This window comes from Anguilla rostrata, chromosome 7 (assembly GCF_018555375.3).
Source record: "Anguilla rostrata isolate EN2019 chromosome 7, ASM1855537v3, whole genome shotgun sequence".
NCBI lineage: Eukaryota > Metazoa > Chordata > Actinopteri > Anguilliformes > Anguillidae > Anguilla > Anguilla rostrata.
In genome coordinates this window covers 30,696,775-30,840,953 of record NC_057939.1, presented here as the reverse complement: position 1 = coordinate 30,840,953, position 144,179 = coordinate 30,696,775, and the positions used below count along the sequence as shown (strand labels likewise).

The following is a 144,179-nucleotide window of genomic DNA, read 5'->3' as shown; positions in this document are numbered from 1 at the left end:
CCCCGGAACTAGGAACCTTTCGAGGAACTCAGTGCGTTCCACCACAGGAACTAGGGTCTAAATTTATTTCCGGGGGCTTTATTTTACCCCTAAAAAAGTTCCTGCTCGGGGGATAGTACTTTCCAAAAGTACCGGAGCCTTTGGGGTGGGGCGCAAGCGCTGAAAATTTCTGATTGGTCGACTACTTGCAGTGTTTTATTTTCAACCGCCATGTTTAAAAATATACAGCCGCAAACCGATTTATTTTCATAATAACTTCAAATCAAACTTGTATGTTATGCGGCGCAGTAGCCTAGTTTTGGTTATAGCCTGCCAACGTCTTGGAATTATAACGTGTGCTCTTCTGTTCTTTTCTTGCTTTAGTATTTGTTTTATAAAATGATAAGCATTCGTGCTGAGACAGCATATTACGTACCAAAACATTCAAACGGATTAATACGGTTGCTGAATATTTTCTTCCGGATTTTCTTTGTTATCCCATTGTAATTGACTCAAAACGTTTGATACAGTTATGTGAGGTATGCGGTAGTTCTGCGTAATTCACATTGGTGATACAGTAAAAGCAAACTGGAAATCACCTTCCGCACTTTTTGTCAGGGTAAAATAACTGGTTAATTCTAGTAATCCTCCCTTTAGCTTTTTCAGACTGCCGTAATTTTACTCTGCCATTTTTCAATTCCGCAAAAAGACCAGGAAGACTATGGACTAATTTATGGTGCATGGTTCGCATCTGGAGGGCACACTTCGCTGCTCGGCTAGCAGTAACTTCGAAGGAAAGCAAACGGTGGCTGTACCACTGCTAATTTAAATTTTCACGCAAGTCCGAGTTTTCGTTCTATTCTTGTCATTTTGCGATTAGCCTATATGGAATTGACGATGAGAAAGTAATCAAACAGCAAATTTTTTACAACGTGTGCATGTTTTCTGCTGTTGTTGCCAGTTATATTGGAAATGTGAATGCATTCTGTTGCCTCGGATGTCAAGACATGAAAGTGAATGTTCGCATAAAAACATAATGAATGTGTTTGAGAGGATATATAAAACCGTTACAATCTGACTATTGGCCTGTTATATCCTATTTGTTGCATAACAACGGTCCAAGTTCAACTACCAACGACAGTTTTGCTTGACAACGGTAAAATATGCCCAAACGGCTGCAGAAGAATATTTCAATTCCAGGTGATTAAATCGATAAAAATCAATAAATACAAAAGTAACCATATATAGTAATTGTTGGTAACCCGTTGTATATAAGTGGAATAAACCCCTCCGGGCTGTCCCGGTTATTAGAAAATAATGTAGGCTACTTCGGTGGTAGTATGGGGTTACAGAAGAAATCATAGGACAGATGGACTGACGACAATGTCGCTTTTTCATACGTCAGTGGGCTAATTTGCCTAATCTTCGCGGGACTTTAGACCGCGGTGGAAACGCAGACAACCATGGGCTGAAGGAACCTTTTAGTTCCTTGAAAAGTAGTTCCTGGGACTAAAAGTTCCGGGTACTTTTGGTGGAAACGCGGCTTTTGACAACTAGGTTTAAAGTGTGCGAAAAACATGGAATTTGTCTGCAGTGGATTTTCCGAACAGCAGACACCATATTAGCTCCATTGTCTGTAATCACAGCATGGACCTTGTTAGTGAGGCTCCAGTCATCAATTATTCTGGTAAGAAGTGAAGATATATTGTGCGGTCCAACTACATGGACTGTCTCAAGAGTGCAAGCATGCATTTGCCAATTCCAGACCTGCCAACCTTGGGAAAATATTTTGAGTACCACAATAGTCAGTATAATGCTTAGTTCACATGCTTTCGCACCACTTCACTTTGCACACGACAGTCTGCAAGAGACACACACAGACACACACACATAAGCCTTTTTTCATAATTCTAGTTTTGACTGTAGAATTGATCAGGCAAAATTGTATAATTTGACCTGATTCCAAAATATCACTTGCACTGCACTGGGCTATATTATGATATACTTGCAAGTCAAAAGTTTGAGTACACCTGCTTAAAACCATTTTTTTCATGATTAATATTTCATTATATATGTGTGCTTATACAAACTGATAACCATAAGTGAATTGCATTTAATTATTTAATAAAAATGGAAACAACTTATTTTGTATAATGTAACATATGTTCTCATTTTCAAGTATTTACAGAAACTTATGTTGTAATGTAAAAAAGACAAAAAAAAAAAAACGTTGCGATGTAAAACACTGTCAGTTATGAATAAAACCAAGTTTCGGTTCATGATTTCCATTTTTATTTAATAATTAAATAATTGAATCAGCTTATATAGGCACACATCATATAGGGGTAGTATTCAATTGAAAAATTATCTAGGAATGTAGGCCTTTGTAACCAGAGGTTTAGCTAAATTATTACATGAAGCTCCTTGGTGGCTAACGTAAAAATCATAAATGCACAATGTGCAAAATGCATGGTACGGAAGTTTTGCGGGGCGGAGGTACGGCCATTGCTCCTGATATTTTGCTCCAACAGTGTGCGCAATTCAAAGTTAGAACAGGGAGTCTCCGTGGCGTTTGAGTTACTGCAGCTAAATAATTCCATCAGTATTCACACCGTAGCCGTCTCGTAACAAGGCTAAATCGTATGCGAGCTACTAATACCTCTTGAAATGCATCATCACGTAAAGTTACCGAACATGTTTTAACGTTTTATATGTTAACATTACGGTAACATTTTCGTGCTTGATTATTACTCTCCCACTTCTCATTTTACCTCAGCAATGCAGCGTTACGCCTCGGTGGATAATAAAGTACCGCTGTGTATCAGTGGACGTTGAGTTAGTCGGGGAGGGGTTACAGAACCACAAGGTCGCATCTGGTCCAATCCGAGGGATGTAGTTTAAATACCGAATAAATGTACGGTATTGTTTTGTATTGATTTATTGTTTTCCGTAATTAAATTAGAATAATAATTTATTAATTTTATTTTTTTTGCGTAGTTTCAGTTGGCATTTCGTACATGCGTATTTTGACCAAGAATTGCGTGGTTGGTACACAAAATGCGTGCAGGTTGGCAGGTTTGCAATTCTGATCAATAAAATGGCATGTGACAGTCAAGTAAGCTTTGGTTGTTCTTGCTGTCCACATATCAGTGGTGAGAACCACACTGCTGGCAGATTCTAGGGGTGCTTTCAAGTTTGTTTTGACTTGCTCATATAGCTTTGGAATTTGACCAGACATCATTTTCTACCTGGGATTTTGTATCTGGAATCAAGCACCTTCACAAACTGACGGCTCCTTGTGATGTCAAGGGCTCTTTGGGAATTATCTGAAAAGGATTAATTAAGAGGGCTTTTAATTAAGGGAAAACTATTAATTTTAGTCATTATTTAGTTCTTTTTTCTGATAGTCTTCTATTACAACACAATTCAAAATATTGTGATGAGAAAGTTTTAGTTAGATAGCTTTTAATTAGAATTCTATTAAACCCGATAAAGTTGACCAAATAATGAACACTATTTTTATTTAGGGTTTACAGTAGTCTATTACTGCATTGGCTGTACATTTCATATCAGTGATAAGTGGCAAAATATTCAACTTGACTAAAACTAACTTGAATAAAAGTTACCTGGATATGTATTTCACTACAAAACTGTTTTAACTGGAGAAACTCACTTTTGCATAATTGTCAAGCTTTCTGTCAGTACAGTGGTATAAAATATCTAGGGGTCTAGAAACATTTCCAAAATCTCTCCAAAAATGAATAAAATGCTTTTTGTCCATAAAGCATGTAATTGTGCCCCTTATGGAGGTTTAAGATGAAACATTGATATCAGTTTAAAAAATAATGCAAACACATTGTCACACAATGTGGTACAGTACGTAAATGTGTAATCACTAACTCTCGTATGTTTTTCTGTACTCTACAGTATGTAATGTTTTCTTGTAGGGGGATGGGATGACATTAAAATTATATTCAACCGTACACCAAGTTTTGGCAATGCTCCAGCACAGGTCACATCCGGTGCATGAAACAGAAACCCTACTCAGCTAATGACTTGGCTACCAACAAACGCTTACATTGCAGTGTGAAATAGGGGGATGTGATGATATTAAAACAATATTCAACCGTACACCAAGTTTTGGCGATGCTCCAGCACAGGTCACATCCGGTGCAAGAAATAGAAACCCTACTCAGCTAATGACCTAGCTACCAACAAACGCTTACATTGCAGTGTGAAATATCCTCATTATAAAATACCACTAACCCATTTAAAGACACTCAAATATTTTGAGCAGGAACACTTTCATATGGACAATGAAATCTTATCTGTGTTCAGTAGATGGAGAGAGGGACAAAAAATCAATGCTGCTGTTCTCTTCTGACAGTCCAGAAAACAGTATATCAGCTAGGTCCATCAGCAAACATATGCCTTAGCCATGCTCAGTAGTTCTCAAGAATAATCATATTTTCCAAGACATGAGGAAACTCATCATTGAAGTTTCGCCAGGTGCAGTGTCCACTGCAACCATAGTGTTTGGTTACGCTGAGCAATAAAACGCTATTCCAAAGTATAATTGGACATGGTATACATTGTTAGAAAGCTTGTTCTGTCACTTGTTGGATAGATTAATTGTCAATCAAGCCAGATTGTACTAGAAGGGGCTACAACACCATAAACAACATGTGTGGTATTACACACATCTATTTTGGAAGGTACCCAGGTGTCACAAATGAGCCTATATTTCACAAACAGATTGTCCAAGACAACTCAGTCTCTAAATGGACATCTCTACGCATAAAACCAATGGTAAGGTTATATATTTATTCCATGTTTATTCCCAGATATTGACAGTAGAATGACATGGTATAATTTTAGAAAAAGTTGCCTTGTTTATTTCTTTATTCAGTGAGCAGTGTTTTCACTGCTGTATTGGCATATCTTAGGGCTATCGTTGGGTTTATTTTGTTGCTATGACGGAATACAAATTTTTAGTGGTGAAAGAATATTTTTATGAATGCCCAGATAGACACTATTGTCCAGTATGTTGTGAGTGGGGGGGTGTAGTTGCAGATGAGACTGCAGGGAGGGGGTGCTTGGTAAATGGACGACTAGCACAACAATGGCGACGCTTAGAAACTTCTTATTCGGTATAGTTGTCCCAAATCGTCTACTAATAAAGCCCAAACATGGAGCTTGTGATTTCAACTCATAGTTTGGTTGCATGAGCACTGAAAGTATGAGTTGAAAAATCTCAGGACACCAGCGTCATGGCTACTCAGGGATTATGGCAACAATAATAATCAATCAATTTTAGCTGTCTCGTTGAGATTCGGACGGGAAGCTTGTCGTGGCACTGTAGCGAGTCTCCCTTTACGCATCATAATAAAACATTTCAGTTGGAAAGTGGTCATCAGTGTTACTTCACCAGTCCCAGCATGGTTCCACAAGGGAGAAGATTCTCAACAACTTGTTTGGCCTTCCATATTGGCCAGGTCCACTGAACTTGGCGTTTAGATGTTCATGACTGCATTATGACGTAGCATATGGAGCTAGCGGTTAGCAATGAACAGAACAAACACCCCGTATCTTAAAAAGAGTAATAGATATTTTCTCTGAACAAAGTTATTTCCCTCTTCACCTGATGTGATTTTCTAGCCCACCTCCCCTTCCCTTAAGTGGCTTTTGTCGCTTGTCAGGCCACCATTGTAAATAAGAATTTGTTCTTAATGACTTGCCTGGTGAAATGAATAAAAATGATGTATGGTGAGCGTTCTGGCACAAAATAGCGTGTATAGCGGGAGCAGCTCGGCTAGTTCACTAGCGAAACACAGTAAAGGTACGGTAAAGCAAAGGTCTTGTAGCAGCTTACCATGACAACACTCCCTGGGCAACCCTCAAAAAAGCGACGTTGCCCTTAGCTAGGGGCGAGTTTGCCTTAAGCTGACTGGTAACACGTTTGCCAAAACTTGCAGTCAAAATTGCATTTAAGGTTGGGTACTGATTTCAACATAGGCTAAACCCACCTACAATAAACTAGAAGATGATAGTTTATTCTAGTTTATTCTGTCACTCTAGCCAAACTGTGACATTCCGGGGCTGCAAAATAGGCTTCTTTTTCATTGTGGGCATTTCCATCATTATTCTCATTATTTAGACCTATTAGATAGCCGTGCAGGGCTGGTCCATGGATAGCCCAACAGTGGTGGGACTTGCGGGTAGCCTGTCTGAACAACCAAAGATGGCCGATGGATTAATCAAAATCTACGTGGATGTCTAGTCTAATTTATACTTGTTTGAAGTGGCCTGCAAAAGGTTAGCTATAGCGTTAAAGTTTCTGGTGAGCCTTATACACAGACAGTGGTGGTTGGTTGGCTCATTAAAGTGGTTGAAAAAACTACGGTGACAGCTTGCTTGCAGCAGCTCCGTGGTACAAAAAAATAGTTATGTGCGTCTGTGATTGACTGACTATCAGTGTAGTTGCTGGTAATCACATTGTTATAGATAGATAAACCTTTATTGATCCCCGGAGGGAAATTCAGGTGTCTTAGCAGCAACAGCAGTGAGATGAAACACAGGAAACTAAAACAGGCAAACACTCGCAGCGGCGCCAACATGTTCACAGTGTGTGTTAACTGATGTCCTTCTCTGTACTACGGTCATAGGTGTGACCTAACCGACTTTATTATTATAAATTAGCCGCATATGGCAAGCCCTTTCAGTATTTAATAGCCTGACTGGATTCACATTATAGGTATCTGTAATTCATTTATGACTAATTATGGATAATTTAAGATATCTCTAATTTCATTTTGACTAGTAAGATTGAAGTTACTTTTGCTATTCTGTTGTCTGGAACCTCCAATTAAAGATAGTGTCGCAACCTGGGGAACTTTCCTTGTATATAGTCCACATAAGTGTTGCGGTTAGGCCTGTTTAATGTTGTACATATTTGCAGGGTCCATTTAGTCACATGATAAGAGCAGCCATTTTCCCTGTAAAACAAGCTAGAGAACAGCATGATTCAAGACCTCCTTTAATCTTGTTCCATCTGCCTGTGTGATCCTTGGAGAAGCTTTGTTTGTGAGTAGATTAATTCACCTATGTTTTTAGGAATTGTTTCTGCTCATACTTCATTGTATTTCATAATATTTGTTTACATTATTTCATAGTCACTTTTGTATTGTTTGTGCACGTTGATAACTCACTTTATGCTCCTTCATCATTGAAGCTATCTAGGGCTACTTCAGTCAAGTCAGTTAAGAGTGTTTAGCTATCTGGTGATGTGTGCCTCGCTACGCGCCCAGGTTCCAGAATAAAGATATCTAAATTCTCTTTTTTTATATCTGAAACTAAGATATAACTAGTCAAAATACAATTGCATTACATTTATTTAGCAGACGCTTTTATCCAAAGGGACGTACAAAAGTGCATATCATGGTCATTGGACAACAGGTTCAATAAGGTACAATACTCATTCTGGGCAGCTATTTATCGTACCTTATTGAACACAGATTCAATAAGGTACAATACTCATTTTAGGCAGCTATTTATAGAACACAGTTATGTTCACGCAGTTAACATTATTCTGACCTAACTTATGCCAAGCCAAACTACGGAGAACAAGCTACAATATTAGGACAAATACAAATTACAAAAAGTGCTGGAATGGGGGTACAAGAAGTGATACGTCTTCAGACCACGGCGAAAGATGGGTAGTGAGGGAGAGGTTTGAAGAGGGACAGGGAGTTCGTTCCACCACTGGGGAGCTACGGTGGAGAAGCTCCTTGATCCCTTTACTTGGGTGGGAGGGGGTGCAAGGCGCCCTGCTGCTGCAGAGCGGAGTGGTCGAGCAGGCGTTTAGAATTGAATCATGTCCTGTTGGCTGCAGTGTAGGTGAGGGTCAGGACACTGAACCTGATCCTGGCAGCGACCGGTAGCCAGTGGAGTGACCTCAGTGACGTGGGAGAATTGTAGAAGGCTGAAGATGAGTCAGGCAGCAGCATTTTGAATCATCCGTAGTGGCTGTATGGCACAAGCTGGCAGGCTTGCAAGGCGACAGTTGCAGTAATCACGGCGGGAGGTCGCCATAGCCTGGACAAGCAGCTGGGTGGAGTGCGCAGTTAGGTATGGTCGAATCCTCCTGATACAGAAGAAATCTGCAGGACCATGATGTTGCCTTGATGTGCTCCTTGAGGTCCAGCTGGTCGTCCAGGACCGCCCCCAGGCTCTTTGCCGAGTGAGAGGCAGTCACTGTGGTGCCATCAACCGTGGTCTTCTATGGAATAAACAGCTGCTCAGTTTTGTTGAAGTTGAGCTTCAGGTAGTGTCTGGCCATCCAGGTTGAGATGTCAGCCAGGCAGGAAGATATTTTATCATCAACCTGTGAGGCAGAGAGGGGGAAAGAGAAGAAGAGTTGCGTGTCGTCTGCATAGCAGTGATAGGAGACCATGTGAATTAATCACTGAACCAAAAGATTTAGTGTATATGGAGAACAGCAGAGGACCCAGTACAGATCCCTGTCGTACTCCCGTAACACGGGGATGAGGAGCAGAGGCAGACCCCATCCGGGTGACCTGGTAGGACCTATATGCAAGATAGGAAGCGAATGACGACAGGGCGGTCCCAGAAATTCCCATCTTAGCCAAGGTAGAGAGGAGTATTTTGTGATTGACCGTGTCGAATAGTGCAGACAGGTCAAGGAGGATCAGGACAGAGGAGAAGCATAAGGCTCTTGCAGTGGCAAGTGCCTCTGTCACCGCCAAGAGGGCAGTCTCTGATGAGTGCCCGGATCGGAAGCCAGACTGGTGAGGGTCTAGCAGGTTGTTCTGATGGAGATATCTTGAACTGGAGTTATGACTAGTCAAAACTAAAGTGGAGACATCTCGAATTTGAGCTATTAATCACAAGTCCCTTTAAGATACCTACAAAGAAGTTATGGATATTTTGAAAGGAGACCGAGCTTATTTTGGAGATATCTTCAATTATCATTCTGACTAGTTATCTAGTATATCTTCAATTTTCAGCAAGCACCATGTCAGACCAACCTGAACCAGAGTCAAGCGTCTTTTTTAGGGTTTTCAATGCTGCGGCCCGTGCACAAAAGGAGCTGTTAAATACAGATGATTTACTGTCTGCAACAAGGTGGCTGTTTCATCGTCTCTTTCCACTTCATGCCATTTTCTTATATTTTTTTTCGAGAACAGTCACCATTTCTTCAACCAAAATTGATCACACTAGGTTTGCAAAACATATTTCATTTGGAAAACACTTTTATCCAGATTGACGTGCAATACGTGTATACTGAAAGTCGTTGGAACAACTACAGAACATAAATCAGACAAGGTACAATTCTCATTAACTATCAGTTATCCCGATCCATGAATACGGCTAATTCAAACAGTAAGCATAACAACCAATATCCATTGCGACTATTTTTAATTGTCATTCGGTATATGTGACGATGTCTGTGACGCCATTATAGATATGACTAGTCAAAATATATTTGCAGATATCTTGGATTATCATTCTTGTCATCTTATAATTGCAGAAATCTTGAATTATCAGTCTGACTAATCGCATTGTCATTATGACTAGTCAAAATGTATTTGCAGATATCTAAAGTGTAATTATGAATAGTCAAGCGAAGCTATTAATTGTTTGAAGGGTTTGCCATAGCTGCTGTTGCTAGCTACAAATTACATTGGCACTGTGCAAAAGAGACAAGAGACAAGCTGACCACATACACGTGATATGTCACATTGTCCAATCACAGAAACACTATGGGTGGTGGGAAAAGCACCGTTTGGAGTAGAGTTTCTTACATAGTTCAGTGAGGCAAATCTGTAACTCGTTTCTTACAGTGGTGCTATGACCCGGATCAGAATCGGAAAGAAAAAGATTGCTGCGGAGCTTCAAATGGAGGGGAAGTCAAAGGGGGTAAGTGTAGCGGGTGTAGCTTGGCTAGTTCGCTTGTGAAGCACAGTAAAGGTGCGCTAAAGTGAAGGTCTTGTAGCAGATTACTGTGATAACACTCCTTGGTGATGCAACCCACAAATTGAAAAATAATGACATTTTCTTTGGCTAGGGGCGAGTTCACCTTTAGCAGACTGGTAACATGTTTTTTCATGAAATATTTGGATGAGTGAGAGGGCCAGGTTCAAATCCTATCTCAGACTCAGGCAAACCTCTAACTCATTTGTTACACATGCATAACCCAGGTGGGAGAGTTTCCACCCCGATCACTGTAAAGCACTTTCAGTGTCTGGAAGTGCTATATTAATGCAGCATTTCATTTATTCAACATTTATTCATTCAAAATATATGTGCTGTGCCTTCTTTGATTGTCCGACACTTATTGTATACTATTATGCAAGCATACTATTAAGATAAGATATACTTTTATTGAACCCCGTGGGGTAATTTGTCCTCAGCATTGACCCATCCTAGTTATTTAGGAGCAGTGGGCAGCCACAGTGCAGCGCCCGGGAACCAACTCCAGTTCTGAGGTCAGTGCCTTAGTCAAGGGCAACTGCAGGAGCGCACCTAACATGCATGTCTTTGAGTGTGGGAGGAAACCGGAGTACCCAGAGTAAACCCACGCGAACATGGGGAGAACATGCAAACTCCATGCAGAGAGGAACCGGTTGGACCCGGATTTGAACCCGGAACTCCTTCTTGCGAGGCAACATTTAACTCCATTTCTAACCCTCATCAACTATTCTCTATTTTCTCTATTTTCTCCTCTCTCCTCAGTGTACCACCTCCTCCACCCCAGTCTTCCTTCACTGCAGATAACTTTGCAGCATTCTTTGACGAAAAGATTGCAGACATCCGCAGCTCCTTTGCCCCCTCCGCGCCCTCTGCCCCCTCTGCGCCCTCCGCCCCCTCTGCGCCCTCCGCCCCGTTTCTCCACATTTTCTCTCCTCTCAGACTTTGAAGTTTCCCAGCTCCTGCTCACCCACCACCCTACCACCTGCGCCCTCGATCCTATCCCCTCATCTCTCCTCCAGGCAATCACACTAGACATCCTCCCATTTGTCACCTCCCTCGTGAACTCCTCCCTATTTTCTGGATGTTTCCCCTCATCCTTCAAGCGGGCCCACATCACCCCGCTGCTGAAGAAACCCACACTAGATCCTTCAGTCATTCAGAACTACCGCCCGGTATCTCTCTTCCCTTTCCTATCCAAAACACTTGAACATGCTGCATCTAACCAACTCTCTGCTTTCTTCTCTCAGAACAACCTGCTTGACCCCCACCAGTCTGGCTTCAGGCCTGGCCACTCGACCGAGACTGCACTCCTCCCGCACGAGCAGCCTCCCTCTCCTCTGTCTTGATTCTTCTAGACCTCTCCGCTGCATTTGACACTGTGGAGCACTCTATCCTCCTGTCCTCCCTGGCAGCAACAGGGATCTGCGGCACAGTCCTTGACTGGATTGAGTCTTACCTCTCTGACCGTTCCTTCCAGGTTGACTGGGCGGGTAAGGTATCACCACCCTGTCCCCTCGCCACCGGAGTTCCCCAGGGCTCAGTCCTCTGTCCCCTTCTCTTCTCCTTATACACCAGATCCCTTGGCTCGGTAATCTCTGCCTATGGCTTGTCCTATCACTCCTATGCCGACGACACGCAACTCTTTCTCTCCTTCTCCCCATCGGACACACAGGTCCCTGCCCGCATCTCCGCTTGCCTGAGGGACATCCAGAGCTGGATGGACAATCACCACCTGAAGCTCAACCCGGGAAAGACAGAGCTAATCTTTATTCCTGCTCTATCCTCTCCCCTCCTCGATTTTTCCATTTCCCTAGGGGACTCCTTAGTGACATCCTCACACTGTGCCAAGAATCTCGGGGTGGTGATGGACAACAGGCTGTCCCTCTCCAAGAACATCGCAGCAGTAAGCCGGGCATGCAGATTTTTCCTGTATAACACCCGGAGAATCCGCCCCTTTCTCACCCCCTACTCAACCCAGCTCCTGGTCCAAGCAATGGTTCTATTCTGCCTGGACTACTGAAACTCTCTTCTGGGTGGACTACCGGCATCTGCCATCAGACCCCTGCAACTCATTCAGAATGCTGCAGCTCGTCTGATCTTCAACCTCCCCAGACACTCCCACGTCACTCCCCTGCTCACTACCCTCCACTGGCTGCCTGTTATAGCTCGCATCAAATTTAAAACATTGGTCCTAGCATACCAGGCAGTCAAGGGATCAGCCCCAGCATACCTCCACAAGATATTCAAACCCTACATGCCAGCCAGATCCCTCCGATCTGCTACCTCAGGACGCCTGGTACCTCCCCCTCTTCGCACCTGCGCTTCCAGAACACGTCTCCTGTCTGTTCTGGCCCCACGATGGTGGAATGACCTCCCTGTGGAGGTCAAAACAGCTGAGACACTGACCCATTTCAAGCGACGACTGAAGACTCACCTCTTCAGGCTGCACCTCTCCCCATCCCTCCCTACCTCCCTGTAATCTCTTAAATGACTGTAAGCTTAGGGTTGTAACTAGGTAGCTGTTTCGTAGGTGACTTAGTTAATGCACCTGTCTTAACTACTGCTTGTATTTTTCCATAGACCGCGTTGTTGCTGTTCTCGTTTGTGTTAGTGTTAATCAGTTTAACCTTCAGGGTCCAAGTTGAACTATGCGGTTGTTCCCTGCACTTGGAACGGTAGGCTACTGCCCTCTAGGGTTTTCGACACACTTGTTCCTGGTTATGGTTATACACTTTGTTGTACGTCGCTCTGGATAAGCACGTCTGCCAAATGCCTGTGTTACGTCCCCTGCCTCTGCTTGCCTGGGTAGTGCAGGTGGAGGTAGTTGCTTAATTACCTAATTGGCTGATTGCCTCCACCTGCCTATGGCCCAATATATAAGCCCAGTAGTATGAGGCAGCGGAGATTTTCTTTTGGGTCTTGTGATTTGTGGAGGTTTTATTTTGGGGTTTGTGATTTGTGTGGAGAGCTTTTGTTTTGTGAACTTTGTGTGTTTTTGTTTTTTATTTAGATTAATAAATGTCTGGGTTTGTTTTTAGATCAGTTTCTGTCGTGTTGTGATCCATCCGGACTTTGTTTGTTGCGGCCAGGCGAGCCAGCCGTAACAAAATGGGGGCTCGTCCGGGATTTGCCATCACACTTCCCTGCGGCGGCGAGGAGGCTGCGCGCAGACACAGTTCCCTGCGGCGTCGAGGACGACGCGCGCAGACACACACTTCCCTGCGGCGTCGAGGACGATGGGCGCAGACACACACTTCCCTGCGGCGTCGAGGACGATGTGCGCAGACACACACTTCCCTGCGGCGTCGAGGACGACGCGCGCAGACACACACTTCCCTGCGGCGTCGAGTGCGACGCGCGCAGACACACAGGTCCCTGCGGCGTCGAGTGCGACGCGCGCAGACACACAGGTCCCTGCGGCGTCGAGTGCGACGCCCGCAGACACACAGGTCCCTGCGGCGTCGAGTGCGACGCGCGCAGACACACAGGTCCCTGCGGCGTCGAGTGCGACGCGCGCAGACACACAGGTCCCTGCGGCGTCGAGTGCGACGCGCGCAGACACACAGGTCCCTGCGGCGTCGAGTGCGACGCGCGCAGACACACAGGTCCCTGCGGCGTCGAGTGCGACGCGCGCAGACACACAGGTCCCTGCGGCGTCGAGGACGACGCGCGCAGACACACAGTACCCTGCGGCGGCGAGGAGGCTGCGCGCAGACACACACTTCCCTACAGTGGCAGATTCCTCTGGACAATTTGTGGACATTTGGTATTTATTTTTTTTTGTTTTGTATAGTAATTTGAAGAAAAAAAAAAAGACCTTTTAGTTTGTCTTTTTTTTGTCTTAAGGGTGGGGGTGTTACGTCCCCTGCCTCTGCTTGCCTGGGTAGTGCAGGTGGAGGTAGTTGCTTAATTACCTAATTGGCTGATTGCCTCCACCTGCCTATGGCCCAATATATAAGCCCAGTAGTATGAGGCAGCGGAGATTTTCTTTTGGGTCTTGTGATTTGTGGAGGTTTTATTTTGGGGTTTGTGATTTGTGTGGAGAGCTTTTGTTTTGTGAACTTTGTGTGTTTTTGTTTTTTATTTAGATTAATAAATGTCTGGGTTTGTTTTTAGATCAGTTTCTGTCGTGTTGTGATCCATCCGGACTTTGTTTGTTGCGGCCAGGCGAGCCAGCCGTAACACCTGTAATGTAATGTAATGTAATGCAACAGTGCTAACCACTATGCCACCGTGCCTGCCTCATTGGGGGGGGGGGGGGGGTGCATTGGTATGTACTGGTGTTCATGATGACGTCTATCTTAACAGGTGCTCCAGGACCTGTAGAATTTTTCATTAAAAAAATAAAGACCACCCGCCATATTTCAAAATGCATGGGATTTATTCCTACTTCAATGGGGAAATTTGCATTTTGGCACCAGAGGCTTACTAAACTGCAATATCTCAACCATTGGAGTTCATGAGCTTCACGGAGAATGGCAATCCCTGGTCCCCTGGCCCCAACAGAAAAAGCCCACTCAATGACTATTTGAATGAAAGTCAGGGAAATGTCAGACAGATAATAAAAGGTTTTCTGTAGGAGTAGTGTCTGTTCATGTTACCAAGCCACCGAATGTCATGTATAAACTACACGTGTACTTTATATTGCAGTGAGACATGTAGTGTAGGTTATGTAACATGTAGGCTAAGGATTCCACAGTAGTGCAGTATAAAGGGTTGTAGTATATCGGGTTTGCAATTTGTGCTTCTGAGTCAGTCCAATTCTCCCCATTGACTCCCATTCATTTTTGCACTTACTGCGCTTCGAACACCCCTTCTTGGTGTACTAAATGGTATGCTACTTCCTTGTTGGCTGAAATACACATCTGGCAAATATTTCTGTCAATGAACTAAAATGAACTAAAAGTGGTAGCAATAGTGAGATGTTTGCTGTAGCAGCAGTATAATAAAAGCAAGGCTTCATAAGAGCTGAACATCTAGGCCTTGGAAGCGGCCATTCAGTTGTTTCAGCGGCAGGTACACGGAGCGTATGCACAATTGTGCAAGGACCGAGGTGTACGATAATTTCTTAATTTCACCTGCTTTTTGCTGAGCAGTATGCGCACCAAAGAGCTGGTATCATGTTGATTCGGGAGAAAACTGTGTATACCACACAGTGAATTTTTTATGTTGTCATGGGTGCAAACACCAGCATCCCCTGTCCGCAGCACCCCCATCCTCCCATCCGCCCACTAATAAAAACTGAATGTGGACTGAATATGGGATGAAAAGTGAGCTCATTTGGTCTATCAGGGTTCACTACGACCACATCCAAACCTGATGCTCTCTCATGTTGTCTGGCTCCGGGCACGTATAGTTTATGTGGCAGATTTGGCGCTGAAATACTTGCTCCTCGCTCTCTCCAGCACTCCCCTCAATGCAAAGCAACACACAACAGCCATCATTTTCAGTCTTTATTGTTACAGCAGCACTGCTCTATAAAAAGGGCACAACAATCTTAAAGATCCAGAGCTGATCTGATTGATGAGGTACTCACTGTTAACACAGACAAACAGACCGACAGACAGACTGGGAGGGAGGGAGGGGGGGTGCCTGACCAGGACAGACATTGGTATTCATTAAGATGAAACAAATGTCATTAGGAGGGGGAAAAACAACACTGGTAAAATGGTTTACACTCAAAGTAAAATTGAGAGAGGACCAAGGGAGAGAATTAAGGGTTGAAAAAAATTCACATGCTATAAAACAATGACAAGAGAGATCTCAGGTAGTGCACTGACAATCTAGGATGTGCATATTAGTCATGTATCAGTGATTTCTAATGAGTGTGTGGAATAAACAGCGTTTTGTTGTGCACTCTTGCTTTGTGATTCAGGGTGGTCATGACTGAGGCTTACTGTTTGGCAGCAGGGGGAATATTTAAACTTCCCACATCGGTCACTGTACCACACTGCAGACTACAGTCACATGGCTTTACCCAGGACTGGGGGAATCCCGCCCCTGGAGGTTTCATCAGTTTCTAGGTTTTGATTTCACAAATACCCCATACTCAATTAGCTGCAAATTGCAGTTCACCTGCAGATCAGGCTATAGAGAAGGGTAGAGTTGACAAGAACCCCCCCCCCACCTCAAGCGTTCTGTCCTACAGGCTGTAGAACTTAAGGATTCTGTCCATCCCTGTTGAGGTGAGGAACTGAGCGTGCTCACCAAAAACCACACCCGTCACAAGCCCAGAATGCTCTGAGTCAGGGTGAAAGAAGAAGAAGAGGAAGAAGCCATCAACATGGGGAAATGGGAAATAAGCACATTAGCAGCATAACTGCATCTATTATTTGTGGGCAAATGGAAGTGTGGGTATTTGTAAGCTGTGGCCAAACCAACTATCCCAGAATGGGAGAATAAATATTCAATGGAGACTGAGACCACAAACCACCTTCTCTACTCTGCATGCAATCAAGGACAAGTTCTACAAAAATATAGCCAGAAAACATCCAGTCACCACCCAGAACAAAGTACAGACAGACAGACAGAATATCTCACCAATGAAGTTGAGAACATCAGAACATTGCTTGCAAATGTAAACCCTGATGTCAGAACCACCAACCGCCAGATACAGTACATCCCACTCTGGTGAAAAACAGGCAACTTCACCTGTGTCTCTCTCTCTCTCTCACACGCACACTCACACGCACGCACGCACACACGCCCGCACGCACGCACGCATGCACACACACACATTTAGGGGAGTTTGTCCCATGCACATGGTGCATATGCACACAGTCATAACTAAACCTTTCAGCACAAAGACAACAGATGAATAAAAAATGTCCATGTCCAAAAGAATTACTGTAATACACATATGAGTGGCATTGTTCTGGATAGCCAAACACACACTAATGAAAACAAAAGTAATTATAGTGTATAGTGCTTAGCTGCTAGCTCTACCTCTTCATAGATTATGGGAAGCAGATTCATGCTCAGGATCTCAAATAAGGATCTCTCTCCACCCATCACATCTGACCATAGGACAGTAAGACTCTCCGTGACCAGCACAGCAGGAGCCTGTGCGGAATTGTCCCATAATCAGCACAGAAAAACAACCCCACAATGAGACAGGTCCCACATGAGCAAAGGCTAATTCTGGTGTTGAAGCATGCTGCTATGAGGAACTGTGTGGATTCTATTTCCAGCTTCTAAAGCAATGACTCAGGAACACAGGATGAAGCCAACAAGCTAATTCAGCTTCTGTAAACCCCATGGCAGGGTGTGGATGGGCGTGGCAGTACAGCACAGACCAGACTGGACCATACCAAACCAGACCGGACTTATCCAGACCCAATCAATTTGGACCAGACCAGATCAGCTCCTCACCTCATAGTTGCTGTCCAGGGAAATGGTCTTAAAGTTATTCAGCTTCCTCAAATCCCACCGCTTTAGAGAGCAAACCTGAGCACCTGTAACACATGCACACACACACACAGATTTAATGCACATAAAACAAGCCTGGAGTTCAGTAAATCAAACATAGACTGTACAAGACACTACAGATGCACGCACACACGCATGTGCACGCAACAGACTCACCAGTGGCCAAGTAGTACCCTTTGTTGGAGAAAGCAATGGTGACGGGGCCAGAGTGCCCGGGGAAGTTGGCAACGTTGGTGTGCTCCTTCACATCCCAGATCTTAATTTGAGAATCGGCCGTGCCCATCCTGAAAAACAGCTTGTCAGGGTGGAACTGAGCACAGGTCAGAGCTGCCGCAAAATGTTCAAATGTTCAACATTAAAATGGCTGAGAAAAAAATCACTCATTCAGCAGTGCAAAGGATCTCAGTTTCACAGATTCAGCACATGTAGAGGAATCAGACCAAAAGTAGACCATGCACTGAACAGATAAATACCTGATGTGTGTGTATGCATATATGCATGCGTGCGTGCGTTGCATGCAATTACTCTGTCTTCTCCATTCTAAAAAAACTATTTCATTAAAAAATAAAAACAGGAATCTACCCAAACAAACACAGAAAGAAGTGATGTTCATCATGACCTCACCACAGCCTGCAGCTTCACCAGTGACCTTGGTCAACACCCGACCTGTCCGGACATCTGAGAACGCCCAATACTGAGAGTGGGAGAGGGAAGGCAGAAAGGAAGGAGATGGAGCAAGGGAAGGAGAGAGGGAAAGAGGAAAAAAGACTTTTATATTATACTCTGCTGGCAGAAGCGATACCCATGGCCCAAACCTGAACTTGTACACAGAGGGGAGATATGGACCCCACTCCACACACAGAGAGGGGAGATATGGAAACCACTCCACACAGTGAGGGGAGATATGGAAACTAATCCACACACAGAGAGGGGAGATATGGAAACCACTCCACACACAGAGAGGGGAGATATGAAAACCACTCCACACATAGAGAGGGGAGATATGGAAACCACTCCACACACAGAGAGGGGAGATATGGAAACCACTCCACACACAGAGAGGGGAGATATGGAAACCACTCCACACACAGAGATGTGTGAGGCCAGACGTGCGTATAAGACGGCTTGCATTAACGTTCACGAACATATTCAAACTTTTTTTCTGTTCACCACAAACGTTTGCTGACATTATCTAACAGTCTGATAATGTGAACTAAATTGACTGCTGACAGGAAAGACGTTGAGAGAACAAAAGCCCATTTCATCCAGAAATCTGAGCAAGAAGTAAAATCATTATATTGAGGGATGACTTCCTCAGCATATCGCAAAATAATTCAGCAGACCTCTTAATTAGTTGCGCTAGACGACTCCTATAATATTTGTCATGTCAGAACCAAGCGGTCAAAACCAGACTTCGTTTTTGAAGCTCATTTCCTGGTGATGTAGTTCCTGGTTGCTCACTAGCGCCACTACGGATGGCTCCAGTATAGGTGTTTTCATATCCGGTTTCCATGTAAGTCTACGGTACAAATGCGATCAAAATACAAAGTCAATAATTTTTTCTCACAAGAACAAATAGTCATAATAGGTGTATTTTATTCGTCTTATGACTGTCCATGGGTCGATTTCATGATTTATTGCGTCATTTGGGCACAGTGCCAATATTTGTTCTGGACCAATGAGGTACAGCTTGCGTCACTTCCGGATTACTGCAGAGGACTGAGCTACAGTAGGGGCTACAGTCTATGGCAAGCGGCCAAAACCAGACTTCGTTTTTGAAGCTCATTTCCTGGTGTTGTAGTTCCTGGTTGCTCACTAGCGCCACTACGGATGGCTCCAGTATAGGTGTTTTCATATCCGGTTTCCATGTAAGTCTACGGTACAAATGCGATCAAAATACAAAGTCAATAATTTTTTCTCACAAGAACAAATAGTCATAATAGGTGTATTTTATTCGTCTTATGACTGTCCATGGGTCGATTTCATGATTTATTGCGTCATTTGGGCACAGTGCCAATATTTGTTCTGGACCAATGAGGTACAGCTTGCGTCACTTCCGGATTACTGCAGAGGACTGAGCTATAGTAGGGGCTACAATCTGTGGTCACTGGGATGGGAGGTGGCGTCTCTTGGCCTTGACATTGCGGCTCCGGCTACGGTCCGCCTGTGCTAAGTCTGAAAATGCAGGCATCCCATTTCGTGGTGATTTCATTATGGCGTGTGCTATTTACAGCTGCACTAGACGACCATAAAATAATCCTCCTCTTAAGTTTTTCGGTAGCCGAGTCATTTTTACTATTTCCTTTAGCCTACTTAACCAAATAATTAGTTGGCAGAAAGCGTAATCAGCTTGCTATATTTGGTAGTCCAGTAGCCTATGCTAAAACAGTTCGCAACTTCGGCTACCAAGCCATTTGACTAGCTAGCTAACCTAAACCGGCAAACATTCAATCTGTCAGACGTGTTTGACGGCTTGTCAGTCGTGTACATTCCGTAAATGTCTACCTGGGCTATGCTTCACGCATGTAACAAAGCTACTATAATCCCGATTTTGGAATAAACACTTTTTCAGTTTCACGAAGCGAATTAAGAGTCTCAAGGTTAATTTGCTGAATAACATACAACACACGATGAAATCACACACAGAATTTAACGAAATTAACCATCTTGGCATTTAGAAAGGAACACGTTTTTAGCATTTAAGAGACCGACAAGCTAGGCATTTAAGACAGTGGTTCTCAGAATCGGTCCTGGGGGCTCCTTGTGTATATTGGCTTTTCTCCATTGGTTCTGATGATTTACAAGAAAAAAATAATAGCCTAATAATAATTAGAAATTCAGTGTAGGCTACATTATTTTTGTCTTCATGCACCAGGTGGAAAACTTGCTGTACAAAGTGCGTTGTCATATTTACACGCCTGCAGATCAGTTATTAAAATACTTGGTAGATTTGTTAATCACCGCTGACAGTGTTAATTTTTATTCGGTAGAAAGTGACTTGCGAACGATCGGTCAGCTAGCGTCACACAGCAAGTGAACACCACAAACGGCGATAGAGTAGCTAGTAGCAGTTACTGGCTCATTAACTGACTGTGGCGAAAACCTACGACAATAACTTGCTCGGTTAACAGCAGATCTACCAGACAGTTATACGAAAATTAGCCTAGTCAAATCACCAGTAGCCTACACATCTCTGATTGATTGACCATCAGTGTAGTCGATGTTCTTCCCCTGTGGTTCATATTGCTAATGCGTGAGCTAACCACGGATAGCCTACCTAGCTCACTGGCAAGCTGATATGCTAGCTAAGCATACTCGTTTTGCTGAGAAACATACATTTAAGATAACTGAACATAATTGTATTATTAATGTCATACATATAACGTGATTACATGACACGGTAGTCACGGATGGAAATTAAACTCCGTAAACATTTGATAATATATTTTAAAACATAACGGCAGACAGTCAGCTAGCCTCAAGTTCGTTCTGCAATCGTTCGTTCAGGTTGATGGGCTTTTCCGCACCGGACTGTCAATCACATTGTAAAAATCACAAGACTGCTTAACTCTATGGTTTTGGCTCCAAATCGAGAACATGGCCGCGCCCGCCATTGAGCTTCAAGTCTCTGGTCAGAACCACAATCAGTGAAGTCCTCTAATATTGCAGAAGCCACTGCGAAAATTACCCTCAGTTTAGTCACACCCATTTTTATTAAAAATGTGTTGGTGGCGAACTCAATTTAAAATCGTTCAACAAACTTAGTTCGGCATGAACGTTCATCATCTTGAATGCATGTCAGGTGTGAGCACAGGTTCAAGGGCTCTGTATGAACTCCAACTGTTCAGGATGTATGAATGCTATAGGCGGGGCTGCCCACAATTCATTTATTTTTTTTTCCTGTGGTGTTCCCTTAAAAGGCCAGTTTCGTACCCCTTTGATGAGTTGCAGAATGCTGGAATAAGCACTGCCAATGCATAGTGCACCTGAAATAAGCACTGCCAATGTATTTCAGCTTCCCCACTACCTGCAATTTCACAGGAGTACATGAACCTAACGGTGCGATTAGAGAGCAACCAGTCATGCATTACAGGACCATCACACATTGGTGGGCATCTGTCCAGGTGTTTCCTACCTGGTCCTTGGAGGAGCTGAGCAGGTAGTCTCCAGTGGCATGAAGGGAAATTTCAGTAACGCCTGCCTCGTGGGTGCGGATCACCTACACACAGCCCCCACGAGACAGACCACATTCTGATAGTGCTATCAAGAGAGGCTGAGGACACCACCGACTACAGATGGGGGGAGAGACAGAGAGAGAGAGAGAGAAGAAAGAGATAAAGACGAGGGAAGGAGGGAAAGTGATAGAGTGATGGTTAGTAAAAGACCGAATTCCCAAGAACCGGGAATTCATTAAGATTAATCCATTTATCGAATCATGCGAATGTATTTTTAATTGCATTCACAATGAGTGAAATGCCTAAATTTTTACTTAACTGCCCGGACCTGTTGCACTTACGTCTACGTCGCTGGTTACGTAACGTATGTATGTAGCCAGACACCCGGAGAGAAGTGTTGCCAGATTGGGCATATTCCCAGTTTGTCATAATTTGGGATATTTTTTCTTACATTGGGTGGGTTTTTTAATCTTCCTCTTTTAGCTAATCATTTACATTTGTTGGTGTAGTTTGTTCCACCTCCGCATAATTCCTCAGTTGGTATTCCACCTGGAGCCAGGCAACTGACCTGTAGTCGATGAATGATTAACATTGCAGTCCACCAATCCCTGCTTAGAAATAGTTGCTATGCACTACTCCCTCCGATATCCAGCACAGCCACTGGGGGGGGGGGGGGGGGGAAAAAGTGGATAAAACTTTGTGACACTTGTAGTCAATAGGACAGACAGACACAGCCAGCTACTTTTTCTCAAAGGTAAGCTATATTCTGCCTATTAATAACATTAGAAAGGTAACGTGTCAATTAACTGGATTTAGCTGAGTGATTGAATCAAATCCAAGTGTAGGCCTATTAGTCAAATGCACCGTTAACAATACAGCATATAGGCAGTTGTTAGCTGCGAATTAAGTGCTTAACTTCAGTGTGTGAGCATCGTTGTGTAGATATGCAAAGGGAGTTAGCTGATGGTGAAACAATGAGAGAAATAATACACTAAAATAAGAAAAGTGGCTGCGTGGCGATGTCTGGCGCATTCTACAAGATACTGACAAATAAAATATGAGACAAATTTTGGTTGACAGTTTTAATATATCCAGCTGTGCGCCTGTGCACTGTGAATTAGGCCTAATTGTTTTACCGAAAGAACAAAGCAAGTAAGTGAAGAGGGACTGGTGTAGCGACCCCAGCTGGACAATGGTGAAGCCCACTGATGGTTTATGAAGCCTTTTATCCTTTGTACATAAACACAGACCTGCCAACCTTGGGAAAATATTTTGAGTACCACAATAGTCAGTGTAACGCTTAGTTCACATGTTTTCGCACCACTTCGCTTTGCATGCACACACACACACACAGACACACACACATAAGCCTTTCTTTATAATTCTAGTTTTGACTGTTGAAGTGATCAGGCAAAATTGTATAATTTGACCTGATTCTAAAATATCACTTGCACTGCACTGGGCTATATTATGATATACTTGCAAGTCAAAAGTTTGAGTACACCTGCTTAAAACCATTGTTTTCATGATTAATATTTCATTATATGATGTGTGTGCTTATACAAACTGATAACCATAAGTGAATTGCATTCAATTATTTAATAAAAATTGAAATAATTTATTTTGTACATTGTAACATGTGTTTTAATTTTCAAGTATTTACAGAAACTTATGTTGTCATGTAAAAAAAAAAAAAAACTTGCGATGTTGCGATGTAAAACACTCAATTGTGAATAAAACCAAGTTTCTGTTCATGATTTCCATTTTTATTTAATAATTAAATAATTGAATCAGCTTATATAGGCACATATCATATAGGCCTAATGAAAAAAAAAAAGTATTCAATTGAAAATGTATCTAGGAATGTAGGCCTTTGTAACTAACTTATTCCCTGAAGTTTCTTGGTGGCTAATGTCAAAATCATAAAGCACAATGTGCAAAATGCATGGTGCGGAAGTTTTGAGGGGCGGAGGCACGGCCATTGCTCCTGATATTTTGCGAGGTACTTCTGGGGGGCATGGACTCGCTTCTTTTCAATAGGTCTGCTGCTCTCTCTCCCTTGTTAGTATCCTCGTCATCTGACGTCATGAATATTTTCTAACTGCAGGGCTGGTACGGTGACTGGCTGCAATAATAGGAATTATTTGCTACGTTAGCAGTCTGTAGTCAAACACCTTTGCAATGGTCACTTTGCTCCAACAGAGCGTGCGCGATTCAAAGTTAGAACAGGGAGTCTCCGTGGCGTTTGAGTTACTGCAGCTAAATTACTCCATCAGTTATTAACACCGTAGCCGTCTCGTAACGAGGCTAAAATCGTATGCGAGCTACTGCTGCGGCTAAATATATACACACTTATCTCATTAGGATATACTCCTTGAAATGCGTCATCTCGTAAATTTACCAAACATGTTTTAACGTTTTATATGTTAACATTACTGACACATTTTTGTGCTTGATTATTACTGCCCACTTCACATCAGCAAGCGTTACATACCGCTGCGTATCAGTGGATGTTGAGTGGGTCGGGGAGGGGTTACAGAGCCATAAGCACAAGGTCGTAGCATCTGGTCCAACCCGAGGGGTGTAGTTTATATACCGAATAAATGTACGGTATTATTTTGTATTCATTGATTGTTTTCCTTAATTAAATTACAATATTTTTTGCGTAGTTTCAGCTAGCATTTCGTACCTGCGTATTTTGATCAAGAATTGTGTAGTTGGTACACAAAATGCGTGCAGGTTGGCAGGTCTGTAAACACACCGTAAAAGTAACAAAAAGAAATATAAAATGCACGTATGAGCTTTTACAATTAACAATAATACACAACTTCAATTATCCCATAACAAATATACATACATCGTCAAATATATCCTATTGCAGCAGACTCCTTAGATTAAGCCCTTATACAATGCATGAGGCAAACACGTGAACAGCAAAGCGCAGCAGGCGGAAAACGGACCAACCATATAAAAACCATTACATTGACACTTAAAATCTTACAATAATAATCATCACAAGGCAGGATCAAATATACCCTTTTAAATGAATTGGCAATGCAGGTAAGTAGGCTATTTGATGAGGTAAGTATTAGTTTACGCGAGTGCATGATAGCTAGTTTCCTCACGTGTATGCTAGCAACGCCGGTAAGTAGAATTTCACACAACGAACCAATTACATACTCAAATAAACAAGTCGTCAACATTTATACATTCACAATCACAATCAGAAAAACACCTTGTTCCCGTTTCAGCTAGGAGCTAACTTTTAATACCCGTGTCTCCCCAGCAGCACCTGGCTTGTCCTTGCTCCTTCAACTGCGCTAACCTGACGGGAGTAGTTGACGTTCATTGAGAAAAGGCGTATTTCAAAATAAAGGTCCCGGAACATTTCAACATAAAGGTCCCTTGTAGCCTTACATACGTAAACGTAAATTCACAAATAAAATAAATCTTATACCGGGAGCAAACTGTAACCAGTATAAACAGTACATTAGGCTTCCAATATCATCAGATTAAGTATCCTTTACCTTTACACTTCCACCAAATCATGAGTGGTTTACAGAACTACATACAGTTTGCATAAAGCACGAATTATGACCAGAAATGACCTTAAACCCATTAGAACACAGGTGTGACCATGTACATATGAAAATAGCAAACCATACCTAATGCTTGAAATTCTTAGATGGAAAAGTTATAAGGAGTTAGGAAGCAGGAGTTAGGAAGCAGGTTAACTAGTCTCAAACAAAAGGAACAGCCTCTGGACTGGGCACTCAATCACTGATGGCTTGTGGAGACGCTCACCCTTTTTGCCAAGCTTCCAATCACCAAGGCACACTTGCACTCTCCTTACCAGTCCATCCTTATCGGTAGTAGTATCTGAAACTCGACTCAACCGGCATTCGTTCCTAGGTAGATCATCATCTCGCACCATCACTATGTCTCCTATTTGAAGATTTCTCTGTGAGGTGTGCCAGCACTGTCTGATAGCAATGTTGGCAAGGTATTCCCTTCGCCTTCTACTCCAAAACTGTTTAGCCAAGTACTGAACATGTAGAAAAGGGCTGAAACAATCCATGCCACAGTAGGTGAATGGTGGTGATGGGTCCACACGTTCAGGAGGTAAGTCAGCCATTCTTTGCTCTTCTGTTGGTTTCCTGTGCCTTCTGCAGGTCATGCACTGATGAATGTGAGTGGCTACAGCCCGATTGATCCCTGGAATCCAATAGTCGTTTGACCATATTTCATTAATGGTAAGGCCTTTACCTTGATGCTTGACATTTTCATGACAATGAGCGATTATCATCTTTGATATGTGATGATTTTTCGGAACGACTGCAGGATGCTTGAGTGAGTTGGAGAGAGATGAGCTGCACAGTCTTCCTCCCACCTTGAGTACACCATCTTCATCAAGGAAGGCATAGAGGCGGTACAATTCATTGTGGGACGGCAGTGGAACTCCTTTGCGTATTAGCTCCAGCTCATCTTCATATACTTGTTCCTGCAGACCTCTGATAATGACACACTCAGCATTCTCCCTTTCTGTTACTGTAGTGAGACAGTTTGATCTGTGCTTGCTGATGCGTCTCAGAATGTGAGCGATGGCTTTGGTAGCCCGTGACCAGGATGAGAGCTTGGACAAACGATCAACGACGCTCCCCTGCTCCGCGGTTTTTGTGTTTAGGGCCTGAGCGCTTCTGACCTCTGGATCTCCTATTGTCAGCTCCGGAATCACATCTTCTGGTAGTTTGATTTCCTTCCCCCACAGGAACTTTGGCCCTGTGAACCAGATGGAAGATGAGAATTCACTGGCAGTTAGGCCCCTGGAAGCATGATCAGCTGGGTTTAGTGGGAACATATTTCCATTGCTGACGAGTCGTGCTGAGGTGCATCTTCTGCAACCGGTTAGCCACGAACGTGTGGAATCGTCATTCCTCATTGTTAATGTATCCCAACACTACCTTGGAATCAGTCCAGAAAACCTCCTCAGCATCAGAGTATCCCAACTCCTCCTTGAGCATATTGCTTATCTTCACTGAAACGACTGCACCTGACAATTCCAATCTAGGAATAGTTGTGATCTTCCTTGGGGAGACACGGGATTTTCCAATGAGCAAGGCACAGTGAACATCTCCCTCTTCATTCTGGAGTCTCAGGTACGTACACTGGCTATACCCCTTCATGCTGGCATCAGAGAAATGGTGCAGCTCAGTCTTGATTATCTTTCCAAATCCTGCAGGTGCGTAACAGCGTGTTATGGTAATCTTGTCCAAATTGACCAGGTCACTTCTCCATCGTTCCCATTGTGGTTGAAGCTCATCCGTCAGAGGGTTGTCCCAGCCTATGCCGCACCTGCACATATCCTGAAGAATCCCTTTCCCTTTCAGCAAGAATGGAGCCACAAATCCAAGAGGGTCGTATAAGGAGGCAACTGTAGACAGAATACCATGGTGAGTCTCAGGCTGAATTTTGAGGTTGACCTTAAGTCTGAAACAATCAGACTCTTAGAACGGAGTGTAGCACAGTGGGTAAGGAACTGAGCTTGTAACCGAAAGGTCGCAGGTTCGATTCCTGGGTAAGGACACTGCCGTTGTACCCTTGAGCAAGGTACTTAACCGAAATTGCTTCAGTATATATCCAGCTGTATAAATGGATACAACGTAAAATGTAGTTCTGTTGCTCTTCCAGAGACATCGCTGTCAACTTAGAACAGCCATGAAGCTGGTGCTTACTATCTTGGCAGAGCACACATGGAGGTCTTGGACTCTTCTTTGCTAACCTTTGATTCCCGCCGTCTGAGGTTGTTTGAGTGCTGAGAACGCTGGCCTTGTTCCTTTTGGTCTCTTGGGGATTTTGCTTCTCAGTGTTGGAATCTGAGGACTGGAGAGCATGGAAAGAAGGAATTGGATTACAGGCGATCTCAGCTTCCATTGCCATGAAGGTAGCAAAGTCCTTGAAACTGGGGAAATCTTGCTTCTCATGGAGGGTTTGTGTTACCTGTCGGTTCCAGCGTAAAGCTGCCCAGTCAGATAGTTTATGAATAAGCTTTTGATTCTCTTTGCAATCGTTTAAGATTTCAAGACCTTTGACGTGAGGCATGGCATCATGACAGGCGTTCAAGAAATCCAAAAAGTCTCTGAGTCCTACAGGATCTTAGGGTTGAATTTTAGGCTAATTTGTAAGCCTTCTTCTAAAGGCCCTTTGAATGGCAAATGGCTGGCCATAATGCTGATTCAGTCTGTTCCAAGCCTCTCCATAAGCTTCTGTAAACACCTCACAGCTAGACCAATGAGGGGAGGGGAAGGCACCGCGTGTTTTCCCTTGGCTGGTGTGATTCAAAACCGGAGATGTTATTTATGTATCCTCTGTTCGTAAGAACAGGGCACAATTCTACTTAAGAATGCACTGGATCCGTTGCCACGGGTCAGATATGAAGGCGCTGCTTCATATCCCGCTTAAAACTGGCCTGAAACGGACCAGTAACATTCTTGTTACTCTCCGTTCGCAAACGGGGCTATGCTGTCATCAGAGATATATCAGACTTGTCGCCGGACTGTCAATATTCCAATGGGAGCATCAGAATATTCACAAATGAGCGGAACAACACATCAGATATATCCATGACCGGAGTAAGTAAGCGTAACAGTTACTATGGTTTACTCTCGTAATAATCTGACTCCAAATGAAATTAGAATTTAAAATTTGGTTTTAACCTTACGTGGATCTTGGAGTGGTTACACTCGACTCTATCTTGTGCCATCATTCCTCAATATATGCTCCCGGGATTAGCACTATTGTTAAATCTCAGTTTGGTGAAGCCTACGGGTAGGAGGGTAGGAGGCTGACCACCATAATACATGCCTTCCTTTGTGCATAGGTAGTTATGAGCCCAGGACAGTGTGCATCTATTGGGCTCCTTAAGGCAAATTTGACAAGAACCGGCGTATAACGCCCATGGGTCCTCTTAAGCCAAAACTCCAGAACCAATACAACACCAATCCCATTAGCGGGAAGATCATGGTCGCCTATCTAACTTGAGGACCTCACTAAAGACTTTCGCTGTACTAGACCCCTGATCAGTAGGTCCTAGTCATAATTGTCCCCCTGAGTATTTAATCGGAATTTCGGCTGAAAAGAAGATAAAATGGATTAGAGTCATGAAGACCACGCAAGTTAAAAATAAGAAGAATTTATTAACAGGCAGGTAGGTCATTAGCTTCAAATTCACAGTCAATTTAAAATACGGAAGGTTTTAAAACATAAATACAGAGTAAAAAGTTCTTACCCAGCCTGTTTAGCTACACACGAAATCACAGAGTATGCGCAGTGTGAAGAAGAAGTCGATTACGATCTTCCCAGATTGCTTTGTCTCTCTTCCTTTTAAGCCAAATCCCGTGTTTGATCTAGGCGGCATTGCCATAAATTAACCTGGACAAATGATAAAATCTGGAATTTAGGGCCCCACCGTTTGGAGGCTGTTGTCAAAACAATTTGTGGGGAAATTGGGAAAAGGAGATGATTACCAGAGAGGACATTCCATTGGGATAGAGATTCTGAAACTATGTTTTGTCAAATTCTATTTGGTATGAAACATATTTCATTCAATTTCTTGAATTTCCCTGAATACGTTCATACCAAACATGTCAAGGGGATGTAATATTATGGTGCAGCTGTCATGAAAATACCCTTTTGTTGAACCATTTTACATGCATGTTATTACTACATAAGGCATAATGCAGCAATATAATGAAAACATGTGCATGGTTTGTAAGGTTTTACGAGGTTTGTGAATATGATAAACAGACGGTTTAGAGTCCAGATCCAGAAAAGAAATAAAAAGTGTGATGACAGAGGGGCCCACATAAGGGCACTGTGGTACTGTCAAGAGCAGTTGCCCCACCATTTTGCCAGAGGCCTGATGATCTTTTCACCCTTAATGGCCCCAACACACACACACCCACAACCCTAGACAAAAGCCGCGTTTCCACCGCAGGAACTATACCCCGGAACTAGGAACCTTTTGAGGAACTCAGTGCGTTTCCACCGCAGGAACTAGGGTCTAAATTTAGTTCTGGGGGCTTTGTTTTACCCCCCAAAACGTTCCTGCTCGGGGGGTAGTACTTTCCGAAAGTACAGGAACCTTTTGGGTGGAGCTTGCAGCGCTGAACATTTCTGATTGGTCGAGTACTCGTAGCGTTTGTGTTGTATTTATTTTCCGCCATTACCCGCCATGTTTGAAAATATGCAGCGGCAAACCAATTTATTTTCATAATAACTTCAAATCAAACGTGTATGTTATGCGGCGCAGTAGCCTACTTTTGGTTATAGCCTATCAACGTCTTGGAATTATAACGTGTGCTCTTCTGTTCTTTTCTTGCTTTAGTATTCGTTTTATAAAATGCTAAGCATTCGTGCTGGGACAGCATATTACGTAGGCTACCAAAACATTCAAACGGATTAATTCGGTTGCTGAATATTTTCTTCCGGATTTTCTTTGTTAGCCCGTTGTAATTGACTCAAAACGTTTGATACAGTTGTGTGAGGTATGCGGTAGTTCTGCATAATTAACATTGGTGATACAGTACAAGCAAACTGGAAATCACCTTCCGCACTTTTTATCCCGGTAAAATAACAGGTTAATTCTAGTAATCTTCCCTTTAGCTTTTTCAGACTGCCGTAATTTTACTCAATTTTACTGCCATTTGTCAATTCCACGAAAAGACCAGGAAGACTGTGGACTCATTTATGGTGCATGGTTCGCATCTGGAGGGCACACTTCGCTGCTCGGCTAACAGTAACTTCGAAGGAAAGCAAACGGTGGCTGTACCACTACTAATTTACATTTTCACGCAAGTCCGAGTTTTCATTCTATTCTTGTCATTTTGCGATTAGCCTATATGGAATTGACGACGAGAAAGTAATAAAACAGCTAATTGTTTACAACATGTGCATGTTTTCTGCTGTTAATTAATGTGTTTGAGAGGATATATGAAAATCAATAAATACAAAAGTAACCATATATAGTCATTGTTGGTAACCCGTTGTATATAAGTGGAATAAACCCCTCCGGGCTGTCCCGGTTATTAGAAAATAATGTAGGCTACTTCGGTGGTAGTATGGGGTTACAGAAGAAATCATATGACAGATGGACCGACGACAACGTCAGTGGGCTAATTTGCCTAATCTTCGCGGTACTTTAGACCCCGGTGGAAACGCAGACAACCATTAGCTGAAGGAACCTTTTAGTTCCTGGTAAAGTAGTTCCTGGGACTGAAAGTTCCGGGTAATTTTGGTGGAAACGCGGCTAAAGAGACTAGTTCCCCTTATCTTAGTCGTGTCCAGATGGCAACATTCCAGAGAGCCAACGGCTTGCTCACACAACCATAAACAACCAGTCCAGTTCCCCTTATCTCAGTCTTGTCCAGAGGGTAACAGTCCAGAGAGCCAAATGGCCTGCTCATCCAGAGGAAGTCCGAGTAACCTATTGTTTTATCACAAGGCTCTCGGGTCCTTTGAAGTACAGGATGAGTCCCAGCGTGCAGGCTCGTTCAAATGCCAGCCTTTTCTGGGTCCCAGTTTGACTCCCCTCTTACACTTCATTGTCACTAATATAGAAAGTGCCATCAATAATTTTCCGTGCTGCACCACCCACATATTTCTTTAGATAATACAGCTTTTCTGCTGAAGAGATGGCTCTTTGATTGATAAGTGATGTGAAGGAAGCTTTCTATTCAATGAATTGGTAGGATCTCCACTGAATACAAATGGCTCTGGAATGGGGAGTCTGTTCAAGGCTATGCTGTCTTGAAAGGCCTGAGTGAGGGAAGAGACATCAGGGTACGAAGGTGATGTGACATCGGAGTGGTGGATTGCTGTTGGAGACCCATTCTCTCTTACCTTGTGGTTTTCATTATTATTGCAGTCATCAGCCTGGATGATAGCTTCCTGTTTGGTCACCTGGTTGTAGACCTCCAGCCTGGCTCGAGCTGCTCTTATCGCTCTCTCCACCTGCAGTCGCTCCAACTCACTCTTCTGAGCCTCCAGAGCCTTCCTCTGCTGCTCTTCCAACTCCCGTATAATTTCCTTCCGCTTCTGTTCTAGATGCAATTCATACTCAGCCTCCTTTGCAGCAAGCTCCGCTGCTGCCTCCACACGACTGGCTGACACTGATGAAGTCATGGAGTGACAGTTAGACTTGGAACTCATTTGTGAGGGAGATCCATAAATGGAGCGGAATAATCACAGCCAAGCAGTTCTTGAAGACGGCATTTTTCATTTACTGCATTAGATTCACTAGGGCTGCCCCCGATTTTCCTAGTCTACTAGTAGTAGTTAGTTCAAGCCATTAGTCGACTAGTCGTCGCACATTTATGATATCAATATAATTATTTAAAAAAATTTTTTTTTGAGGCATCAGAAAATGGTTCTGAGTTCCAGGCCTGAGAAAGAATGTTATAAGTAACATTGTTAACACTGTGCTACATTAGAGAAATACAAAACCGTAATAATGAGCCTTTAAAATATAAATTTTACAAGCGCACACACAAAGCGAGCCACCTGTTAACGACAATGCAAAAGCGGTAAAGATTCTGAATGTGACGGAACAACCAGCAAGGAGACTGAACATTTTGTTAATTTATTTCAACACAGTAGCCTATAACATCACACAACTTATGAACTTGTAACACCAACACAATAACTTATAAAACATTACATTACATTACAGGCATTTAGCAGACGCTCTTATCCAGAGCGACTTACACAACTTTTACATAGCATTTTACATTGTATCCATTTATACAGCTGGATATATACTGAAGCAGTGCAGGTTAAGTACCTTGCTCAAGGGTACAACGGCAGTGTCCTTACCCGGGAATCGAACCTACGACCTTTCGGTTACAAGCCCAGCTCCTTACCCACTGTGCTTCACTCCGTCCTCATCGTCCTCCAAATATTTATCAAACAAATGATAAATAAAAAGAACAGCTTTTTGTTAAAAAACTAAATTGAAAAAAATATTTTAGTTTCTTTTAAAAATGTAAATAAATATAAATTATATAAACAAACGAATAAATATGTCATGGTTCTGTGTTCCTGTCTGTGTTTCCCTTGTTGGGCCACCAGATGGCGGCACTTCTGTTTTGTGTCCTGCTTGTACCATGTTTAATTGTAGTATTGTTTTCAATTGTCCAATTATTGTTTGCTGGTTGTCTCGTTTTCCCTTCCCTCTCTGTGGCCTGATTGTTCATGGTGCCCTCCTGTGTCTCGTCAGCGTCTGTCTATTTAAGTTCCCTTCTCCTGGACTCAGGTGCTGGATCCTTGTTGGTTGTCTGGTCGTGTCTGGTCGTGTCCGAGTGCAGTCCAGTCCTGAGTCCTGTCCGAGTGAAGTCCAGTCCTGAGTCCTGTCCGAGTGCAGTCCAGTCCCTGTCCGAGTCCTGTTCCTGTCCGAGTCCTGTCTCCAGCTCCCACCCTCTGTTCCACTCCCTCCCCAGGTCGGCCTCCTGGGACGTCAGGAGCCGTCCGTCCCTTGGGGGGGGGGTACTGTCATGGTTCTGTTTTCCTGTCTGTGTTTCCCTTGTTGGGCCGCCAGATGGCAGCACTTCTGTTTTGTGTCCTACTTGTACCATGTTTAATTGTATTATTGTTTTCAATTGTCCAATTGTTTGCTGGTTGTCTCGTTTTCCCTTCCCTCTCTGTGGCCTGATTGTTCATGGTGCCCTCCTGTGTCTCGTCAGTGTCTGTCTATTTAAGTTCCCTTCTCCTGGACTCAGGTGCTGGATCCTTGTTGGTTGTGTCTGGTCGTGTCTGGTCGCTCATGTTCCTGCCCTGTGTGTTCCTGCCATGTTCAGTGTTCCACACGCTTTTGGATTTTTGGATTTCCTGTGTTCCCTGTGTTTTTGAAGTTTTCCTTTTGTTGTTTGAAGAGTTGCCCTGCGAGGCCTTTTGTTCCCTTTGTTCCCTTTTGTTAAGTAAAGTCTTTTGTTCTACCATTTGGAGTTTTGAGTTTTTCCCCCTCTGCATTTGGGTCCTAACCTCCCACACACCCTGACAAAATAAATATACAGCAAACTGAAACATTTAAGAGAAATATCAGTGCAAAAATAAACAGGTCTACGGAGAAGTAGCCTCAACATGGAATGAAAACTTTCAATTTTTTCTGAGGTCAGAATGCAAACAAAAATGTAACATTAACGCATTTAACGGCAGCAATGAGTTGGTGGTGTATGGAGTCAGATAAATAGAGTACATGGTCGTAGCCCTAACTTCCGTGTCATTCGTGGAATAGACGGTCGTGCAGAAGATTACAGCGTTTTCAGTTTGTTATACTACCACATTAAGCACACGCATGCTTTGTATGGATGCCTGCCAGCAAAGGATGCGAGTGGATGCCCGCCAGCAAACCGGACTCCAGGGACCGAACTAAAGCTACCAGACAGAGTAAAAAAAACACCTAGCCTACGTTGCAAACACATCTTTGCATGCAAAATTTGCGTGTCACCTTCTTGGGGTCGTCCTTTACATGCTCGAAATGATCCCACACTTTGGATGATTTCCTGCCCGACATAGTCTAATAACGTTTTAACACAAGGTGCAGCTCCCGCATGGAGTTTGAGGTTTTTTGTTTTTTTTCTGCGACTGACCGACCAATGAAAACTTGGTTGACTAAGACTCTTCTCATCGACTACCAGTTTGGTCGACTATTAGGGGGCAGCCCTACAGATTAGCATGAAGGAAAATGAAGAACATTAAATTGATATGAGAGCCCGCCCTAAGGAGGACAGCAGGGGATTTGGTAATGATTTATTTCAACCAGTTACTCTTTTATATTTTGATCTCCCCCTTGCCTCTCAAAAATAGAGGAGGAGCAACCTCCTCTGCCTCAATGCACCAGCCTCCTCTGGTATGAGTAGGCTACATAATTGATGGAATAGAAAGAGTTTATTTTACCAACATAAATTGTTATACTCAGCAGCAAGCAATTTGTACACATAAAACAACAACTCTTAATCTATAACTAACTAGGCCTAATTAAGGCATAATGACATTGGAATATAAAAGCAAAGACCCCAAAATGGTAATGTAAATAATGTTAGGCTGTTATCAGTACCAAGTTTATGGAACAGAAGCTTATTTTCATTACAGAAATATACAGCAGCAAGTTATTTTTACACAGAAGAAAACCCCTTTAATCTATAACTAGCTAATTAAGCCAGATTGATAGTGGAATATTTTACCAATAATCACAAAACGCTAGTGTTAAATAATGTTATGCTGTTACAAGTTCAGTATACAAACACGAAAACGTTAGCTTGCTTTTATTTCAAACCAACTATGAATAGCTAGCTATCTACCAAAAATCGAAAATTCACTAGATTTTTAATCTAACACATTAGCTAGATTCCCCCGTTATAATAGAAATTTCTCTAACTAGCTAGTTAGCTCGCTTGCTATTATACATGATACAACTAAGTGGATTAGGATGCCAAGGCTATTTAGGGATGTTTAATCAAACGTTAACTTTCCTAAAACAAGACAAGATAGCCTATGCTACCTAGGTTATGTTGTTAACTAACTAGCTAGCTAACGTTAGCTTCTGTTTTCTTTTTCTTTCTTTTCTCTGCTCCAGGATATCCTATGTCTTTTTTTACGACATTACTTTTTTGCTGGTTTTTCCATCGACGCAGACTAGGAGAGGACTGTAACCTAACGTTAGTTTGACTGAATGTGCTTGCATCAAAATGCAGTCAACGTTCTTTACAGTGTGCATGAACGTGACACCAGCTCTGACAGAGGCAGTGGGAATTGATTAAACCAGTAGTATTAGCTAGCCAGCCCTTTAACATAATATTGCGTTTTTGTGTGATTACCATTGACATAATATATATAAAAAATAAAAAAAACATTTCAAGCTCTCTTGTGGGACATTTCAAGCGCTCTTGGGGGCCGTCTGGTGGCCACGGGGGCCCTAAGCAGGCGCTTAGTTTGCTTATGCATCGGGCCGGCCCTAAACGAACGGCACTTCAAAATTAGGATACAAATATGGAACTGCAGGTCTTTGCTTCAAAGATGGAAGTAGGCTGCATTTAAGACTTCGTGAGCAATCGTCAAGCTCTGGTCAATGCACATTCGACACAGTTGTTGAAATGGTGCACGACGTTGTTAACAGCACTAGTGAGACAAGTAATAGTAACATTGCGAAAAAGACATATTTAAGAAAAATAAAAATCTAGTCGGTGATACGGCCAGCACCGAGAAAAAATTTAATGAAATTCTGTCTCAATATAGAATGTAAATCCTGCCCGAATTAATTGACGGATATGAACAGTTCAGTGACGCTGAAAAAAGAAAGCTTTCCGTGGTCAATGAACTGTTCTGCGGTATGCATCTAATCGATGTACTGGCCAGTCCGGCGGGTGTAACGTTAGACATTTGGGAATCAATGATTTTCGAAGATGGAAAAGTAGGTAGTTTGGCGTAGAATCACGCGCTCAAAATATCTGGAGAAAGCGGCAGTCCCTACAGTTAGGTTAATTAGAACAGTAGCTATGTAAGGCTGTACAAGAACGCGGATGCGAAAAAAACGGAAAACCGGTACAAGTCAGAACCTTTTTGCTTAACAGAAATGGTTCTGCTTTTGTACATTTGGTTCCCTTTAGATGAAATCGCATAAATGTTATGTTCCACAATGCAGCAGGTGTTTATTATCTCCATGCTGATTTGCTGGAATTCATGGCGGAGGTCCAGAATGAAAATAAATTAATGAAGGCAGTGCATTCTGACCTTAGTAGCATACAGTTTATTGCAGGGTGCAGAGCATTAGGCTTGATATCAAAACTTATTACGGAACCCATTTGGACTGCTCTTTCTAAAAAAAGAGCATGTTCTTCAAATGAACAGCCGTTACAAATGCAAGAACGTCTGTAAAAGAGCAGAGGGCCACATTTTGTGAACGAATGTTCAAAATTAGAGAAGACCGGTTGCAAGCGCTTAGAGAAAAACATGATCTCCAAACACAAAAACAAATTAAGGAAATTCACAAAAAAAGAAAACATTATAGTTCAGTTAGGGAAATATGGAGGGCTTTGGACTAGTGTACCCAAAATACAGGAAAACACAAAAGTTTTAGACAAGTTTTCTAAACTTCAAGCTGTAATTGCACAGCTGATATTTAGAAGATTTGTAATCTGCCAGAAAAATGAGAACAGCATTTTTAATATCTCCAAAGGTGGAAAAAGGCTCAGTTTAGATCAACTCATCAGTAATCTGAAGAGTGTGATATCGTTATCTACGCTGTGTGACGGTTAGAAGTATCATGTTCTGCTGCACCTGTACGTTGCACAGAAAAAAGATCAGTTAAACAGCACCTCAAAGCTCAAGATGTGGGACGAAAGCGAGCCGGTTTAGGCGTCTTAAAAATTCCAAATATTGCAGGTCCCACACAATTACTGGGCAAGCGTGTAAAACATGCATTCACTGAAAAGGGAATAGTTGAATGGTTTACTGCCACCATAATAGACCTTAGACAGATCAACGATATACAGTGAGCACCATAATTCATTGGACAGTGACACATTTTTTGTTATTTCGGTTCTGTATCCTAGCACTGAGTTTGAAAGTGTCATGGTTCTGTATTTTCTGTTTGTTTTTCCCCTTTTGGCCGCCAGATGGCGACACTTCAGTTTTGTGTTTCAGTTCGTTCTCCCGCCCTATGTTAATTGTATTATTGGTTTTAATTATTCTATCATTGTTCCCACCTGTGTCTTGTCATCCCCTCCTTTCTGGTTTGATTGTTCTTTGAGTTCACCTGTGTCTTGTTATCCTTGTCTATTTAAGTTCTTTGGTCCCTGACTCGGGTGCTGGTTCCTTGCATTTCATTTGTGTTTCTGCCTGCATTCCTGCTTGTGTTTCTGCCTGCGTATATGTATCTGCCTGCTTGTGTTCTTGTGTTCTGCCTGCCTTGTGTTCTGTCTGCCTGTGTTCTTCCTGTCTGCATTTGGACCTGCCTGTGTTCTGCCCTGTCTGTTTTCTGCCCGTACTGTTCCTGTTCCCTGTGTCTGCTACGCTTCGGAGTTTAATAGTTTCTAGTTTAGCTTGTTTTGAGTTCCATTACATGTTTTCTGTTTTTTTTTTATTTTCTTTTGGAATTGCCCCTCGTGGCCTTTCGTTTGTTCTGTTTTATAAAGTCTTTGTTTTGTAAGTGAAGTCTTTATTTGAATCTACATTTTTGAGTTTTGTGTTTTTTCCCCACTCTGCGCCTGGGTCCTAACCCCCGTATCGTGACAGAAAGGATACAATGACAATGAGGTTGAAGAGCAGACTGTCAGCTTTAATTTGAGGGTATTTTCATACATATCGGACGAACCGTTTAGAAATTATAGAACCTTTTGTACATAGTCCCCCCCATTCTCAGGCATCAAAAAGTATTGGACAGTTTAACATAATGTAGAATAAAGTAATCATTTTAAATATTTGGTGATGACACCCAACTCTTTCTCTCCTTCCCCCCCTCTGACACACAGGTCTCCACTCGCATCTCTGCTTGCCTGAGGGACATCCAGAGCTGGATGGATAACCACCATCTTAAGCTGAACCCAGGTAAGACAGAGATGATCTTCATCCCTGCTCCATCCTCTAACCTCCTTGACTTTTCCATTTCCCTAGGGGACACCGTGGTGTCATAATCACCCACCGCAAAAAACCTCGGAGTGGTGATGGACAACAGACTGTCCCTCTCCCAGAACATCACAGCGGTGAGTCGAACGTGCAGGTTCTTCCTGTACAACATCCGGAAAATCCGCCCCTTCCTCACCACCTACGCAACCCAGCTCCTGGTTCAAGCGATGGTCCTGTCCCGCCTGGACTACTGCAACTTGCTGCTGGCTGGTCTGCCAGCATCCGCCATCAGACCCCTGCAGCTCATCCAGAATGCTGCAGCGCGTCTGGTCTACAACCTCTCCAGACATTCCCATGTCACCCCCCTGCTCACTGACCTCCACTGGCTGCCTGTTATGGCTCGCATCAAATTTAAGACCTTGGTGCTTGCATACCAGGCAGTCAGCACCAGGATACATCCAGAGGATCATCAGACCCTACACACCAGCCAGACCTCTCCGTTCTGCCACCTCTGGACGCTTGGCACCTCCCCCTCTTCGTGTCTGTACTTCTCGCTCCCGTTTGCTGTCTGCCCTGGCCCCTCGCTGGTGGAATGACCTCCCCGTGGCGGTCAGAACAGCAGAGAATCTGACTACCTTCAAACGCAGACTAAAGACTCACCTCTTCAGGCTGCACCTCTCCCCACCCCTCCCTAGCCTATAGTTTAGCTCAATGTACCTAGTTAGGCTAATACGATCACGTTAGTTTTTATTTGGCAGGATTGTTTTTGTCTGATTCTGATTAGGCAAATGTGATTTCAGTGCTAGTTTGTACTTGGCAGGATTGTTTGTTTGTTTGCTGAACACGTTACCCTACAGGGTTGGAGTCCTGATCTATGTGGTCACTTCTGCCACTACGATCTTTACTTCACTCTAGTGTGTTTCTTTTGCACCTCTGCACCTTGAACTAATGCACTTGTTGTACGACGCTCTGGATAAGAGCGTCTGCTAAATGCCTGTAATGTAATGTAATGTGGGGAACCCTGAGAAGTGCCAAACTCTCGGTGCTGTATTAGGTATGGGGCATGCCGTAACTTGGCGTCATACCTGCCATCCCAACCCAATATATACATATATATATGTACTCCTGTCTTCCACAGCAACAAGACATGCAGCAGTTAGCTAGCTAGCTTCCTGTTCCCTATAGCTCGATTAATAATTCTATCGTCTGTGAGAATAATCCTACATACACATAATGTATTCCACTTGAAATGATACGAATGGTATGAAATGAAATGGCCAAAAAACCGTATTGCTCCCAGCCTAAACTAGCTCCTTACTCAAGCTTGTACCTTTTACCAATGACCCACCCAGCAATTCCTTTTCCTATTATGTCACACTTGTCCACTAGAGAGAGCTTTAACACAAAATGTGGAGCTATAGATACTGTTTTAAAGTAACAATATCATTACAACAAACATCAATGCATTCACATATGTCACACAAAATTCCCCCCAATATCACTCTGTAAGGCATTCAAAGCACATAGTCAAATGGCTCCTACACTCTATTCATATTATTATCGCTCTTCTTGAGTTTTAGTTTCTTAGTTTTTTGATTTCGCAATAGGCTACCTTTATTATATTTTCAGCTCTGATTTGATCCATATTTTATATTTATATTTGATTTGATTACTTGATTTTTTGTTGTTGACATGAAGACTTGCACTTGATTCCAACTTTAATTGCTTAATAACAATCACAAATAAGTCTGATTTAATTGCTATGATCTGTTCATATTATATAATTAAGGACAACGCTGTTTCTAAGGACAAGCGAAATAATAGCCTGCTAGGCTGCATCCATTGGGTTTTGTTTAAAGAAATGCCCTGTATGCTAATTTATTTTTTACCAAATGAGGAGAATGCGCTCCGATAGCACTGTTTAAAAAGTTCAAGTTGTCATCAAGGTTGTCATTAGCGTCATTATAAAGATCCATGTGATATTATTTTTCACAAATCTTCTTTTGCGAACATATAGCATTTCCTATTTCTGTTTGTCTCACTTCTGCTTGCATGAGACATTAGTTGGCCTAAGCTATACACTCAGTGAATTGTTCAGTAGGCTACTTTTCGAGGTTTCATACCAATTTAATCTTTCAGTTCATTATGGTCAATCAGTACATTCAGTTCATTTGAGTCATTTGAGTCTTTCAGTACATTCAGTACATTTCGTTCATTTGAGTCAATCAGTACATTCAGTACAATTGGTTCATTTGAGTCATTGAGTCTTTCGAACTTTGAATGAATTGAAGGAAACAAATGAAAGAAAGGTCTGACGAGCTTCCGCTCCAGAACAGTAGTACACAAGCAATTTATTATCATTTATTTAATGACATAAATGGCATGTGCATTGCCTACACTGCAAATATGAAAAAATCCCGTAGGCATATGCCAGTTGCTTAGATTTTGATAATTTATTGTCTTTAGTCTTTAATGACAAAAGTCGTGCAAGCCAATTCTCAAACTGGATCAGTGAAAAACTGCTCAGAAATAAGTCACCTACTGTCCTTTGTAGGTGAATTTCTACATAGCTTACACCGTTGTTAGGCAAACATATGTTTGTGCACCATTTAGCCTGCATTTAAAAATAAAAAAGGTGCACTGTATTGTTAATTATAACAATACAGGGCCTTCGGAAAGTATTCAGACCCCTTCACCTTTTTTTTTTACATTTTGTTACGTTATAGCCTTATTATAAAATGGATTAAATTCATTTTTATTCTCATCAATCTACACACAATACCCCATAATGACAAAGCGAAAACTTTTTTGCAAATTAAATTTAATTTAAATAAATTTAAAAATAAATAACTGAAATATCACATTTAAATAAGTATTCAGACCATTTACTCAGTACTTTGTTGAGGCAATTACAGCCTAGAGTCTTTTGGGTATGACGCTACAAGCTTGGCACACCTGTATTTGGTGTATTTCTCCCATTCTTCTCTGCAGATCCTCTCAAGCTCTTTCAGGTTGGATGGGTAGTGTTGCTGCACAGCTATTTTCAGGTCTCTCCAGAGATGTTCAATTGGGTTCAAGTCCAGGCTCTGGCTGGGCCACTCAAGAATATTCATAGACTTGTCCCAAAGCCACTCCTGCGTTGTCTTGGCTATGTGCTTAGGGTCGTTGTAAGGTGAACCTTCGCCCCAGTATGAGGTCCTGAGTGCTCTGGCGCAGGTTTTCATCAAGGATCTCTCTGTACTTTGCTCCATTCATATTTCCCTCAATCCTGACTAGTCTCCCAGTTCCTGCTGCTGAAAAACGCCCCCACAGTATGATGCTGCCACCACCATGCTTCACCGTAGGGATGGTATTGGCCAGGTGATGAGCAGTGCCTGGTTTCCTCCAGACATGATGCTTGGCATTGTAGCCAATGAGTTTCATCAAAACAGAGAATCTTGTTTCTCAGGGTCTGAGAGTCCTTTATGTGCCTTTTGGCAAACTCCAAGCAGGCTGTCATGTGGCTTTTACTGAGGAGTGGCTTCCGTCTGGCCAGTCTACCATAAAGGCCTGATTGGTGGAATGCTGCAGAGATGGCTGTCCTTCTGGAAGGTTCTCCCATCTCCACAGAGGAACTCTGGAGCTCTGTCAGAGTGGCCACAGGGTTCTTGGACACCTGGGTACTTTTTAATAATAAATAATAACATTTCTAAAAACTTGTTTTTGCTTTGTCATTATGGGGTATAGTGTGTAGATTGATGAGAATAAAAATGAATTTAATAAATTTTAGAAGAAGGCTGTAATGTGGAAAAAGTGAAGGGGTCTGAATACTTTCCGATGTCACTGTATAATCTATAGACAATTTTAGTGTGTGACCATTTCTAATGAATGCATAGCTTTATTGGTATAGAATCGGTTGGGAAATGCATACTGAACACATACTCTTTTATTTACGTTTTATTTTGGCTACATTATATTATGCAGTAAAAGAGGGTTAAGTTGTAAGCCAATTGCTTTCAATTTTATGCAGGCAAGTGTTTGTCACTACAATACGAAGAGATTTGGGTGAGGGAGAGTGGTACAGTAGTGATCCTGCAACAACGTAGTTAGCTCATTGTGGATCCGGTCCCTTCACATATTTATTCTTCAACGTTGCCGCTGCATTCAGTTTAGGAACTGTTGCTTTTGATCACAGACAGGAGGGGCTCAGAGAACACGCCCCGCTCAAGCGGATCAATGCTGTCGTTGGATAATTGCTATTATACAGCCCAATGGTAGAAATAGTTAAATAGGACTAGCTGGAGCTTCAGTGAATGGTAAGTTCGCAACTTACTGAGAACTGATCCAAATGAACAAATCTTTACATTGAGGTGAGTCGGTAGGATTCTTTCACCAAAACAATCATTCAAAAAGAACAAATTGTTCACGAACAACACACCACTAGTTTTGATTGGCTGGTGTAGCTAAATGTCCAATGAGGAGACGTATTGTTGGTGGGCCTGGAGCATTTGTGATGATGTAGATACTACAAGCATTGTTTCCCCTGATTAATTTTCCTGTTGATGGAAAAAATATTCAGGAGAAACAATGCTTGTAGTATCTACTGCATATCTGGCAGCAGCATGGTGGTTTGAGGCTCATTTGATACCTTGGACCCTTGATGACTTAAAGCCATTTAGCCAACAAATGTGTTCCATACTGTATCAGCATAATTTATAGCTGAATCTAGTCCCGCCCCCCAATTCCCATAGAGATCCATTCAAATGCAAAGAGTTTTTGAATTGCGTGTAGGACAACCTGAAAATAAGATATCCAGACTCTAATGATGTTGGTAGGTCAAAAACATCAGGAAGTCCTGGCATGCAAATGATATGCAACCAAATACAAAACATGACTCTTTTATTTGACATTATGTTAATTTGTCTACTGTATAAGTGAATTTCCCTGTTTCTAGCTTTTCCACAAACAGTTCACTGCAGCAAAAGTAAACAAACAAATGGTGGCACAAGAGGTCTGAGGAGTCCATTTGTTTAATTCTTGCTAATTTTCTGACCAATGATTTGTTGTTAAGACCATTAAAAGCTTAATATTTTGCCATTTTGGGCTTGGCCCATTTTTTTTGCCCAGGAGTGTACATGCCCATTCTATAGCAAACATGTTGTTTATATTATTCCATTGAATAATTTGTGGTAATTTCTTTGGTACTACTTTTATTTTCTGATATGCATTTTGCAAGATTGCCGGGAAATATGTACAGTGTAAACTGTAAGGTCAGCTAGCTAGGTGAGGAACACATCAAAGAGGAGTCTTTGCTACAACTAAGGGGGTATGCCTTATAAACCTTATAAACACAAAATGTGGATCTCGGAAAAAAATACAGCATTTTTTTCACAACAGTTGCGAGCTCAGGAGCTGAAATTGAAAGAGATTGCTGATCATTTTGTAAATGAAGGATCCTTGGATGCCTGTCAAATCAGTGAGTACATAAAGTGCTTTTTTAAGATTTCTGTTCGGTTTCAGCCTGATACAGTTTCTATTGTACCACTGCACCGTTTGTCTCAGCAATTGTACAGAAAAGCACCAGTGCTAAACAGTTAACGTTGACCAGACTGTAAAAGTTCACAAAGATAACCGTAATCCACACGCGTTTCTTAAAGGGTTAGTACGCAATTTTACACCCAGGTCTGCTGCGCTTCTCATTACAAATTATGTGCTAAAGTCCCCACACCCCCAAAAAAATCTTTGTACCCCTATCACAGCAGTGTAGATCCAGGACTGGCTACGATGTATGTGCGTTTGCATGCATGTATGTGTTTGCAAACCTCTCATAGTCTACATTTATATGCATTACTGTTATCAGTTTCTCATAACTAACACAATGCAAAAAGAAATGATCTATGAAAAAACGTTTTCAATGTATAAAAATGCCAAGTTACTCACATATACAAAGCCCCCATTAAAAGTCATTAAAACTAGCAAAATCTAGGCCTGCCATTAAAAGTACTGATATCAAAATTTGGCCAAGTTACAATAAACAATATGGTAAACATGCCGTATTCCAATGCAATGCTGCTACCCAATGCTTCTTAAATTCTTAGAATTAACTAGGTCCTGTGTTTTTTCATTTTACCATGTGAAGAGAATGTAGTCATTCAAAGCGTATGTGTCATAACGAAGTGTGAAATGCCAATAATTTTAAGTGGGAATAATCTTACTGAATAATTTCAGCAGTTTTACAGCAATGTATGTATTTTTTAATGATTACACAATATGTTTAAAGAAGTGCATGTGTGCAGTGCTTCGGGTGTATCGGAAGCACGTCTTGAATGAAACACATGAATGAAATTATTTTGTTTAGAAAACTTTTGAGAAAGAAGATATGTTATTGTTTAACATTGCAGAAGAGATTATACTATTGTACTTGGTTGAAGAAACTTCATCAGAAAATATCAAGCCTATAGTACATGATTGGGACAAACATATGTGTGGATAGGTTTGTAAGATGAAATATGCATTTCAGAGACTGAAATATGTATATTTTGTATATATATTTATTGATATATCCTTTCTGGTGTGTAAGTGTTCATCAGCTGTTGAAAATATTCATTTAAATTATGAGTTCTTCCATGGGGCCAGTTTTATATGTGATACTTTGATATGACACTGAAAAATTTGAATGACCACAATGTGTTCTGATGGTAAGAAGAGAGAACACAGGGCCAAGTTACTTGTAAGAATTTAGGAAGCATTGGGTAGCAGCATTGGTTTGGAATACAGCATGTTTCATTTGTGTTAGCTAAGGTAGCCAATATTGTTTATTGTAACTTGGGGCAATTGTGATATCAGTACTTTTAATGGCAGGCCCAGATTTTGCAAGTGTTATTGGCTTATAGTACTTTGTATGTGTGAGTAACTTGGCAATTTTGTAAGCTGACAACGTGTTTTTCTTCAGACATCATTTCTTTTTGAAAAGGTTTTGTTCTGAGAAAGTGATATCAGTAATGCATATAAATGACTATGAGAAGTATGCGTACACATACATACATGCAAACACGCATACATTGTAGCCAGTACCGGATGTAGCCTGGTGTGATTGGGAGGCTAAATGAGATTTTTGGGGGGGGGGCAAGTTTATCACATAATTTGTGATGAGTAGCACAGCGGAACTAGGTGTACAAATGCGAAGTACCCCTTAAAGAAATGGTTTTGGATAAGGGGTATCATTGTGTGAATGTGTACAGTCTGATGAACGTGTTGCCTTTAGCACTTTCGCTTTGCTAGATATATAAAGCAATTGCTGTGAAAGATCGGCACGATTTGGTGCAGAAGGATCCAGAAGAACTATGCAGCTGCAAAATCAATAGTTGAAATGTAATACACAATTGTGAGGGAGAAAGTAAGCGTAAGAAAACAGAAATTCAGGGGAGTCTCAGGTGGGATTTGATCCTGAGGCTTAGTGGTCCCAAGTCTGCAACTTTACCAGTGAGACACAAATTTACTGGCTCTGTTAAGTGGAAATTTTCTTGGGCAAAAAGAGTATGTCAATTTTGCATGTGCATGTGACATTCCGATTGGCTGGTGTCGGTGAAGGATTGGCTGGTGTAGGTAAATGCCCAATGGGGAGGACATATTGTTTGTGGGCTTGCAGCATTAAGATGATGTAATCTGGCAGGAAAAATAAGGAGAAAACGCAAAATCCCCTAAATTTGGGGCTTTATTGCGCGGACGTGTGAAGCTGCTTGTGAATTCTGTCTGTTGAAATGGGTTCAGGAGGTACAGAAAGTAATGTTTGTAAGTGCTGAGAGTCTGTGGCCATTGTGGTTATTTCTTTAGGAAACCCTGAAAAGTGGAAAACTCTTGGTGCTGTATAGGTATGGGGCATGCCGCCCTGCCTAGGCATAACTCTGGCAAAGTTTTAAGACCGAGGCCAGCTAGCTAAATACATCTCATCATATGTTTGCTGGCTAAGAACACAAGAGTAATTCCCGCTAACTTTAGGTATTAGGTATTTTATCGGTTGAGAACAGAACTTAAATTTGCCGAACAATTTTTACACGTTTATTCCTACACAGTTAAAATAATTATTCGAAACCACGTGAGACGAATAAATTAGAATTAGTAGTAGGTACTTCCAGATGCAGGCACAGGTATTTTTATTAGACAAAACAATGCATAGCTGCAACAAACTAACCATGTTAAAGTTTATCTGCAGATAAGGAGCGTTTCCAGCGCAAAGCACAGCCAACGCGGATCGGCGTTTTGGCAGCTTCTGATAACCGTTGACAGTGCACATCGCTCCCGTCCCTCTGGCAAAGCGGCTTTTAAAATTTGTAACTTGATGTGTACTTGTAAAGCAGCCAAGTGGTTGTTCGGGGAAGATTACACTGCAGCCCGGGAACTGTAGTTTAATGTACCACTGTTTGATATTACTCCCCTCCCAGGTACTTAACAAGTATTAATATTACAGTACATGGCCAAAAGTATGTGGACACCCAAACATCACGCCGATATGTGCTTGCTGAACATCTCATTCCAAAACCAGGGACATTAATATGGAGTTGGTCCCCCTTTGCTGCTATAACAGTGTCCACTATTCTGGGAAGGCTTTCCACTTGATTTTGTAACATGGCTGTGGGGATTTGCTTCCATTCAGCAACACGAGAAATACTGAGGCCAGGCAATAAGGCCTTGCTTGCAGTTGGCATTCCAGTTAATCTCAAAGGTGTTAGATGGGGTTGAGTTCAGGCCTCTGTGCAGGCCATTCAATTTCTTCCACACCAAACTGAGCAAACCATTTCTTTATGGACCTTACTTTGCACATGTTGGCATTGTCATGCTGAAACAGGAAATGGGCTTCACCAAACTGTTGCTACGAAGTTGGAAGCACATAATATTCTAGAATATCATTGTATGCTGTAGTATTAAGATTTCCCTTTACTGGCACCAAGGGGCCTAGCAAAAACTGTGAAAAACAGCCCCAGCCCTCATTCCTCCTCCACCAAACTTTACAGTTGGCACTCTGCATTTGGTCAGGTAGCGTTCTCCTATCATTTGCCATACCCAGATTCATTTGTCAGACTGCCAGATAGTGAAGCGTGATTCATCACTCCAGATAACGTGTTTCCACTGCTCCAGAGTTCAATGGCGGTGTGCTTTACACCACTCCAGCTGACACTTGGCATTCCGCATAGTGATCTTAGGCTTGTATGTCGCTGCTCGGCTATGGAAACTCATTTCATGAAGCACCCGACAAACAGTTCTTGTTCTGACATCGCTTCCAGAGGCAGTCTGGAACTTGGTAGTGAGTGTTGCAACCGAAGACAGATGATTTTTACGTGCTATGTGCTTCAGCACTCAGCTGTCCCATTCTTTGAGCTTGTGTAGCCAACCGCTTTGCGGCTGAGCTGTTGTTGCTCCTGTACATTTACACTTCACAACAACAGCCCTTACAGTTGACCCAAAAACCTCTAGGGCAGAAATCTGACAAACTGACTTATTGCAAAGGTGCTATCCTATGACAGTGAGACGTTGAAAGTCACTGAGCTCTTCAGTGTGACCCACTATACCGCCAATGTTTGTCTACGGAGATTGCATTGCCATATGCTTGATATTATACACCTGTTACCAATAGGCAGCTGAACCCACTAATTAGAAGGGTTGTCCACATACTTTCAGGACCCTACACTTTGACTGTACATTTCTTTATTTACATAATGTGGTGGCCATATTGAACTTGAGAACCAAACTGAGACTGATACATAACCAAATAGATGCTGCTGTCCTTTTGTTTACAACCAGTGGAAAAACGATAAAAAACTTTAATAATGGAACCTATAACACTCATTTCTGTGAGATTTCACAAACAGGAAGAGGAAACAGCTAGTTTTAGACCCCCATTTTTTTATTAATTGCAAGTTGGCAATCAAAAAAAATGTCAGATATGTCAGATTGACTGAAACCGATGCCTTGAATTTAAAATGGCTTGTAAATAAAAACAAAAATACAAACAAAACAAAAAAACAGAGAATGACTTGACAGCGCGATACAGTTCACGGTTACACTAGTCTACCCTGTAGAAGCTCCAGTCTTTTAGATCCTTGGACAAGGTTTCCAGGACTACTGTTCACTCAAATATTCGTGTTGATGTTAGAAAGGAGGCGGGGGGATATTTTGCCTCCCCAGGGCTGGGACATCATTGCCAACAGCAACATGTACAGTCACAGACCTAAAAACCATCAAAAATCATCAGTCTCCCAGTTTAACATGATCAACAAGGACCTGATCTGTGAACTGCCTGCTTTAGTCTTTCTGTTGGATGTGTGAACCATGCTTTCCTTAAAATCTGAAGGCCTATGACTTTGGGGTGGGTTTGGGTCGAAGGGATGCAGGCTTGTTTGTCCCAACTGAACTCTCTACTCTCTACAGACTGGGTTGAGTTCCACGCTTGGTGAGGGGGGGAGGGGGCAGTGATTCTTCTGGAGACACAGAGAGATTTAAAGATGAGGGAGGGGGTCTCGGGCCCCTAGAGGGTGTCGGAGGCCGCAGCATACACACCCGCATAATGCACAGTAGAAAAAAACACAAACACTTTGCCCCATCCATCATCCATCAGGTTACTCTGTCCTGTTTTTGTGGTCCTCAGGGAAGTGGGGAGCAGGGGGTTGAGGTTAATTCTATTTGTAAAATCAGAAACATCAAATCTACCATACGTAACCAGTCTACCAAGCCGTTTTCAACAACCCAGTTCTCCCAAACCTCCCCTTCCACTCATTGCATGCCATGGCGCCTATCCAATGTAAATACGATGGAAGTCGTTGGCGCCAAAGGCGGCATTGCACTTGGGGCACTTCCTCTGACGGGTGTCGTACCGAGTTTTTACACACTCAAAGCAGAACACGTGGAAGCACTTTGTGAGAACTGCGTCCTTCACCCGGGAATTACAGCATGGACAGGTGAGGCGTGCCTGGGGGAAGGGGGGAGAGAGGAGAAAAAAAAGATAAAATTACACATATATAATTTCAGTAATATCAAGTAATTATTAACCTCTTAAGGCACAAGCCAAATCTTGTCAATCCTTGCCCATTTAGGGGGTACCCTATTTAAAGCTTTATAACTCCAGATGTGAACACCACAAAGACTTGAAAAATGGCTTAAAAGAAGCAAGGCATTTGTACAATTTACAATACTAACGCAGATTAGTTTATATTCATAATTTTGGAATAAACAAAGTGCCACAAATGCAATTGTTTTGACAAAAAAACAAAAATAAATTTGCACTTTTTAAGTTTGCAATGAAATACTGAGAGATTGCATATATACAGGAGGTTAAACTATACATGTGCTAGGTCAAAAACGTCTTGACCACAAGTTCATAAAATCTAAGGGTGGATATGTAGAACTACTATAGATGTATGAAGCAAAAACTAAGCAGTGTACCCAGCATCTCCATATCTATCCAAAATGTCTAAATTATGCATTGCTGTAAATCATAACATATCCATGTATTTCACTACAAATCAACTGTTTTGACTCAAGAAAATCACTGTTGCATAATTTTCAAATGGGAATTACAAGCTTTCAGTCAGTGCAGTGGTCTAAAATAGCTAGGTGTCCAGAAACATATCCAAAATCTCTCCAAAATTGAATAAAATGCTTTTTGTCCATTATAAAGCATATGAATGAGCCCCTTATGAGGGTTTAAGATGAAACATTGCTATCAGATTAAAAAAATAATGCAAAAATATTGACACACAATGCGGTACAGTACCTAAATGTGTAATAATTAACTTGTGTGTCTTTCTATACTCTGTACTCTCGTATGTTTTCTTGTATGGGGATGAGACAACATGAAAACAATTTTCACCCGTCCAACACGTTTTGGCAATGTTCCAGCTCTGACGTCATCACTGTTGCATGCTTCACAAAAACTATTACACTTCCATCTAACGCTTACATTACGGTGTGAAATATTTACATTATATAACACCACTAACCTATTTAAAGATACTCAATTTCAAAAATAACGTATATAACCGAAATATTTTGAGCGGTAATACTTACATAGCAATGATGAAATCTCCTCTATGTTCAGTAGATGGAGACAGAGACAGTATCAATGATATTGTTCTATTCGCTTCTGTTTTGCTCCAGAAAACGATGTCAGCTAGGTCTATCAGCAAACATATGGCTTAGCTATGTTCAGAAGTCCTCAATAATAATAGTATTTTCCAAGAAATTACGAAATATCCTTGACCACGTTTCGTTAGGTGCATCGTATTTGTCTGCTAACAGAGTGAATGCGTAAGTGAATGCGATGCTAAGAATATTTTCTGTTACGCTGACCTATAAAACGCTATTCCAGAAGCAGAATTAGACATGTTATACATCGTTAGAAAGCTTATACTCTCGCCTACTGAATAAATGAATTGTCAATCAAGCCAGACTGTACTAAAAAGGGCGACGACGTCGTAAACAACAGGTGTGGTGTTACGCACAGCTATTTTGGAAGATACCCAGGCGTCACAGATGCACGTATATTTCCCAAACGGATTGTCCAAGACAATATGACCACGCAGTCTCAAAAGGGACATCTCTACACGTAAAACCAACAGTAAGGTTTTATATTTATTCAATATTTAGTCCCAGATATTGACTGTAGAATGACATGGTATCATTTTTAAAAACTTTTTCTCGTTTATTTCGTTATTCAGTGAGCAGCGTTTTCACTGCTGTATAGGCATATCTTAAGGCTATTGTCGGGTTTATCTTGTTGCTATGACGGAATACAATTTTTTATTGGTGAAAGAATATTTTTATGAATGCCAAGATAGACAATATTGTCCATTATGTCAAGGGTGGGGGGTGTTTTTTAGATGAGACTGCAGGGAGGGGGTGCGTGTTAAATGAACGACCGAAGCGACAATGGTGGGGCTGCGAAACTCCGTTTTCGGCATAGTTGTCGTGTATCGTCTACTAATGAAACTGAAACAACGCGTTTCTGTTTTCATCTCACACTTTGGTTGCAGTAGCACCGAATGTTTGAGTGTTTGAGTTTAGTAATCTAGGCACGCCGGCGTGCCCACCACTAGGGGTTGTGCGCTAAGAGGTTAAAAGGGCAGTAGAACAGGCCGGGGGGAAGGGGTGGGTGTGAAACAGAGAAAGAGAGAAGCCAGGTGGGGAGGTGAGACCTTGGAGGAAGGATGGATGTATGAGTGGGTGTAGTTCAGTTGAAGGTGTAGAGAGAAAAAGGAAGGATGGATGTATATATTCACACACTTTCTGTAAACATTCCCATGCAATTAATGTATTTGGGTGGCCCGCCCAAATAGATTTCCCTCCGGCTAAAAAGATTTTTCGGTATTTACGTGCTTATTTCTATAAAGAACACACTATATTTGTTTGTTATTTTCCTCTTTTAATTTGTGTTCTTTCTCTTTTTTTCTTTTAAATTTCAAAGTGACATACAGCAAACTCGTTTCGCTGCGCTGGCCCTCCCCCCCTTCCTCTTGCAGCTGGCGTATGTAGAGCAGAGCAGGGAGGACAGTACTGAACACGAACATATTCAGAAGGACAGTCATTTGATAGCCTCTTAATAGTTACAATACAATTTAATAGACATTACAGACAACCCCACCCCTCTGGACATGTACACAGAGTTGACCGCCACAACTAAATTCTCAACCTGTGGGAAAGACTGCAGAGTTTGGAGGTCGAATGTTCTGCCCGTGTTCTGCCAATGTAGTCACAATAGGCATTCCTCACACAAAAATAATACAAAATCGGCATTTGGGCTAATTTTAACAGGTCATTAATCAAGGAAACAAGCAAAATTAGAGTAAATAAAGCTAAAAATTAAAAAGTCCACGGACAGTTCAGCGATGTAACTTTTTTACATTAGATGCCAGAAATGATCATGCTAATTTGTTTATAAGCAATTGTGCCTGCACTTAACGCTTCACCAAATGGGGTCATTATAAAAAATCACAAGAAAAACTCACTGTGAATTGTTTTAGATGTTAATTGGTTATTATTTATTCATACGTTCATATATATAGGTGTCCTAAAAACTTTACACCTTCCAGTGTCCTGGCGAACTTAGAATTCTACAGCCGTTTCAGAAGCAAAATGGCACCAAAACAAAAAAAGAAAAAACGCTCTCGCTATCTTATTCAAAACGACCCCAGAAGGGATTTTGGTGAAATGAAATTTAAATTGTGGCCAACCCCTGTCTTGACATCATCCTGGTTGTTCAATTCCGATTTGTCAAAGTTATGCCGGGAAAGAGGCCCGATAAAAAGTTTTCTGACATGGTTAGACAGCTAAACCATATGAACAACGATATTTGTTTATATTTGCCAACATCTTGTCTACAGTATGGTATATTGAAGACAAGTAATTACCAGAGGTGGGGGACTCGAGTTGCATGACTTGACTCGAGTCGCAAATTTGAGGACTTGCGACTTGCTTGGCTAATGTTGATAAAAGACTCGACTTGACTTTGACTTGGTATTCATGACTTGAGGCTTGACTTTGACTTTAGGCAGATGACTCGAAAGGACTTGACAGTTTTTATTAAGCTGAATAGCCTATTTGCATTTTTCTAGATATTGAGCATGAACAGGTACCATTTTGAAACATGATTGGGTGACGTTTAGTGCAGTGCGTGCAACCCAGGCTTAAAAGACAGTGTCTAGCAGGACCTAGAAAACAATGCAAGACAGGATCGAGCTGAAAGCATGTTGAAAGGATTCTCCCATATCTGCGTTGATTTTCTCTCGAGCCTTATATTACCAGACCGTTTCTGATTCAGACAAGACAGCTTACGAATTGACAGCTTTTCAAGACAGAGCTTCATCATTCTGTTCAACCACAGCAGTATGGTATCTCCCTCTCTCTAATCAACTGTGTGACAAATGCAATCCTGTGAGATCAGGCAAAATGGTATTTTTCCTTGATGAGGATTAAAAGTTCAGTGTTTTAAATTAATGGATGCATTAGTCTACACAATCCACAGCAGAAAATATTAATCATCAGATAGAATGCTGTGTTTCATATTCACGCAATCTGAGCAATTGCCTATGCAGTAGGTACTCGCGTGTGCCGCATAATAAATACAAAATGGGAAACTGTTGCGGGTATAACAATCTATTTTGGTGTTCAAAGGGTCTTGGAGAAAGATTTAAAAACTGCCATGATCATCCAGACATGCTAATCACCCTCCACACTGTAATATCAGTCATTTCAACTCTCTATTTTAATGTCACTCACTATCCTCTATGTTGAAAACTGTCAATGCAGGGCTCCACACTAATTTTTTACATTGGTTGCACTGGTGCGCCTAACTTTTTCATTTAGGTGCACCAGCACATAATTTAGTTGCACCCAAAATTTTTCATCGTACCTTTTGGTGCCGCAATAATACATTTTAAGCGTTACCTTTTTTGTCAGTTGCCATACGCATTGGTAATTTCTTAACGCATTATGTAAATGATTGTAAACAGGAATAAAGGTGCAGATAAATGTTTTTTTATTTTTATTTAGATCACAGCACAAACAAGAAATCGCAATAACCTCAATTGTTTAAAAAATAAACTTAAAAAGTGCTGATGTTTAAAGTGCTTGACAAACTCAAATAAATCAAACTCAAATAACTCAAACAAAAATGTGCGCTGCTCCCAGAGGAGTACAGGGCGCGGTTTCACACGTACATGGGCGATTCCAGGATTTTAAAAATGAGGTGGCACAGGGGGGACCAACAACCAGTCAGGGGGGGGGCCCATGGGAAATCATAAAGTTCTATCAGAAATAAATACAGCGTTGAAAATTGCCTTAGAAAACATTGGGCACGATTTTCAGGCTTATGCAGTGCCCTGTGCCCTAATAGAGGTGGCATTGCATGAAAAGTGGCACTGCACAAGTGATTGGCAGCGATTGACAGCGCTCTGATCCAATGGCGTTGGGCATTGTCAGATTGCCAGTACTCTAGCCCAATGGCATTGGGGGGGCACCGGGGCGGCCAATAAAATTTGGGGGGCGGTGCCACCCCTTTAGACACGCTCATGCACATACATGCCTTTTTTTTCCGACCCGCACTCAGCGAAGAAGAATATCAGGGTCAGAGCCAATCAGAGGCAGAGTAGGAGCGGGTCTTCGCAGAATGCGGGTGCGGGAAAAAAAATAACGCTAATCACATACACACACTGTACTACAAAGGAGTATTAGGGCCACATTGAGGGAAAAAAATTAGGAGATTTCGAGAATAAGGTTGTAATATTGCAAGAATCGTAATTGAGAAAAAAGTCATAATATTACGACAATAAAGTCGTAATTTAATGAGAATAAAGTCATAATATTTCAAGAAAAAAAGTCGTAATATTACGAGAATAAATGTGTAATTTTACGAGAAATAATCATATTACCAGAATAAAATCGTAAAATTTTGAGAAAAAAACCCCCATAATTTTTAGTAAAATATATTACCAGCAACCAACAAAACGGGCGAGAGGAGTCTAATGGCAGCCTGAGCCTGCAATTTCCTCCAAGTCCGTGTGGTTCTTTCGTCGGAATAGACAGAGTTTCTTGCACAATCTTTTCAATGTCCTGATACTTATGATAATGTGGTGTTGATGTGCCAAAAGATTAAGTATTTCATTATTTGTGAAACCTATACTAAAGTATAACTTCACAAGATGCTCTACCTTCCTCATTTTAATGCAGGCGGCAGGCTGCAATTCTGATATTTCCCTTCTAAAATAACACGTAACCTAGAATTATAACTTTATTCTCGTAATATGACTTTTTTTCTCGTAAAATTACGACTTTATCCTCATATTATTATGACTTTTTTCTTGTAAAATTACGACTTTTTTCTCAATATTACGACCTTATTCTCGAAATCTCAGAATGTTTTTTTTCCTCATTGTGGCCCTAATGCTCCGTCGCAACACACAGAGACAGACCTGCTAAATGTCAGGTGCACCAGTGCGACCAATGAAAATGTTTAGTCGCACCTGGCAGATATTTGGTTGCATGTGCGACCAAAATGGTCGCACTCTGGAGCCTTGCAATGGAAGGCCTAATTAAAGGAAAAATTACAAAATGCTTAGAGATTAACACTATATTACAGTCATATTCCCATTAAGTTAGTGAAGACCAACAGAAACAGAAATTTCTCAAGTATCAACAACTACCAGACATTTACAGTATCTACACCAATAGGTCCCATCACCATGTTTCATCTGAGAAAACAATCTATTTCATTTTATCAACAAAACTATTTTGTTAAATATTTTTTTGACCAAACTAATATAAAAGCAGTACTGATAATTCTTTTAACAACATGTATTTTGCAGTCAATATTAAGAGTATTGATAAGTATTGGTATCGATAAGCAGTATCAATAGTGGTATTGGTATTGATACAATCCTAACCATACCCATCGCTAGTTGTAGAGACTAACTAACTAACTAACAGGTGCAGTTTTCTCATGACATGGCTTGCCATTGTACCCCTTTCTCTCTTGTTTTAAGTGCTTCTTTCACGGTGACTGGACTTGTGACTTGCTTGACCTGAGCAATGACTTGACTTGTCTTGCTTGACGTTTAGCAGTGACTCGACTTGACTTGCTTGAGTCTAAACCAGAGACTGTAAAAAATATGGACAAAGCTACTGTGACGTCACCCATTGACTCTCCGTGGGTCTCCGAAAATACGTTTTGAAGCTCAATGGCGGGCGCGGCCATTTTGGAGTTGGAGCCAAAACCACAGAGTTTAAAAGCCGCTCTGTGATTTTTACAATTTGATTGACAGTCCGGTGCGGAAAAGCCCATCAACCTGAACGAGGCTAGCTGACTGTCTGCCGTTATGTTTTAAAATATATTATCAGATGTTTACGGAGTTTAATTTCCATCCGTGACTGTACTGTCATGTAATCACGTTATATGTATGACATTAATAATACAATTAGGCTATGTTCAGTTATCTTCAATTCATGTTTCTCAGCAAAACGAATATGCTTAACTAGCATATCAGCTTGCCAGTGAGCTAGGTAGGCTATCCGTGGTTAGCTCACGCATTAGCAATATGAACCACAGGGGAAGAACATTGACTACACTGATGGTCAATCAATCGGAGATGTGTAGGCTACTGGTGATTTGACTAGGCTAATTTTCGTATAACTGTCTGGTAGATCTGCTGTTAACCGAGCAAGTTATCGTCGTAGGTTTTCGCCAGTCAGTTAATGAGCCAGTAACTGCTACTACTAGCTACTCCATCGCCGTTTGTGGTGTTCACTTGCTGGGTGACGCTAGCTGACCGATCGTTCGCAAATCACTTTCTACCGAATAAAAATTAACACTGTCAGCGGTTATTAACAAATCTACCAAGTATTTTAATAACTGATCTGCAGGCGTGTAAATATGACAACGCACTTTGTACAGCAAGTTTTCCACCTGGTGCATGAAGACAAAAATAATGTAGCCTACGTTGAATTTCTAATTATTATTAGGCTATCGTTTTTTTCTTGTAAATCATCAAAACCAATGGAGAAAAGCCAATATACGCAAGGAGCCCCCAGAACCGATTCTGAGAACCACTGTCTTAAATGCCTAGCTTGTCGGTCTCTTAAATGCTAAAAACATATTCCTTTCTAAATGCCAAGATGGTTAATTTCGTTAAATTCTGTGTGTGTGATTTCAGCAAATGAACCTTGAGACTCTTAATTCGCTTTGTGAAACTGAAAGTGTTTATCCCAAAATCGGGATTATAGTAGCTTTGTCACATGCTTGAAGCATGGCCCAGGTAGACATTTACGGAATGTACACGACTGACAAGCCGCCAAACACGTCTGACAGATTGAATGTTTGCCGGTTAAGGTTAGCTAGCTAGTCAAATGGCTTGGTAGCCGAAGTTGCGAACTGTTTTAGCATAGGCTACTACTGGACTACCAAATATAGCAAGCTGATTACGCTTTCTGCCAACTAATTATTTGGTTAAGTAGGCTAAAGGAAATAGTAAAAATGACTCGGCTACCGAAAAACTTAAGAGGAGGATTATTTTATGGTCGTCTAGTGCAGCTGTAAATAGCACACGCCATAATTAAATCACCACGAAATGGGATGCTTGCATTTTCAGACTTAGCACAGGCGGACCGTAGCCGGCGCCGCAATGTCAAGGCCAAGAGACGCCACCGCCCACCCCAGTGACCATAGACTGTAGCCCCTACTATAGCTCAGTCCTCCGCAGTAATCCGGAAGTGACGCAAGCTGTACCTCATTGGTCCAGAACAAATATTGACACTGTGCCCAAATGACGCAATAAATCATGAAATCGACCCATGGACAGTCATAAGACCAATAAAATACACCTATTATGACTATTTGTTCTTGTGAGAAAAAATTATTGACTTTGTATTTTGATCGCATTTGTACCGTAGACTTACATGGAAACCGGATATGAAAACACCTATACTGGAGCCATCCGTAGTGGCGCTAGTGAGCAACCAGGAACTACAACACCAGGAAATGAGCTTCAAAAACGAAAGTCTGGTTTTGGCCGCTTGGTCTAAACACAGTGACTTGGGACTTGCTTGAGACTTGAAGGTTAAGACTTGAGACTTGCTTGTGACTTGCATATGTGTGACTTACTCCCACCTCTGGTAATTACGGTAAAAAGGAGACGTGCGCCACCTTTTGGATTCCGAATCTCCAGCAGTTAGAATAGTATGCCACAGCCAGCTAACCTGCTGCTAGTGTACATGTTTTCTGGTAGTAAAGTCACAAAGAAAACTAGATTGAACAGCAACATTTTTACATGTATTTCTTCACCAAGATCATGTCCACAGTGTGGTGTAAAGCATTTTAGTTTTATGAATGGGTGTTTTTTGTAATTACAATGAAAAGGAGAACTGCACCGCCTCTGGACTCCAAATCTCCAGCAGCTCGATTAGTATACCACACCCAGCTAACCTGTTTACTGGTGGCTAAGTCACCGGGAAAACTAGATTGGACAATATTTTTACATTTATTTTTTTGCCAAGATCTTGTCTACACAGTGGTATAAAGCATTTTAGTTTTACAAATGGGTGTTCTTTTTTTTATTACAGTGAAAAGGGGAATGTGAGCCTGGTAGATTTGAGTCCCCAACTGCAATGGATTTACATTTTGAAGCCACAGGGTCGCTGTTTGAAACTGAGGCGTTTTGGCATATACCACCTTTGAGAGGACAACTTTTATTAAATATCACATCCCACACCAATATATGAGTAAATGTGTACAGTACATTAGTTTTACTGTAAGAATATCACTAAATATTTGTTCATGTTGTTGAAGACAAGAATACAACCCTAACCCTGCGTTCAACGAGCAACTCGGTTGATGGGTTGCTCAAGTTTACTAGGCTGAAGGAGGAGCAGGAGCTTCCCGTTGTATCCTCTTAGTTGTCTTGTGCAACTACATATTATTGAACAGAAATAACAGCGTCATCAAAGATGTATATTTGCCATATAGCCACATATCTCCTTTTGTTTCTATAGTTATGTCTGGACACTGATAAATATTTGTTACTGCTCTCTCGTTAGCCATATATCTCTCTATATCTCCCTCAATAGTTAGCCACCTAGCTAGCGACCACTCTATCCCTCTCACTAGCTGGCTAGCAATCTCTCCATATCTCTCTCACTAGTTAGAGTGATCGCTAGCTAGGCAGCTATTTCCCTCACTAGCTAGCTAGCAAGTAGGGTTGGGTACCGAAAACCGGTACCTTAATGGCACCGGTTCCTATATGGTCAGCACCGACCGGACTGAATCACTACGCAAATTTCAGTGCCTCGTTTCGGAGCCACTTTTTAGTCCCTCCAGGAATGTGCGATCTTGCGATCGCAATAATTAATGCAAATTCAACCAACGAGACAAAGTTTTAAAAAATTATACCATGTCATTCTACAGTCAATATCTGGGACTAAATACTTAATAAATATAAAACCTTAGGCTACCATTGGTTTTACGCATAGAGATGTCCCTTTTGAGACTGAGTGGTCATATATTGTCTTGGACAATATTGTCTAGTGAAATACACGCGCATTGTGATGCCTGGGTACCTTCCAAAATAGCTGTGCATAATGCCACATGGGTTGTTTACGGCATTGTCGCCCATTTTAGTACAGTCTGGCCGAATGTCAATTCATTTATTCAGTAGGTGAGAGTATAAGCTTTCTAACAATGTATAACATGTCAAATTTTCCTTTTGGAATAGCGTTTTATAGGTCAGCGTAACTGAAAATCATCGCATTCACTTACGCATTAATTCTGTGGTAGCAGTAAAAGACGCTGCACCAAACGAAACGTTGTCAATGATTTTTTTGTAATTTCTTGGAAAATACTATTATTATTGAAGACTTCTGGGCATAGCTAAGCCATATGTTTGCTGATAGACCTATCTGACATCGTTTTCTGGTGCAAAACAGAAGCGGATAGAACTGTCAATGATTTACTGTCTCTCTCTACTGAACACAGATAACATTTCATCATTGCTATGTAAGTATTACTGCTCAAAATATTTCGGTTATATACGTTGTTTTTGAAATTGAGTGTCTTTAAATAAGTTAGTGATATTATATAATGTGGATATTTCACACTGTAAACGTTAGTTAGTAGTGTAATAGTTTTTGTGACGCATACAACAGTGATGAGGAGAGTGTTGGAACATTGCCAAAACATGGTGGACGGTTGAAAATTGTTTTCATATCGTCCCATCCCCATACAAGAAAACATACGAAAGTACAGAGTATAGAAATACATACAAGAGTTCATTATTACACATTTAGGTACTGTGCAGCATTGTGTGACAATATTTTTGCATTACGTTTAAATCTGATATCAGTTTCATCTTGAACCTTCATAAGGGGCTCATTTATATGATTTACAATGGACATTTTGGATTTGTTAGCTATTTTAGACCACTCTACTGACAGAAAGCTTGTAATTACCACTTGAAAATTATGCACAGTGAGTTTCTTGAGTAAAAACAGTTGACTCGTAGTGAAATACCTGAATTTGTTGTGATTTACAGAAATGCATAATTCAGACATTTTGGGTAGATTTGGAGACGCTGGATACAGTGCTTAGTTTTTGCTTCATAGATCTTTAGTAGTTCTACATATTCACCCTTAGATTTTATGAACTTCTGGTCAAGACGTTTATGATCCAAGAAATGTATACTTCAACCTGCTGTATATATGCAATCTCCCAGTATTTCATTGTGAGCTAAAAAAGAGCAAATTCATTTTAGATTTTTTGCCTAGACAACTGCATTTGTGGCACTTTATTTATTCCAAAATTATGAATATAAATAATCTAAGCTAGTATTGTAAATGGTACAAATGTCTTGCTTCATTTAAGCAATTTTTCAAGTCTCTGTGGTGTACACATCTGGAGTTATAAAGCTTTAAATAGGGTACCCCCTAAATGGGCAAGGATTGGCCAGATTTGGCATGTGCGCCAGTGTTTAAAGTTGTTGTTTGCTCTTTATTTTAAAGAAGGTATCGGTTCAGGCACCATTTAGGAATCGGTACCATTTTAAAGTATCGGTTTTGGCACCGGTACCCAACACTACTAGCAAGCAAGTTGAAACTGCCATACAAGCGTCGGGTACCATGATGAGTTGTTAGTCTATTTTTCCTCACTGAACGGAAAAATAATTCGCGAAATGGTATCATATTGGTTGGATAAATAGGAAGCCCGAAACTCTGACTGGCTGTTGATGGGCCATGCTGTGGCCAACATTTTTCGGGCAACTTTGGTAGCTCAGTTGCTCAGTTTCTCGTGTTGCTGGACGTCGCTCAGCTACATACAGAATGAATGTACTTCCGGCAACTTGGTTGACGAGTTGCTCGCTGTATGAATACACTATAAAAGTTGCACGGACAATGATGCATTTGCTTCCAATGATAGTGATTACATGCCAAGGGAAACGGCTACTTTTTAACATCGTATTAAAGAAAACACCCTTTATATTCTGGCAAGTTAGCTACTTATATTGTGTTATTTGATTATACTATAGCATTTATGCATGAAAAACAAACTGCAATATGTTTTCTGAAAAATCGCCAAAACAGGTTTGAATTCCCTACAGACAAGCACTGGCGCAGTTGCTACCTTGTAGTCCTTAATTTCCTCGTTGAGAATCTCATCGCAGTTCGGAATGTTTTCGGCTGGCTTCTTGGCTTTCTCCAGTTTCCTCCTCAACTTTGAAATGTCCTCCTGAAAAAAGAAATTGATGTAGACATTCCAGTGGTGTGTGAATGTGTGTGTGTGTGTGTGTGTGTGTGTGAGTACATAGATTTAGGTTTCTGTGTGTGTCTGTATGAGGTGTGTGCGAAGTTTGTTGTGTGTGTCTGTTTGTGGTGTGTGTAAATGTGGGGTGTGTGTGTGTGTGTGTGTGCATGTGTGGCATTTGTGTGTGTGGGTGCATGTATGTAGGTTTCTCTGTGTGTGTAGAGTGTGTGTATACCAGGCGGTCTTAGTGGGTGCAAAAGCACTTACCTGGGCCCTGCGGGCATTGAAGGACTCCTTCTCGCGGGAGAGGCTGTTCTCAATCACCTCCTCTCGAACCCCGTTCAGCTTCTGCTGCACAGCATCCAGCTGCACCCGGATCTCCTCTGAGAGCTGGGCTGACTCCTGCGCCTAGGGGGGCAGGGAAAGAGAGGGCCAGAACATTACACTACCGACAGAGGGGTGACAAATTAAAGGAAATACCTGAATAAATGAGAGGAGAAACATAACAAATGCAGATGCTTCTATACACGTGTACTGCATTATACAATTAAGCAATTAACTTCCTATCATGCTCTATGGCATGTATAAAAATGTTGAGCAGGCCCAATTGACCTCGATTTAGGATAAACATGGCTAAATGACTTTGAAAGAGGGTTCATTATTGGGGCACAGATGGCAGGAGCTTCAGTCACGAAGACTGCTCAACTGGCTAGTGTTTCAATAGAAACAGTGAGCTGTTCAATAGGAACTGCCTGCATTGGCAGAGCACAACTGGGAGGAGGACCTGTCTGTCTGTCTTTATCTGTCCTTTTCTGAACCTACAGAGGATGCAGCAGCCACAAGACAGCCCTACAGAAAGTCTGAGAACCTCAGAAACGTACTCTGTCATAAACAGGTGTAAAAGGTCCTTGGACATAGGAGGAGACACCAGCAGGAGAACAATCAGTCTCAAGTAGTGATGACCATCAGCACTCAGCCCTGGTTAGAGAATAGAGCAAGGGCTCCTGAAGGACAGGTCCAGTAGAGTGGAGGTACCTTGCGTTTGTTCATGTCCAGGGCCTGAGTCCTCAGCGTCAGCTCTTTCTCTGCAGTAACGATAGTGTTCTGTAGGAGGCGCTCCTTCTCTTCCAGCTTTCTCACCACCTGAAGCTGGGCGTCCACCTGCCCGGGGGGTGGGGGAAGGGAAGTTAGCACATGCACGCACGCATGCGCGCACACACACACACACACACACACGCACACAGTGACTGGTGAGCTCTAGCCCCATCCACCTGTGTTTTGAGCGTGAGCAGCTGGTCAGCCAGCTCCTCCTTCTCCTCCTTCAGCAGTTTGTGGATCTGGTTGGACTTGATCCTCTCGCTCATCAGTTTGAAGTTGGCATCGTCCTTCTCCCTGAGCTGCTGCATGAGCCGAATGTTCTGCTCCTGCATGTCCTCAAACGCCTGGCCTGTCACATCCATCTCGCTTAGCAAGGCGTCCTCTTCCTGCCATGCACACGAGGGGGTAAATACACACGCATACACACGCGCGCACACACACACACACGCAGTAGCATACCTAAATGTGCAGACACAGGCACACGCATGCATGCACGCACACATACACACAAACAAACAAACACAAGTATGCACGCACATACACAAAGTCGTGTGCACAAACACACACACACCTGCTTGGCGAGAGACAGTTTCTTGTTAAGCGTGTCGATCTGCTCCTCTACGGAACGGATCTTTCTCAGCGCCTCCTCATCGGCCATCTTCTTCCCCTCCCTCCTTTCCCTCTCCTCCAGGTCCCTCAGCCTCTGTCTCAGCTCCTCTGCCTAGCGGGATGGGACACAACCCTCTGTCAAGAAGTCCACCCCACACCACCTCTCATTGGACATCACCCAACCCCTCATTACCATAGCTGCTGATAAAAATGATCAATAAAACTAAGAATTCACCAAATGAAAATATAATATTCACATGCGAAATACATTAGTATTTGAAGCAGCCAGTATGTGAGGCCATGTATGGGAATACCCGTAAATAGATATGTTTATCTATACATGCATACATACAGAGAGCTCCATGATGCTTGGAAGAAAGACATATTTTTAAAAAATTGATTTGGCTCTGAACTTTACCATTTTAGACATGTAATCTATAATTTTGGTTTAACCCAGTAGAAATTACAGCACTTTTTATACATAGTCCCCCCATTTCAGAGCACCATAACATTTGGGGCAAATGGCTTCACAGATGTTTTTGATTATAACATAACAATATAATGACGAGAACAGGCCATTCGGCCCAATAATGCTTGCCATTTTCCTACCTAAATTAGTGCTGCCTCTACTACGTGGTCTGGCAGGAAATTCAACACATTGACTGCTCTCTGTGTGAAAAAAATACTAAATGTACCTAATGAAATACCTAATGTCTGTATGGAATCTACCTTTTGTTAATTTCCATTTATGTCCCCTCATTCTAATAACAGAAGTCAACCTGAAGAATCTCTTGTTACTTCACTTTGTTGAGCCGCTTAATGAATTTAAGTTTCCTTTACTAAGCTAGAAGAGTTACTAAGTTTACTAAGTTACTAAGCATCTTAAGTCTTTCCTCATAGCTTTTATCTTTAATACCAGGAATAAATTTAGTGCTCTTCTTTGAACTTTTTCCAGAGCCTCAATATCTTTCTTGTAGTACAGCCCCCAGAACTACACACAATACTGTAAGTGTGGTCTAGCAAATGTATTGTATAAGATAAGTATAACTTCCTTGGATTTATACTCAATATTTTTGGCTATATATCCCAGCATCCTGTTGCCATTTTTTACTGCTACAGCATGGTACCTAGAACCAGAAAGGCTTTGATCAACCATTACTCCCAAGTCTTTTTCAAACTGAGCACATTCCAATTGTGTTCCTCCCATAAATGTTTTTATTTCCCACATGCTGAACTTTACATCTGGCTATATTACATTTCATTTGCCAGGTTTCCACCCATTTCTGGATTTCATTTAAATCTCCTTGGATTACTTTAGTAGCTTCCAAACTATTAGCTGGGCCTCCCAGTTTTGTATCATCAGCACATTTTACCAATGTACTTTCTATGTCCCTGTCAAGGTCAGTGATATACAGTCAGGTCCATAAATATTTGGCAAAAGTTATTGTTATTTTAGCTGTCTACCACAGCATATTGGAGTTGAAATTAAATAATGAATATGGGCTTAAAGCGCAGACCTTCAGCTTTAATTTGAAGGTATTTACATCCAAATCGGGTGAACGGTGTAGGAATTACAGCACTTTTTATATGTGGTCCCCCCTTTTTAAGGGACCAAAGGTAATTGGACAATTGGCTGCTCAGCTGTTCCATGGCCAGGTGTGTGTTATTCCCTCATTATTTCATTTACAAGTAAGCAGATAAAAGGTCTAGAATTGATTTCAAGTGTGTCATTTGCATTTGGAATCTGTTGCTGTTAACTCTCAATATTAAGCTGAAGCAAGCCATCATTAGGCTGAAAAAAAAAAACCCATCAGAGAGATAGCAAAACATTAGGTGTGGCCAAATCAACTATTTGGTACATTCTTAAAAAGAAAGAACGCACTGGTGAGCTCAGGAACACCAAAAGGCCCGGAAGACCACGGAAAACAACTGTGGTGGATGACACTTTCCCTGGTGAAGAGAAACCCCTTCACAACAGTTGGCCAGATCAAGAACACCCTCCAGGAGGTGGGCGTATCTGTGTCAAAGTCAACAATCAAGAGAAGACTTCACCAGAGTAAATACAGAGGGTTTACCACAAGATGTAAACCATTGGTAAGCCTCAAAAACAGGAAGACCAGATTAGAGTTTGCCAAAAAACATCTAGAAAAGCCTGTACAGTTCTGGAACAACATCCTATGGACAGATGAGACAAAGGTCAACTTGTACCAGAATGATGGGAAGAGAAGAGTATGGAGAAGGGAAGGAACTGCTCATTATCCAAAGCATACCACCTCATCTGTGAAGCATGGTGGAAGTAGTGTTATGGCGTGGGCATGTATGGCTGCCACTGGAAGTGGCTCCCTTGTATTTATTGATGATGTGACTGCTGACAGGATGAATTCTGAAGTGTATAGGGCTATATCATCTGCTCAGATTCAGCCAAATGCTTCAAAACTCATTGGACGGCACTTCACAGTACAGATGGACAATGACCTGAAGCATACTGCGAAAGCAACCCAAGACTATTTTAAGGCAAAGAAGTGGAATATTCTGCAATGGCCAAGTCAATCACCTGACCTGAATCCAATTGAGCATGCATTTCACTTGCTGAAGGCAAAACTGAAGGCAAAACGCCCCAAGAACAAGCAGGAACTTAAGACAGCTACAGTAGAGGCCTGGCAGAGCATCACCAGGGAAGAAACCCAGCGTCTGGTGATGTCTATGGGTTCAAGACTTCAGGCAGTCATTGACTGCAAAGGATTTGCAACCAAGTATTAAAAATTACAATTTAATTTATGATTATGTTAGTTTTTCCAATTAATTTTGAGCCCCTAAAATTGGGGGGCTATGTATAAAAATGGTTGTAATTCCTACATTGTGCATACAATATTTTTGACAAAACCCTTAAAGCTGAAAGTCTACACTTAAATCACATCTTGATTGTTTCATTTCAAATCCATTGTGGTGGCGTACAGAGCCAAAATGATGAAAATTGTGTCACTGTCCAAATACTTATGGACCTGACTGTAAATGAGGAAGAGCAGTGGTCCCAGAACCGATCCTTGTGGGGCTCCTCTTCTAACGGCTCCGTGCTCAGATAATATCCCTCCTACTACTACTCTTTGTGTACTACCCTGTAGCCAGTTCCGAATCCACTTTAAAATACATCCTCTAATTCTTCATTCCTCTAAAGTCCCTCATGTGGTACCTTATAAAATGCATTTTGAAAATCTAAGTAGATAATATCATATGCCTTGTTATTATCAAAACACTTGGTAGCTTCTTCAAAGAATACCAGAAGGTTTGTCAGACATGTCCTTCCCTTACAAAAATCATGCTGGCTATCCCTTAGGATGTTTCTATTTTCAAGAAATATTTCCAACTTGTCTGTAATGATAGACTCCAGTATTTTACATATGATGCACGTCAAACTTACAGGCCTGTAGTTTCCTGGATCCGTACAGTCCCCTTTCTTATATATTGTTATTATATTACCTCGCTTCCAGTCCTCAGGTATTTCTCCAGTTTCTATGTCTAAAAATACCTGCCAGTGGTTTCAAAATGACTGCAGCTAACTCTTTGAGTACTCTTGGGTATATGCCATCAGGACCTGCTGCCTTGTTTGTCTTTAGTTTAAGTAATTCATGCAGCACTTCTTTATCCTCTATTTCAATATCTGATAAGACTTTGAGTATTGAATATGCCTTCCAGTCTACTAGTAACCTCTTCTCTAGTAAAACTCTCAACAAAATAACTAATGAAGCTATCAGCAATATCTTTATTCTTAGAAAGCAATGAAGCTCCTTAGAAGCTCCTTCTTCATTTTCTTCTTCATTAATGCACTTGATATCTTCTTTGACTTTCCTTTTCCTACTACAGTATTGAAAAAAACGTTTAGGATTACTTTTTGCATCTTGGGCAATTTGCCTTTCAAAGAGTCTCTTGGGTTCCCATAGTCTTTTTCCCACGGCGCGCAGGAACTGGCGCCATGGGCTATGTGTGGTAAATTGTGGTCACTTATTCACTCACTCACGGACAACCTTTGAGGGAGGTTTGTGGGACGCATGCGCAGGTGGTGTTTCGTTTAGTAGGACGCATGGTGGTACGGTAAGACATTTTTAAGCACAGCTTTATTGCCTAACGTTACTTTAGCTAACCCTAACATGTTTGCGTTTCGCCACTTTAGCTAACCTAGTTAGTGTGTACGGATCGCCTACTTTAGTTAACCTAGTTAGCGCGTACGGATTCTATCCTGCAGGCATGAGTAGGAGCTAAGGACACACAGCTACAACCACCGATACAGATGTATGGACACCCGGAGGACAACAAATAATGTTACAGAGGTCAGGGCATGCCATAGCTAGCTAGCTATATAGTATGGGGCAAAACGGAGCTTTAGAATGTCGCCAGCAGTGTATGCGCGTTAGCTCGACAACACACTTATCATAGAAAAAGTAGTTTGTAGCCTTTTTTTTTGGTTCATTACAGTGGTGGTATAAGTGAAAAGAAGTAAGTGGTACTGTGCTGTTAGTCTTTATTGATCGCCGTACAAGGTTCATGTAAAGTAGCTAGTACAATCTGACAGCACTAACCCATAAAAATGTACTGTAAATGGTACTTGCTTAATCGAACGGTAAATGTGAAAAACATTCGATTACAGTCAGCGGCACCAAAATTTTCTGTCACACCCTCAATAAACAGCAAAACTCCCAGTAGAAGATTGAATTAAATCGTTTAAAGTTATATATTTTCTGAAATCGTTATCGATTCCGCTTGGCCACAGTGAGTTAAGCACCAGATCCAGAATTGATTTCCCTCTTGTGGGCTGATTGACATACTGTGCAGAAAAAATTTATTACATCTAAAAACTATTCCTCACTTTTTCCTTGTCCTGTCATCATTTCCCAATTAATATCAGGGTAATTGAAGTCACCCATCACACTACTGTCTGAAGCTGGCGGCTGGTAACACACTCGTACCGTAAGGCCCTTTTCATCTTCCCCTATGAGCTTTATCCAAATATCCTCACTAGGCACAAGCTGGTCGATTTCTGGAATTTTCTGAACATTAAAATTTCACACCTACAGCTACACCCCTACCCCTCTTACTGGATCTATCCTTCCTAATGAGTTTGTACCCTTCCATATCATCCTCATATAAACGGCATAGTGATTTTCAAAAGGGTGAATTTCCTATACCTAGCAACTTTCAAGTATCGTAGAGTGTTTTTGCACACCGTTTCAACATGAATGGCAGTGAATGACGTCTGTCTGGACAAAACGTAAACAAACATGATATATCAAAAATAAAGCAATTTTGGGAAAAATTAGGTTTATGTAAACTATGTGGCCGATGTTGACAATGGACAATGACATGCAGAAACACTGGTATGGTCCTTTAAGCATTGAATAAATAACACTGAAAAGAACTACCTGGAGTGGAATCCCCCTGGTTATAATCAACTAACTTAGCTAGCTTTTTACTAAATAGCAATGACTGGAGGAACCCTTGTACTAGGAAATATTTTGTTTATCTCAGAACAGACTACAACCAAAATTTACCCGGAATCAGATTATAATATTATAACAGCTAATGTTAGCATGTAACAATTAGGGAAAACTATTGAACTACAATAATAATTTGCTCCTGGGGGGTTCAAAAACCACACAAAAAAAAACATGCGTTCAGCAAGGAGGCCAAATTATCTAACTGGCTAGTTTGCTAGCCGAGTGATCTGTCAGGTGTGTTCAATTGCTTACTTAGTGTAGGCATGAGATAGTTTTCAGCATCTAGCCTTGATTCTAGGCTTTTGATTGCCTTTGGAGTCAGTTATTGGTGTTTGTCAACATGAGGATCAGAGTGCCATTGAAAGTCAAGGAAGCCATTATGAGACTGAAAAATAAAAAATAAACAGTCAGAGACAAAGGCCTGGCAGAACTTCACCAGAGAAGACATCAGCACTGGGTGTCTATGGGTCACAGGTTTCAAGCAGTAATTGCATGCAAAGTATATACAACAAAGTACTAAACATAACTACTGTCATTTACATAACATTAATATGGGGGGGGGGGGGCAATGAATAAAAAGTGTTGCAATTTCTACATTGTGGCGAATTGGTGATACCAAAGTGTACATAAATACCCGGAAAATATTGGGATGGCAGGTATGCCATCCAGCCAAGTTACGCCTTGGCGGGGTATGTCCCATACCTATACAGCATCAAGAGTTTCGCACTTTTCAGGGTTCCCCGCAGAAATAACCACAACAGCCAGACTCTCAGCCCTTAAAAACATTAATTTCTGTACATTCTGACCCCATTTCAACAGACAGAATTCATAAACAACTTCACATGTCCACACAATAAAGCTCCAAACTTAGGAGATTTTACATTTTCTCCTTATTCTTCTTTTTCCTGCCAGAAATGCTCCTAGCCAACAAGGGATATGTCTCCCCATTTTACATACCCCAGCCAATCCTTCACCTACACTAGCCAAATCAAAATGTCACATACACAAGCAAAATGGACTTTTATCTTTTTCCCCAAGAAAATTGCCAGTCCCACAGCTAGTCAGTATGTGGCTCAGTGGTAATGCTTATTTGCTGACTAATAATTGTCTATTACTTCAACTATTGCTTTTGCACCACATCTATGCCATACCATCTACACATTCAGTTAACTGCTTACAATATCGACAGGCCATATGAATACAACCAGAGCTCAGCAGTGCTTACTGACCTCTCTTCTTTAAAACCACAAACAATTTTCACCAAGAAAATGCATGTCTTTGGACAGCTACTTGATGGTGGCACACTGCCAACGTTCATTAACTGGGAAGCACAAGGTCAGACGATCGAATCCTGCCTTGCCCTCAGGCAGATCTTTGTATATCTTACACTAACATTTTCTTACACTTATATTTGCTAACTAATAATTGTCAATTGCTTTTGAACTATTGCTTTTGCACTTATCAAAATATCAGAATCTTCAATGCATATGTTTACCAAAAGTCACTCACGGCCAGCCGTGTGCATTTCATGACGGTAAATGTATTGATTTTCTTAAAAAAGTTACACCAGTGAGTTGAAACAATTTAGAAAACATTGAATGACATTGTTTTGGAATACAGTTTCTTTAATTTTGGTGAGGCAAGATAGCCTATATTGTTTGAAGTAAAGCAACTTGCCGTCATTTTGATATCAATACTTTTAATGGCAGGCATAGATTTCGCCAGTTTGAATGAATGAGTTATAGACAGTGCTTTGTATGTGTGATTAACTTAGCATTTTTGTATGTTGAAAACATGTTTTTTATGAGATAGTAATTAGAGTCCAAGCAACATGCAGCAATTATCTATTTTTAAGGTGTAAGGACACATGATCGGGCTTTTGTATTGCAGTATCTCATGTGTACGTGGCCATACATATTTAAATGTACAAACTGCTGACATTGCTTTGATTATGCTGAGAAATGTCACGGCCATCAGCTAACCTTTCTGTCGTGAAAAACGATGGATTTTTGTTTCCAATAATGACAGCTGGGTTCATACAATAGTGAAATGTGCAGTACAGATGGCATTCATACGCAGGCGAAACAGACGAACGTTCATTTCAAAACAGGACAAGCGGCGATGCTGTCAGTGTTTGCTTTCTTTTAAAATGTGTTTGCAAAGGTACAAGTTCCGAAAAAGTGGCGGGATTGGGCGCTGCTAGGTTACCTTGGAGCAGACATAGCAGTGCTTTGTACTTTTCCTCGTTTGATTCTGGTTTTGGAAACGAGAAAATCACATCGGATAACCAGTAATTTATCACTTTAGCAACCAGTAATAGCCAGTAATTTATCACTGATGTAAATCACATGACTTTCCATTAACCACAGCCAATAAATCCTGAAATCCTGCTTATTTGCTGTATTCCTAATGAGATGCATAGTCAGCCATGCAAGTTTCAAATGTCTACAAGGAAAATGTAATTTTTTTGAATTTCTCCATTTTTAAAATTTGTTGAGCTTCATTGTGCCACCTAGTGGTTTGGTCAGGCCAATTCTTTACAGATGTCCTCAGGATGGAGTTAATAATAGGCAAGTATCGTCGCTTTGTATCTGTCTGCAGTTTATTAGTTTCTTGGTAAAAAGCCAAACCCACATGCAAATTCACTGGATTACTCAGAGCACGTTTTGAATTGTACCAACTTTGTTTATATACACTTATGAGTACATGCTACTTTTCAAGTTTTGTGCATATCAGTCCAACTGTCTAGGAGATGTTTAAATGTTTTTGATTTTATTCAAAATGGTGGTAAATGCATAATCCTAGGCAAATTTCTTGAGACAAATTTATTCTGTAGAGAGATCTTGTGACATTTGTTACTGGTCCTTATTCAAATGTAACAGGATTTACTTTAGTTTATTTTGTGGAAATTCAGTTGATTGTTATACTGTTTGAGGAGTACTGGTTGGAGATACAGCTGATCCGTGTGCCAATGTGCATGTGAATCAACCACATGAAAGTCAGTAAAGTGATATGAACAATGAATCCAAAATGGCTGCAAATGAAGATGGCAATGACTAAAAATCATACATAAATGTATTCAAACTGAGAAGATTAATCAGGTTAGCAGGTTTTAAATATTTACATAAAAGCAGTGATTCTTAGTGAATTGTTAATTTATGAATTGTTGAGCTCTGTAATGCCCTGTGGCTGAATCAGGCCAATTCTTAGTGGCGGTGCTCAGGGTCAAGCTATCAACTAGTCTGGACGAACGCATGTACTTTCTGGGGCAAAAGGGAGGAGCCTCTGCCACTGGGAGCCAGCAGCAGCTTCCCTATTGATTAATCGAACTGTCTGTCTTAGTATGCCGGTTTTGCAAAAAGCCACACCCAAATGTAAATTACATGGCTTCCTGCCATGGCACTTACATGTGGCCAATCAGTGCTAAAATCACACAGTGATAAAAGGGATGTACGCTGTACCAGTGCAACAAGTTTAACCCCCTAGCGCACATGCTAAATCTGACCAATCCTTTCCCATTTAGGGGGTACCCTATTTAAAGCTTTATAACTCCAGATGTGAACACCACAGAGACTTGACAAGTGGCTTAAATGAAGCAAGACATTTGCACCATTTATAATACTAGCTTATATTACTTTATATTCATAATTTCGGAAGGAATAAAGGGCCACAAATGCAATTGTCTAGGCAAAAAATCTAAAATGAATTTGCTCTTTTTTAGTTCGCAATGAAATACAGGGAGATTGCATATATACAGCAGGTTATAGTATACATGTCCTGGATCAAAAACTTCTTGACCACAAGTTCATAAAATCTAAGGGTGGATATGTAGAACTACTAAAGATCTCCAAATCTACCCAAAATGTCTAAATTATGCATTGCTGTAAATCACAACAAATTCACGTATTTCACTACAAATCAACTGTTTTGACTCAAGAAACTCACTGTTGCATCATTTTCAAGTGGTAATTACAGGCTTTCTGTCAGTACACTGGTCTAAAATAGCTAGGGGTCCAGAGACATATCCAAAATCTCTCCAAAAAGGAATATAATGCTTTCTGTCCATTGTAAAGCATATAAATGAGCCCCTTATGAAGGTTTAAGATGAAACATTGATATCAGATTAAAAAATAATGCAAAACTATTGTCACACAATGCTGTACAGTACCTAAATGTGTAATAATTAACTCCTGTATGTATTTCTATACACCGATACTCTCGTATGTTTGTATGGGGATGGGACGACATGAAAACAATTTTCAACTGTCCACCACGTTTTGGCAATGTTCCAACTGTCACACGTCATCACTGTTGCATGCTTCACAAAAACTACTACATTATTAAATATAGCTGCAAGCAGCAATGAGGGTGCCAAGCAGTCCAGCAGGGCAGAGTTGCCATGGCAATTTGATCGGATCATGTTAAAAAGCGTGGCTGTAAGCACTGATAGCAAGTTTTATGAAAATTGACCAAAGATTGGGTGTAACTGAGATATGAGCTGACATCCTGTTTGGGTCGTTTGTCTTTGATTTGGCTGAAATGGATGAACGTTTTTGAAAACCAAAAATGCATCAGAGAACTTTTTTGAGGTTTGGTCCAAAGATGATCTGTGCCAAGTTTGGGGAAGATTGGGCAAACTTTGTAGCCTGTGAAAATTTTTTCAACCTTTCGATAAAATCCAATATGGCGGCCGCATCAATTAGGTTGACATGAAAAGTTGCTATGTCTCGGCCTTGGGACCTCTCACGGTATCACCAGACATGAGAATTATTTTTTAAGCAAACACCTCACCAGTTATTAGCCAAAACGCATTTTTGCTAATTGCAGCACCCACCCGTGGTCAAATGACGGAAATTTTTTGTGCTTGCTCAAAATGGGGTCCCGAGTCCATGTACCAAGTTTGGTTTTGATACATCAAAGTGTTGCTGAGTTATGACCTCACTTCCTGTTTGGCGGCTTCCCTGCCATTTTCGATTGACTGTAATGGAGGAAGGCTTTTGTCTCTGCCTTGGGATCTCCCAAGATACAACCACACACAAGAATTACTTTTTTATGGCAAACACATCAACAGTTATTGGGCAAAACGCGTTTTTACTTATTGCAGCGCCCCGCAGTGGTCAAATGACTCATGTTTTTTTTGCACGTCCTCAGGAAGGGGTACTATGTACCAAGCAAGCGGCCAAAACCAGACTTCGTTTTTGAAGCACATTTCCTGGTCTTGTTGTTCCTGGTTGCTCAATAGCACCACTACGGTTGGCTCCAGTATAGGTGTTTTCATATCCAGTTTCCATGTAAGTCTACGGTACAAATGCGGTCAAAATACAAAGTCAATTATTTTTTCTCATGAGAACAAATAGTCACAATATGTGTATTTTATTCGTCTTATGACTGTCCATGGGTCGATTTCATGATTTATTGTGTCATTTGGGCACTGTTATAATATTTGTTGTGGACCAATGAGGTACAGTTTGCGTCACTTCCTAATTGCTGCGGAGGACTAAGCTACAGTAGGGGCTACAGTCTATGGTCACTGGGTGGGAGGTGGCGCCTCTTGGCCTTGACATTGCTGTTCTGTCCACGGTCCACCTGTGCGAAGTCAGAAAATGCAAGCATCCCATTTCGTAGTGATTTCATTATGGCGTGTGCTATTTACAGCTGCACTAGACGACCATAAAATAATCCTCCTTTGAAGTTTTTCGGTAGTCGAGTAATTTTTACTATTTCCTTTAGCCTACTTAACCAAATAATTAGTTGGCAGAAAGCGTCATCAGCTTGCTATATTTGGTAGTCCAGTAGCCTATGCTAAAGCAGTTCGCAAATGGCTCGCAGCCATTTGACTAGCTAGCTAACCCTAACCGGAAAATATTCAATTTGTCAAACGTGTTTGACGGCTTGTCAGTCGTGTACATTCCGTAAATGTCTACCTGGGCCATGGCTTCACGCATGTGACAAAGCTCCTATAATCCCGATTTTGGGATAAACACTGCAAAATTTTCAGTTTCACGAAGCGAATTAAGAGTCTTAAGGTTTATTTGCTGAATAACATACAACACTTGCTTAAATGCTTTGTAAAAAGTTGTGTAAGTCGCTCTGGATAAGAGCGTCTGCTAAATGCCTATAATGTAATGTAATGTAACACACAATGAAATCACACACACACAGAATTTGATGAAATTAACCATCTTTTTAAGACTGGCATTTAGAAAGGAACATGTTTTTAGCATTTAAGAGACCGACAAGAGCATTTAAGACAGTGGTTCTCAGAATCGGTCCTGGGGGCTCCTTGCGTATATTGGCTTTTCTCCATTGGTTTTGATGATTTACAAGAAAAAAAATATAATAGCCTAATAATAATTAGAAATTCAATGTACATTATTTTTGTCTTCATGCTCCAGGTGGAAAACTTGCTGTACAAAGTGCATTGTCATATTTACCCGCCTGCAGATCAGTTATTAAAATACTTGGTAGATGTGTTAATCACCGCTGACAGTGTTAATTTTTTTTTGGTAGAAAGTGACTTGCGAACGATCGGTCAGCTAGCGTCACCCAGCAAGTGAACACCACAAACGGCGATAGAGTAGCTAGTAGCAGTTACTGGCTCATTAACTGACTGTGGCGAAAACCTACGACGATAATTTCCTCGGTTAACAGCAGGTCTACCAGACAGTCACATGAAAATTAGCCTAGTCAAATCACCAGTAGTCTACACATCTCTGATTGACTGACCATCAGCGTAGTCGATGTTCTTCCCCTGTGGTTCATATTGCTAATGCGTGAGCTAACCACAGATAGCCTACCTAGCTCACTGGCAAGCTGATATGCTAGCTAAGCATATTCGTTTTGCTGAGAAACATAATTTGAAGAAAACTGAACATAATTGTATTATTAATGTCATACATATAACGTGATTACATGACACAGTACAGTCACGAATGGAAATTAAACTCCGTAAACATTTGATAATATATTTTAACATAACGGCAGACAGTCAGCTAACCTCAAGTTCGTTCTGCAATCGTTCGTTCAGGTTGATGGGCTTTTCCGCACCGGACTGTCAATCACATTGTAAAAATCACAGAACCGCTTAACTATATGGTTTTGGCTCCAAATCGACAACATGGCCGCGCCCGCCATTGAGCTTCAAAACATGTTTTAGAGACCCACAGAGAGTCAATGGGTGACGTCACAGTAGCTTTGTCCATATTTTTTACAGTCTCTGGCACCAAGTCTGGTGTTGATACATAAAAGCGTTGCTGAAATGTGAGCTCACTTCCTGTTTGGCGACTTCACCGCCGATTTCGATTGGCTGTGACGGACAAACACTTTTGAAAATCAAAAATCCATCTATAACTTTTGTTTTGAGGCTTGGTCTGAACATCATCTGTGTCAAATTTGGTGAAGACTGGACAAAATCTGTGGCCTGTGAAAGTTTTTAAAACTTTTTAAGAAAATCCAATATGGCAGAAAATCCAATATGGAGGAAATTGACGACAATCGATGCGTTGAACTCGGCTTGATCCAAGGAATCCAACGGTACCTCATTTTTTTAAATCGGGCATATGGCTCAAAACTTACAGGCATAAACGTAACTCCAACTTTGACCCATTGGTGGTGCTACAGCGCTCGAGGTGGAGACATGAATCTTGGTGAAAAGAATCATGGGACTGTCCCCAATCAGTGTGCCAAATTTCAAAACTTTTTACCATACAGTTCTAGGGGCTGCCATAGACACCCTAGCCAGAAGAAAAAGATGATGATGATGATGAATAATAAGAAAAGGTAGAAACACAATATGTGTCTACGAAGCTTTGCTGCTTGTCCCCCAACTAACGCTTACATTACAGTGTGAAATATCCACATTATATAATACACTAACTTATTTAACCTCTTAGCGCAAAGCCCCTAGATTACTGAACTCAGACATTCAGTGCTACTGCAACCAAAGTACGAATTAAAAATATAAACGCGTTGTTTTAGTTTCATTAGTAGATACTCAAAATGTATCTACTATAACGAGCAACTTCGGGTAGAAGAAATATCTGTTTCCATCGCATTATTTGTGCTTTCTCGAATACAGTTTTCGGATTCGGATACATCCCTAGTACCCCCTAAATGGGCAAGGACTGGCAAGATTTGGCATGTGCACTAAGGGGTTAAAGACACTCAATTTCAAAAATAACGTATATAACCAAAATATTTTGAGCAGTAATACATACATAGCAATGATGAAATCTTATACGTGTTCAGTAGATGGAGACAGAGACAGTAAATCAATGATACTCTTCTATTCGCTTCTGTTTTGCTCCAGAAAACGATGTCAGCTAGGTCTATTAGCAAACATATGGCTTAGCTATGCACAGAAGTCCAAAATAATAGTATTTTCCAAGAAATTACGAAAAATCGCTGACAACGTTTCGTTAGGTGCAGCGTCATTTACTGCTACCACAGACTGAATGCGATGGTAAGAAAATTACACTGACCTATAAAACGCTATTCCAAAAGAAAGATTAGATGATGTTATACATCGTTAGAAAGCTTATACTCTCACCTACTGAATAAATGAATTGTCAATCAAGCCAGACTGTATTAAAAAGGGCGACAACGCCGTAAACAACAGGTGTGGTATTACGCACAGCTGTTTTGGAAGGTACCCTGGCATCACAAATGCATATATGTTTCACAAACGGATTGTTCAAGACAATATATGACCACTCAGTCTCAAAAGGGACATCTCTACGGGTAAGACCAATGGTAAGGTTGTATATTTATTCAATATTTAGTCCCAGATATTGTCTGTAGAATGACATGGTATCATTTTTTAATGAGTGGTGAAAGAATATTTTTACGAATGCCCAGATAGACAATATTGTCCATTATGTCATGGGTGGGGGGTGTAGTTGCAGATGAGACTGCAGGGAGGGGGTGTGTTAAAGGATTAACATGGTGGTTGAATGTAACACTTGCCAGTTGTCTTCAGGCAAAAACAAAACAAATGTGCATAATTGTTTTATTATTCAGTCATTTAAATGTATTTTAAAACATATTTTTCTAAGCCTAAATTTCCCACTATAAAAGTTCACCCAAACTGTCTGGGCGAGAACTGTCAGTGAGCTATGATTGACAGACCGTGCCCCATTACCATAGCTACCTCCATGATATGCGCTCATCTTGGGAGACTGAATTTTCACAAGCTGCCTAACTTAGTATATCAAGTATCGATAGCTAAGGACGTTGACTTATATCCAATAATAATTTTTGCTAGCTAGCTAGCCAAGTTAAGATAAAACCACAACTATAACTTCCGTATGAAAGCAAACTAGCTAACGTTATCGATAACATTACATTACGAAAGCAAACTACATAGCTAGCAACGTTAGCTAGCTAGCTATAAATGAATATAACCAACCAGAGATAGTCCAATAGTCCTTAAAATGCACTCTAATAAGTGAACATAACGTTAGTTAAATATATGCATTGTCTTGCCTGTAAGTCAGCGGCACAAAATATGGGTCATGAGTTATCCGTGGGTCTCCAAATATGATTTAGAATGAGCTATCACAGCAATCTGACTGACAGTAGGGAGGGAAAAACGGAGCTTTAGAATGTTGCCAGCAGTGTATGCGCGTGAGCTCGATAATACATTTCTCACAGAAAAGGTCATTTGTCGCCTTTTTTTTAGTTCATTACGTTGCTGATAGAAGTGACAAAAATTAAGTGGTGTTGTGCTGTTAGCCTTTACTGATCACCGTACAAGGTTAATGTGAAGTAGCTAGCACAATCGGACAGCACTAACCCATAAAAATGCACTTTGAATTAAAGCTGCAATAGGCGTTGGGAGGGGTCCAAGCATTGGTACCGCCGCGCCCCCTATGGAGCGATTTTAAAATGGCTTTTTTCTCGTGATCATATGCCTTCACCCAACATATCTACTGAATATCATGATGATTGTATAAAAGATTGATGACTTATGGCCAATTTTGTGCTAAGAGATGCTGCCGGATGACTTAGTTGCGTCGCCATAGATGTGTCCTGGCCGCTTCCCGTAAAGGCCTTTACTATTTAGTAACGCTTAGATGGGATGTCGTAACACATATGTGGCCCGGCGTGTATGTACAGCTGCAGCGCTTCCATGCCGCAACTAAAAAAGGTGTCACACTAGTGTTGTCATGATACCAAAATTTTGACTTTGATACCAATACCAGGTTTAGTATCACGATAATTGACACTGAAACGATACTGATTCAATACTCGGTACCTGACGATACTGAAATTACCTTAATAGATCAGAAACGTAATGTCCACAAGGGTTGATCTCATTTTCGAATTCACAATTTATTAAAAACCTGGTTTATTAACAACCTTTAAGTTGAAGTCTGTTCAACATATCAATAAGCACAGGACTATAGTGTTACAACACTAAACCATAGAAAATTATATGAAATATACTTCAAAAATTAAACAATTGTAAAGTAAATTATCTTTAAACAGGTCTTTCACTTTAAAATAGATCTAAAAACAGCATATTTCAATAACAATACAGCATCTTCCTATAATTAAATATTGACAAATTAGAACACCTATTGCTACTGAAGTCAACTGAGTCGAAGCCTGCGCTGTATCAGCGAAGTGAAGGCACAAGCACGCGTCACCTCACTTGGCAACCTTAGTTGCTACTGCCATCTAGCGAAGATTCTGACAAATGACACTTTTCATCCTGTCAATCAGGAACGTGGGAGACAAATTTCCCTGGCTTTTACATTTGACTCAAAACTACCGAACATCGGAATATTCTAATACCGAACCGTTTCTTTTTTTTTTTTTTTTTTTTAAGTACCGAAAAAGTGCTGAAGTGTCGCCGTACTGTGCAACACTACATCAGACACAAACCTATACAAATCCATGGCTCAGCTTAGCAGAGAATGCACATTTCAGAGCGCCTCAGAGACAGATAGAATAATAACACATAAATACACATTTCAAAGAATAAATGAGACATTGAGAAAAAACGAAACAAAAGACGAAATATAAACTTGCGACCTGCGTGCAGCTCGCAGAATAGCCTACCGTATTATTTATTTAGGCACTGGCATATAAGAAAATTTTCGGTTACGCTGACCGATAAAACGCTATTCCAAAAGCAAAATCAGACATGTTATACACCGTTAGAAAGCTTATACGCTCACCTACTGAATAAATGAATTGTCAATCAAGTCAAATTGTACTAAAAAGGGCGACAACGCCATAAGCAACAGGTGTGGTATTACGCGCAGCTATTTCTGAAGGTAGCCGACCCAGGCGTCACATATGCGCCTATAGTTCACAAACGAATTGTCCAAGACAATATATGACCACTCATTCGCAAAAGGGACATCTCTACGCGTAAACCCGATGATAAGATTGTATATTTATTAAATGCGTAGTCCCAGATATTGACTGTATAATGACATGGTATAATTTTAAAAAAACGTTGTCTCGTTTATTTCGTTATTCAGTGAGCAGCGTTTTCACCGCTGTACTGGCATATTTTAGGGCTAATGTCTGGTTTATCTTGTTGCTACGGAATATCACATTACATTACAGGCATTTGGCAGACGCTCTTATCCAGAGCGATGTACAACAAAATGTGTAACCATAACCAGGAACAAGTGTGTCGAAAACCCTAGAGGGCAGTAGCCTACCGTTCCAAGTGCAGGGAACAACCGCATAGTTCAACTTCGACCCTGTAGGTTAAACTGATTAACACTAACACAAACAAGAACAGCAACAACGCAGTCTATGCAAAAATACAAGCAATAGTTAAGACGAGTGCATTAACTAAGTCACCTACGAAACAGCTAACTAGTTACAACCCTAACCTTACAGTCAATTTAGAGATTAAATTGAGAATACGATTTCTCTCAGCATAATGATGGATTTAAAGACTAAACGAACTCACCCGATATTGTCTTCAAATGGACCGTATTATTTATTTAGACATTGGCAGACTACAGCATAAATTGCGTCTTTTGTTTATATTCAATATTAGTAATTGCAGTGAGAAACTGCAGCTGTAGGTCGTTATGTTATGGTAGCAACGGAACGAAGCGGACTATGAGGCTACCGTCATTGTTTCATTATACCAGCGTGTTTTCGCGCGTTTGCACAGAAACTCAGAACCTATCAATAAAATGGTTTAGCTATTTCTCAGCATAATGACAGATTTAAAAAGTAAACGAACTCACCCGACACTGTCTTCCTATGCTTCCCGACGGTCAGACCGTCCCCTCACTGATAAAAACTAGACCCTACGGCAATAGTTAAGACGAGTTAAGTCACCTACGAAACAACTACGTAGTTACAACCCTAAACTTACAGTCGATTTAGAGATTAAATTGAGAGTACGATTTACAGCATAAATTGCGTCTTTCGTTTATATTCAATATTAGTAAATGCAGCGAGAAACTGCAGCTGTAGGTCGTTATGTTATGGTAGCAACGGAACGAAGTGGACAATATATGTATTAGGCTACCGTCGTTGTTTCATTAGACCAGCGTGTTTTCGCGCGTTTGCACAGAAACTCAGAACCTATAAATAAAATGGTTTAGCTGTTTCTCAGCATAATGACAGATTCATAATTGAAGACTAAACGAACTCACCCGATACTGTCTTCAAATGGATCCATGCCAAAGAAAAGTAATTATTCATCCTCTCAGAAAGCTTTCACTGAAAAACTTTTGGTAGCCTATCCTAGCATGCACTCTGGGTGGCACTGTCAGACCGTCCTTTCACTGATTAAAAACTAGACCCTACGGTGTCGGATTACTCGCGTCGCCATGGATGTCGCTTGCCGTAAAGAAGTTTACTCGATGTCGTAGCACTTAGATTTGGAGCTCCAGCTTTTCCGCACCCCACCTAATGAAAAAGTCCAAATAGCGGGCAAACCATATGGCGGACATAGGTGCTCCCAATAGGAAAGTTGTAGAGCACATTCAGATGCATCAGGCGATGAAGTTTTGTGTTGATCTTCGAACAGAACTGGGTAAATCAGCCTTTTCCTTTCATGCCCCGCATGTCTGGAATGAGTTACAAGGCATTCTTAATCTAAAATCCTTACCCTCTCTTGACATGTATAAAAATATTTTAAAATCTGTTTTTACTGAACAATGTTATTGCTTTTAGCAACAAGTGCCTTTTAGCTCCTGATCCTTGTATGTCTGTTTTTTTAAAATTATTATATATTTTTTTAATTTTTTAATTTTTTTTAATTTTCTTTGGTATGTTTTTAATATGAAACTTTTATTTTCCTGTTGCCATCTTGACCAGGACTCCCTGGCAGAAGAGATATTGTATCTCAATGGGACCTTCCTGGTTAAATAAAGGATAATAAATAAATAAATAAATAATCTGACTTACGGTGTGGGAGTTATGACCTTTTAAAGTATGATCCTTTGTTACAGCGCCACCATCTGGCCGACATAGGTGATTTTTAGTGCCTGAGTAGTGGGGGGCCATAGGAACCCACCTGCCAAATTTGGTTGGTCTACAACTTATGGTTGCTGAGCCTCAGACATTTTAGCAGAGAAAAATAATAATAAGAATAATCCTAACAGATACAATAGGGTTCCACCAGCTTCGCTGCTTGGACCCCTAATAATAATCCTAACAAAAACAATAGGGTTCGACCAGCTTCGCTGCTTGGACCCCTAATAATAATCCTAACAGATACAATAGGGTTCCACCAGCTTCGCTGTTTGGACCCCTAATTATACTTGCTCAATCGAACGGTAAATCTGAAAAACATTCGATTATAGTCAGCAGCACCAAAAATTTATTTCACACCCTCAATAAACGGCAAAAGTCCCAGTAGAAGATTGAATTAAACCTTTCAAAGTTATATATTTTCTGAAACGTTATCGATTCTGCTTGGCCACAGTGAGTGAAACTAGGCGATCTGAGCGAAAAGTTTCTATGTAAATTACGTCAGAAGGATTCAGCCTTGTGTTTTGCTACCTAAACTTCACAGCACACTTGTATGCATAGTATGGAAGTCAGATTTATTTACGGGGCGTGGTTACTGTACTTGTGACACACTAAGTCGATAACATTCTCAACCGGTTGAAAATAGGACGATAAATTTAAAACGCATATTTCTCCAAAAATACAGAGCGGACATATTTAATACTTTACTCATCGTGTTTCTTCAATGCCTCTCGTGCAAATAACACATAAAACCGAGAAAGTGTGAAAACCACCATGTTACTCCTTTAAATGAACGACCAGAGGAACAATGGTGGCGCAGCAAAACTCGTATTTGGTTTAGTTGTCGTGTATCGTCTACTAATTAAACTAAAACAAAGCGTTTCTGTTTTTAACTCATACTTTTGTTGCAGTAGCACTGAATGTCTAACATGTCTCCTTCATCCCAAGTGCTATTGATATGTTTAATGGAAAATAGCACTCTGGCCACAATACTTGCACTATCCCTGCACATTTGCACACTTGCACATTTGTATCATTTCTCTGGCTCATCCTGAATACATCATAATCTATTTGCATTCTGTAACTTTTTTCTGTCCACCGTTTAGAATTTGTGAAATGAATTGTGTTTGAATTAATGAAACACAGGATTCTGACCGGGGCTTCACACTAACTTTTTCGCTCACCAGCCACTGTGACTAGTGGTTTTCTAAAGTCACTAGCCATTCACCAGCCAAATTTTTTGTTTTTCCCTTCTTCTTCTTTTTCCTGTCTGATTACATTATACAATGAGTTACCAACAATGGGCTTCATTCACCATCCGTTCTTAAGAAGAATTTTCTTCTTAAAACCCACTTACGCAGTTTTCACAAAGATTCTGACATTCACCAATGTTTTCTTATTTGGGATTTGTTCTTAGGTAAGAACAGAATCTACACACACTCAAGAGCACACGTACACACATTTGAGTGCTGTAAGTTTGTGCGAAATAATTGGTTATTGCGTTTTCTTCAATTCTACATTTGTATAATATTAGAGGATTTAAATTACAATAATTAAAAAATATTATAAATGATAAATATATTATTATTTTCATTATTTTACAATGCATTAAGGTACCAGGTTTCGCCTCAGAGGGTGGTTGCCTCAGCAGAAGTTCATCTAATAAATGATAAAAATCAAACCATTGTAGTGACCTTCTTTTTTGGGGGGTTTCAATTATGCAATCTTTGGTGTATACTGCAAAAGCAAATGTTTAAATTTTGAATACAAACTAAGCATTTAAGTAACACTTTTTAAACACTTTTTAAACATGTTTAAGAAGAGAACACTTATTCAGAGGCGTCACTAGGGGGGTGCGGACCGCACTGGGTGACACCAAGTGGAAATACATTTTTTGTGCAGTGTTTTGTGCAGCGACGGGTTTACTCCGATGCAGTTTACTGCCGGTTGATTTAATTAGTGGTATTAATGTGACGAGAAGCGCATTGCTGTTTGAATGCATAACACGCAATTTCTTGCGCCCACTCCCACCAGCATTAAAAAAAAATAATTTTGCCTCCGATTTGACATCAAACCATTTTTTTTACTTCATCAATTGTGCGCCCTTCTCCGGATACAGCGTTCACTGAACGAGTAATGCATCTTTTTTTGTGTTATTTTATATCCACTACTGACGCTACAAAATATGACAGGTCGTTTGCTGTTCACTTCCTGCAGCAATACCTCCACTTCAGAACTACTGAAGTTGTTCTTACATTTGGGGTCCGGTGCTCCACCGTCTTCAGATTTTCGTTCGGGCATTATTGACTTCACTCTCAACTTTTCTTTTCGATTTCTGTGTGCACACGGCCCTGCAGTCTCATGCCCTTTTATGGGGATTGGCGGGGCATTTACCTATGCTAATTAGGAACAACTGGCACGCGCTTTCCATTTACGTGGACAATGGGATTCATCATTTTAAGAACACGTGCAAACAATTCTGCGGTTTAAGAACACGTCGTGAATCTGACGTAGACTTTTCTTAGGACCTTTCTCAAGAACAAATTTAAGAAAAAACTAGATATTGGTGAATGAGGCCCAATGACTATATGTAGTTACTTTTATATTTATTGACTTTTATTGACTTAATCAGCTGAAATTGAAATATTCTTCCGTGGCTCTTTGGGCATATTGTTTTACCATTGTCAAGAAAAACTCTGGTTGGTAGTTTTATTTGCACCCTTTCTAAGCAAAAACCTCCGGTCGTTCATTCTATGAAAACAATGATTCTATCAGGAAAAACTGTTCCTTCTCGTTTTTATACCATACAATTACTGTAGCACCAATTCTGGTTATTTTTGTCATTACATTATTTAAGAAAATTTCACGAAACCATAACTAAATCAAATTCATCTCCCTAGCTCTGTCTTGCTTTTTAAAATGGTGTGGTCACACAGTGTAGACATAGCGTCTTTATAAGACCCTCTGAAACTGAATGATTTGAATGCCAGCTGGCTTTATTGTAGGTTCGCCATCACTTGTCACCTAGCCAATATTATAATTCAGCTGGGTTTTAGGTCAAAATGGTCTCACAGCATGCTTGTTATCCCGGCCAGCTAGCTAGCCAACTATTGCACTATATTCAAAACAGCGGTTACTATAAACGCAATCGTCCACAAAGATACAGGCTACAGATGCGTCCCGTAGCCATGAGTTAAATACGGAACGCCTATTCTACTGTTAAAATAAGATTCTGTCTTTTGTGGGATGGTAGGCAATGCTAAATGAAGCTAGCTACAGTAACTAGAACCGTCATTAAACATTGCCATAAATTGTGAAACTGGACATTGAAAAGGGGAGGGGATGTAACAATCGAAATAATAATGTTTCTGTTTTAACTGCTTTAGAATGTTGGATTTTGTCACGTATTGATTTTAGAACTGGCCTAGGTGCCCCTTTACTGAAAAGTAATGCACACCCTTGGACCAATCAGAATCGAGTATTCAGCTGAGCCGTTGTAATTTACATGAAAAAAAGACATTCATGCACAAACTCTTCATTTCATTAGAGCCACTCATTGAACATCACAAAATATCACATTTATTGTGTGCCATCTGTCTTATACATGATCCAATAAGCAAAATTATCTGCGACGCGGCCGCTGATCGCAGCCACTCTAGACAATGCTTGTGATTCCACCAGACACGCTGCTGCGTGTTTCAGAAGCATCCCAGAAGCGGCTCTCCACTCCGCTAAAAATACGCGCCTCGTATATTTTTGACGGAAGCCGCTTCTGGGACACTTTTTTGTAGAGGACAGCACAAGCCTTCCAATGGCATATAGAATGCTCTGTGTGTCTGCGTGAGTGGTTGCTTTAGCACAGCTTTGTGCCTTCAACCATAACATTACACAGTAATATGTAATTTGTTATGGCATAACTGTATTTTTCATCAGTTTTTGGAAGATTTTACTAATTTGGGCAACTCATCAGCATGGCTAAAGCAAATTCTTTGGGGAGTGGGTCAGAAAAACTGGAATCATGAAGTCTAACTACAGCAGGATATATACGAACATGTACGCATTACTGCTTGTAACATTTCAATTACTTATGTTGAGTCATATTTTTGATATAGCTATTTATTCGCATTGGTCATAGGAGACAACTGTTAGCCTTTGCTAATAATGCTCAACTCATTTGCATCGGGGGCTAACTAACAACCCTAGCTGTTAGTATGGAATGGAAACGGCATGGAAAATACTCTGTTCCACTAGGGGCTTTGCGCTAAGAGGGTAATAGATCTCACCCATGTGGTTAGGCCAGAAGTTGGGACAGAGGAATCTCGCTAATAGCATTTCCAAAATGGCTGCAATCCAAGACGGAAGCCACAAATAAAGTGCAGATATATATTCCAGATGAGGGAGTTCATGACGAAAGCATGTTTTAAATGTTGAAAAGACAACTGTAATTTTTCATGAATTTAAAAATTGAAGGTATGAAATCAGTGATGATCATTAATTAAGTATGCATGGACCAAAAGAAGAGAGAGTGTGGCACCTTCTTTCAACTAGACAAAATGTGGGCCTTTATTTTAGTTTTCTGAGATAGCTGGAAGTTGGCACACTTAGCCATCAGCCACCAGCCAAATTAAACAGGTTTGATATGAGGAAGCAGAAGATGCAACGTTAGAGGTGTAGTATAAGGAGAGAGGGGGGAGGCATAGTATTAGGATGAGAGAGGGGGGAGCTGTAGTATAAGGATGACAGAGGGTGGAGGTATAGTATAAGGATGACAGAGGGTGGAGTTATAGTATAAGGATGAGAGAGGGTAGAGGTGCAGTATAAGGATGAGAGAGGGTGGAAGTGTAGCATAAGGGTAGAAGGATGGTCAGAGCCTGTACCTCAGATTTGGCTTTCTTTTCTGCTGCCATTAGCTGCACTTTGTCTCTCTGCTCCTTAGGGGCTGACCGGTACATATCCAACAACAGTTTCATCTCTCGCTGTGATTCCTGAGCTTTCCTGCAGGGGGCAGAGTCAGGAAAATGTGACTGGAGATATGCAGGCATTGCACAATGCACAATGTAACACCATCAGGTCATCAATCTGACATCATCAGTCGGTGACCCACAGGGAAACTTACTTCAGCTCCGCTCTGACCATTTTCAGCTGCTCCACCTCCTTTCTCTTGGGTCCTCCAAGCACAGTGCAACGTTCTGCTGCTGGCTCCTCAGACTGGCTGCTGGTGCTGGCCCGCTCCCTGTCTTCCTTCACCAAACCCCCTACCCCCGCTCCGCGTGCCACCCTCTCCCGCTCCCGTTCTCTTTCTCGCTCCCTTTCTCTCTCCTTCTCTTTATCTTTTTCCTCCTCTTTCATTGCTCCCTCCATCTCTGTCCCAGACTCTGTCTTCACCGAGGGTCCTACAACAAGGGAGTGAGACAGCACGAAAGAGCAGCAGAGAGGCAGGGTTATGAACAGTTATCAGGCATCCCATAGTGACATTCCATATGACTCTTCATAGCTCTGGTTAAGGTTTCCTGTAACATCACTTTTTTGTGGTCTCTCAAAAATTTAACATGCCATATGGGAGAACAACTATCAAAACCCCTATAGATTTGCATTATCTTAAGATGCTTTAGAATAAAGAAATAGATCATTTCTGGTAACCTCTATTACTGATTATCCTGGAAAAGCAGCTTGTATGTATTTAGTGAGAAGACTGCTACACTACATTTTTCCCTTGATTACATTTTGTTGCTGGTGGAAACTACTCTTGAACAAAGAAAAAGAACCGGGTGACACATCGACAGAAAAAATCCATCACCAGTGACAGAAATTAAAATTTGTGCAGGAGATCAAAGCTGTGCCCAAAAAATAAATAAAAATGAATTAAAATTAACAACAAAATGTATAATTAAGCAACAAAAACAAGAGAAATTAAAGTCACCTGTGCTGGTGGGGGTGGCAGAGCCATTGTCAGGTTCCGTCTTGACTGTGATGTCACAGAAAGGAGCTGTGGTAATTGGGGAGGCAGTCTCTTCCTTGACATCAAGTTCTGTGCTGGACTGTGACTGGAGTATTGAGCTGCCCTTCATAGCTCGAATCTATCATCATGCAGAGTGGAGGGGATTATACAGGTTGCAAGCTTAACAGTGAAGCCACACTGTACCGTGCTACACCACCTGCTGCCGCTCCCGCGTCCCACAATCGGCCGATTGTGGGAGTGTCACCTATTTTTTGACAGACGGTTGTGTCCGTTAAATGTTGCTAATTAGCAAGCTAATGTCCTCAAAGTTATATCTGGTTAGGTAGCTCGGTGGCTGGTAGAAACGATCGCAAACTAGCAACTAATACATAATTAGTTTTATGATCACCAATGTCTACATTTCTCTCACAACTAGATCAGTCCGTGCTCCATTGTAATCCGATAAACGTTATTGTTCAGAATCACCAGTTTAAAATGTTTGTGCTGCTATCATTTATTTTATTTTTTTAAATAAAATTGTTTGCAATATAGCAGAATATACATTCCTGGGAATTCATACAGACAAACATTCATTAGCTTGTCTGACATCGACTCGTCAGCAGCATTGCATCTTCTGCAAAATTTACATAGCCTAATGGCCATCTACATGGCAGAGCCACCTAAAATTTCAGAGACTTTCCACCACACTGCATTCCTCATGTCAGTGTCTGAGATTCCATGTAGGAGATTGTATAAAGTTGGGAAACCTGATAAGGCAAGTCCTCTTTGTGGAACTATAGAATGTGGGAATAAAATTTGAAGAGGGGGCAATTTACTTGACGTATCTTCAGATCAAATCCGATTGCTTATCGCAACGCATAGTTGTACCGCCTGGGGTTTAAAGTTAACCCCTTTCGCTCGTGCCAAATCTGGCCAATCCTTGCCCATTTAGAGAGTACCCTATTTAAAGCTTTATAACTCCAGTTGTGAGCATCACAGAGACTTGAACTTTACAATACTAACTTAGATTAGTTTATATTCATAATTTAAGAAGAAACAACGTGTCACAAAGGCAATTGTCTAGGCAAAAAAGCAAAAATGAATTTGCTCTTTTTTAGTTTACAATGAAATACTGAGAGATCCTATATATACAACAGGTTAAACTATACATATCCTGGATCAAAAACTCCTGGACTACAAGTTCATAAAATCTAAGGGTGGATATGTACAGTGGGCTCCAGAAATATTGGCACGCTTGATAAATATGAACAAAAAATGCTACAAAAAAATGCTAAACTAAAAAATAATACAGTTATTGACATAAGCTTTATTTTCCAACATGTGGCAAAAACACCCCTGGCAAAGACGACAGCCATGAGTCTATTCCTATAATTTGTGAAAAAGTAAGGTTTAGAGAACACATTTGGAGGGATTTTTGACTATTGCTCCATGTAGAACTTTTCAGAATCATTGATATCTTTCGGTTTGCGCTTATGGACCCCCCCTCTTCAGTTCAGAGCACAGGTTTTTGAAGGACTTTAAGTCTGGAGACTGAGATGGCCATTGGAAAACATTTCACTTATGCATCTCTGTTTAGATTTTGATGTATGCTTGGAGTCATTGTCCTGCTGGACAATCTACCTATGACTAAGTCCTAGCTTCTTAGCAGAGACAACCAAATTTTCTGCCAGAATTTCCTGGCCATTGATCTAAAATAGTGCCCCAGGACCACTGCCAGCAAAACATCTCCAAAATATCAATGACCCACCTCCATATTTGACCGTAGGTATGAGGTGCTTCTCCTGTATGCATTCCTCTTTTGGCGCCAAACATGTCGATGGTGTGTATGGCCAAAACGTTCAATTTTGGTCTAATCTGACAATAGCACTCTCTTCCAATCATAATTCCAAGGAGGTTAGGCAAGCTCCAGATTCTTGGTTTTGTTTATTGTGCTCAGTAAAGGCTGTCTTCGTGCCACCCTTCCAAAGTGTTAGTTGGTATGGCGATGCCATTTAATGTTTTTTTTAGACTTGTTAACCGCAAGAAACAAACCAATCTCTGCAATTCTTAAACAGTGATCCTTGGGTTATTAATAGCCTCCCTCACCATCTTCCTCACCGTCCGTGGGGACACCATGCAACCTCTTCCTGGCAAATTTGCAACCATTCCATATGTTTACCCCTTTTTATTATTGCCCTTACAGGCCTAAGTGGTATGTTTAACCGTTTATGTCTTTTTTTGTACCCATTACCAGACTTGTGACAGTAAATTACCATCGGACTCTTCTGAATTGACAGTTATTTGGCTTTTTCCAATGCTGATGGATGACAAAGGGATTTTGTATGCTTACCTCATTTTTATTCTCTAGTGAAACTGGAAGTGATGGAATGACACAATATAGGCTAGTTCCTTTAGACTGAGATGAACTAAATTAAGTCAAATTGTATTGCCAATTTCATTTTGTTTGATTTTACTTACAATAATTATTAGGGGTACCAATAATTACGGCACCTATGATTTTTAGAAAAAATGTGATTACTCAATAAAAAAAACATTGAAGCATGAGAGTAAATGTATTGAAATAAAAGTATATAGTTTTCCCATATGTTTGAACATAACATATAGATTATTATCTGTGTCATTTATTATATGTAGCCTTTTTTCTTCATTTTAATTAAGGGTGCCAATAATTCTGTAGCCCACAGTAGAATTACTAAAGATCTATGAAACAAAAACTATGCAGTGTACCCAGTGTCTCTAAATCTATCCAAAATGTCTAAGTTATGCATTGCTGTGAATCACAGCATAATCATGGATTTAACTACAAATTAACTTTTTTATCAAGAAACTCACCGTTGCATCATTTCCAAGTGGGGATTACAAGCTTTTTGTCAGTACAGTGGTCTAAAATATCTAGGGGTCCAGAAACATACCCAAAATCTATCCAAAAATGCTTTTTGTCCATTAGAAAACATACAAATGAGCCCCGTATGAAGGTTTAAGAAGAAACAATGATATCATATTAAATTAAAGCCGCAAGCGGCGTTGGGAGGGGTCCAAGCATTGGCACTATCGCGCCCCCTATGTAGCGATTTTAAAATGTCCTCATGATCACATACCTTCACCCAACATATCTACTGAATATCATGATGATTGTATAAAATACTGATGACTTATGGCCAATTTTGTGCAAAGAGACGCTATCGGATGACTTAGTTGTGTCGCCATGGATGTGTCCTGGCCGCTTCCCGTAAAGGCCTTTACTAGGTTGTAACACTTAGATGGTATGTCGTAACACTTAGATGGCCCGGTGTGTATGTACAGCTGCAGTGCTTCCATGCTGCAACTAAAAAAGGTGTCACACTAGTGTTGTCACAATACCAAAATTTTGACTTTGATGCCGATACCAGGTTTAGTATCACGATACTCGACACTGAAACGATACTGATTCAATACTCGATACCTAACGATACTGAAATTACCTTAATAGATCAGAAACGTAATGTCCACAAGGGTTTACCTCATTTTCGAATTCACGGTTTATTAAAAATCTGGTTTATTAACAACCTTTAAGTTGAAGCCTGTTCAACATATCAATAAGCATAGGCCTATAGTGTTACAACACTAAACCATAGAAAACGATATTAAATATATTTCAAAAATTAAACAATTGTAAAGTAAATTATCTTTAAACAGGTCTTTCACTTTAAAATAGATCTTAAAACAGTATTTTTAATAAACAATATAGCATCGTCCTATAATAAAATATTTACAAATTAGAACAGCTATTGCTACTGAAATTAACTGAGTCGAAGCTTGCGCTGTATCAACGACGGGGAATACACAAGCGCAAGTCACCTCACTTGCCAACCTTAGTTGCTACTGCCATCTAGCGAAGATTCTGACAAATTACATTTTTCATCCTCTCATTCGGTAATGTGGGAGACACATTTCCCTGGCTTTTACATTTGACGCAAAACTACCGAACGTCGGAAAATTCTAATACCGAACTTTTCGGTTTTCGGTTACGCTGACCTATAAAACGCTATAAAAAGCAAAATCAGACATGTTATACATCGTTAGAAAACTTATACTCTCACCTACTGAATAAATGAATTGTCAATCAAGCCAAATTGTACTAAAAAGGGCGACAACATCGTAAGCAACAGGTGTGGTATTACGCACAGATATTTTTGAAGGTAGCCTACCCAGGCATCACAAATGCGCGTATATTTCACAAACGGATTGTCCAAGGCAATATATGACCACTCAGTCGCAAAAGGGACATCTCTACTCGTAAAACAAATGGTAAGATTGTATATTTATTCAATGTTTAGTCCCAGATATTGACTGTAGAATGACATGGTATAATTTTAAAAAACTTTGTCTCGTTTATTTCGTTATACAGTGAGCAGAGTTTTCACTGCTGTATTGGCATATTTTAGGGCTAATGTCGGGTTTATCTTGTTGCTACGGAATATTATATTACATGACATTACAGGCATTAGGCAGACGCTCTTATCCAGAGCGACGTACAACAAAGTGTATAATCATAACCAGGAACAAGTGTGTCGAAAACCCTAGAGAGAAGTACCGTTCCAAGTGCAGGGAACAACCACATAGTTCAACTTCGACCCTGTAGGTTAAACTGATTAACACTAACACAAACAAGAACAGCAACAACGCAGTCTATGCAAAAATACAAGCAATAGTTAAGACGAGTGCATTAACTAAGTCACCTACGAAACAGCTACCTAGTTACAACCCTAAGCTTACAGTCAATTTAGAGATTAAATTGAGAATACGATTTCTCTCAGCATAATGACGGATTCAAAGACTAAACGAACTCACCCGATATTGTCTTCAAAGTTTATGTTATGGTAGCAACGGAACAAAGCGGACTATATATGTATTGCTGTCATTGTTTTATTATACAAGCGTGTTTTAGCGCGTTTGCACAGAAACTCAAATAATATCAATAAAATGGTTTAGCTATTTCTCAGCATAATGACAGATTTAAAGACTAAACGAACTCACCCGATACTGTCTTCAAATGGATCCATGCCAAAGAAAAGTATTTATTCATCCTCTCAAAAAGCTTTTACTAACAAACTTTTAGTAGCCTAGCATGCACTCTGGCTGGCACTGTCTTCCATTGCTTCCCCGACGTTCAGACCCTCCCCTCACTGATAAAAGCTAGACCCTACGGTGTCGGATTACTTCTGTCGCCATGGATGTCTTCTAGCCGCTTGCCGTAAAGAAGTTTACTAGATCGTAACACTCTAGATGTGGAGCTACAGCTCTTCCGCACCCCAACTAATAAAAAAGTCCAAATAGCGGGCATAGGTGGTCCCAATAACAAAGTTGTAGAGCACATTCAGATGCATAGGTCGATGAAGTTTTGTGTTGATCTGACTTAGGAGTGAGCAGTGTCTTCACTGCTGTATTGGCATATCTTAGGGCTATTGTTGGGTTTATCTTGTTGCTGTGATGGAATACAATTTTTTAGCGGTGAAAGAATATTTTTATGAATGCCCAGATAGACACTATTGTCCATTATGTCATGGGGGGGGGGTGAAGTTGCAGATGAGACTGCAGGGAGGGGGTACTTGTTAAATGAACGACCAGCACAACAATAGTGGCGCTGCGAAACTCTGTATTCGGCATAGTCTGTAACGTCTATTAATGAAACTAAAACAAAGCGTTTTTGTTTTCAACTCATACTTTGGTTGCAGGAGCAATGAATGTCTGAGTTGAGCAATCTAGGAACGCAGGCGTGCCGACCAGAACCGGGGGGTTCGCGCTAAGTGGTTAAACTTTGGCCATCCCCCTCACCGCCTCGCCGCACGCCGCCTGCAATCCAAACATGCCTTGCGGAGGTGTGCAGCCACCTCTCATTTAAAATTAATGGGGGCAGTGCTGCCGCCAGGCGGCGCCGCGTACAGTGTGGCTTCACCGTAAGAGTTTATTGGTGAGGTATGATCTTTTTCTGCTGCTAAACCTAGGATTTGACTGATTGTACCAAAGTGTACGCAATTGGCTGATACTTCCAAAACAAATCTACAAAATCACAGACTGCTAAATAGGGCTGGGCAATATATCGATATTATATCGATATCGTGATATGAGACTACATATCGTCTGGGATTTTGTATATCGTAATATCGTGATATGGCATAAATGTTGTCTTTTCCTGGTTTTAAAGGCTGCATTACAGTGAAGTGAGGTAATTTTCTGAACTTACCTGACTGTTCTAGCTGTTCTATTATTTGCCTTTACCCACTTAGTTATTACATAGGCATTACTGATAATTATTTATCAAAAATCTCATTGTGTAATTTTGTGAAAGTACCAATAGTCATCCCCACAATATCCCCATAATATCATCACAATATCGACAGAGGTATTTGGTCAAAAATATTGTGATATTTGATTTTGTTCATATCGCCCAGCCCTACTGCTAAACCCTAACCACTGCAGAATTAAATGACTCCTAATTATAGGAGTTTTGGTCATTTATCGACCACACTTTCACCAGGGCACAACAGCACAGGGAAACTAGACACACTGTCCCCTCCCTCTCGCTCTGTCTGTCTGTCTGTCTGTCTGTCTCTCTCTCACACCCACTCTCTCTCACCTGGTTCAGCTGTGCCTGTGCTTCTCTCAGTCTCAGTTTGTACTTCACCACCTCGCCTTTCATTTGCTGGTTGTGTGTCTGCAGGGTGCTGATCAGGTGTCTCATCTCCCTGTTAATCGGGCCTGAGAGAGAGGGAGGGAGGGAGAGGGGGGAAGATATTCAATATGATAGTCACATCACAGTTTGGATGCATGAAGTAATATGTGTCTGGCTGTTTCTCTCCAAAACAGCACAGGGGACAGTACTGTCAGTGTGTAAGAGGTGAGAAATAACTGTGTAGTATAAGTACCTGTATGCTTGTAAAGCATGTAGTAATGGACAGGTGCATAGTAAAGCTGTAAAGAGTTTCCCATATAATTAATTTATTTGGGTGACTCCAAATAGAGTTCCCCCTGCCCAAAACGTTTTTTTGGTATGTAGTGACTTATTTCTATAAGCAACACACTATACGTTCGTATTTGTTATTTTTTTATTTTAAATGTCAAAGTGACATAAAGCTGACTCATTTTGCTGCTTGAGCTGGCCCTCCCCCCTCCCTCTCGTAGCTGGCGTATGTACAGCAGAGCAGGGAGGACCGTGTCTGAACATGAACATAATTAGAAGAACAGTCATGTGTATCTGTGCCAGGGAACAAAATATTTTAAGCCTTTCAAAATCTGTAAAGTTTTGCCGTTGTTATGCATCATCTCTTCAAAAGAATGTATCCTCTGCCTTAACCAAGACCAAAGTTATCAACATTATTTGGATTAATGTTAGCTAGCATTTAGCAAGCATCAGTGTTCACCCAGCTAACACTATCTTATGAATAGATAGCTAATGAAAACATTAACTTTTCACTTCTGACAGAGTTGAGTATAGGACAATTCTTTAACAAAAGAAGGCTAGAGAAGGAGGAGGGAGAAACAGCACCACAGATGGTTACCACATTACTGTTATAGTAACAGACCTACTTATTTTAACTGAAATTGAGGAAAATCATTGTATTTACATTGCATTACAGGAATTTTGCAGACACTCTTATCCAGTGCAATTTACACTTTTACATATCTGAGGCGTTTTTGGCATGTACTGCGTTTTGAGAGTGCACATTTTATTAAATGTCGCATCCCATAACAATATATATGAGTAAATGTGTACAGTGCATAGTTTTACTGTACAAATACCATTAAATATTTGTTGATGTTGTTGAAAAAAAAAGAAGATAACCCACCGTAAAAGTCGCACAGGCGATAATGCGTTTCCTTCCAATGATAGTGATTACATACCAAGGGAAGCGGCTAGTTTTTAACATCATAATAAAGCAAACAACCATTATATTCTGGCAAATTAGTAATCTATATGCTATTGGGATGGCAGGTATGCCATCCCGCCAAGTTACGCCTTGGCGGGGGCATGCCCCATACCTATACAGCACCGAGAGTTTTGCACTTTCCAGGGTTCCCCACAGAAATAACCACAACAGCCACAGACACTCAGCCCTTAAAAACATTACATTCGGTACATTCTCACCCCATTTCAACAGACAGAATTCAAAGACAACTTCACATGTCCACACAATAAAGCCCCAGACTAAGGGGATTTTGCGTTTTCTCCTTCTTCTACTTCTTCTTCTTCTTCTCATTCTTATTTTTCCTGCCGCCTATCCCACTAACAACATGTCTCCCCATTGGACATTTTACCTACACCAGCCAAATCTTCACCTACATGACCCAATCAAAAACTCGTATACACACGCAAAATACCCATACCTTTTTACCCTGAAACATTTCCAGTTTAAACAGCTAGTCTGCCTGTGGCCTAGTGGGTAAGGTTACAGTCTTGGGAACATGGGGTCCTAGGTTCAAGCCCAGCTAGGAACACGTTTCTTTAACCTGCTTTTACCCTCACTAATAATTGTCTTGCTTTTGCACCATATCTACCCGCCGTCCACAGAACGTATACACTGCATGATGGCGTACCGTCTGCACGTTCAGTTATTAACCGGCTACAATACTGCAAAGCCATATGGAATCAACGGGAGCTCTTCTGTGCTTACTGGCCTGTGTTCTTCTTTAAAACCACGGACAGGTTTGCTAATGACATTTCATGCATTGCATAGCTATGTCATGGTGCTGCACTAACAAAGTCACAGTAAACCTCCAGTTGAAGGATTGAATCCCGCCTCGCCCTCAGGCAGATAATTTCCTCTTTTACACTAACGTTTTCTTACGCTTATATTTTCATTACCAAAACTCACTCACGGCCACCCATATGCATTTCATGATGGCAAATGTATTCCTTTTATTAAAAAGTTACACCAGTTCACCACTGTGCCATTTCTACTAACTATATTTCTTCACTTGGCTACCGTACAAAACCTTCTTATCAGCAAACGCCACGTTTCTACATTCATGTTACCTCGCCCTGTTCTCTATCTAGCCACATACAAACAATTACTACGCATGTACGTTCTGCAACTCCCCATTAAAACATTACATTTAAAATCATGACTCACTCATAATTATAACTACTAGTACTGAACATGAGAAAAGCACATCAATGCAATAGATTTCACACGTTACTTAACCCTCCACTTCAACGACTACTGCTTTATACAGACTGTTATATATACCGTTCGATAAGGAAACTAAGCTCGCTCATGGTCACTCGATTTACTTCGCACTATAGTCTGTGATCATGTCAACCTTCACCTACATGCCCATTCTGCTAAAAACATATTGCTTCAACTATGCAATTTCATCATTTCTCCTAATTTCTCTCACACTGTTGTTATTTTCTCATATGCAAAGCCTGCTGGGACATACGCGTCTCCTCCTATTCTCCACTATCAAGTTTTCCGGTTCTAGCTTAGCAAAACAGCGAAGAGGATTCCTACCTGCAGATAAGCCTATCAAAATGCCTTATAAACCTTACAAACAGTAAAAGTGCATCTCCACAAAATAACAGACAACGGAGCAGGACAGAAGGGTACACAAGAATTGAGGAAATATTGGGTAGCATTGCTTTGGAATACATCTTATTTAATACTTATTTAATTTCGGTGAGGCAAGATAGCCTACATCGTTTGTAGTACCGTAACTTGGCGTCATTTTGATATCAATACTTTTAATGGCAGGCCTGGATTTTGGCAGTCTGAATGAATGAGTTATAGACGGTGTATGTCTTGTATGTGTGAGTAACTTGGCATTTTTGTACGTTTTAATGAGATTTGATTATACTGTAGCACTTATGACATTACGCGTGAAAAATGAACTGTCAAAATATGTTTTCTGAAGATATCCAAAATAGGTTTGACCTCCCTACCGATGACTTTAAAGCCCTTAACTTACGTTTATAATTTGTATGCAATAATATTATCCTCCAAATCATTCTGATAGCATAAAGGTTTGGCTGTAACAGAGACCATTACTGCAAAAATTGTTTTAGTTTGGGTTCCTTTTGCATTCTACTCATTATCTCTGTCGCCGGTACAACTTGATACGAAAAGTGCCATACAGATTTAATTTTCATCTGGAGACATGACCAGTAATAAATAAATAAATAAAATTGCCCTAACACAAAATATAAATAAATAAATAAAATGCCTGAATACAAAATGTGAACGCTATCTGCGGAGCAAAATTTTATAACCTCTTACCAGTTACAATTTAATAAACAGTACAAACAATCTCCCCCCTTCACCCAAACAGGAACACAGAGTCACCTGCCACAAATTAATTTTCAACCAGTGGGAAAGACTGTTTCCTCCAGAGGTGAGTAGTGTGTCCAAGTGTGTAGCAAAGCTGTAGTACCTGCTTGCTCATTGGCAGCGAGGGTCTGCTCAAACTCAATCCTCAGCATCTCATACTCTTTTCGAACCTGCGCCAGTGTGTCCTCCAGCTGGATTACTTCAGTACGAACCTTCCTCTGAAGAGACACCTCGTCATTCTGCATAAAAGAACACAGAAGTTTAGAACACATGCACACAAGTATGCATGCATGAATGCCTGCGCGCACACGCGCACGCACACACACACACGCATATCTTTCATTAGTATTACATCACTGATTCATAGCAAAATGAAATGGTCAATAATGTGCAAAAAATACTTCTTGCAAATAAAAAAATAAAATTCCAACTTAAATACAAAACTGCCCTAAATAAATAAATGGAAACATAACGCACCAACAATTTGTTTAACAAATGAAATACTGAGAGATCCCATATACAGTTGAGGCCAAAAGTTTACATACACCTAGGCTAAAGACATTCAAATTTTTTTTTTTTTTCCACAACTCACATTTCATGTCACCACACATTTCCTGTGTTAAGTCAATTAGGGTATCTACTTTATTTCCATATAAGGTCATTTCAAAACAATAGCTAAGAGACAGATTTATTTCAGCTTTTATGTATACTCCTGGGCAAAAAAATGGGCCAAGCCCAAAATGATATGCAACCAAATACAAAACATGACTCTTTTATTTGACATTACGTTAATTTGTCTACTGTATAAGTGAATTTCCCTGTTTCTAGCTCTTCCCCAAACAGTTCACTACAGCAAAAGTAAACAAGCAAATAGTGGCTCAGTCTGGTTTGTGGGCCTCCTTGCTCGGACATGCTTTTTCAGTTCAGTCCAGACATTTTCTATGGGCTTTGTGATGGCCACTCCAAAACTTTCAGTTTGCTGTCTTTAAGCCATTTTGTTACAACTTTGGAGGTACATCTGCAATCAAAATTATTCAACCCCTCTAACCCATAAGATGTCTTTGTGATGTGAATAAAATTTCATGACAATGTATCAACTAAGCCCTTAATTCCCCTATAAACAGAAATACATGTTTATTAGAACACGTTCAAGTGATTTTGAAAACATACAGCTGAGTTAACTATTTGTTATAAGGAAAAAAATGAAATTCTCTCCAAACAAATCAATGACCAAATTATTCAACCCCCAAAATCAGTACTTTGAGGAACATCCTTTAGCTTTTCTAACTTCCAATAAACACTTCCTATAAGTGCTCACAAGCCTCTGACACCTCTCTTTTGGAATCTTGGTCCATTCTTCCTGTGCAAATGCTTCAAGTTCACCAATATTCTTTGGTTTTCGTGATGCCACTGCTTTTTTCAAATCCCACCAGAGATTTTCAATGGGATTTAAATCTGTGGACTAATGATCACCAAGCTTCAGCTTATGCACTGAGGGCATCACATTCTTCTCCAGAATGGCCTGGTATTTCAAGGAATCCATGGTGCCAGTCACACGCTGAAGATTGCCAGTACCAGAAGCAGCAAAACACCCCCACAGAAGGACTGACCCACCTCCATACTTGAATGTGGGGATGGTGTTCTTCTTGTCATAAGCTGCACCTTTTTTTGCGCCAGACATACCGCTTATCCATGGGTCTAAACAATTCCAGTTTAGTCTCGTCACTCCATAAAATATTCTCCCAAAACTCTTGCATATTCAAGTCGATTTTTCATATGCTTACTGGTTAAGAGTGGAGTGGGGCGAGGTGTCCGGCCATGAAGGCCTTGCTTGTTCAATATCCTTCTTATTGTCTGTACTGATACTTTTGTTCCAGCTTTCAAGAGGTCATCCTGTAAGCCTTTGGTAGTAATATGAGGGGTTTTCTCAGCAGTTCTTAGGATGTGCCTGATACCAGTTGAAGTAACTTTACTCTCCCTTCCACGTCCAGGTAGGTTTACTGCTATTCCATGACATTTAAACTTCCTTATGATGCTGCCTATTGTGTCTCTTTGAAATTTCAATATCTTGGAGATCTTTTTGTATCCATTGCCTTTTTTATGCAATGAAATCATTTCTTCTCTTAACTTTTGAGAGAGTTCCTTTGTCTTTGGCATGTTTGCTAGTCAGCTTCAAAAGATTTTTTTAATTTGCATACAATTGTTTGTACAGATGCTTGTGGTATGTTCAGTTGAGGAGGAAACAGACTTGTGGATGTCCACAATTTTGTCTTGGCTGAGTTGCTTGGATTTCCCCATGGTATCAAGGGCAAAAAGGCAGTGACTCTAAATAGTCAGGGGAATTAAGCTGAAAAAATGGCCAACTCGTTACGCGGCGGATAGAAGCATGAAATTTGGTACATATGTCCCTTGGGTGATCCTAAGACATCCTAGAAGGGGTGCCCAAAAAATCTTAAACAAGGAGTGAGTTATTGAAGGAATTCAAAATGGCCACCTAAACAGTTAGCAGTTGACTCAAAAGGCACCTAAAGAACCTAATAAAAGCATGAAATTTGGCAAACAGGTCCCTTGTGTGATCTCAAGACAACACACGTTCTTGGGCGACCCCAAGACATCCTAGAAGGGGTGCGCAAAACAAAATTTAAACAGGAAGTGAGCTATTGAAGAAATTCAAAATGGCTGTCTAAACAGTTGGAAATTGACCTATGATGCACCCAGGTGGACTCATTTTAATCTCAAGGTTGCTAACATTTGCCATCAGGTAATAAGAAATAAAAAGCTTCTAACATGCAGTATAAGGCTGTCAAAAGTGCCATGAATTGAGTTCAAATATTAGCTTTTGTAATTAGTTAGAGTTTGAATATATTCGAATACCATTTGCATATAATTCACAAAAATAAGCTGCTTATTGTCCGGCGCAATATGCACGTGACGCTCCCTCTAAACTGTCCTGCGCTTTATTTTCCACAAGCGGGCAGTAGAATAGAGGACATCGGTGAACTTTCATACTAGGTTACTACATCTGGGGCCTCGTTTATAAAATGTATTTTAGATTAACTGTGTGGCGCGTAAGTAGAAAATCACGTCAAAGTAGTGATTTATAAAATTTCAACATGACTCGATTTGACCGTGGAAACAGCTGTGGCTCTACGTCAGGTCTTCACTTGACGTATGCACACGCTTAATTTTATAAAAGAGCCCCCTGCAGATTCTATAGCCTAATGCGCAAATGAATAAAGCACTTTCTTGTGAATGTAATTTGCCACAACTCGGCATTTAATAATCACAATAGGGGAATGATTGTTTATAGGAAATCCCTGTTTATTTCTTAAAACAAAAACTATTCAAATGGCTAATACTTGTAGCCTAAAACAACATAAATTACTTACTCTGTTTAGTTTGTTTAACTTCTTTCATCATCCAATTTTATCAAAATCTTCAGAACAGAAAGGAAACATAGCCTGCCATAGGAACATTATTTAGCCTAAATTGTTAGCTGACCAGATCTGTTGAACTAAGTGAAAAAAGTGACTGGCTCGCGAGGCTAGCTGACCAGTAACGTTAGGTGTCCATGGAGCTGAAAGTATCACTGGATGTTATTTGCAAGGAAAACCAGACGATCCACTTGCTCTGGGTCCAGGGCAGAACGTTTTTTGTTGACAGAGGAAGTAACGTTAGCACAGGAAATGAACTTTGCGTGCATGAACATGATTCGCCGTATGAAATTAAAGCCTGTATATTCATGTTAATTACAAAACGCGGGATCCAAAACTAATATTCGAATGTTCAAATTTAGGTTTGAACTTTAAAAAAATATATATTTTCGAATATTTTTCGAACTTCAAATATTTTTTGACAGCCCTAATGCAGTACATGATCTCATTTGAGGGATATAATCTAGTAGTGACTCACATGTGTGCCAATTCACATGTTCCAGCACACTGGCATAACACTTTAGGAGTTCTCTACAAACTTTGGCAGCCTCTGGCAAGAGTGTCCATAAAGGTGTTCAAGTTTGTAGAGAACTCCTAAAGTGTGGCTGCAAACTGAGCCCCTCTGTTATTGAAAGTGTCGATGCCGGGATGCTGGGTTACCTTGCACAGTATTATGCCAATGTGCTGGAACATGTCTCTAATCAATTGTTTTAAAACTACCTCTGATGTGAACAAAGTAAATGCCCTAATTGACCTGCCAAAAGAAATGAATGGTAACACCAAATGTGTCTACTAATGTGAGTTGTGAAAAACTGAGTTTGAATATCTTTAGCCTAGGTGTATGTAAACTTTTGGCCTCAACTGTATAAAACAGGTTAAACTATACATGTCCTTGATGAAAAACTCTTTGACCACAAGTTCATAAAATCTAAGGGTGGATATGTAAAACTTCTAAAGATCTATGAAGAAAAAAGTAAGCAGTGTACCCAGTGTCAAATCTATCCAAAATGTCTAAATTATGCATTGCTGTAAATCACAACATAATCATGTATTTCACCACAAATCAACTGTTTTGACTCAAGAAACTCACTGTTGCATCATTTTCAAGTAGGAATTACAAGCTTTCTGTCAGTACAGCGGTTTAAAATATCTAGGGGTCCAGAAACATTTCCAAAATATCTCCAAAAATGAATACAATTCTTTTGTATTTGTATTTTCCATTATAAAGCACATAAATGAGCCCCTTATGAAGGTTTAAGATGAAACATTGGTATCAGATTAAATAATAATGCAAAAACATTGTCACACACTGCGGTACAGTACCTAAATGAGTAATAATTAACTCTCGTATGAATTTCTGTACTCTACAGTGTGTAATGTTTTCTTGTATGGGGATGGGACAACATGAAAACAATATTGAACTGTCCACCACGTTTTGGTGATGTTCCAACTTTCACGTCATGTCTGGGAATTCATGAAACAAAAACTACTAAGCGACCAACGATCGCTTACATTACAGTGTGAAATATCCTCATTATAAAATACCACTAACCTATTTAAAGATACTCAATATCATTGATAAAAATCATTGATAATGTTTTGTCGGGTGCAGTGTCTTTTACTGCTACCACAGAGTGAATGCGATGATGAGAAAACATTCGGTTACACTGAGCTATAAAATGCTGTTCCTAAAGCTAAATTAGACACATTATACATTGTTAGAAAGCTTATACAGTCACCTACTGAATAAATTAATTGTCAATCAAGCAAGACTGTAGTAAAAAGGGCGACAACACCATGAACATGTGTGGTATTACGCACAGCTATTTTGGAAGGTACCCAGGCGTCACAAATGCGCATATATTTCACAAACGGATTGTCCAAGACAATATATGACCACTCAGTCTCAAAAGGGACATCTCTATGCGTAAAACCAATGTTAAGGTTGTATATTTATTCAATATTTGTCGCAGATATTGACTGTAGAATGACATGGTATAATTTTTGAAAAAAGTGTCTTATTTATTTCGTTATTCAGTGAGTAGCGTTTTCACTGCTGTATTGGCATATCTTAGTTGCTATGATGGAATACGATTTTTGAGTGGTGAAAGAATGCCCAGATAAACACTATTGTCCATTATGTCATGGGTGGGGGGTGTAGTTGCAGATGAGACTGCAGGGAGGGGGTGCGTGTTAAATGAACCACGAGCACTGAGAAACCCCGTATTCGGCATTGTCTGTAACGTCTACTAATGAAACTAGAACAAAGAATTTCAACTCATACTTTGGTTTCAGGAGCAATGAATGTCTGAGTTCAGTAATCTAGGCACGCCAGCATGCCGACCACTAGGGGGATTGCGCTAAGTGGTTAAGGGCGGTCCACCCGTCAGCAACATTGATAACAGCGCTAAGTCGGATTTTAACTTCCTAATTTTGTCGCTATATTCCTTCTCAACCCGTGATGTAATGGTCTTGCGTGCTGGTACATTAGGCTATATTCTGGCTCTAAAATCTCCATGAGAGTTTTTATCCTCAACAAATTAAGAGGCGAAATGTCCTTCGTAATCATAGAAGCGGAAAGCAATTTAATCTGCTCTTTTCTGGTGGAATTGTATTTATGTTTAACTGTACTGAAGGATCTTACATGCTACTTGATTGTTTCCCTTCATCTAGAGATGTGTGGTGCTTTTGTTGCACATGACATCTCTTTGTACTCATTGAACAGTCATAAGAAAGTTTGATGCAACTTACCTTACATTGAACTTGTTGCTGATCAACCTGTGGAAAATACTGCCATACTACACCCATAGCTATGTTACATCAATTTGGCTACTCCGGAATTCCACAACCCCACTGCTGTAAGCTAACCACATCGCACCATTCAAAATACAGAACACTCTTTAGAATATCTTTTATTTTTAATTGTTAATTAAAACAGTAAAGCTACTTATAGCCTAATGCTTTATATAATGCAGGCAATTATCAAAAAATTAAGATTAAGGATCTGTTTTGGTTAATTGATTAATCATGCGCAACCCAACTTATACACACCCAGACACAGACACACACACAACCAGACTTACTATACACACACATACACACACTGACTGTACACAGGTGTACCACCCACACACCCACACACAGGACTGTACCTCCATGTGGTCAAGCTGGCGGAGTCTGGCAGTTCTGGTGGTGTTCAGCCGGGATCTGGTCTCATCCAACTGGGCTTTCAGCACCAGAGACTCGTTATAGAGCACAGAGAACTGAGACTGCAGACACCGGTACTCTGAGGTTTCCCTGACCACATCCTCCGCCCGAGAGCACAACTCCACCTAGGTGGGAGAGGAACTTACTATACAGTAGGATTTTTCCCAGGAAAAAAGTTAAGAGGGGTAAGTGCCTTAGGGGGTAAGCAGCAGTGGCACAAAGTGGCATGCCGTGGTTCACATGGTTTAGCCTACATCTGACCTGGTGAAAACATGACTACGTGATGGCAATTTTGTTAAATAGCGCACATTTATTGAATGGCCAAGATTATAAAGATTGTGAATCTCTCGTGAATGGCTTGTGAATTGTGAGGCGCAGTGCCTGGGGGAAACCATGCACAGCACAAAACTACAGTCTATCTGGACACTCCATAAACACAGTTACATACACTGAGACATGCCCAATTGGGATGACAGGTATGCCATCCAGCTCAAGTTATGCCTTGGCAGGGCATGCCCCATACCTATACAGCACCGCGAGTTTGGCACTTTTCAGGGTTCCCCACAGAAATTACCGCAACAGCCACAGACTCTCAGCCCTTAAAAACATTCATTTCTGTGCATTCTGACCCCATTTCAACAGACAGAATTCACAAGCAGCTTGACACGTCCGCGCAATAAAGCCCCAAACTTTTTTGAGTTTTTTGAGGATTTTGCGTTTTCTCCAGATTACGTCATCTTAATGCTGCAAGGCCACAAACAATATGTCCTCCCCATTGGGCATTTACCTACACCAGCCAATCCTTCACCGACACCAGCCAATCAAAATGTCACATACACATGCAAAATTGACATATCTTTCATAATTCATAAAGAACTTCACATGTCCACACAAAGGAGAACTAAGGGGATTTTGCGTTTTCTCCTTCTTATTTTTTCTGCCAAAAAGTCTCCTAGCCCACAAAGAATATGTCTCCCCATTCATAATTTTACATACATCAACCAATAAAAACATTGTATGCAAACACAAAATCAACATAGGTACAAGTGCACACGTTTAAAACAGTACAACTTTGTAACTCTGACGTCTACTTCCCTTGTAGCCTAGTGGGTAGTAACTTTGCCTTTTGATTTGAACAGTTTACAGGACTGATAGACCTGGGTTCAACCGACTGCAGCAAATCTCTAACTCAGTACACTGGCTTGCTGGCTAACTAAAAATACAACATTTTAACTGTTGCTTTTGCATAGATCTGTACAATCTTTCTGGGACAGCTCCGCTTTCGGCATTTTCATGTTTAACGTTAGCTACCTTGTCTGTGAGTAACTTGCCATTCTTGTACGTTGAAAACGTGTTACCATGAGATACATGTTGCTGCAAGAATCTTTTTGTCTCACCTAGTACTATACCAGTTGATGCCAGTAGATGACAGTGGCCGCCAGTCAGTGTGAGATTCGCAAACACAGGATGTCGTGCTTGGTAACAAACTAAGCACGCTGAGAGCAAGTGGCGTATAGATGAGAGCAGCCCAATCCGGGTACTTTGCCCTTGCTTCATGCCCCCGCCTCTTTTTGGGTGAAAGCGGCCCCTCTAATTTGACTGGCGGTAAATGCAAATTCCGACAAAGTCTTTGCCAATTTAATAGCATACATTAAGAATACCGTATTGCTTTTTATCTATTAGGAGCCCAAATCCTATGGCCAGTCAGGCAAACAATTATGTTATGTCGTTGCCGATTAACGATCAGTGTCGTTATATAGAAAAAATTAAAGAAACAGCTAGCTAGCTGTTAGCCAACTTAACCCTTTTGTTACAGGCTAACATTAAATTGGGATTTCCTTGGCTTTTCAGTATGTTCTATGTACTGCCCTTACAATGCAACAACAACATTCACTACTTTAACTTACATCATTAACTAACCTGTGATGAAGTTTGCCACAAACGTACTTATTCACTTCCATTTCTGTACGTTCATAAATTTCTAGTTAGCGAGCTAGATTTGTTCCTACTTATATAAATAACAAGAATGAATCTGATTTTACAAGCTAGACAGCAAGCTAACAAATTCATTAACGGTAGCAAATCACAGTAATTAGCCTGTACTGGCTCACATTTGGATTGCCTGACTAATAGTTAGCTATCAATCAATCAATCAATCAAAATGTATTTCTATAGCACACTTCATACACAGAGGCAACCCAGTGTGCTTTACATAAATAAAAGCTATGTTAGACTACATCAATTCCGTGCAACTTCTTTGACGATCAGTGAAATTAACCAATTTTTGTAACAAAACAAACGAATGATAACGTTAATTCACTGAATGCATAATATAGTCTAACGCAGTTTACTGTAAATTAGCCAGCTATGGGGACCTCATTCGCTATTAATCAGCTGGCTAGCTAACATTTGTTAGCTAGCTTATTTAACTTTGATGCGTTAGGCTGGGTCCCACAGTTTACCATTTTCATCCTCTCTGCGGATGGCCTGAAGCCACAGATCTCTTCTTTTACTGTCCTGCTCTTTGGGGAAGTAAATAAAATCGTAAAATGGGGTTTTTATTATTGTTTGATGTGCAAAATACGACGCATCAGCTTGTAGGCATGGTGCCACTACTTTTTCCAATTTGGCACTGGCACTTCTACCAAAGAGATTCCAATACCAAGAGGCGACACTCTATTGGTTGTGCAATGTAACATCTACGCCCAGCTGCTGAGCCGGCCCGCCGCCACCCGCTTGTTAAGCCGTGACGTATCAACCTCCTGATAATACTGTTTCCGGGTCCAAGCCTCTACTGCGTTGGTTGAGGCTCTCGTCTTTTCAACATGCTGCAGTGCTGTGTCCCTCGTTGTTTGAATAGATCCGAGTCCAGAAAAACTATTCAGTTGTCATTTTACCACTTTCCTTGCAATGAGAAAGAGAAGAGGAAATGGCTGCAGTTGATAATTAAGTTCTTAAACGAATTAAGAAAAACAAAGTTTGGCGCCAGTGGGTGCTAACGTTAATTAGCTAGCTGTTTACATCCTACCTATCCTTATCAGTTCTCATTATGCATATACATTAGTGCACAACCTGTATACATTACAGTTTATTATTACTGTACACCTGCTACCATATATTCTTACCACTGGATTATATGTAAGGAATAAACCGCGATGGGTGGAAAATAATGGTAGTTTTACTATTTGCACCATTTTTCAGCAAAAACCTCTGGTTGTTAATTCTATGAAACCAACGATAGTATCAAGAAAAAAATAGTTCCTTCTTGTTTTATACCATACAATTAGCACCAATTTTGGTCATTTTTGCCATTACATTATTTAAGAAAACTACATGAAACCATAACTCAATCAAATTAATCTCCCTAGCTCTGTTTTGCTTTTTAAATGGTGTGGTCGCGCAGTGTAGACATAACGTCTTTCTAAAGCCGGACACCCACCGCACGCGTAGCGGCCGCGAGCGCACGACGCGTGTAAGTGAAGCATAGTTTAAGTACTGTTATTACAACGTCAGTGGGTGACGTCCTCTACAGCTGCGAACGCGGCGCGAACCGGGTGCGAACTTGTGCGACACAAGCAAACTGAAGCGTAGTTTTTCGCTTCTGATCTATTTTTCTGCTTGCCGCGCGTCATGATGACCTGTTCATACACAGAAATATGCTCTAAAATTCTAGGTATACATGCTCTGATTTATATTTCATCCTTATATTAGGCTACTGGGGGTGTGTCCCTAGTTCCCTACCAGATATTTTATAAGCAGCTAAAAAATACAAGCCTTTTCGTTTTTGTATTGTCCTTGCAGAAAAACAAGAAAAAAAAACTGGAACCTGGGGAAAAGGCAAACTATCTTATTTTGCGGAGGAGGTGGGGTAAATTTGAAAATACACCACAGAAAGACGTAGCCTATTGAATGATGTAGAAGTGAATGCACCGAGCAGCGGTTTGTTAGCTTGAGTGTTGGAAGGTAGTTTTTAACCAACCATTGCTCAGCCTGCTTGACTTCTCCGACGTCTTCGTTCGCCATGCTTTCAAAAAGGGCTAGTTAATAAAAAATCAGATAATCCACAGATCTTTAAAAAATCAGATTATTTAGTGGTTTTGCCGATGAAAATGCACCTATTTTATAAATGAGGTTGTAAGCAAGCCTTTATTGCACTTGTACTTCAAAGCTTCCGGTGTTCATGGCATTGTGGTGTTCATATCCCTTCAAGTTTAAACTGTTAGGCTATCTTTTTGATGATTAGCTGATTCTACTAAATCTGATCCTATAAATGTTTTGACGTGAATGACAAGACGACATGGTAATTCCCAATGGTTGATTACGGATTATTTATTATTATTATTATTATTATTATGATTATGATCATTACATATTCTTCATTAAATTGGCACGCTTGTTAACCAAGCAAATAAATTAATACAGTTTGAGATGGATTATTATGTAGGCTACGTTGCGATTTAAGCTTATGGTAATTCTTTAAAGCGTTTACTTTCTCACGTATTTACATGAGTTAACAAAATATTACCAAATTAACAAACTGAAAAAGGTCTCTCAACAAGTATTCACTTAACCCATAATCAACAGTCGTGAACAAACGTGAAAGACACGATGTAATCCCACTGCAGACTGCGAGAGCTACTAGGAATATAGAGCTTTAAGCAAGCCTTTGCGCGGCACAAACGGAACCTGCGTAGACACACGACGCGCCGCTTCGCCGTGCTGCTTACGCTACGCGTGCGGTGGGTGCCCGGCGTAACGGTGAAGCCACACTATACGAGGCGACGGTCGCCTCCCCACAATCGGCTGTTTGTGGGCGTGTCACCTATTTTTACAGACAGTTGTGTTCGTTAAATGTTGACCGCGTTTAATGTCCTGATTCATATTCATTGTCCTGTCTGAATAAAAATCATTTTGCAGTAACCTAGATCTGAAAGATGTTAGTCAGCTGCCTAGCTAGGCTGTTTATTGTCTAGCTAGTGAGTAACAATCAACAACAAAAACATTGTCTGGATAATTAGCCAGAAAATGCCTTCAAAGTTGTATCTGATTAACTAGCTAGGTGGCTGGTAGAAATACACGAGGAAGATTTTTTTTGTTTGTTATTGTTTGTTGTTACTCACTATAGCTAGAGATTAGACAGCCTAGCTAGGCAGCTTATTAACATTTTTCAGCGCTAGGTTACTGCAAAAGTGATTTTTATTCAGACTGGACAGTGATAGTAGCTAACAGCGATAACTACAATAACCGACAATTTCAGAGACTTTTCTCCACGCTGCGTTCCTCTTATCAATGTCTCTGTAGGAGATTTTATTACGTTGGGAAACCCGATACGGAAATTACGAGTTTGGTCCTCCATTGTGGAACGGTAGAATGTGGAACTAAAATTAGAAAAAAATAGGGACAATTTACTTGACGGATCATTAGATCAAATCAGATTGGTTACCGCGAGGGGGTCAAAGTTGAATTTTTGCCATCTCCCCCGCGGCCTCGCCGCGCCGCCGGCAATCCCAACATGCCTTGCGGGGTCTGGCCGCCACCTCTCATTCAAAATGAATGGAGGCGGCGCCGTCGCGCAGCGGGGCCGCATATAGTGTGGCTTCACCGTAAGACCCTCTGAAATGGGTTTTCAATGCCAGCTAGCTTTATGATAGGTTCGCCGTCACTTGTGACCTAGCCAATATTAAAATTCTTGGTTTTATGTCAGAATGGTCTCACAGCTTGCTTGTTATGCTGGCTAGCTAGCTAGCTAACTATTGAATTGTATTCAAAACAGCGGTTATTACAAACGGAATCGTTCACAAAGATACGGATGAAAATGCATCCTGCAGCCATGAGTTAAATACGGAACACGAATTCTACTGTCCAAATAAGGGACGATTCCTTATTTTGCGGGGTTGTTGGCATCCCTAAATGAAGGGACTAGAACCGTGATTCAACGTTGTCATATGTTGCGAAATTGGACATTGAAAAGGGGAGGGGACGTAACAACAATTCAAAATCGAAAGAATAACGTTCCTGTTTTAACTGCTTTAGAATGCTGGATTTTGTAGCGTATTGATTTTACTGGAGTTGAAAGAATTTAAACCCTTTTTAACCCTCGATGGTGCCTCACTAAAGAAGGAAGTGATCGTAAAAAGGTACACAGGTTCGGGATCTAAAGGAGCGTTTGGACCCGGAAATGGCAAAACGTCACGCATGACGTCAGACTTAACAAGCGGATTTTGGGGTGAAAGTTGATTGTTTACGTTGCTGTGCTATGACCGCAACGTGTACTGCGCTGTTGGATTCTAGCGGTCAGTGTCATACGCTCACCTCTTCATGTTGACACTTGAGTTTATTAAATAATAAATCATCAGTAATTCCCACTATTACGATCTCACTTTTATGACATTGCAATTATTGAACAACGGACTGGACAGATCCAGAAAATCACCCAAATAGTAAGGTGACCAGATTTTGTAAGCGCCATGTCCACGGCCCCACAGAACAAAATCGGGGACTTTTTTTGACTGCGGTCAAGCCAGCCGCCACTTTGGAAATCACAGTTAAGCCAGTCGCCACATTATTTATCCTACGCGTACACGTACTTTATTACGGTAATGAGGTTTTTCCACTTGGGAGAACTGAAAAATGCGTTGACAAAACAAAAAGAAATACGCTATTTATCGCTCTAAACACCAAATCAATTTCACTGGCCCTGAATTTCCAGGACAATTCAATGTGGAATTTCAGAATAAAAGCCTTTAAAATACAGTACAAATCTAATATTTACACAGACACTAGAGAACACTTCCAAGCATAGTGGTCCACATGTAAACACATGCTTTGAAATGTAGTCTACAGGAAAATGATAATGGGAGTTGTAGTTCAGAACACCACTGTACACATACAAAGGATACTTGAAGGTGTTTTTCAAGCATAGACCGTATAAAAAGGTTTCAAGACAGAGAAGATGGGGAGAGGGAGTTGTAGTTCTCACCCTCATGTTGCTGTTCTCTTGGCTTACAGCCTGCAGGTCCTGCTGCAGTTTCTGCAGCTCACTGAGCCGATTCTCTGCCAGCTCCCTGTTCTCCTCCAGCTCACTGTTCATCTCCTCAAACTGGGACAGAGAAGTGTCACACTGTCATCATCACCACCACCAGACGGCCGTGATGCACTCAGGTCAGTGTGAGTGTTGGCAGCTGGTTGCCTACCTTTCTCTTGTTGATGGTGATGCTGCCGCACACGCTGCTAGCCTCTCCACACACCTTGTACCCTTTACTGTTCACCTGGAGAGACCAGGAGGTGTGAGTGTTAGCGCAACAGGGCCAGGAGCCATTATAACCACCAGAAACCCTGGTCTATTAATCATCAGAGCAATCTCTCTACTAGAGCCCGACCGATGCCAGATTTTTGGGTCCGATGCCGATCCCGATTTTGGAGAGTCCTAGCCCAGTGTTTTGATCGATATTTTGTCAAAAAGTGCAACATTTTCAAATCAATCTGAAAAACTTTTATTAAAATTTTTTATTAAAGTTTCTATATTTAAGAACATTTAACTTATAAGCAAACAAATAAAAATAAAAATAAACACACAAAAAACTTTTTAAATAAAAAAAATGTAAAAGATGATATTAAATTAAATATATATATATATATATATATATAAACACCATCTTTAAGTGTGTGAAATCAAAATAACTCCACACCTTGCCTTCACTCATTTCTTTTCCAGCCATCTATAAAATATTAATTTTAAAAAATCAGTTTTCCAGTTTCAAACATGTATTTTTATGAATATTATTATTATTGTTGTTATTAATTTGTGATTATTATTTCTTAGTATCTATTCTCAGTAAATTAATTGCATTTTCTTATTTTATTCCTACTACATGATCTCAAGGAGTAAGACTTTATCTAGCGAGCTTCCCTGTCCATAAGAATTCGGTGGTGAAAATAACTACAATGTGCTCTGACGTGTGACTAGATGACACACTCGCTTGCAATAACGCATTAGCTATTGACACAGCCTCATTATTTCTTATTATATATTCTCAGTAAGTTAAATGAATTATATTTTCTTATTTAATTTCTACTACACGATCTCAAAGAGTAAGACATTATCTAGCGGAGCTAATGAGTGAATCAAGTGTAACGTTAGATGAAATTAAATTGACTGGATGATATACGTGAAAAAAACTACAATACGCTTTTGTGCAGGTTACCCGCACTAACTGTTGGTTGATTCACTTCTCCAACAGCAATCCTTCTCTCATGTTATCATGACAAAGCTAGATAACATGGCTTAAAATGATCCACGTTAGAAGTGTTTTATCTGCGTTTTTACTGTCTGGTTAGCTTGCTACGATGACGCGTGACTAGATGACACACTCGCTTGCAATAACGCGTTGGCTATTGACACAGCATCATATAGTAGCTAATATCATTATCTCAGATAAAAAAACAAATGTGTGATGCATTCAATCACCATTTTCTTTTGGCTGGTTATTTATTTGAGAATACAGCGATGTCCTCTGGAAATGCAGATCCTACGCTGCTTATGTGCTCACTGCCACTTCATAAAGGCTTGCTAGCCAGCTAGCTTGCTAAAGTGAACCAAATATGTTAGCTAGCTCGCTTGCTTGATAATGAGGATTGATAAACATAGTGGTCATATAAACGCATTTAATTAAAAACTTTCACTAAATATACATACCTTTATTGCGGCAATCGAATCTGTGCAGACAAGTCTTGCAGTGGAGAATATTGGATGAGGCACGAGTGACAAACGTCTTATTACAGAAGTAGCGCGTCAGCTGCTGCAGTTCACACTTGTATTAGTGTCTCTACTGTTATCCCTCTACTGGATAATTCTAGTAAATAGCAATTACAACGTTCGAACAGACAAGTACAGATAAATAATCAATGTTTTTTTTGTTTATTATACTTCTTTAAAAATCGGGATCAGCTGCAGATCCCGATGTTGTCAAAAAAGTCAAATAATGGCCGATATATCGGCCAAACCGATATATCGGTCGGGCTCTACTCTCTACTACTTAATGCACCAAGACATGCACGAATGCACGCACAGCGCAGCCTCACCCTCTCCAACACTTCTCCCAGGTGTGTGTTGAGCCGGTTTTCCCTCCGCCGGATCTTCTCTGTGTCCCACTGGAGCTCCTCTATCAGAACCTGCAGCTCGCCAACCCGGCTCTCCGCCCGTGTCATGGCCCGGCCCAAAGAGCGAGACTGACGAGCAGACCAAAGCCACTGTCATAAACCACCACAATTAAAACCATCACACTCATAAATCACCGCTGTCAGAACCACCAGAGTCAGAAACCACCAACAACAGAACCACCAGAATGACAAAGCAAGACTTTGAACAGAGACAAATTTAAATCCTACAGAAAAAGGAACGTGAAACAGGGACATACATGCGCTGAGCACACCTGCCTAAATTTTAAGTCTTCATTTTATTGCACAGCAATAAACAGGGAAGTTATGCACAAAAACAAAATTCTCTTTGTGTCACTGTGGTATTTATCCCCATCAGCAATGCTTTGGAATACAGCATGTTTAATTTGTCCCTAGGGAACTGTCGCCAGATAGGTTTGAGTTAAGGTTAGATTTATTATAACCCTCAATGGCTGGGTTTACATGGAGCCTAATATTCCGATTAAAATCGGTTTAAAAGCCCAAGCAGAATGAAAATGCTCCATATAAATACAGTCAGAATAAACAGGCCCAAACCGATTGAAAGTTCAATAGGTTGCAGAGGGGTAGTTTAAACCTTTTCATAAACCGATCAAAAGAAAAACTGTACCATGTAAACAATGAAACTGATTATTTTCTGGCTGCGTTCTATCTGCGCATGCCCCCCGCCTTGACGTAAATGCGTGGTGACACGTTTCTCTCCACTGATCAAACACGTGATGTAGGGGTGGGCGATATGACGATATTAGATTGTGAACGATTAAAATGTCTCCACAATCTGCTTTTCCAGAGAGATCGGGAGTATCGGGCTACAGTGAAACTGCACATTCTATCAGTTGCACGGACAACGCTCATACAAGGCATCCAACGTTGTTTTCTCAGCCAAACCTAAAATCTATTTTTTCAGTAGGCTACTTTCGCAATTTTTTTCTGTGCCGGCAAATGAGTCAGAGGTGGTCCAGCGAGCTCTTTTGGTTCTTAAGGGGACGTGTATCCACCACCCCATATAAATGAATGGAACTTGACATAAATTTGCTAGCGTACTGTAGAAGTGTCCTATCTTCCATATTTGAGATTAATATGAGAGGGTGGTCGCTACCAGTACGTCTAGGAATCCGTACATATTCACAGTTGTAAGCAGGACGCAAAACCGTTAGGAAAAAAACGCAGCCGTTAGGAAAGCAGTTTGAAATTATTAAGCAACGTCTGTGCCATTGCTTTTAATGGGTCGCGATGAGATAATTCCGAGCATATTGCTTGTCTTAAGCCGCGTTTCCACCCAAAGTACCCAGAACTTTTAGTCCCAGGAACTACTTTTCAAGGAACCACCACAGGAAATTTACCCCGGAACTAGGAACCTTTTGAGGAACTCAGTGCGTTTCCACCGCAGGAACTAGGGACTAAATTTAGTTCCGGGGGCTTTATTTTACCCCCGAAAAAGTTCGGGGGGTAGTACTTTCCGAAAGTACAGGAACCTTTTGGGTGGAGCTTGCAGCGCTGAACATTTCTGATTGGTCGAGTACTCGCAGCATTTTTTTGGGTTTGTTTTCAGCCGCCATGTTTAAAAATATGCAGCCGCAAACCAATTTATTTTCATAATAACTTCAAATCAAACTTGTATGTTATGCGGCGCAGTAGCCTAGTTTTGGTTATAGCCTATCAACGTCTTGGAATTATAACGTGTGCTCTTCTGTTCTTCTCTGGCTTTAGTATTCGTTTTATAATTTTTTTTTATAAAAAGCATTCGTGCTGGGACAACATATTACGTACCAAAACATTCAAACGGATTAATTTGGTTGCTGAATATTTTCTTCCGGATTTTCTTTGTTAGCCCGTTGTAACTGACTCAAAACGTTTGATACAGTTATGTGAGGTATGCGGTAGTTCTGCGTAATTCACATTGGTGATACAGTAAAAGCAAACTGGAAATCACCTTCCGCACTTTTTGTCAGGGTAAAATAACAGGTTAATTCTAGTAATCGTCCCGTTAGCTTTTTCAGACTGCCGTAATTTTACTCTGCCATTCTTCAATTCCACAAAAAGACCAGGAAGACTATGGACTAATTTATGGTGCATGGTTCGCATCTGGGGGGCACATTCGCTGCTCGGCTAGCAGTAACTTCAAAGGAAAGCAAACGGTGGCTGTACCACTACTAATTTAAATTTTCACGCAAGTCCGAGTTTTTGTTCTATTCTTGTCATTTTGCGATTTGCGATATGGAATTGACGATGAGAAAGTAATCAAACAGCAAATTGTTTACAACATGTGCATGTTTTCTGCTGTTGTTGCCAGTTATACATATAAATGTGAATGCATTCGGTCGCTTCGGATGTCAAGACATGAAAGTGAATGTTCGCATAAAAACATAATGAATGTGTTTGAGAGGATATATAAAACAGTTACAATCTGACTATTGGCCTGTTATATCCTATTTGTTGCATAACAACGGTCCAAGTTCAACTACCAACGACAGTTTTGCTTGACAAGGGTAAAATAAGCCCAAACGGCTGCAGAAGAATATATTCAAGTTATTATTATGAAAATAAATCGGTTTGCGGCTGCAGATTTAAAAAAATGGCGGTTGAAATAAAATACTGAGAGTAGTCGACCAATCAGAAATATTCAGCGCTTGCGCCCAACCCCAAAAGTTCCGGTACTTTTGGAAAGTACTACCCCCGAGCAGGGACTTTTTTTTTTTTTGGGGTAAAATAAAGTCCCCGGAACTTAATTTAGACCCTGGTCCCTGCGGTGGTCCCTGCACCTTTTGAGTTCCTCAAAAGGTTCCTAGTTCCTGGGGAAAGTTCCTGCGGTGGAAACGCAGCTTTCAAGTTGGTACTGTAAATAAGACCGTATTAATATAACTACATGCATATGTATGAAGTTGGTTTTTTACATTTAGAAAGTGTATTATGTGTATTTTTTTTTTTTTTTTTTTTACAGAACTTACATTTTAATAGGTAACGATGTCAAGTTATCTCTAATAAATATGAAGTAAATACACTACCGGTTAAGGTGGTTGATACACGTCCACCCCCCCCCCCCCCTCGGGTGGTCGATAATAGGTGCTCTCACTCTAGCTAGCTATATAGTTAGTACAGGTGCGCCATTTTATGAAAAAATGTTGGTAAGAGAGAAAAAGCACATGAGGATAGAGCTGTGTCACGGAACTGGCATGGCATTCAGCATGGAAATGACAGCTTTGATAGGTGACCTGTGTCACATGTAACAGGTTGGGTGCAGTCAGCAGTCCTTAAGTATACAGAGCCGGCTCCCTTGATGGTGACCGGAGAGGGGTCCCTAGGGACCATCCGCAGCAGGGTGCTATTCCACCAAGGCAGAAACCGATATTGAAGGCACAGTCCATACACCCTTTCCCAAGTAGCCTAACAGTAATGTTAGACGTGTACACAGTGTCAAGTACGTCATCCCTAACAACAGCAAACACTGCCTTTTCAAAGGACTAGTATTGGTATCGTTTAGATTTCATCGATTCCGATTACCAATCTGATTCTGCTTATCGAATCTGGTTCTTATCAAATTCTGTTTCAAATACTTTTCATGTTGTTTGAGTACAAAAAGAAACCAAAATGTGTTGTTTGCAAACAACCTATATTTTCAGCAGACTTAGGCTGACATAAAATGCCATTGTAGTAAAAAAAAAAAAAAAGTTGAATTATTTTCATGCAGTGATTATATTTTGCTGTATCCCTAGGACTTGTTAAACTTAGCCACAGTTGAGCGTTTGCTCTGGTCCGTACTGTTTATTAGGCTCTACAGCAGTGTTGCCAGATTTGAAAATGGTGAACCTGCCCAATCAGAGTCTGAAACCCACCCAATCTAGATAAAATTATATATATATGTATATATATGTATATATATATACACACATACAATTGTGAGCAACAGTGAACAATGAACAACATATCTAGGCTTTTCCATCTTTTCCATGCTCAGCAGGCTGTCATCATGCATTCTAAGGTAAAAGACACAGTGGTCTATAAAACAGTAAAGTTTAGAGATAACTACCAAAGTCATGACAAATGCTGCAACGTTTCTTATTTTAGTTTATTATTTCTCATATTGTTTCACCACCAACTATCTCCCTTCACATATCTACACAACGAAGCTTGCAGGCTAACGTTGCCAGCAAACAACTGCGTATCTGCTGTATTGTTAACTGTGCATTTTACAAATAAGCTTTGATTTGATTCAATCACTTGGCTAACTCCAGTTAATAGAAAATACATGTTATCTATCTATTGTTATTACTAGGCAGAATATAGGTTACCTAACTGGTTGTGTCTGTCAGTGGTATTGACTGCAAGAGTCACATAGTTTTATCCACAACAGACACTTTTCCAGGCTTGTCTTGAGCTTGGGGAATGGACTAAAAGTAAAACCTCCCCGAAACATTCAGGATAACGCGCGTCAGTTTTGCAAGTTCTTCAACAACATCTTTCAGCCACCTACAAAAGCTTTTTTCCCCCCACTATCAGCTAGACTATACTGTTGAAGACAGGCTCAGAGCTAGATATTGGAGGAAGTACATTACATTACATTTATGTGGCAGACGCTTTTATCCAAAGCGACATACAATAAGTGCATACCAGAAGCACATAGCAACCATTTTAAAGCAGGGATTGGTGGACTGCAGTGTTAATCATTCATTTGCAAAAAAGGTCAATTGACTGGCTTCAGGTAAAATACCAACCGAGGAATAGGCGGAGGAGGAACAAACTGCACCACCGAATGTAAACGTTTAGCGGAAAGATGAAGATTAATAAATGCCCAATAAAACAACAAATAGCCCAAATTATGACAAACCACTCAAAGCCATTTTTCCCCGCCCAATAATATGAGAAACAGCCCAACACTGGTAATGCTGCTCTACAGGTAAGTCGCTACATACTACGTAACCAGTTACGAAGACATAAGCGCAACGGATCCTGGCAGTTCAGTAAAATTATTTGCATTCCACTCATCGCAAATGGCATTAAAAATACATTTTCAGAATTCAATAAGCGGATTTGAAACGCACATTTTGTAACACATTCGGAACTGGCTCTCGATACCCAAACCCTACAAAGGAGCAATGCTCTACTGTTGGTGGATGGGTACTTTGCACCGCTTTTATTGAGTTAGGACAAGCCCAGTCAAATACTGTGCGACCTGACCTACAAGTACAAGTACTGTCTAAATCACCTGGAGCAATAACAATGAGAACCAATGCTACCACTTAGTGCGGGTTTGAACATTTGTGGCCAAAAGTTTTGTGCAATGCCTAATACTTCCTACTGTATTAATCCAATTGGTAATTACTATCAGCTCTATTTCAGTTGGCTCCTGTTGCCACCATTTACACTTCTGTTCGAGCACTTCATAGTTGGGTATTGAACCCCAACAATTCCTTTGAAAGTGCTCTTATGGCAGTTTCTGACAGAACTGAGAGACTAGTTTAGGAAACTTGAGCAATAATTAAGCATACTCGCATATCTACTCGAGAAGCCACTGATGCTTCCCTCCATGCTGATGAACATAATCATAGCACAGCTAAAAATGCAACAACTGTGACGCCATGGCAAAAAGGTATTGAACTTCCTGGGAGTTGATTCAACAAAGGGAGAAGATTCCCAACACACCTCATTGGTCATGTGTATGTGCCTCTGCTGAAGCTCGCTGGTCAGCTGACGCAATCGCTCATTTTCCTTGGCCAGAAGGGTGTTCAGCTGGGCGGTGACCTGCCAGACACTGTTGTCTGAAATCACAGAATTGAAGGGGAACAACACACCTTAGTTTCTCATTTTTCCCTCCAGCCATGCATTGCATTCATGCGGTGACATGTGTGCCATCAGTAACCGGCCGCATCCTTGTGTGGCTATCCCATAATAAAATTCTCACCTCCACCTGCCTCCAGCTCATTCTCCAGGGAATCCACCGTGTCCTTCAAACTGTTGTAGATTTCCACAACCTGATTGGTCAGCTGCCGACTCGCCTCCACCCTCTCCTGCAGCTCTGCTTCCATCTCTTCACTGCTGCTGCTGGCCAGGGTGGCAAGGAAAGAAGTGGCTGCCTCACCTGAGTGGCCTGGAGGACATATTGCACCAGTTTCAAGACTAAATCATACACCTTCCACTCACAAACACACACACACAACACAAAAATCTGTGTGTCCTAATTGTATTCCATTCTTCTCACCTCACCTGCCCACACACATTCCACAGCTATACAATGCCATCACCCCAACTTCTTCTCCTCCCCATCACCATTTTCAATTATTTTGTGCTTTCTTGTCAGGGTTGGCTAAGGCAGCTACATAAACTATAAAATAATACTACAAAACACAAGCATAGTATCAAATATAACATGAATGTACACACATACATAGATTATATAAAGAAAACAGCTAATTAACAATAGAGAAACATCATTACATTACTGTAGCAACAGTACAAATAGTGCCAACCAATCACACAAGTCTGAAACTTGTGTCTACCACAATGAGAGAGTGCACTCACTCGCTGACTCCATCCTCACCTCTGTCTCTCACTCTCTCTTGGTTGGAGTCTCCATCAGGCTCCGGAGTCTCTGGCTTCAGACTCCGGCCTTCCCCAGTCAAGAGGTCAGCAGACTCACTTCCGGATTGGTCATAGCGCCGGCCAATCAGGCGTATGTTCTCATCAAACTGAAAGAAACAAGAAGTCTAAGGTCTCACAACCTAAGAAAGACAGAAATGGTAATTACCATGATGGATGTCAGTTTACTTGCAGGGTGCTGCAATTTTTATACATACCTGGTTCCAGTATCGGTTGAGGATCAGCAGACTGGCATCATCAGTTGCCTGGCGAGTCTCCAGCTTCTCAGCCCTCTCTCTCAGCTCGTCCTCAATTACCTGTAAACACAAAACAACCATCCACACTGACAGTTCAAAGCAAAGTTCTCCATCTAAATTCAATACAAACACAGCCTTCTAGCTTCTGTTAAAAAACAATAGTCAAAGACAGTGTTTACACACTGAAAACATGCAAGTAAAGAACAAAGAACATATGAAAGACAGAAAAGCATATGTTTTACACACCTGCCTCTGGTCCAAGGCCTCCCCCAATTTCCTGTTCTTAACCATAAGGGCTTTCACATCTTGCTCTTCCTGAGAGAGACACAAAGACAGAGAAACAGACAGAGAAAGAAAGATTGTGCTTAATGGAAGGTATGCTGGTATGCAATTTGTGAAACATCACAGGGCATGGATACTAAATTCTGGCCCTCAAATGAAAAATGCAGCCCTGGATTTCTTTTCTCACACATAATTAACTCAACAATCAGTGCTATTGATTGGCTTGACTGTGTTCTCACCTGACTCCCCTGTAAAGAGAGGGTGAAAAACCAGCAGTACTTGGTGCTGGCCGTGGTTTGAGTAACAGGGTTATAGGGCAAGACCAGCAGGGAAGCCTACAGCACACAGACAGACAGCAGATGTAACTCACAGAATTGGACACTCCTCCCAGTTTGATGACCGTCTCAACGGCAGTGCTGCTTCCTCCTACTCCGACTCCGGCCCCCTCACCTCCGTCTTCCACCTCCCGCTCTCTACGTTTCTCCGGGGGCACACTGGATGACGAGCTACAGGGGTCAGCAGCACGCTTCTGTCCCGACATCCTCAAATCTGAGACAACAGGGGCCTGGAGAGGAGCGGAGACTACATCAGCACCCACTACAGACCAAGCGCTGCAGGGGGAAAAAGTCAGATACCCAACCACCTATTTGAGTTTCTATTTGCGATCTTGCAGGACCAATGAGCTGCAGACAGGATTCTGCGCATAATGTTCAAGTTTTAACGAAGACTCTGGTAAAGTAAATGATTAATCCGAGTACATTCTGGCAAGCGTTCGTAATACCGACATTTCAGGGGTTTCTTTCAAATTGTCACACCAAGTTAAGCACACTTTTGTCCAAGTAATACGAGCTAGCAACACACTTTACTGCAGATAAGGTATATGGCTTCCTACTTAGCAAAAGTAGCTTGATTAATATTCTGGGTAACACAACACGTTAGCAAATGAAGCTGGGTAACGTTAGCTTGCTGGCTACTGATAACCAGTTAGCCAGCTATCAATAGTTGACGAAGAAGCAATGGATAAGCTTTCTCCAGTGTCTACATCAATTAGACCGCCACCCAGTAAATTAACTACTGAACTAGAAACGATAAATTCATTTTAAGCACAGGTAGTAAAAAGCCGGCCAACATATGTTAAACTAATAACTTGATATAAATAACTGGATATAGACATGTCTTCCGAAGCCGACAGATCCGCGCAATTGATAGCGAGCTAATTAACCAGCAATGGACATACCGGACAACGTATATAATGAAAAAACCCCGTAAAGTGATGTTAGTTAATTGTTTCAAAACGTAGTGATCAGCGTGTTTCAGAACAGTTTTCGGAGTTTGTGCTGGTTAATTTCTTACCGAAAGTGTTGATATGACTTATAATTGATGTAGCTGCTCAGCGCAATATTTTCAGTATGTTACCCCCCCCCCAATCCGCATTCCGGAAACAATTCTTCTTCTTGTTCTTCTTCTGGAGCTGGTTTCTTCTTCTTCGGCGGTTGGTAAACCAGCTTTTCGTGCATTACCGCCATCTACTGGGCTGGACTGTGGTCTTCAAATTATGCCCACTTTCAAACCAGACACCGCTGTTTTCAATGTGCTCGATCAGGGGACCACGACTTGCTCGCAAACTCCATATATGAACAGCTATGAGGCTGCGGATACGTCCCATTCAATTAACTGTGTCTGAAGAAAACACGTTTTTAACGTACAAAAATCTAGTCCTGCAATTAAAAGAAACGATATCAAAATTACGCCAAGTGACAATAGACAATATTGGCTATCTTAGCTAACACTACTAAAACATGCTGCATTCCAAAGCATTGCTGCTCCCCAGTGTTTCCTAAATTATTTCAAGCAACGCGGCTCTGTGTTTTTTCATCTTACCATCTGAAGAGAATGTGGTCATTCAAAGCATGTGTCGTATCAACATGTCAAATGGGAATCATAGTGGGAATAATTTTGCTGAGTAATTACAGCATTTAAAAAAAAATGTTTTCAAATGACTGCACAATATGTTCGAACAATTGCCTGCATCGAGTGCTTTGGGTCTATGAGAAGCATATCTTGAATAAAATGCATTAATTAAATAGTTTTGTTCAGGAAATTGTATTCAGAAATAAGATATTTTTATTCTTGTAGAAGAAATTATACTATTGTACTTACTTGGCAAAACTTTACCACCTATACTACATTATTGGGGCAAACATATTGTGGTGACCCTGGGGTAGCTAGCTAGGCAGCTAACTACGATTGCAGTCGCTGGCGCCATGTAAATACTTGCTTGTATATATCTAGGTGTAGTTAGCGTGCTTTTGTGTGTTACAAGCTATTTTTTACAGTCTCTGGTTACAAGTGTAGACACCCGTGTTGCGTGTGCTTGTACTGTTTTGTTGTGTTTCGCGTCTCTTGTAGTTGAGCTTGTAAGTCGTCTGGTTCGTGACGTCACAGCCCAATGTTAAAATCCTATTGACTTTAAAAAAATCATTGATTGTAAAATATCTATAGCGATTAAAAATAAAAGATTTCTCACGTTTTTTGGGACCGTCATTCTCTACCGTAACATGTGCTTGCTTATATATATTTCAATCTCTGGAGGGAAAAAAACGGATTTATGTCGATTTACGATGTGCTGGTGGTCCTGAACTACACTAAATCAATCAGTCGCACGGATGTACGTCACAACCACGTGTGCTTGTAAGTCTACCCGCCAAGTGCGGTGCCTTGGCTGCCCCTAACTGCTGGTCTGGGATCAGATTTCCCTTCCCAGGTCCTAACTTTAACCATTAGTAGGAGAAGAAAATAACTGACTCTGGACCAGCAGATAGGGCCAACTGCACCCAACACCGGTGGCTAGCTAGCTATACCCACGACAAATGCGGTGTCACTGGTTAGCTTAATGCATTTTTTCAATGGTCAGGACAATAATGTTAAGAAGGGAGAAAATCATTCCAAATCCAACCATGTAGAGCAGGTCATATACAGCCAGAGTAGATTAGCGGGTCTGTTAGCGCCAGCATGAAAGATATCGTTTATAAAATTTCGGTTAGCTAACGTTAACGTTAGGAATGGCTGGATCAGCAGGTAGCTAGCTAGCTGTCAAAGTCAGGTTTATTTGTCATTACAAACCATATGCTGTACAGTACACGATGTAACGAAACTTCGTTTCGCAAGGCTTCGGTGTAACATAGACTTTCAGTCTGCTCACAGCACTTACAAAGGAATACACACATTGTGAAAATCAGAATCACAGTGCATTTAGACAAGACAGGTGCAGTAGACAAGAGATTTTTAATAAATTTCTAATAAATAGTTTTATTAAAACATAGTGTGGCGGTTTCGCGAAGAAGCAGAGACGGAGACTGGCTTGGCTGTTTTCGAATCGCTCCCGGGGAGCTTCGCTTTATTTGTGACATCTCCTCAAAACGGTAATTCGTAGACTGACCATCATAGCTGGGCGAAGCCTGCTTTTGTCAAACCCCGTTTGCCATGATTGGCTGCCCCGGCGCAACGGGACTAACCAATCACACAGCCTTAACGGCACATCACACAAAGGTCGGATTTACATACAGCGGGAAACAGCAGCACGAGACACGCAAAACAGAGACAGGCAGGGAATACAACAACAGTATTGGCTAATTGACTAATGACAGAAACATGACGGTGCAAATCATAAACCCGAGGGCTGCTAGCGCTACGGAAGCGATTCCTAGCAGGCTACACACATTCAAAATAACGAGTATTTACACGATCGCGGAGCGGGACAAGTTAACCGCTAACAAGCTAACAATTATTTAGTTACACACAGGCAAGATCGCCACAATAGTAAGTAGCAAATATATTGTCGGTAATTTATCGAAAACCATGCTGGCTAGCTATATTGTTGTTGTGTATAAAAATGTATATGACGTTATATTCCATTTGAAATTACGTCTTAAGTTAGTTAGGTTAGGTTGTAGGCTAATCATTTATACGGTCTATGGTTGTACTTTATAGATCCCTGAAAGGAAACCCTGTTGTCATCACGACTGTACAATTATGATGTGAAATAAACAATATAACTTAATAGTAACAAATCTGTTATTTCCAGTAATTTTAAATTGAAATTCTATATCAAAGTGACACTAGAAGTAGAAGGGCGCAAGCGTGTTCCAGCTGAGCCGTGACGATATAAGCGTGCGTCGTGAGTACAGTACCGGTATGTGTAGTTCCTAAGTGTACTAAACGTACACAACGTTGTACCTTGTACTTCTCATGGGTCAATCGTGCTGCTGATATTATATTTCATGAGTCATATATGTCATGAGTACCGCATACCAATAGCTAACTGGTTCCCGACTTGTAACTAAAAATGTCGTTTATTGAAAATTGCCCCATTCATTTTCCCATTGACAAATTTGCGAGAGAACGAGGGGAGTGGCTTGGTGACGTTTACACTTACAAGCTCTATAAGGGGAGACTCCGAGGTGATTATGTGCTGTAATCATCCTGGAGAAGCAAACCAATAGTCCTTGTTAGGACTGGTAAATAAACCGAAGCTCTGTGCGGGCGATTCGAAAACTTCTACTCCTGTTTCTCCTCCATTTTGTCCAACTCGCCACAATGTCTGGATAGGTTTGTAAGATGCAATATTTATTTCATAGGCGTAAATATTTCACTTTATATGTATTTATTCATCATGTGAATGATTTAATGTTTCTTTGTTTAAATGTGTGTTTGCAAATGTGAATATTATATGCTGCTAGGAAAATGTCATCATGCGGATAATTAAGTATTCAATGTATGTATGTATGTACGTACGTACGTACGTATGAACAGTATTTCGAGTATTTTACACTCACAAATGTTGCAAATTTTGAAACAGCCTGTACATTTTGTAAAATAAACTTGACAAGTATAAACATGTTTTCCGGTGTGTAAGTGTTCATCAGGTGTTTAAAACATCATTTAAATAATTTGCCCTTCTCAAACTCAATTTTTCATAACTCCACACATTTCATGTAACCATACATGTTCTGTGTTAAGTCAATTTCAAAATAATAGCTGTGAAACAGATTTATATCAGATTTTCAGTGGGTCAAAAGTTTACATACACTTTGGTAGCATTGCCTTTTAATTGCTTAACTTGAATCAAGCGTATATGCCTGCATAGCTACTAGGACAAGGATGGAGAGCCCATGCAGTCATGGGGGCGGGGGAGGCAACCATACCCACCAATCAAGAGCCAGCCTATGTAAAGTCGGGTCACAGCTGATTGACACGTGCCCGTAAGGAAAGGATTGCCACCCCACAATGCTCTATGACTACAGGCTTCTCCCACCCTTTCTCCAGACTATAGCCTAACTGATTATAAGTCTGAGCATAGAGGTGCGTTTTTAAACTATATTTAAATATTGAGACTGAGTCTGACTTCTTGATAAATTTTGGAAGCTGGTTCCACAGTAGTGGGGCTCTGTAGGAGAAAGCTCTACCACCTTTTAGGTTTTTGGAAATTCTTGGGACTATCAAGTAGCCTGCGTCTTGAGAACGGAGCGACCTTGTGGGTTTATAAGGTAGGAGCAGGTTGGTTATGTACACTGGTTTGTATCCATGCACAGCTTTAAAGATCAAGAGCAAAACCTTGAAATCTATCCTATGCTTAATGGGTAGCCAGTGAAGCGATGCTAGCACTGCTCACACTTCTTAGTTCTGGTCAAGATACGAGCAGCGGCATTCTGCACAAGCTGGAGACTCTTTAACGAGTTATTAGTTATTATAACATTTATCATTTTCAATGGTAAGGAAACTAAAAGCAATCGTTGTTTCCAGTACTACGACTATGTTTTTATAGTCTATTAAGCAGTCAACTGTCCAGTGGATAGATAGCAGTACGCTAATGTAAAAATATGCATAGTAAACTGCATAATATATCAGGACACTAGGGGGCACTGTTGTATGTTAAACTGTGTGGCATACTCTTTGTGTCATATAGGAAGCATTTGTTGATTAAAGGTATTATTGTTCAGCATTCTATGGAGTCAGCAGAAATCTCTTTACATGGTGTCAGATTGGGCGAATTCTAGCCAACATGGACGGATTAAAAGCACCAGACGCATTGAGTTTGGAAGGGAATATTGCAGACAACTGGAAGAGATGGAGACAAAAGTTCGAGCTGTACTTGACCGCCACTGGCATCGAAAACAAAGCGCAAAAGGTACAAAGCAGCACGTTGCTACATGTTATCGGGGACGAAGCTCTCGAAATATTCAACACGTTTGAATTCAGGCGTAGATAGAACAAGGCTCAAAACACTACTAGTGAAACCTGACGAACATTTTACCCCCCAGAAAAATGTAACCTTTGAGAGACACGTGTTTAATACGCGTGTTCAGGCTCCCAGCGAAAACATTGATCAATTTGTCACTGATTTGAAAACGAAAGCAAAATCATGTGAATATGGAGACTTGTGTGACAGTTTGATAAAAGAAAGAATAGTTGTGGGAATAAGAGATGACCAAACAAGAGCTAAGCTGCTGAGAACAAAGGATTTAGATTTACCCAAGGCTGTGTCAATATGTCGTGCTGCAGAGGCAAGCCGCACCCAAATGGATAAACTGCAAACCGCGCAGACAGAATGCACCATCCACGAAGTCAAACGGAGGCACCCAGAAAGTTCAAAAACGTCACGCAAGGACAACATGGTGCAACATTGCAAATACTGTGGCAGAGACCACCAGAAAGGGAAATGCCTGGCTTATGGCGAGAAATGCAGAAAATGTGGGAAAATTTGAATTTCAAATTCTGGATGAAAAAGTGCAACCAGTGCTCGGACTGAAAACCTGTGTGCGACTGGGCCTCATAAAACAGATTAGTGAGGTGAAAACACTGTCTTGTCAAGATGTACAGGAGAAGTATGCGGATGTGTTTGAAGGACTGGGCTGCATTAAAGGAGAACAGCACATTAAGATCACAGAGGATGCACAACCCGTTGTCCACGCTCCACTGAAAGTTCCTGTGGCACTCAGAGAAAAGGTGAAGGCAGAGCTGAGAAGGATGGAAAAGCTGGACGTCATTGAAAAAGTGACAGAACCTAGAGCATGGGTGAGCAGCATGGTAACGTTATGGAAACCGGAAAAGCAAAAGATCCGGATCTGCATGGACCCTAAGGACTTAAATGCCGCCAATGAGAGGGAGCACTACCCCTTGAGGACCATTGAAGAAGTCATGGCTCGAATGCCAGGAGCCAGAGTCTTAAGGACACTCGATGCACAATGTGGATACTGGCAGGTGAAATTAGAAGGAAAGTTCAAAACTGTGCACTCTTAACAGCCCCTTTGGTCATTACGCATACAAAAGTCTACCTTTTGGAATAAACACAGCTGGTGAAATGTTCCAGGGACTCATGACTGAGATGTTTGAGGACCTAGATGGAGTGGAAGTGATTGTGGATGACATCCTTGTGTGGGGGGAAAGTGAAGAACAGCACGATCAGAGACTGGAAAGGGTGTTGAACCGGGTGAGAGAGAAGAACATAAGACTGAATCCACAGAAGTGCAAATTCAAAACACAGGAAGTTAGCTACATGGGGCACACCCTAACAGCTGATGGATTAAAACCAGACCCCAAGAAAGTGGAAGCGGTCAGGAAAATGCACAAACCCATTAACAAGACGGAGCTGCAACAATACTTGGGGATGGTGACTTACCTGGGTAAGTTTCTACCACAGTTATCTACTATCACTGCCCCACTCCGGATTTTTCCAGAGAAGACCACAGAATGGAGTTGGATGGAGGAGCAGGACAAGAGCTTTGAGAAGCTGCAAAGCATGGTCACTGAAGCTCCAGTACTAAAGTTGTATGATGCATCACGGTCGGTAAAGATGAGTGTGCACTCCTCTAGTTGCGGAATAGGAGCAGTACTTTTTCAAGATGAGCGTCCCATAGCTTATGCGTCAAAGGCATTTACAGTCACAAAAAAAGATATGCACAAATAGAAGCTAGCTGCCATCATGTTTGGGTGTGACAAATTCTACCAGTATCTCTTCGGACGGGCGTTTGACGTGGAAACCGATCATAAGCCTCTGGAAACTATCATGAAAAAGCCCTTAGCAGAGACCCCACTAAGACTTAAGAAAATGCTCCTCAGACTCCAAAAATACAACATGATGGTAAAGTATAAGAAAGGAAAAGAACTGCACGTAGCGGACGCTCTGAGCAGGAATCACCTAAATGAAACAGACGAAAGTGAAAATGAAGATGATGTGCAGGTGTGCGCGATAATGTGCTTACCTATAGCACCCGCCAGACTCCAAAAAATACTCATAGAAACAGAAAAGGACCAGATCCTCACAGTGGTAAAAAGAGTCAACCTCCAGGGTTGGCCGAATTAAAAATCAGAAACGCCAGACGAGGCCAAGCTGTACTGGGACTACAGGAGCGAATTGACTGTGGAGGAAGAACTGATCTTCAAAGGTAACAAAATAGTGATCCCAGACACCTTGAGAAAGAACATGTTAAAGAAATTGCATTGCAGCCACCAAGGGATTGAGAAAACAAAAAGACTAGCAAGGGATGCCATGTTTTGGCCAGGGATGCAAGCTCAGATAGCCGACCTGGTTTCAAAGTGTTCCATATGCAATACCTACAAAAGGCAGAATTGCAAGGAGCCCATGACTGGTCATGAAATACCAGAAAGGCTCTGGCAAAAGATATCCACAGACATTTTTGAATTGGAAGGAGAACAGTACTTAATCCTGGTTGACTATTATTCAAGTTTCATTGAACTCAACAAGCTAACCACCACAAACAGCCACTCAGTCATCCACATTTGCAAACAGCAGTTCGCTCGGTATGGCATACCAGATGAAGTCTGCTCTGACAATGGTACTAAGTATTCCTCTGCAGAATTCAAGTTGTTCAGTGAGGGATATGGCTTTAAACACACAACGTCATCGCCCACATACATACATCGCCCAGTCTGATGGGAAGGCAGAGAAGGCGGTGCAGATCGCCAAGACATTGCTTTAAAAAGCCAAAGCGGACAAACAAGACCCTCACCTCACACTGCTGGATTATCGAAATACGCCTTTGGATGGGCTACCTTCACCAGCACAGTTGCTGATAGGCCGCAGAACGAAAACAAGACTGCCCACAGCACGAAAACTGCTACAGCCAGAAAAGATGGAAGGAGTGAGGGCTAGACTGAAAGCTAACCAGGACAGAGAGAAACACTACGACAGAGGATCAAACATGCTGCCAGCTCTCAGGCCAGGTGATGCAGTGAGACTGAGGGAAGGTTAGCAGAGGACACCAGCCATAGTATTGAGAACAACCCCACAGCTATGGTCATATGTGGTGGAAGCAAACTGTCAGCAGTACAGGCGAAATAGACGGGAACTAATCAGAACTGACGAAGAAACCCCTGCACTGATTGAAGAGCAATGTGAGGCTGAAAGATGTTACCCGTGCAGAGAGCACAAACACAGAAAAAAACGGAACTTATGAACAGTTATTTCCTTACAGGATGAAGTAATTCGTAGGCACCTCAAAATTACTCTTACAAGATACTGCCAATTTAAATATAGTATAGCACGTTATCATTAGCCCCACTCTCTCAGTTATATATTGTAAACTCCCTAAGAAGCACGGAGATGTAATGATATTCACAGTAAAGTGCATAGTACACCAGGACACTAGAGGGCACTGTTGTATGTTAAACTGCGTGGCATACTCTTTGTTTCATATAGGAAGCATTCGTTGATTGAAGAGATTCTTGTTCAGCATTCTATGGAGTCAGCAGCAATCTCTTTACTCTTTAACTAAAAAATGAGGTTTTTCTAATTAATAAAAAAAAAAAAAAAATAAGGACACAGTACATTGATTTTTTTTTTAGTTGCTTTCATTTCCTGTGTTTTAGGTAAAATTCAGTTGTATAGCCTATCATCATTGGGTTGGCAGCTATGCCATCCCGACAAGTTACGCCTTGGCGGGGCGGCATGCTCCATACCTTACAGCACCGATAGTTTGGTACTTTTCAAGGTTCCCTACAGAAATTTAGAAATTCCTTCTCACTCATTATACCGACTTGATGGGTAACTAAAAATAAAACATTTAAACTATTGTTTTTGCATCTGTATAATCATTGCGGGGAACTCATTTATATTTATGAAATACAAATAAAATACACCCACGCTTTACAGAGTTCCGCTTTCAGTATTTTGACTGAGTTTAACGTTAGCACAACAGACCGAATGTATAACGTTAGTAGGCTACTGCAGACGGCTGTGAAATTATTAAGTACTAAAATCAGCGTTGCACTTCGGTCCAGTTGGTAATACGTTACCGGTCGGTCGTATAGAAACTGGCGCTATAGAAACTTCTTCACGGCATTAAAACTGCTTCCATGTAAAAATATGAAATAGACTTTCATGTATTTGTCATTCATGGTAATGACTGAATAAATGCCTATGTGTTTCTTTCAACTAGAATATGTTAGTATGCATGTCTCTCACAAGCGGCCAAAACCGTTTTTCGTTTTTGAAGCTCATTTCCTGGTCTTGTTGTTCCTGGTTGCTCACTAGCGCCACTACGGTTGGCTCCAGTATAGGTGTATTCATATCCGGTTTCCATGTAAGTCAAAGTATGGTACAAATGCGGTCAAAATACAAAGTCAATAATTTTTTCTCATGAGAACAAATAGTCACAATATGTGTATTTTATTTGTCTTATGACTGTCCATGGGTCGATTTCATGATTTATTGTGTCATTTGGGCACTGTTATAATATTTGTTGTGGACTAATGAGATACAGTTCCCGATTACTGTGGAGGACTAATCTACAGTAGGGGCTACAGTCTATGGTCACTGGGGTGGGAGGTGGTTCCTCTTGGCCTTGACATTGTGGCTCCGACCACGGTGCACCTGTGCAAAGTCAGAAAATGCAGGCATCCCATTTCGTAGTGATTTCATTATGGCGTGTGCTATTTACAGCTGCACTAGACGACCATACAATAATCCTCCTCTGAAGTTTTTCGGTAGCCGAGTCTTTTTTACTATTTCCTTTAGCCTACTTAACCAAATAATTAGTTGGCAGGAAGCGTAATCAGCTTGCTATACTTGGTAGTCCAGCAGCCTATGATAAAACAGTACGCAACTTCGGCTACCAAGCCGTTTGACTAGCTAACCCTAACCGGGAAATATTCAATCTGCCAAACGTGTTTGACAGCTTGTCAGTCGTGTACATTCCGTAAATGTCTACCTGGGCCATGCTTCATGCATGTGACAAAGCTACTATAATCCCAATTTTGGGATAAACACTGCAAAATGTTCAGTTTCAGGAAGCGAATTAAGAGTCTTAAGGTTTATTTGCTGAATAACATACAACACACGATGAAATCACACACACAGAATTTAACAAAATTAACCATCTTTGTAAGACTGGCATTTAGAAAGGAACATGTTTTTACCATCCCCATACAAGAAAACAAACAAGAGTACAGGGTATAGAAATACATACAAGAGTTAATTATTACACATTTAGGTACTGTACCGCATTGTGTGACAATATTTTTTTCATTATTTTTTAATCTGATATCAATGTTTCATCGTAAACCTTCATAAGGGGCTCATTTATATGCTTTAAAATGGACAAAAAGCATTTTATTCATTTTTGGAGAGATTTTGGATATGTTTCTGGGCCTAGATATTTTAGACCACTGTACTGACGGAAAGCTTGTAATTCCCACTTGTGAAAATGATGAAACTGAGTTTCTTGGGTCAAAACAGTTGATTTGTAGTGAAATACGTGAATATGTTGTGATTTACAGCAATGCATAATTTAGACATTTTGAGTAGATCTGGGGATGCTGGGTACACTGCTTAGTTTTTGCTTCATAGATCTTTAGTAGTTCTACATATCCACCCTTAGATTTAATGAACTTGTGGTCAAGAAGTTTTTGATCCAGGACATGTATAGTTTAACTGACTGTATATATGCAATCTCTCAGTATTTCATTGCCAACTAAAAAGAGCAAATTCATTTTTGATTTTTTGCCTAGACAATTGCATTTGTGGCACTTTATTTCTTCCAAAATTATATCAAATAATCTATGTTAGTATTATAAATGATACGAATGTCTTGCTTCATTCAAGCCATTTTTCAAGTCTCTGTGGTGTTCACTGGAGTTATAAAGCTTTAAATAGGGTACCCCCTAAAAGGGCAAGGATTGGCCAGATTTGGCATGTGCACTAAGGGGTTAATTCTTGTTTTAAGAATTTCAAAAGTCTGCATAGTCGGATCACAACATTTTGGTTTTGTTATGCGTCTACTAACCAGCACGTTTGCCTTGAGTTTATTTCCAGGCCTGGTAACCTGGTGTTCAGCATATTTGTGGCAAAGACAACCTGCCCACTTACTGTCTAGAGCATGTTACGACTCAAGCTATAGTCGTGACAAAAAGGGAGACAACACAACAAGGTCTATTTTTAAACAAATTAATGGTTTATTAAGAAGAAGACAATGATGCAAGTATGAGTGAAATGTAGCTCCTGCTCTGGGGTAGGTACGAAAGGTACTATCTGTGCTGCAATTCGATACTGCAGACCGTTAATTGGTCAATGGAAATCATCACAAATACTTCATCCCATGTTCATGTTTGCTCACCGGCAGCAACCGCCATTTTTAAATACCACAACAGCAAATACCCCAACAGCAGGAGAGAGTAATGTTAAGTAGACAAATCCTGCAGAAATTGTGAAGTGTGGTTGCCGCCAATGCAAAGTCGACTTTGTGTTGAACAGAGTGAACAGTGCTAAGTAGTTGGTATATTGTTCTAGGCAGTTGCTAGGGTGTTTTGGGTGGTGTCTAGGCTGTTGCTAGGTCATTGCTATGGAGGTCTAGGCAGTTGCTAGGGTGTTCTAGGTGGTTGCTAGGGTGTTGCTAGGTGGTTGCTATGGAGTTCTAGGCGGTTGCTAGGGTGTTCTAGGTGGTTGCTATGGAGTTTTAGGCGATTGCTTGGGTGTTGTAAGATGGTTGCTATAGAGTTTTAGGCGATTGCTTGGGTGTTGCAAGGTGGTTGCTATAGAGTTCTAGGTGGTTGCTATGGTGTTGCTAAGTGGTTGCTAGGGTATTCTAGGTGGTTACTATGGAATTATAGGCGGTTGCTAGAGTGTTGCTAGGTGGTTGCTATGGAGTTCTAGGTGGTTGGTAGGGTGTTGCTAGCGGGTTGCAATGGAGTTCTAGGTGGTTGCTAGGGTGTTGCTTGGTGATTGCTAGGGTGTTTGTGGTGGTTGCTAGGGTGTTACTAGGTGGTTGCTATGGAGTTCTAGGCAATTGCTAGGGTGTTGCAAAGTGGTTGCTATGGTGTTCCAGGTGGTTGCTAGAGTGTTTCTAGGTGGTTGCTATGGAGCTCTATGCAGTTGATAGAGTGTTGCTAGGTGTTTGTTAGGGTATTCAAGGTGGTTGATAGGGTGTTGCTAGGTGGTTGCTATGGAGTTATAGGCGGTTAGAAAAGTGTTGCAAGGTGGTTGGTAGAGAGTTCTAAGCGGTTGCTAGGGTGTTGCTAGGTGGTTGATATGGAGTTCTGGGTGGTTGCTAGGGAGTTGTTAGGTGGTTGCTAAGGAGTTCTAAGTGGTTGCTAGGGTGTTCTTGGTGGTTGCTAGGGTGCTTCTAGGTGGTTGCTATGGAGTTTTAGGTGGTTGCAAGGGTGTCCGTGGTAGTTGCAAAGGTGCTGCTAGGTGGTTAGTAGGGAGTTCTAAGCGGTTGCAAGGGTGTTGCTAGGTGGTTGATATGGAGTTCTGGGTGGTTGCTAGGGAGTTGCTAGGTGGTTACTAGGTGTTCTAGGTGGTTGCTAGGTGGTTCCTATGGAGTTCAAGGTCATTGCTAGGGTGTTACTAAGTGGTTGCTATGGAGTTCTAAGCGGTTGCTAGGGTGCTGCTAAGTGGTTGCTATGGAGTTTTAGGCGGTTGCAAGGGTGTTCTTGGTAGTTGCAAAGGTGCTGCTAGGTGGTTGGTAGAGAGTTCTAAGCGGTTGCTAGGGTGTTGCTAGGTGGTTGATATGGAGTTCTGGGTGGTTGCTAGGGAGTTGTTAGGTGGTTGCTATGGAGTTTTAGGCGGTTGCAAGGGTGTTCTTGGTAGTTCAAAGGTGCTGCTAGGTGGTTAGTAGGGAGTTCTAAGAGGTTGCTAGGGTGTTGCTAGGTGGTTGATATGGAGTTTTTGGTGGTTGTTAGGGAGTTGCTAGGTGGTTACTAGGTGTTATAGGTGGTTGCTAGGTGATTGCTATGGAGTTATAGGCGGTTTCTAAGGTGTTGATAGGTGGTTGCTATGGAGTTCTAGGCAGTTGCTAGGGTGTTACTAGGTGGTTACTATGGAGTTCTAGGCGGTTGCTAGGGTGTTACTAAGTGGTTGCTATGGAGTTGTAGGTGGTTGCTCGGGTGTACTAGGGGGTTGCTAGGCTGTTGCTAGGTGGTTGCTACAGAGTTCTGTGCGGTTGCTAGGGTGTTCTAGGTGGTTGTTAGTGTGTTGCTAGGGGGTTGCCATGGAGTTTTAGGCAGTTGCTAAGGTGTTGCTAGTTGGTTGCTATGGAGTTTTAGGCGGTTGCTAGCGTGTTCTAGGTGGTTGCTAGGGTGCTGCTAGGTTGTTGCTATGGAGTTCTAGGCAGTTGCTAGGGTGTTTCCAGGTGGTTGTTATGGACTTCAAGGCAGATGCTAGGGTGTTCTAGGTGGTTGCTAGGGTGTTGTTAGGTGGTTGCAATGGAGTTCTAAGCGGTTGCTAGGGTGTTGCTAGTTGGCTGCTATGGAGTTCTAGGCGGTTGCTAGGTTGTTGCTAGTTGGTTGCTATGGAGTTACAGATGGTTGCTAAGGTGTTATAGGTGGTTGCTAGGGTGTTCTAGGTAGTTGCTAGTGTGTTGTCAGGTGGTTGCTATGTGGTTACTTGTGTGTTGCTAGGTGGTTACTATGGAGTTCCAGGCGGTTGCTAGGCTGTTGTAGGCGGTTGCTAGGTGGTTGCTAGGTCTTTACTGAGTCCAATGACGCGATCCATAATTCTCTATGACAAACTGTTGAAAAGTTATGAAATATCAAACATCGGCCAATCAGGAAAGGGGGGCGAGGTTAATCTACACCAATGGACAAAGGACTCTCTAACAAGTCCAATGAGGCATCCCACAATTTGTGGGCAATTTTGCCCCATAGAGATGAATGCTAAATGTCCAAAGCCAGAGAGAGACCAGAGTACAGCTCCTAGAAGACAGAGCATTGTGACATCACAAGGGTGAGAAGACAGCATTGTGACATCACAAGGGTGAACATTCCGCCATTCATTCTCTATGGGAAAAATTTCCCAAAAAAAGTCAAATTTCTCAAAAACCATCCACCCAATCTTTCCACAAAGCACACCATTACCATTGCCTAAGGCAACCACACTAATAATAATAATAATAATAATAATAATATGTGGGATAATAGTAGTGTGATTGCCTAAGGCAACCACACTAATAATTAAAGCCACAAGCGGCGTTGGGAGGGGTCCCAAATGGCTTCGTCTTCATGATCATATACCTTCACCCAACATATCTACAGAATATTATGATGATTGTATAAAATATTGATGACTTATGGCCAATTGTGTGCTAAGAGACGCTGGCGGATGACTTAAGCCGCGTTTCCACCACAGGAACTTTACCCCGGAACTAGGAACCTTTTGAGGAACTCCGTGCGTTTCGACTGCAGGAACTAGGGTCTAAATTAAGTTCCGGGGACTTTATTTTACCCCCAAAAAAGTTCCTGCTCGGGGGTAGTACTTTCCAAAAGTACCGGAACCTTTGGGGTGGGGTGCAAGCGCTGAAAATTTCTGATTGGTTGACTACTTGCAGTGTTTTATTTCAACCGCCATTTTAAAAAATCTGCAGCCGCAAACCGATTTATTTTCATAATAACTTGAAATCAAACTTGTATGTTATGCGGCGCAGTAGCCTACTTTTGGTTATAGCCTGCCAATGTCTTGGAATTATAACGTGTGCTCTTCTGTTCTTTTCTTGCTTTAGTATTCGTTTTATAAAATGATAAGCATTCGTGCTGGGACAGCATATTTACGTACCAAAACATTCAAACGGTTTAATTCGGTAGCTGAATATTTTCTTCCGGATTTTCTTTGTTAGCCCGTTGTAATTGACTCAAAACGTTTGATACAGTTATGTGAGGTATGCGGTAGTTATGCGTAATTTACATTGGTGATACAGTAAAAGCAAACTGGAAATCACCTTCTGCACTTTTTGTCAGGGTAAAATAACAGGTTAATTCTAGTAATCGTCCCTTTTGCTTTTTCAGACTGCTGTAATTTTACTCTGCCATTCTTCAATTCCACAAAAAGACCAGGAAGACTATAGACTAATTTATGGTGCATGGTTCGCATCTGGAGGGCACACTTTGCTGCTCGGCTAGCAGTAACTTTGAAGGAAAGCAAACGGTGGCTGTACCACTGCTAATTTAAATTTTCACGCAAGTCCAAGTTTTTGTTCTATTCTTGTCATTTTGCAATTAGCCTATATGGAATTGACAATGAGAAAGTAATCAATTCAACAGCAAATTGTTTACAATGTGTGCATGTTTTCTGCTGTTGTTGCCAGTTATTTGTGGAATGTGAATGCATTCTGTGGCCTCGGATGTCAAGACATGAAAGTGAATGTTCGCATAAAAACATAATGAATGCGTTTGAGAGGATATATAAAACAGTTACAATCTGGCCTGTTAGATCCTATTTGTTGCATAACAACAGTCCAAGTTCAACTACCAACGACAGTTTTGCTTGACAACGGTAAAATATGCCCAAACGGCTGGGGAAGAATATTTCAATTTCAGGTGATTAAATCGATAAAAATCAATGAATACAAAAGTAACCATATATAGTCATTGTTGGTAACCCATTGTATATAAGTGGAATAAACCCCTCCGGGCTGTCCCGGTTATTAGAAAATAATGTAGGCTACTTCGGTGGTAGTATGGGGTTACAGAAGAAATCATAAGACAGATGGACCGACGACAACGTCGCTTTTTCATACGTCGGTGGGCTAATTTGCCTAATTTTCGCGGGACTTTAGACCGCGGTGGAAACGCAGACAACAATGGGCTGAAGGAACCTTTTAGTTCCTTGAAAAGTAGTTCCTGGACTAAAAGTTTCGGGTAATTTTGGTGGAAATGCGGCTTTAGTTGCGTCGCCATGGATGTGTCCTGGCCGCTTCCCTTAAAGGCCTTTACTATGTTGTAACACTTAGATGGCATGTTGTAACACTTAGATGGCCCGGTGTGTATGTACAGCTGCAGCGCTTCCATGCCGCAACTAAAAAAGGCATCACACTAGTGTTGTCCCGATTCCAAAATTTTGACGTTCATACCGATACCAGGTTTAGTATCATGATACTCCATTCTGAAACAATATTGATTCAATATTCGGTACCTAACAATACTGAAAATACCTTCATAGATCAGAAACCTAATGTCCAAAAGGGTTAACCTCATTTTCGAATTCACAGTTTATTAAAAACCTGGTTTATTAACAACCTTTAAGTTGAAGCCTGTTCAACATATTAATAAGCATAGGCCTATAGTGTTACAACACTAAACAATAGACAAATATATTAAATATATTACAAAAATTAAACAATTGTAAACAAAATAATCTTTAAACAGGTCTTTCACTTTTAAATAGATCTAAAAACAGCATATTTTAATAACAATATAGCATCTTCCTATAATAAAATATTTACAAATTAGAACACCTATTGCTACTGAAGTGAACTGAGTTGAAGCTTGCGCTGTATCAACGAGTGAGTGCACAAGCGCAAGTCACCTCACTTGACAACCTTAGTTGCTACTGCCATCTTGCGAAGATTATGACAAATTACACCTTTCATCCTCGCAGTCAGTAATGCGGGAGACACATTTACCTGGCTTTTACATATGACACAAAACTACTGAATGTCGTAAAAATCTAATACCGAACAGTTTATTTTTTTAAGTACCGAAAAAGTGCTGAAGTTTCGGTATACGATGCAACACTACGTCAGACATATATTCCAATCCATTGCTCAGCTTAGCAGATAATGCACATTTCAGAGCGCCTCAGAGACAGACAGAATAATAATACACATTTCAAATAATAGATAGGACATTGAGAAAAAACTAAACAAAAGACGAAATATCAACTCGCGACCTGTGTGCTGCTCGCAGAATAGCCTACCGTATTATTTATTTAGACACTGGCATATAAGAAAATTTTCGGTTACGCTGACCGATAAAACGCTAGGATGGAGTGTGGCACAGTGGGTAAGGAACTGCGCTTGTAACCGAAAGGTCGCAGGTTCGATTCCCGAGTAAGTACACTGCCGTTGTACCCTTGAGCAAGGTACTTAACCTGCATTGCTTCAGTATATATCCAGCTGTATAAATGGATACAATGTAAAGTGCTATGTAAAAAGTTGTGTAAGTCGCTCTGGATGAGAGCGTCTGCTAAATGCCTGTAATGTAATGTAATGTAATGTAATGTATTCCAAAAACAAAAGCAGACATGTTATACATCGTTAGAAAGTTTATACTCTCACCTACTGAATAAATGAATTGTCAATCAAGCCAAATTGTACTAAAAAGGGCGACAACGCCGTAAGCAACAGGTGTGGTATTACGCACAGCTATTTTTGAAGGTAGCTGACCCAGGCGTCACATATGCACGTATATATTTCACAAACGGATTGTCCAAGACAATAAATGCTCACTCAGTCGCAAAAGGGACATCTCTACGCGTAAAACTAATGGTAAGATTGTATATGTATTCAATGTTTCGTCCCAAATATTGACTGTAGAATGACATGGTATAATTTTTAAAAACTTTGTCGCTTTTATTTCGTTATTCAGTGAGCAGCGTTTTCACTGCTGTATTGGCATATGTTAGGGCTAATGTTGGGTTTATCTTGTTGCTACGGAATATTACATTACATTACATTACAGGCATTTGGCAGACGCTTTTATCCAGAGTGACGTACAACAAAGTGTATAATCAACCAGGAACAAGTGTGTCGTAAACCGTAGAGAGAAGTACCGTTCCAAGTGCAGGGAACAACCGCATACTTCAACTTGGACCCTGTAGGTTAAACTGATTAACACTAACACAAACAAGAACAGCAACAACGCAGTCCATGCAAAAATACAAGCAATTATTAAGACAAGTGCATTAAGTCACCTACGAAACAACTACCTAGTTACAACCCTAAGCTTACAGTCAATTTAGAGATTAAATTGGGAATACGATTTCTCTCAGCATAATGATGGATTTAAAGATTAAACGAACTCACCCGATACTGTCTTCAAATGGATCCATGCCAAAGAAAAGTAATTATACATCCTCTCAAAAAGCTTTTACTAACTTTTAGTAGCAAAAAACGAAATACCAACTCACCATCCATGCTACCTATGCACAGAATACCGTATTATTTATTTAGACATTGGCAGAGTGCAGCATAAATTGCGTCTTTTGTTTATATTCAATATTAGTAAGTGCAGCGAGAAACTGCAGCTGTAGACACAAGATAGTATGTTATGGTAGCAATGGAACGAAGCGGACTATATATGTATTACCGTCATTGTTTTATTATACCAGCGTGTTTTCGCGTGTTTGCACAGAAACTCAAATACTATCATTAAAATGGTTTAGCTATTTCTCAGCATAATGACAGATTCAAAGACTAAACGAACTCACCCGATACGGTCTTCAAATGGATCCATGCTCAAGAAAAGTAATTATACATCCTCTCAAAAAGCTTTTACTAACAAACTTTTGGTAGCCTAGCATGCACTCTGGCTGGCATTGTCTTCCATTGCTTACCCGACGCTCAGACCCTCCCCTCACTGATAAAAAGTAGACCCTACGGTGTCGGATTACTTGCCGTAAAGAAGTTTGCTCGATGTAGTAACACTTAGATTTGGAGCTCCAGCTCTTCCGCACCCCACCTAATAAAAAAGTCCAAATGGCGGGCAAACAATTAAAATGGTTTAGCTATTTCTCAGCATAATGACAGATTCAAAGACTAAACGAACTCACCCGATACGGTCTTCAAATGGATCCATGCTCAAGAAAAGTAATTATACATCCTCTCAAAAAGCTTTTACTAACAAACTTTTGGTAGCCTAGCATGCACTCTGGCTGGCATTGTCTTCCATTGCTTACCCGACGCTCAGACCCTCCCCTCACTGATAAAAAGTAGACCCTACGGTGTCGGATTACTTGCCGTAAAGAAGTTTGCTCGATGTAGTAACACTTAGATTTGGAGCTCATTCAGATGCATAGGTCGATGAAGTTTTGTGTTGATCTAAGTTATGGTGTGGGAGTTATGGCCTTTTACGCATTACCCTTTGTTATAGCGCCACCATCTGGCCGACATAGGTGATTTTTAGTGCCTGAGTAGTGGGGGGCCAACCCACCTGCCAAATTTGGTTGCTCTAGGAGTTATGGTTGCTGAGCCTCAGACACTTTTAGCGGAGAACAATAATAAGAATAATAATAATTAAAGCCGCAAGCAGCGTTGGGAGGGGTCCAAGCATTGGGTATACATGTTTTTTGGCAGTATTGTGGCTGCTATGGAGCGATGTTAAAATGGTTTTTATTGTCATGATCATATATGTTCATCCAACATATGTAGTAAATATCATGATGATTGTAGGAAATATTAATGACTTATGGGCAATTTTGTGGTAAGAGACATGTTTCGTCGATGTTAGAGAAGTGTGTTGGTTGACAGTGGGCATAACGTGTATGTGACTGGGCCCATTTATATTGTGTTTATGTAGGTTGTTCTGCTGAGGCTGTGTATGTGATTTGGTGGTGAGTGGGGCAAAATTGAAAAAGCCTTGTAGAAAAACCTGTTTTTCAAAAAAGTAAAAGTTGTGGGCAAAGAATATGGTGGACATAGGTGGATACAATGGCAAAGTTGTAGAGCACGTTCAGATGCATAGGTGAATGAAGTTTTCTGTTTAATGTGGATTATGGTGTGGGATTTATGGGCTTTTTAAGCATGACCGTTTGTTATAGTGGCACCATCTGGTCGACATAGGTGATTTATAGTGCTTGAGTAATGTAATGTAATGTAATGTAATGAGTAGTGGGGGGCATAGGAAGCCATGTATCAAATGTGGTTGGTGTAGGACGTATGGTTGCTGAGTCTGAGAAACTTTTAGCAAAGAAAAATAAGAATAATTCTAACAGAGACAATAGGGTTTCAGCAGCTTTGCTGCTTGGAGCCCTAATAAGAACTAGATAGTATAGATGGCAGTAATGTTGATTCCCTTTGCAGATGAGGTAGCATGACATGGCTTGTATCCAAGATCTGTAGTTTCATATGATACCACTACTGTCAGGGTAGCTTAAAAATGGGGCTGCTTGAGGTAGACTGTAAAATACAAATGTAGCTAAGTATAAAATGAAGTCTGTACAGTGTGTTAAGAAAGTTTTTGTAAGACAATGTGAGAATGGTAAAGATGTAGTGATTTTTAGTCCAAGAAGTCCAGTTAATGTCATTAAGGATAATTGCATATTTAAATGTATTATTTAATGTAACCAGTAATAGGAGAAAAGTAATTGTTTATTTGAAAGTGTTTTGGAAAATGACACAGAAAAGACTGGGAATCCCAAATAAAATGGCAAGTGATGAGAAAAACACCAAGTAAAAATGTATGCAAATAAAAAATGTGAAAAGACAAATGAAAATCATGAACAAAATGGCAAGAGATCAGAAAACACCAAGTGAAAATCTATGGAAATAAAACATGTGAAAAGGAAAATCACAAAGAAAAAAGGCAAGAGATCACAAAAAGATTAAGTAAATTTTTTTAATTGTAATATTAATAAAGACAGAAATATAGAGTAAAATCATAAGTAAAATGGCAAGAGCACAAAAACGCAAAGGGAAAATAAATGTAAATGTAATATACAAAATAATGCACAAGGGCCATCCAATTATTGGTCATCCCCTGTATGCCCCTCTGCACAGAATGAGATTGTATTTTTAGCGGTAGCTGCCCGGGGGGGGGGGGGGGACACACTTTTTAAAATGAGTTATGAAATAATACCATATAAGGTGGGGCACTGGAAATATTTGAATTGGGAAGTACTTTGTGAGAAAGAAATAACAGAATACAGTTCCATGGCTTCAAGTTGTGTCAAACAAATAAGGAAATATATACTGTGGTCTATAGCTTTAATTTGTGTGAAAGAACTGGAAAACATATACAGTGAGTGCTCAATTGGTAGAGTTTGTGAAATAACGGGAAAATATACAGTACTCCACTGGCAACACTTTGTGTAAAATAAATGGGAAAATATACAGTGAGTGCTGCATTGCTACACTTTAAGTGACTGCTGCACAGCCTACTTGTCGCAAAGTGTGCACTGTTTGTTTCAACATCTTATTTTACGGGGCTTTGTGGAAAAATATTCAAATGCACTATCATATGGGAAGGCGTCAGGATGGGGTCCATTTATGGAGATGCTGAAGTAGGCAGCCAGGTGTTGTTCCTTGAAGCTGGTTTCAGAGGTCTGTTTTCACCTGAGGATAAAGGAAAGAAAAAAGGAAAACCAGAAAGTGCAGTAATATAAAGAAAATGCACAATTATTTGTTGTGCTTTTCAAAGTGATGCTCTTACCCTGTTCATCGTCAAGAAATCATGTTGACAGTTCATACTGGAAATGGGGATAAGTAGTACAATGTATTTACAGAATATAGTGTTGTTTCCCCAAAGATGGCATATGTTGATATAATTGTGGTGCATATCGATTTTCTATTTTCAAAATGTATCCCAAAATTTGAGTGTGCACGGAGAGGAGGGCCTATTCACAGATCGGTCCATTGTTGATGTGTTTGTGAGAG

General features: G+C 40.9%; 2 protein-coding genes across 4 annotated transcripts; both read right to left on the bottom strand.

The window, feature by feature from the left end:
* Positions 1 to 15,432: 15,432 nt before the first annotated feature.
* On the bottom strand, positions 15,433 to 24,909 carry LOC135259552 (pre-mRNA-processing factor 19-like). Of its 2 annotated transcripts, none has more exons than XM_064344074.1 (6): positions 24,811 to 24,909; positions 21,536 to 21,689; positions 18,025 to 18,094; positions 17,557 to 17,684; positions 17,344 to 17,426; positions 15,433 to 16,212 (listed from the first exon to the last, which is right to left on the bottom strand). In XM_064344074.1, exons 4-6 carry the CDS (start codon positions 17,681 to 17,683, stop codon positions 16,195 to 16,197), a joined length of 228 nt encoding a protein of 75 aa, XP_064200144.1. In that variant the 5' UTR covers position 17,684; positions 18,025 to 18,094; positions 21,536 to 21,689; positions 24,811 to 24,909; the 3' UTR covers positions 15,433 to 16,194. The 2 variants fall into 2 exon arrangements, with proteins under 2 accessions (XP_064200144.1, XP_064200145.1); XM_064344075.1 differs by having other exon boundaries at positions 24,848 to 24,897.
* A 23,139-nt stretch (positions 24,910 to 48,048) lies between these two features.
* On the bottom strand, positions 48,049 to 122,813 carry rnf20 (ring finger protein 20, E3 ubiquitin protein ligase). Of its 2 annotated transcripts, none has more exons than XM_064344066.1 (22): positions 122,656 to 122,813; positions 121,673 to 121,867; positions 121,267 to 121,335; positions 120,982 to 121,080; positions 120,726 to 120,873; positions 120,090 to 120,275; positions 119,831 to 119,946; positions 114,077 to 114,244; positions 112,189 to 112,263; positions 111,975 to 112,094; positions 104,941 to 105,120; positions 98,458 to 98,593; positions 94,667 to 94,788; positions 88,012 to 88,168; positions 87,208 to 87,484; positions 86,969 to 87,086; positions 63,107 to 63,256; positions 62,709 to 62,921; positions 62,473 to 62,598; positions 61,705 to 61,845; positions 61,318 to 61,422; positions 48,049 to 49,131 (listed from the first exon to the last, which is right to left on the bottom strand). In XM_064344066.1, the coding sequence occupies exons 2-22, from the start codon at positions 121,841 to 121,843 to the stop codon at positions 48,955 to 48,957; spliced, it is 3,054 nt and encodes a 1,017-aa protein (XP_064200136.1). In that variant the 5' UTR covers positions 121,844 to 121,867; positions 122,656 to 122,813; the 3' UTR covers positions 48,049 to 48,954. The 2 variants fall into 2 exon arrangements, with proteins under 2 accessions (XP_064200136.1, XP_064200137.1); XM_064344067.1 differs by having other exon boundaries at positions 114,077 to 114,223.
* Positions 122,814 to 144,179: the final 21,366 nt, after the last annotated feature.

Bases quoted from the DNA above. Each gene is read 5' to 3' on its own strand.
- LOC135259552 (XM_064344074.1), bottom strand. From the start codon at position 17,683: ATGGGCACGGCCGATTCTCAAATTAAGATCTGGGATGTGAAGGAGCAC. The intron at 17,427-17,556 runs GTGAGTCTGTTG...CATGTGTTACAG, and splicing joins AGGGTACTACTTGGCCACTG to GTGCTCAGGTTTGCTCTCTA.
- rnf20 (XM_064344066.1), bottom strand. From the start codon at position 121,843: ATGTCGGGACAGAAGCGTGCTGCTGACCCCTGTAGCTCGTCATCCAGT. The intron at 120,874-120,981 runs GTATGTATAAAA...TGTTTCTTTCAG, and splicing joins TCAACCGATACTGGAACCAG to TTTGATGAGAACATACGCCT. The intron at 105,121-111,974 runs GTGAGAACTACA...TCTCCCACCTAG, and splicing joins AAGAGAACAGCAACATGAGG to GTGGAGTTGTGCTCTCGGGC.